This window comes from Mustela nivalis, assembly GCF_964662115.1.
Source record: "Mustela nivalis genome assembly, chromosome: 8".
In the NCBI taxonomy this organism is placed as follows: domain Eukaryota; kingdom Metazoa; phylum Chordata; class Mammalia; order Carnivora; family Mustelidae; genus Mustela; species Mustela nivalis.
In genome coordinates this window covers 24,015,173-24,159,351 of record NC_139027.1, presented here as the reverse complement: position 1 = coordinate 24,159,351, position 144,179 = coordinate 24,015,173, and the positions used below count along the sequence as shown (strand labels likewise).

The window sequence follows — 144,179 nt, the reverse complement described above, 5'->3', positions numbered from 1 at the left end:
GTTTTAAATGGTAAAACAGCAATGAAATGGACCCAGTGGTGGAGGACAGATTGGAAAAGTAGGAGGTTGAGGGGAGGAAGACCCATTTTGGGGGATGTGCAAGTTTTTTACAAGAGAAAAAAAATGTGAGGGTTTGAATAGAGCAGAGCTAATGGCTATGGAGAGGAGGAAGACAGATTAGACAGACTCTCAAAACCAACCCATAGGGTTGGCTGGGTGGCTCAGTGGGTTAAGTTTTTGCTTTCAACTCGGGACGTGATCTCAGGGTCCTGAGATGGAGCCCCACATCGGGCTCTCTGCTCAGCGGGGAGCCTGCTTCCCCCTCTTTCTCTGCCTGCCTCTCTCTGTCTACTTATAATCTCTGTCTGTCAAATAGTTCAACAAAATCTTTAAAAACAAACAAACAAACAAACAACCCATAGCCTATCTGGGAGAGATGAGCAGCAAGAAGCATCAAAGATTGCTCTATCCTGCCTAAATCGGTGGTGAAATCATCACCCGAGACAAAAAAAATCCAGGTTGGAGGAGAAGGTTAGGGGGTGGAGAGGAAAAGCCTTTTTTTTTTCTCTCTCTCTTTTTTCTCAGTCAAATCTAATTTTGGACACAATGAGAACCCAAATGGAGTAGTCCGAGGGAATATGAACCTGGAGCCCCAGGATGAAGCAGAAGCAGGAGGGAAAGGGGTGGAAATCACAGGCAGATCAGTGACAGCCCAGGGCACAAGGACAGTGAGGCCAGCCCGGGAGAGGATCCCAGGGAATTCCGGCGTTCACAGGGCAGGAGGAGGAAACAGAGACAGCAGGCGGAGAGAGAAAAATCAAAGGAGCATTTCCGGTGGAAGAAAGAGAATCAGAACTTTAATCGTGGCAGCCAGGAGAAGAGAGGATTCTGGAAAGAGAGTATAATGATGCCACATCCTGCAGAGAAGACTCATGAAATGAGGTCTGCACAAGATTTCACACGAAATTTGTGTGCTGGATTTCCTACAAAGAGGTCACCATCGACCGTGGCAAGAGTGGGAGGAATTTGCGTGAGTGCATATCCCTGGCGCTCAAAAGTTATATAATGCTTAAAAAACCATTAGGAAAAGGGTGAAAGCAATTTCTAAGCCTAGGTCTGTTGTGCATAAAATCCATATTCTTTCTAAATCCTGCCTCCCCTCCAGTATATTAACTATACCAGGGATGTTATTCAAAGTTCTTTAAGAACAAAGAATTTTTCAGTTCAGCCTCTGATGGGACAAAGAGTTTATTAATAAGAATACATCCAGCTGACAAGGATTAATGATTAAGAACAATTGAAAGGGGCCCCAGGGTGCTTTCAACCCCTTCTTCCTTGGTATAGAACTTCACTGCCCCCTTGGCAATTTTTGTTTTATCCTACACATCGTTCAACATTTCATGTAACCAAGATGTAATAAGGATGCACTAGGTGCCGGGCACATAGCACATGCAGAAGATTTAAAAAAGAAGAAGAAGAAAAGTGGTTAAGACATATTCTAGCCATTAAGGAGCCAGGGTCCAGTAGGGAATTAGGAAGCCTTGAGTGGAGACTTTATCACAGAGACACGTTGCTATGAGATGGTGTGGCTGAGAAAGTGAGACAGAGCTGAGCCCCAGGCCCCTGACCTAGCCAGGCCCCCTCGGGATGCTTCTGCCTCACCCAGCCTCTCCAACAGAGGCTTCTGTTTCACATGGGCGTCTTACTTACTTACCAGGAAATGTGCCAAGGTTTCAGAGGAACTGAGTTATATACATCTAAATCCATGTCTACTTAGCATGCTACCTTGCTGGGTGTAGAGTTTACCAAAGGCCCTGTATTCAAAGTTCTCCTTCTTCTATGCCCTTCCCCAGACTCTGTCAGTTCCCTTATCTCTTCCAGGTAGAAAGGAAAACATCCCCTAAGATGGTTGTGCCCTGTGTGGGACAAGGGGGTGTTTCAGCCAGCTCTGTAGGGTCACGGAGGAACCCTCTACTACCAGGTTTCTTGAGAGTCTGGATTCCCATGCTATCTTGTAGCTGTCCTTGCTTGCTGGCTTCTGGGGGTGACGGTGGTTGTCTGACTCCTCTGCACATAAGAGAGATCAGATGATGGAGAAAAGCTCTGTCTCTGTCCCCAGGGGGTGACACACGGAGAAAAGTGCCCGGGGTAGGGAAAGGGGGTTGACATTCTCATCAGGAAAAAGAAAAGCTGGGCCATCTCCAACTCCCTACCCTTTGAGCCACATCTCAGATTTGAAGGAGGAGGGTCAGGGGCCCAGGGGCCAGTGCTGCAATTAGCATGGGGAGAGTGAGGTATGGATTTCGGGCACAAAATTTAAGGGGGTGCCAAGAATGTAGTAATCAAGATAAATTATGTTTTAGTCAATATTAGAGAAATATCAAAATAAATGCAAACATTCGTGATGAGGAAAAGATGAAAATTTTAAATAAAGACAGGATCAGTCAGGGAAGGAGAATTGTCCTAAACTAGACGGGAAGTGCTGAGACTGTCCACAGAACACACACTGTCTTTCTAAGCATAAAACCCAGTGAAAAACCCCCTACTTTTCCCCCAAATGTAGGAAGGCAGCTCTTTACCATGCGTCTCTGCTTCTGCCCTGCCCAGCATGCCTGATCTCTTCCCTGCCCCAGGACCTTTGCACCTACTGATTCATCTATCTGGAGCTTGTAAGAGACTTAGTATCATCTTTCAAATGTCAGCCCAAATGCCCCCTCCTGGAACACTCCCCCACCCACAAGATTTAAAATAGGCCTCCCCGACGTAGGGACGATCACACTCCCCTCTTTATTTCTCCTATTGCCCATGTCACCATCTGTAAAAATTGTCTTGTTTACTTGTTCACGATTTCTGTGGCTACACTGGAAGCTCCCTGAAAGCAGGAAACTTGCCTGTCATCCCTGTGGTATTGCCGACCCGAGCATAGGGCCTGACACATAGTAGGTGCTCACCAAATATTTGTGATCTGAATGGTTGAGTGGAACTCCGGTTCAGGTGTGGCCTTCTCTGCTGAGGTCCCTGGGATACGTGTTCTCACCATGGCCACCACGGAAGCCACTGCTTCTTTCTCTGTGCCCTCTGAGCACTCCGTGGACATTTTTGGAAGAGCATTCTGGCTGTCAGCACACACGGCAGCTACCCCAGTAAACACCAATCTCTGGGGGTCACGTACTGAGTCTAACTCCCCACCATATCCTTGGCTTAGCACAGTACCTCACACAGGACAAGAAATGCTCAAATGAACATGACAAAAGGAATCTATGTCAAACCAGGGTAGCTAGGTACACAATAGATGTGTTCTGGAAAAAGACATAATTACAATTTGTAAATCAAATAATATTTTAGTGGCAGTCGGGGAGCACACTGCCTGAGGGAACCCTATGAAGAGTGTGACTGGAGTGAAAGAGAGAGAGAGAGAATCACTCCCTTGATTATCCTTTCATTTTTAATTCTGGATTTTTGGAAGCTAGATGAAGTTTGTCCTGTCCCAGGACATATTCTCCAAAGCTTTCAGGTGCGTCCTCAGTTTATTGTCAGACCCCACAGAACTTGGTCATTACCCCCATCTGTGTATTTGAGAGTGTCCGTATGATGATCTGAGCTGTAGTTTTTTCCTTGCCTTAAAAACACAATCTTGGGGCGCCTGGGTGGCTCAGTGGGTTAAAGCCTCTGCCTTCGGCTTGGGTCATGGTCCTGGTGTCCTGGAATCAAGCCCCACAGCGGGCTCTGTGCTCAGCAGGGAGCCTGCTTCCCTTCCTCTCTCTCTGCCTGACTCTCTGCCTACTTGTGATCTCTGTCAAATAAATAATACAAAATATTTTTTAAAAAACACACACACAAGCTTATGGGCACCTTCTTGTCCACCAAGAGGCCTGGTTTGATCTCCACTCAGCAGAAAGAGTGAGCATCTTGGAACAAACCAAATACCTATAGTTTCTGAGCTGACTGACCCAGCAGCAGGAGAGCTGGCCCCCCGTCAGGCAGCCGAGTTCACAGAGCCCAAGGTTCGCTCTGGTCCTTCTGTTGCTTTCTGGCCCCCTTTGGCCCCCTTTCATGGCTCTGATTTTCCCATATCTTGTGGATTGAATTATGCCCCCTCCCAAAATTCATATGTTCAACCCCCCCCCCCAATATGACTGTATGTGGAGATAGAGCTTATAGGAGGAAGTAAGGGTTAAATGAGATCATAAAGGTGGGGTCTTAATTCCATAGGAGCGTAACCACCTGAGAAGGGGACGCAACCCCAGAGCTCGCTCTTGTCTGTCTGTGCTCATGCGGAAGAAAAGCCATGTGAGGACCCAGCATGAAGGTGGCCCCCTCTAAGCCAGGAAGAGGAGCCTCACCAGAAAGCAACCCTGATGGCCCCTTGAGCTTGGACTTCCAGTCTCAAGAACTGTGAGAAACAAAGTTTCTGTTGTTTAAGCCATTGTCAGTAGGGTTCTGTTCTGACAGTTCAAGCCAATGGGGACATCAGCCTGCATTGTCCGCCCATGCCTTATGGGCCAGACAGCTGGGGAAGTTAGAGGCGGATGAGAGCCAGGACGCTAGGTCTCCCACCTAAGCGGATTTCTTTCCCAGTACCCAGCCACCATCCCCACCCAGGGCAGCACTTAGCTCACTGGGTGCAGAGGAACATGGCGGCTTTGTGATGAAGATTGTCCAGGGTCCTCAGGTTCAGTTACGTGTGGCTCAGTGGAAGTTACTGGCAAGGCAGGTCAGATTCAGACTCAGATCTTAGGATTCACTGAGTGCCTCCTCTAAACCAGGAACACTGTCCAGCAGATCTACATGTGTGCAAATGCTTGGTGTTATAGGTGAAAGAGGCTGGAAATTGAATCCAAACTTCCCCATTCTATTTGGGTTCAAGGCACCTGTATTTGCTTGCTTTTTCCCACAGTAATTCTGCCCTATAGATCATCTGACCTGTAATGGGTTAGAACAGTATTACTTGATCTTGCTCCCATGAGCGAGTGCAAACCCTCATGGTTAGAGGAGTCTGGTCCCAGCCACCCACCCTCTCTCCTCTCTCTATCCACGGCACAATCCCCTTTCATTGTGACAGTTTTCAGGTGGAGAAACTGTTTCTTATAAACTGACTACGGTGTGATATGACATAGGTGTGACCATGATGAGCGCAATCACACTCTAGGTCTCTTGACCCAGTGCTCGGTGATGTTTGCTCTCTAGACACCGTGGTGAGGAAGTCTGCATTCACATCATGTGTAGAACATCACAATGGGAAAAAGAGTCTAAGCAAATTGGTCTGGGTACAGGCATAGTGTGTAGCCAGCAGCGAGGTCATGGTGTGAAGGTAGATCCCACCTTGAAGTGATTTCTGATTCCAGATTTACATTTGTTCTTGATCCAGTTGTAAATTTCTCTTGGCTATCCTTTATGTCCTGTTACAAGAGTGTGAAACAGGAGCCCTTCTACCAGCCAGCTCAAATAGGTCATGAACAGAACAGATGTGGAAATGAGCTCAGAAGGAAGAGTTTATAAATTAATAAGAAAACATAAATATGTCAATAACAAAAGGGTGGAAGATATAAAACAGGCAATTTGCACACACAAAAATACAACTGGTGTTTGGTTTTGGTAATGGTAGGGTGTCTTGTCTTAGAATAACTGTCGTCCAAGTAGACTTATTAACTCCAGATCAAGAAACAAAAAGCCTGTGGAAGGCCCTGGAAAATGATTAGAAAGAGGCAGAAACTGGAGAAGGATTAACCCTTGCAAGAAAAGATATGTGTAGTGAGATTCACATGTATACAAATTTTCACCTACTGGCTCCTCCCCTATACTCCCAGGTCAGGACACACATCAGAGCGAGGCTACAGCTCAACCAGGAAGCCACTGATTCACAAGCGTAAGGAGCCAAAAGAGTGATTTCAGGGCTGCCAGAGCACTTGGGAAGTGAAGAGGGAATCTTGGAAAGGAGAGAGCCACAAAGTGAGGAGACACAGAATATTCCTATAAATTCTGCCCAAATTCTTAATGGACCCCTGAATTGTTCATGGGTCTCCAAAAAGCCCAGCTGGAAAATTAAAAGAACTGAGCATATGCTGGCCTACAAAGTAAGTCTCAGTATGTTTCCTAAGACTGAAGTCTTTTAGATTATGTTCTCTAATGATGACAACATTAATTAGGAATCCAATATAAGCTACGTACAACAGCCTTAAATATTTAGAAGTTAACACTTCTAAATAAGTAACGGCCAATGAAGAAACCATGGGAAAATGAGAAAATATTTCACACTAAATAGTAATGAAAATATAACATATCAAAACTTGTGTAACACATCTAAGACAGCACTGGAGGGAAATTCACTGATGTAGTGTCTCTATTAGAAAAGAAGAAAGGTTTAAAATTCATTATATGAGTTTCTACCATGAAAAAAATGAGCAAATTAAGTACAGAGAAGAGAGAAAATAATAAAGATTTGAGCAGAAATAAATAAAATATAAAACAAGCCATAAGGAAAACTAACAAAACCAAAAGTTGTTACTTTGTAAAGTTAATAAAATCAATAAAATCCCTGGAAATACTGGTCAAGAAAAAAAAGAGAGAGAGAGAGAGAAAACAAGTTATTAAATCATGAAAACAAATAATCTATACTGAGGATCTGTTACCATTACTGATCCCACAAACATACAAATAGCCATAAGGACATATTATAAACAAGATTATGCCAATAAATTTGATAACTTAGATGAGATGGCCAAATTCCTTCAAAAACAAAATTTACCATAACTGACATCATGAAATAGAAAATCTGAATAGCCCTAGCTATTAAAGCCTTCCCACCAAGAAAACTCTAAATCCAGATGCTTTCACTCTTGAAATTTATCTATCAAAATTAAGGAATGTGCAATGTCCATCTTCTACAAATGCTCTCAGAGAATAGAGGATGAGGTAACATCCCCCACTACATGGCACGAAGTCACATAGGCCTCCTACAGAAATCAGACAAAGCCTTCACAGAAAAGAGAATTACAGGCAAATAGTCCTCATGAATACAGATATTAAAATCGTAAGCAGTCTATAGCGAGTAGAATCCAACAAGAAGGAGAATCCATCGTGACTAAGTGGAGTTTGTCCCAGGAACATGAGGTTGTTCCAACATTTGAAAATCAATGTATTTCACCATTTAAACAGGAGAAAAATAATCTGATTATCTCAGTAGAGGCAGAAAAAGAATTTAACAAAATTCAGCATCCATTCGTGATTAAGACACTTGAAAATTAGGAAAAGGAACTTCTTCAGTTGAATAAAACACATGGACAAAAATTGTGTGGTTTACGTTGTACTTAATGGTAAACGTTGGATATTTAGGGAACAAAGAGTTTATGGTTTCTGCAGGGAGCTTACCAGTAGGACTCCGTGGGCCATGGGTTAGTCATTGGTTGATTATTTAAGACTGGAGAGGGAAATGTTCTAAACTCATGTTCTTAAGCTGAAATGTTTGTCTCTTCTTCAAACTGAAAAGACAGATATAGTATGGAAAAATTCCACATGAACGATGAGTTTGGGCAGAAACATTGCTCCAAAAACTACTATGAACAATGAGACAGCTTAACCAAAATTTAAAATGCTCATGTCTAGAATATCCACTTCTAGGTTTCTAACCCCACAGAAATAGGAATATGTACAAGGATGATCACTGTAGCATTATCTGTAATGGGGGGAATAACTAGAGAAAAATTAAATTCCATCAATAGAATTTTCTCTTACTATGCAATACTCTATAGCCATTAAAACAAACGAATGCAAAGACATGAAAAATGTCCATAATATAGATTTTTTTTTTAATTTTGGGTTTTTTTCACAATACAGCTTTTATTTTTTAAAAAAAGCAAGTTGATATATAATATTTATAGTGCAAGCCCACTTTTCTTAAAGAATACTCTTTATAGGGAGGAGTCAAGATGGCGGAGAAGTAGCAGGCTGAGACTACTTCAGCTAACCGGAGATCAGCTAGATAGCTTATCTAAAGATTGCAAACACCTGAAAATCCATCGGCAGATCGAAGAGAAGAAGAACAGCAATTCTGGAAACAGAAAAACAACCACTTTCTGAAAGGTAGGACCGTCAGAGAAGTGAATCCAAAGCGACGAGAAGATAGACCCCGGGGGGAGGGGCCGGCTCCCGGCAAGCGGCGGAGCAACCGCGCACAAAATCAGGACTTTTATAAGTCTGTTCCGCTGAGGGACATCGCTCCAGAGGCTACCCGGGGCAAAGCCCACACGGGGTCAACGTGGCCTCAGGTCCCGCAGGGTCACAGAAGGATCGGGGTGTCTGAGTGTCGCAGAGCTTGCGGGTATTGGAACGGGAAAGCCGGCTACAGAGACAGAGCCAACAGTAAGCTCGCAGCTCAGGGTGACCTTGAACCGGTCGCAGGCTCGGTGAGCTCGGAGCGCGGCCGGAGGTCAGAGGTCAGGCAGACGGGAGTAACTGGGCGCTGTTCTCTGAGGGCGCACTGAGGAGATATAAAAGCCCTTTCTGGAGAAATAAAAGAACTAAAATCTAACCAAGTTGAAATCAAAAAAGCTATTAATGAGGTGCAATAAAAAATGGAGGCTCTCACTGCTAGGATAAATGAGGCAGAAGAAAGAATTAGTGATATAGAAGACCAAATGACAGAGAATAAAGAAGCTGAGCAAAAGAGGGACAAACAGCTACTGGACCACGAGGGGAGAATTCAAGAGATAAGTGACACCATAAGATGAAACAACATTAGAATAATTGGGATTCCAGAAGAAGAAGAAAGAGGGGAGCAGAAGGTATACTGGAGAGAATTATTGGGCAGAATTTCCCCAATATGGCAAAGGGAACGAGCATCAAAACTCAGGAGGTTCAGAGAACGCCCCTCAAAATCAATAAGAATAGGCCCACACCCCATCACCTAATAGTAAAATTTACAAGTCTCAGTGACAAAGAGAAAATCCTGAAAGCAGCCCAGGAAAAGAAGTCTGTAACATACAATGGTAAAAATATTAGACTTATCCACAGAGACCTGGCAGGCCAGAAAGAGCTGGCATGATATTTTCAGAGCACTAAACGAGAAAAACATGCAGCCAAGAATACTATATCCAGCTAGGCTATCCTTGAAAATAGGAGAGATTAAAAGCTTCCAGGACAAACAAAAACTGAAAGAATTTGCAAACACCAAACCAGCTCTACAGGAAATCTTGAAAGGGGTCCTCTAAGCAAAGAGAGAGCCTACAAGTGGCAGATCAGAAAGGAACAGAGACCATATACAGTAACAGTCACCTTACAGGCAATACAATGGCCCTAAATTTATATCTCTCAATAGTTACCCTGAATGTTAATGGGCTAAATGCCCCTGTCAAAAGACACAGGCTATCAGAATGGATAAAAAAACAAAACCCATCTATATGTTGCCTCCAAGAAACTCATTTTAAGCCCAAAGACACCTCCAGATTTAAAGAGAGGGGGTGGAAAAGAATTTACCATACTAATGGACATCAGAAGAAAGCAGGAGTGGCAATCCTTAGATCAATTAGATTTTAAACCAAAAACTATAATAAGAGATGAGGAAGGACACTATATCATACTCAAAGGGTCTGTCCAACAGGAAGATTTAACAATTTTAAATATCTATGCCCCCAACGTGGGAGCAGCCAACTATATAAACCAATTAATAACAAAATCAAAGAAACACATCAACAATAATACAATAATAGTAGGGGACTTTAACACTCCCCTCACTGAAATGGACAGATCATCCAAGCAAAAGATCAGCAAGGAAATAAAGGCCTTAAATGACACACTGGACCAGATGGACATCACAGATATATTCAGAACATTTCATCCTAAAGCAACAGAATACACATTCTTCTCTAGTGCACATGGAACATTCTCCAGAATAGATCACATCCTTGGTCCTAAATCAGGACTCAACTGGTATCAAAAGATTGGGATCATTCCCTGCATATTTTCAGACCACAGTGCTCTAAAGCTAGAACTCAACCACAAAAGGAAGTTTGAAAAGAACCCAAATACATGGAGACTAAACAGCATCCTTCTAAAGAATGAATGGGTCAACCGGGAAATTAAAGAAGAATTGAAAAAAATCATGGAAACAAATGATAATGAAAATACAACGGTTCAAAATCTGTGGGACACAACAAAGGCAATCCTGAGAGGAAAATATATAGCGGTACAAGCTTTTCTCAAGAAACAAGAAAGGTCTCAGGTAAACAACCTAACCCTACACCTAAAGGAGCTGGAGAAAACAAGAAAGAAACCCTAAGCCCAGCAGGAGAAGAGAAATCATAAAGATCAGAGCAGAAATCAATGAAATAGAAACCAAAAAAACAATAGAACAAATCAACGAAACTAGGAGCTGGTTCTTTGAAAGAATTAATAAAATTGATAAACCCCTGGCCCGACTTATCAAAAAGAAAAGAGAAAGGAGCAAAATAAATAAAATCATGAATGAAAGAGGAGAGATCACAACTAACACCAAAGAAATACAAACTATTATAAGAACATATTATGAGCAACTCTACGGCAATAAACTTGACAATCTGGAAGAAATGGATGCCTTCCTAGAAACATATAAACTACCACAACTGAACCAGGAAGAAATAGAAAGCCTGAACAGACCCATAACCAGTAAGGAGATTGAAACAATCATTAAAAATCTCCAAACAAACAAAAGCCCAGGGCCAGACGGCTTCCCGGGGGAATTCTACCAAACATTTAAAGAAGAACTAATTCCTATTCTCCTGAAACTGTTCCAAAACATAGAAATGGAAGGAAAACTTCCAAACTCATTTTATGAGGCCAGCATCACCTTGATCCCAAAACCAGACAAGGATCCCACCAAAAAAGAGAGCTATAGACCAATATCCTTGATGAACACAGATGCGAAAATACTCAACAAAATACTAGCCAATAGGATTCAACAGTACATTAAAAAGATTATTCACCATGACCAAGTGGGATTTATTCCAGGGCTGCAAGGTTGGTTCAACATCCGCAAATCAGTCAATGTGATACAACATATCAATAAAAGAAAGAACAAGAACCATATGATGCTCTCAATAGATGCTGAAAAAGCATTTGACAAAGTACAGCATCCCTTCCTGATCAAAACTCTTCAAAGTGTAGGGATAGAGGGCACATACCTCAATATCATCAAAGCCATCTATGAAAAACCCACCGCAAATATCATTCTCAATGGAGAGAAACTGAAAGCTTTTCCTCTAAGGTCAGGAACACGGCAGGGATGTCCATTATCACCACTGCTATTCAACATAGTACTAGAGGTCCTAGCCTCAGCAATCAGACAACAAAAGGAAATTAAAGGCATCCAAATCGGCAAAGAAGAAGTCAAATTATCACTCTTCGCAGATGATATGATACTATATGTGGAAAACCCAAAAGACTCCACTCCAAAACTGCTAGAACTTATACAGGAATTCAGTAAAGTGTCAGGATATAAAATCAATGCACAGAAATCAGTTGCATTTCTCTACACCAACAGCAAGACAGAAGAAAGAGAAATTAAGGAGTCAATCCCATTTACAATTGCACCCAAAACCATAAGATACCTAGGAATAAACCTAACCAAAGAGACACAGAATCTATACTCAGAAAACTATAAAGTACTCATGAAAGAAATTGAACAAGACAGAAAGAAATGGAAAAATGTTCCATGCTCCTGGATTGGAAGAATAAATATTGTGAAAATGTCTATGCTACCTAAAGCAATCTACACATTTAATGCAATTCCTATCAAAGTACCATCCATCTTTTTCAAAGAAATGGAACAAATAATTCTAAAATTTATATGGAACCAGAAAAGACCTCGAATAGCCAACATTGGTGGCATCACAATTCCGGACTTCAAGCTCTATTACAAAGCTGTCATCATCAAGACAGCATGGTACTGGCACAAAAACAGACACATAGATCTATGGAACAGAATAGAGAGCCCAGAAATAGGCCCTCAACTCTATGGTCAACTAATCTTCAACAAAGCAGGAAGGAATGTCCAATGGAAAAAGACAGCCTCTTCAATAAATGGTGCTGGGAAAATTGGACAGCCACATGCAGAAAAATGAAATTGGACCATTTCCTTACACCACACACAAAAATAGACTCAAAATGGATGAAGGACCTCAATGTGCAAAAGGAATCCATCAAAATCCTTGAGGAGAACACAGGCAGCAACCTCTTCAACCTCAGCCGCAGCAACATCTTCCTAGGAACAACGCCAAAGGCAAGGGAAGCAAGGGAAAAAATGAACTATTGGGATTTCATCAAGATCAAAAGCTTTTGCCCAGCAAAGGAAACAGTTAACAAAATCAAAAGACAACTGACAGAATGGGAGAAGATATTTGCCAATGACATATCAGATAAAGGACTAGTGTCCAGAATCTATAAAGAACTTAGCAAACTCAACACCCAAAGAACAAATAATCCAATCAAGAAATGGGAAGAGGACATGAACAGACATTTCTGCAAAGAAGACATCCAGATGGCCAACAAACACATGAAAAAGTGCTCCATATCACTCGGCATAAGGGAAATACAAATCAAAACCACAATGAGATATCACCTCACACCAGTCAGAATGGCTAAAATCAACAAGTCAGGAAATGACAGATGCTGGCGAGGATGTGGAGAAAGGGGAGCCCTCCTACACTGTTGGTGGGAATGCAAGCTGGTGCAGCCACTCTGGAAAACAGCATGGAGGTTCCTCAAAATGTTGAAAATAGAACTGCCCTATGACCCAGCAATTGCACTATTGGGTATTTACCCTAAAGATACAAACGTAGTGATCCAAAGGGGCACGTGCACCCGAATGTTTATAGCAGCAATGTCCACAATAGCCAAACTATGGAAAGAACCTAGATGTCCATCAACAGATGAATGGATCAAGAAGATGTGGTATATATACACAATGGAATACTATGCAGCCATCAAAAGAAATGAAATCTTGCCATTTGCGACAACATGCATGGAACTAGAGTGTATCATGCTTAGCAAAATAAGTCAAGCAGAGAAAGACAACTATCATATGATCTCCCTGATATGAGGAAGTTGTGATGCAACATGGGGGCTTAAGTGGTACGAGAAGAATCAATGAAACAAGATGGGATTGGGAGGGAGACAAACTATAAGTGACTCTTAATCTCACAAAACAAACTGAGGGTTGCTGGGGGGAGGGGGTTTGGGAGAAGGGGGTGGGATTATGGACATTGGGGAGGGTATGTGCTTTGGTGAGTGCTGTGAAGTGTGTAAACCTGGTGATTCACAGACCTGTACCCCTGGGGATAAAAATATATGTTTATAAAAAATAAAAAATTAAATTAAAAAAAAAAGAATACTCTTCATAATTTAAGCACAAAATAAAATCCTGAAAGGATGCATACCAAAATTCTGATCATACTTCACTTTGGGTGGTGATATTATAGGTGATTTCAATTTTCTTTACACTCTTACAAGAAACATTTTTTAAGATGTGAGCCACTAGTTGTGCAAAATGAGTGCAATTATTCCCCTTACTGGGAGGGAGGGGGTGATTCCATTAGAAGCCCACCTGTGTGACTTTGAGCAAGATACTTAATTTTTCTGAGGCTTTTTACCTCATCTCCAGTGACAATTAAGGGAATAGTACATTCTGCAAAGTGTAATTGTAGACATATGCAAGTCCCTCCATGCTGATATCCATATTCTCATGTGGGTCCCAGAAAGTCTCGTATGTCCATCAGTGAAGCTGGCAGAGCCTGAGGCCTCCCACACACCACACCCCTCACATGCTCATGTACTAATGACGTTTGAACACCTGCCAGGAATGGAGTCCTACTGGGGATGCTTTATATCTATTATTTCAAATCCTCCACAAAGCCCTGAAAGACAGGTGTAATTCAACATCTATTTTATTTAATACTTATTTAGTAATCATCTACTATGTGCCAAGCACTTTTCTAGGTGCTGAGGATAGAGTGCTGAGTAAAAATAACAAAAATCCCTGGCCATCAGGAGTCAAACATTCTCATGAGGAGAGACAGGCAATAAATGTAATGACTACCTGATAATGTCAGTATCTAGTATGGTTGAGGGTAGTATATGCTAACAGAGAGAAACAGAGTGAGGTAAGGCAAATTGGGAAGATCAGAGGGAGCTGAACTTGCAATTTTCAAAAGGATGGTGAGGGTAGGTTTCCTGAAGAAGGATTATTGCAGCATTATTCACACTAACCAAGATATGGAAGCACCGAAGTGTCTAATGATAGAAGAATGGGTAAATAAATGTGGTATTTATATACAAAGGAATATTATTCAGCCATGAAAAAGAATGAAATCTTGCCGTTCACGACAACATGGATAGATCTAGAGGGTGTAATGCTAAGTGAAGTAAGTTAGTCAGAGAAAGAGAAATACCATATGATTTTGCTCATATGTGAAATTCAAGAAATATAGTAAACAAACAAAGGAGAAAAGAGGTAAACTAAAAACAAACTTAAACACAGAGAACCAAATGGTGGTTGCCAGAGGGGAGGTGGATGCGATGGGTAAATCGATAAGGGGGATTACACTTAACTTGAGCACTGAGAAATGCACAGAACTGTCCTATCATTATATTGTACAGCTGAAACTAATATAACAATGTATTAATTATACTTGAATAAAAACTAATTTAAAAAGGACTTGAGGGAGTTGAGGGAGTAAATCGGGCAAGTATCTGAGCCAAGGGGTTTTCCAGGCAGAGAGAAGAGCCAGTGCAAAGGCACTGAGCCAGCGGGAAGGGCCGAGGAGGCTGAGCAGAACAAAGAGAGTGGGAGATGAGGTCAGAGAAGGAACAGGAACCTGGGAGGACTTTAGGCCATCCTAAAGATGGACTTTCTCAAGGAAATGGAAACCATTGAGGCTTCCATTGATCTGACCATGTTTCAAAAGGCTCACTCCAACTCTGAAGAGGGGTAAAGGGAAAAGCAAGAGGTCAGGGGGCTATTGCAATAATTTAGGCTCAGACAGAGTCATATTGTCATGTTCCCACTTTAAGATCAGAGAATTGAAACTCAGCAAGCCTCTGTCTGGCTCATTATTGCACAGCTACTAAGCAGCTGCTCTGGGATTTGAATCCAGAACAACCTGATTCCAAATCCAATGTTCTTTTGTCTAGAAGGGAATGCGGGCTCAGGGGTATTGTGAGCTTTCCTTCACTGCCAGTGTCCTCATACTTGGGGTTCCCTAGCCTGCACCCTATTTCATGCCCCTCTCTCACTCCCTACTCTCTCCTTCCAACTCTCCAGCCCCCACACAACCTCTCTATGAAAATGTAGCTGATGTGGGCATTTCACCAGTACAGGCAATGCCATTTGACACCGTCATGTTAGTTGTTCAGTGTTTCCCAGCCCTGGATGGCAAGTGAAACCATTACAGTTTAGGTAGAGAAACAGAGGCATTGTTAAATCTGGAAAGCACCCCAAAGTCACATAATACATTGGAGATGGAACCTCCTCTCTCCCTCCCCCTTGTCGGTATAGCGTCTCCTGCCTCTAGACACTGGTCTAGACACCGGGTGTTAAACATAGGCTGTGCTCTGTCCCCCGTGGCTCAGTTCCCCAAAGGGTGTCGGTGCCCCTTGGCAAGGGGAAGCACCACAGCAATCCAGCAAAGCTACGGTGAATAATTGTTATTTCCTTGCACAACATCCATCAGGAGACAAGTCCTGGCATTTATCTAGCAGCAAGTGATCGTTATCTGGTGGCAATGTTCTTCCCACTGACAGTATCTTCTAAATAAGGGTCAGCAATCCAGCGGTCTGTCTGCTGCTGATTTCTTCCTGTGGAATAAGCCACATTCAAACCACGGCAGTGGGGGCCCTGGGGCTGGGGAGGAGGAAGAGAGAAGAAGGCAGTCAGGGAAGGAGGTCCTTCCACAGCTGAGCCAAGAAACTGTTCTAGGCTTTTTGATTCTGACAAATATTTGTTGAACGAATGTTTCAGAGAAGATGGAAGATAAGACCAGGGAGAATCCTCATTTCCACTTCAGCAAATGTTCATACATGAATGTGACAGAGTGCCTGGTAGGTTACATGGATGGTGAAGTTCTGGGTGTAAGGAAGGTGCAAGAAAAGGCTCTTATGGCTTTTGATCTCTGTTGCTTTTCTTCCTATCATCAAACCAGAATCTGGCATGGGGTTGAGTCACAGAGTTCAGCAAGAACTGTCATCAGATGAGCTGTGGACTTGGCATCAGAAGACCTAAGTCCAGGATGCCTGGGTGGCTCAGTCAGTTAGGCATCTGCCTTTGGCTCAGGTCATGATCCCAGGGTCCTGAGATAAGTCCTGCATCCACCTCCCTGCTCAGTGGGAAATCTGCTTCTCCCTCTGCCTCTGCTTTCCCCACTGCTTGTGTTCTCTCTCACTCTCTCTCTCTCGAATAAATAAATAAAATCTTGAAGAAAAAGAAGGAGAAGGAAAAGAAGAAGAAGACTTAAGTCCAGACCGTACCAATTCCTAGATCCTGGACCTAAATTTCTCAGAGCCTTGATTTGCTAATCTGCCTAATGAGAATGGGAATGACCTTTTCTCACTGGGCTGTTGTGAGGATTAGAAGAGATAATAATACATAAGAAATGCTGTGTTGACCATAGGGTACTCTACATGTAAGCTACAGATGTTTGGTTTAGGTCTAGTGATTTCACTATGTTGTTGAAGTGGTTGGCTCTGTACTGCCCCCCCTCTCCATTTCCCCCCCACTGAGTCTTGCTGACTTAGAGACTAGCCTTCTTTCTGTTGTTCCACCTCTTATGATCTTCGATTGAAAGCCACTGTCCAAATACTAAGTCCATCAACTAATAGAGAGCCCAGGCTGAACTAGGCTACAGGGATTCCAAAGAAACATGATTTAGTCTGTGTGCCTTCATGGGATTTATAAGGTTCACATTTGGACAAAGTGAGCCCAGTAGAAGCCAAGGTACAATTATGAATATCTCTATAGTTGGATCCTATTAATGAGGGCCTGACATATGCTAAACAGTGCACGGTACTTCCATATCATCAAATTATTTTACATTCCCTTCACAATACAGAGTGCCCTTATTTTAGAGATGCAAAAACTGAAATTTGGAGAGGCCAAGTGATCCATTCAAGACCAGCCCAATAACAAGATAGTGGTGAGGGCCATATCTGTTTTTTTCCCAAGTCCAGAATTCTCTCCCCCAACCAACTAGATTATAACCTTGTGCTTTGACCCATCTCTAACAAGAAACAAAAATTTGTGACTCACATTCCAGACAGCTGAGGCTCTGGGAGGCTCCTATAGATGGATTCTGCCCCATCTCTGGAGGCCTTGCTACCATAGTGTAGTAGGACTAGCAATCTCCTCTGGAGGGATTTGGATATTTAAAACTCCAGAGATAAATGCAAATCAAAGCCACAATGAGACACCATTTCACATCCATTAGCATGGTTATTGTTTTGTTTTGTTTTTTAAAGCGGAAAATAACAAGTGCAAGGAAGAATGTGAAAGAATTAAAACTCCTGTTCCTTGCTGGCAGGAAGGTAAAATGGTGCAAACACTGTGGAAAATGGTATAACGGTTTGCCATAAGTTGCCAAAAAGTTAAATATAGAATTATGCCATGATCCTGTAATTCCACTTCTGGATATAACCTAAAGCATTAAAAGGGAACTGAAACATATAATTATATACCCATGTTTACCGTAGTATCATTCATAATAGCCAAAACACAGAAGCAACCTAAGTGTCCATTAATGGATGAGTGGACCAACAAAATGTGGTATAGCCATACAATGGAATATTATTCAGCCTTAGAAAGGAAGGAGATTTGGACCCATGCTGCAGCAACCTTGAGGACATTGTGCTAAGTGAAATAAGCCAGACACAAAAGACAAATGCTCTATAATTCCACTTATTTAAAGTACCTAGTCATCATATTCACAGAGAGAGAAAGTAGAGGGAGGTTCCCTGGACTGAGGGGAGGGGAGCAGTGGGGGTTATTGTTTAACAGGGAAAGAGTTGCTATTTGGGGTGATGAGAAGGTTCTGGAAATGGGTAACTCTGATGGTTGCACAACATCGTGAATACACATATTGTCGACTTGTACACTTGAAATGGCTAAAATGGTAAATATTATGTTATGTGTATTTTACGACAATAAAAAAAGCCCTCAGGGAGAAATTCTTCAGTTGAAGAAGAGGAATGTTTTGCTCCCAGAGTTCTATTCTCTAGCGAGTCCAGGATGATTATAACGTTTGTTTGGAAATCATTAACTGTTCATCAAAGAAGGGGCAGCTAAGAACATTCAAGAGGTGACAAGAGAATGAGAAACAGCTCAGCAGTGTCAACGTAAGTCAGTAGGAAATAAGTATTTGATTTACGAAAACTGTTTTTGTGAGATTTTCTTGAGAGCCCAACTATTGTCCAACACAGACAACCTGCATCATGAGTATTCAAAGGAGCTACAAGAAAATCCAGTGGAATTTGATCACAGGTCCCTTTAAGTCATTCAAAGATGAACATTTATGCCACATGTTTCTTGGGCTTTTAAAAGGCAATGTTCTGTGCTGATGGTCCCCCTGGCTGTATAGATAATTGTAAAACAAACTCTATATTCCAGTGACACCTTTTCTAATTACATCTCACCTTCATTAGGCTATTAAAGTGATAGATGGTGGCAATTACATTGAATCCCACTGAAAACTCTCTATCTGTGACGCGCAGTGACGAGAACATGAGTTATTTACCCAGAAGCCAGGAAGAACTTGGCAGCCTTGGGCACACTGGGGAAAGAGAAACCTCATGTGACCATTAGCAGCATATGGATTCCAGAATCAATGTCAGGAGGCTGGGTGGCAGAGTACACAGTTGGCGTTCACTTTTCTATAGACCTCACCAGATGCTGAGATGGAAAATAGAAGCTATTATCAGGTATTATAGAGTTACTTAAAACAATTTGCATATACTCAGAAGAGAGCCTGAAAAATACTTAATTACTCCTAGCCAAACTATATAAGAAATAGGTGAAGCAACCAAAGAAGTTGAACCTGGAGAAAAGAAGACACAAGAGTAGGGGGCACTATCTTTAGACATTCCAACATAAATTAGACTCGTTACATCTGCATGGCCCCAGAAGAATTAGTGCAGATAACAGAACACGCTGCTCTAATAGTTTTAAATAACTGGAACATTTACTAGTTGACATAGCTCGGAGGACCAGAGGAAAATGGGCTTCAGGTCTGGTTGATTCAGGGGCTCAATGATATAATCTAGGTCTCAGACTCTTTCATTCCTTTTCTCTGCTATCCACAGTGGCTTGTGGGGCCACCAGTAACACTAAAGGCAACATGCTCTCTTGTTCACTATCAGTAGAAAAGCAAGAACTGACCTCCCATAATTCTCAAAAAAACTGAGGAAAGCTCATAGAAGTCCTCAGCAAACATCGCTGATCACATCTCACTGGCTGGAATGGGATCACACCCTCATTTCTAAATTAACCATTGTAGTATGGGAGGTGGGATTATTTTGATTGGCCCGATGATTGTGTCCCAATCTGGAGCAGCTGCAGGGAAAAACATGGACTGATAGTTAGAAGCAGATGACTCATAGAAAGAAAAGTTTCTAGCATGGGCGAGGGTGGGGTGGGGGCGTGCAGATACACTGCATCCATTCTACAATTGCCCACTTCAATATCAGTGACAAACATAGTTCATTAATCTATCCTCTACCGCGGAAGCTGGACAGCCTCTGCATTCACCTTAACTTGTCCTCTAGGCAGTCACTAACAATAAATTAGGGACAGCCCTCAAAATCAGTTCTACTAGCTAGGCCAGCCTAAAGATGGAATGGGCCAGCATAGGAGATTGTGAGCTCTTGGTCGCTGGTGCTGTCTTAGCCCAGGCTAAGTGACCTGTGTGCAGAGGGGTTGCCATGGGGATTCGATCACAGGTGAAGGTTGGAGCCCAACTATCCCAAAGATTCCATGGTTAGAGATAGCTAGGGAAGGAAGCTGGGGCATTCAAGCAGGTTTCAAATTTGTAGTAGAGGAAAGATTTGAGGGTCTTGTTCTAGCCTTTGGCTCTCTCTCCATGGTCCTGAAGCTTCATGACCTGGCCTATGTTTTCTTGCATAGTATAGTAGAACAGGCATTGGCAATTTTTCTCCAGAGCACCCTGCCTAGTCACAAAATACCAATATCTTTGCCTGAGACTTAATTTGAAGGCAATTAATACACAAATCTGAGAGATTGGTTGCCTTGCCCAAGATCATTCAGCTAAGTGCATGGTAGGGATGAAATAGGACCTTGGATCTCCTCTCCTCTAGCCCAGGACACTCCTCTGGAAACATCAGCTATGGAGCTGAGGGGTCCTCATTTGGTCTACACGTGACAGAAGCAGACTCGCACTGATGTAGGCAGAAAGGGCCAGATGGGCCTCAGCACTTGAAGCGTGGTCCACATGGCCCATGCTGTCTTCCTCAGGAGGCTGAGGACCAACAACCATGAGTGTGATGGGTTTTCTATTCTGTCTGGGTTTCACTTCCTCCATCCACATCCTTACTTATGCCCTGTAAATAGGAGATGCTTTTATGGCTAAGACGCCTGCAGCCCAAGATATGATGTGGAGGCAATCCCTCCATCTTCTCCCCCCAGAGCAGATATTCCAAGTTCATCTGAGCAGGGTGGGAGGGTAGACCTTGCCCAGACACAGAGCTTCTATATCCCTGCTCTGTTTTTCTCTAAGCCATTGTCCTCTTGCAAAAAATGTGTAAAGACCAGAAAAGTGTGAAAAGAAATCCAGAAAGAAGTTCTCTGGAAGGAGCTCTTTGTCCTCAGTGACTTCTGATAGCACAGTTACCATCTTGAGCCCCTCCTGGGTGGTAAGCCCAGGGGAAGGCACTTAATGCACATTATCTGGGAGTTTCTTGCTGGCAGTGCCATGCCACTGCTTTCAATCAGGCTTGAGGGGTACTGCTAGAAATTCAGTGGAACCTTGTCTTCATGTTAAGTCTATAGCACAGTTCCTCACCTTAGTAGTCACGAAAAAGTAATTAGCTGAGGGGCGCCTGGGTGGCTCAGTCAGTTGAGCATCCGATTCTTGATTTCGGTTCAGATCATGATCTCAAGGTTGTGAGATCGAGCCCCATGTCAGGCTCTCCGCTCAGCACAGAGTCTGCTGTTCCTTTTCCCTCTGCCCCATCCCCCCAGCTCATGCATACTCTTGCTCTCTAACGTAAGTAAATAAATAAAAATCTCTTAAAAAATACTTAGCTAACAGACTGAATGAGTGATTCAACCCATTTTATAGATGAGAAAACCAAGGCGTGTGATCCTTAGTTGATAGGCCAAGGCAACGTGGGAATTTGGGCAGTGCTGGGATGGGAACTAGGTCTTTTGCCTCCTGGTTTGGTTTGGAACAAGACTAGACCATCTCTAATATCTCTTGGTGCTCTCTAATATTTGGGGACTCAGCAAATTCGTCTCTAGACCAGTGCTGTGCAGTAGAGCTCTTTCTGCAGTGAGAGAAATGCTCTGTGGCCATGCCGGTATACTAGCCACTGGCCCCATGTGGCTTGGAATGAGGAGCTGAGTTTTTCCTTCCTGTGACTACCATGCGGGAGGGCACAGTGCTCACATTTTCCCTTCCCCAAGGCCCAGCACCCGAGCCTCTGCCAGACATTGATGCACTGGAAGTTTGCAGTTGGCACTGACACTTAGAGAAACTTCCCCATACCCCTTGGCAAAACACACCAGCCCCTCCCCTCCATATGCACTAGTCATTCTTCAGTAGCTGTGCTTCTATCTACAGAAGGGAGATGAAAACAAAATTGGGAGAGTTGAAGCAGAAAGACTATTGATTTTTAATCCTTTTTATCATCCAAGAATTTCAAGGTGTATTCCTCATGTCATTCCATTCCTCACCCGGGAGCTGGGAGAAACTGACCCGGAAGGCCTGGGCAGCACCAAGTCATGTGAATTAAACACACTTTAGAGGAAACCCCTCGGGTCAACATCACTTTTTCTCTGCAAAATGTTTGAGTCTTTACTGCTATTTTCTGTTGGGCTTATCCCAGGAGGGGATTTTTTTTTTTTCTAGATAGATTAAACCATGAATCCATTAACCACTGATTTAATTTCTGGGCCCTCATTCTTCTAAATTGTTATCGCATCCCATAATAGAAGCATGGCACAACTGAGCTAGAAGACAGTTCAGGCAATCTCCAGGCTGTAAAATTAATGAGGATGGAACAGTTACTGCTTATCCAAGCTTGTGCAACCATTGGACCGTGTTCCCTACACTGTCATTGTAGTCGTCACCGTCATCACCGTGATCCTCTGGGGTTTGTAAAATTCTCCCCCATTTTACAGGTAGATAAGTAGCTGAGCTAGAATTTATCTGGAGGTCTGGCTAGCTCCACGCTGGGACCCTTCCTCTGTACTCTAACCTTTCCAATCATCCCATGGATAGGGACACAGACATGGGGAGAGCTATAATCACACAGCAGTAGGGGCCTGACCTCCTGTCCCTGTGCTCCATTCAGTTCTCTCCTTTGACCTCACATACAGAGCCCCACACCCAGTTTGCACATTCCGCGCTCCATTTCTCGTTGGCATTCTCTTTGGCAATATAGCGTTTTGCCAAGAAGGGTCCAAATACGTTCAGGTGCCATTCAAGGCCCTCCACAATTTGGTCCCACCGTCCCGTGCACCATCCCCATTCAGCCAAGGGAGGTGTCTGAGCAAACCCGATGTTTATGCTCCTTCAAAACTTTCAGAACTGAGCTTTAAAAAAAAAAAAAAAAAAAAAAACCTTTAAAAACAAATTATATGCCTGTATACTGAGAGAGATGTTTTGGCATTAAACCTAAAGATGTTTATTACATCTTTATGCATTACAGTGAAAAGTGCAAAGGAAAAACAGTGTACATGGTCAATCACAACAGAAATGTTAAGAGTAGAGTAATTCTATTCTGTAGATTAATATAAAGCCACTACAATGGAAGTAGGAGCCCATGATGAGGGAGCCTTTGGCTGCCCACACAGGGAGAATAGACTGGATCTCTCTGAGACTTCCTGGGCATATATGGCATTGAGCAAAACCAGAAATGGCTGACTTGGGCCCCATAATAATAATATCAATAAAAATAGCCATAATGTAGATTAATCAACTTTGCATTATTTTATAAGCTCAAGTCTCCAGCACTTGCCAGCTCCTCCTTGAAGCAGTCCCTTGGGGGTAGGTGGGAGACGAAATATCATAATGGACTTAGAGTTCAAGGTCCAGCAGGGTCACTGAGACTTCAGTGTGCCCATCTGTAAAATGGGGAGGACACTATCCACTGTGGGCAGCTGCATCGAGCACAGCTGGCAGCGGGAACACTCCCACTCGTGGGCCCCCCTGCCACCCCTTCAGTGAGTGAGTGACCCCATTCTGTGCTTCCTCCAAGCCCCGGGAGAGAGAGAGGCACTACCTCATGGTGCCCCAGCAGAAGATGGGGCAGCCACTGCTCCCTTTGGACTTGCTGTCCCCCCAGGCTCTTCCTTGACTTGAATCAAATTGATTTGCAGCTGTCTGTCCACGGGGTGGCAGGAGTGGAGAGGCAGGAACAGACCCCGGTGCCGCCTGGAGTCCTGATGTATCTGTGGATTCTGCTGAACCACAATATTAGAGGGGGGCCCTAACTGCAAGGATGGCCCAGGTCCGCCACACATACCTCCTGCGCCTCGTGCAGTAGCAAGCATTCAGAGGGCCACTTCTAGCCCCCCATCAGTGCACAAGGCAATTACCTTCTCCACGGAAGGTGACTGTCACCTAACACTCTCACGAGTTGAGAACCCTCAGCCTAGAACCTGCCTTCCTGGGCCACAGAGCTTGGGACCTGGATCCCTACCGGATCTGATTTTTTAGTCCCTAATTCAGAATCTATGAGACGGCTAAGAGCAGTGGCTTTTAAATGTTTGAAGCGGCAGAACACATTTTCCCTCAAACAAAATATCATCTGAAATGTTTGTGTTTATTTTGCAATTTCTAATTAATATTTACCGTTTTTTTTTACAGTCAATCAGTGACAATAATGAAGTTGTTTTGATTAAAAAATAAGATGAGATCAGGAACCAGGGATGACAGTTGCATTTTTTATACGGCTCCAGCTTCTGATTTATATCTGTATTTTATTTTGCTTGTATCATATTAATTATACCTAATAACTAATACGTCAGCACTGCTCTGAGGGCTTCAAACATTTTAACTTATGACACCTCAGAACTCTAATAGATGCTATTCTCCTGCTCACTTGTGGAAGCAGAGGCCCAGAGACCTGCAGAAGTGACCCAAGATCACACAGCTAGGGAGTGGCCAGTGTTAGGGTTCAAACCCAGGCAGACTAGCTCCATTGCCTGTCATTAGAATAATTATATTCTTGTGGCTCCCAGTGAAAAGCCTAATAGAGTCAACCCTTGAACAGTGGTGGGGGTTAGGAGTGCCGACCTCTAGGCACACTCAAAAATCCACATGTAACCTTTGATTCCCCAAAAAGTTAACTACTAGTAGCCTACTGTTGGCCAGAAGCCTTATCGAGAATATAAACATTGATTAACACATGTTTTGTATGTTACGTGCATTATATTCTGGATTCTTACTATAAATTAAGCTAGGGAAAAGAAAATGCTAAGAAAATCTGAAGAAAAATACTTTTGCTGTACCACACTGTATTGAAAAAAATAATCCGATTATAAATGGACTTGTGCAGTTCAAACCCGTGTTGTTCAAGGGTCAACTGTATATATAAATATGTAGTTATAAATGATAACTTTTTATTAACATATAATGTATTATTTGTTTCAGGGGTACTGGTCTGTGAATCATCAGCCTTAAATAATTTATAGCGCTCCCCACAACTCATACCCACCCCAGTGTCCATCACCCAGCCCCCCTATCCCTTGCACCCCCCTCCCCTCCAGAAACCCTCAGTTTGTTTTCTGAGATAAGAGTCTCCTATGGTTTGTCTTGCCTGCCCTGCAAAATTGAGCTATTCTTTAATTAAACCGGGAGGGTAGAAACAGTTTTATTCCATGTCTTAACCAAAAATAAATAAATGACCTAACCCCCAGAAGCACCCCCATTAGGATTCAGGGAACAGTTTGAAAATTCCTGACCTAGAGCACCAGGGACATATTGAAGGGATGATCAGTCTGTCAAAACACACGTGCAGAGAACCTTCAGGGTGTAGCTGAGACAAAAGGCATTGGCTGGCATTTCACCAAATGGAAATCTCTAGTCTCTGGCACTACCAATATTCCCCATTACAAATCTTCCAGCTGGTAAACAGAATGATGCCACTGACATTTAATTGAAATGTCAGCACATTTAGAAAGAGCCCTGATGAAACTGCCAAGTTAAAGTTATCGCTGATGACTTAAGCTAAATGGAAACAGAAAATCACCACTAACGGCCCCCACCACCACCCCCACACACAGTATTGTATCAGACGGAGAGAAAGCGGAGAGGTTCAGCTGTCCAAGAAAAATTTATAGATCGTTTTTAAATGGAGTTTTATTTTAGCTCCGAAAAAACTGTGGGACAATTGGAAAAACTTGTGAAAGTAATCAGGTCCAAGACAGGCCAGTGCTCATGTAAATCAATTCAACAAGCATACACTGATTAAATTGCCTTTGGATGGTAATATCACCTTACATTTATTTGCATAGCTTACAGTTCATAGAGGCCATGGTAGGTGGCAGAAATGGTCCTAATTCTGCAGCCCTCCCTGCATCCTCCTCACTTTATGCCCCTGTAACTTTGCAGAGCCCTCTCATTCTGATGCCAGGCTTAACCATGGGATTTGCTTTAGCTAATGGGCTTGTAGAAGACGTGATGTAGGCAGAGGGTTGAAAAGCACCTGTGTGTTTCCCCGTGGTCATTCCCTGTGCCATCTCTACTAGAAGGACGCACCCACGGAATAAAGCCAAGGCTTCAAGTCGTCCCAAGGCCATCCTAGAACAGAAATAGCTAGCCAATTCTGAGTCATATGCGAGAGCCCAGTCCCAATCCACAGAGTCGATCAGGGGACCCCTGGCTGCCCACGGGCACTTGAGGAATCACAGCCGGGAGCAGCTCAGCCCAGATCCACTGGACCCCACAGACTTGTAAGCTCGTTCAGTGTTTACTATTGTAAGCCACTGTGGTTTTGAGGTTGTTGTTGAAGGTCACGATTGTAGCAGCGCCCATCTGATGAAGAGATTTGCTTTGTATTGACCTCCTGTGTATTCTCCTTGGGATGATGGAATGCTTACCTCACCCACTTTCTAAACGAGAACACTGGGATTCATACAGGCTAAGTGGATTGGCTTTATTTCCACAGCTGCTTCTGATGCCTGGTTCTCGGCTCAGGCCAAATCAGGCAGCCTCTCTGAAATACTTAACCAACAGCATTAACCTGGAGGCTGAATCCATTTTTTTCTCTTAGATCAAAGAGGCAGCTTTTATAGGTTGAAAGCGCAGAGGGAGAGCAGATGTTTCAGAAGTCCTTGGGCCCCAAAGGCAGAAGCTGCAGACGTATTTGGCTCTGTGGGCCCCTCCCACTCTCACCCTGGGACACGTCCCTCCTTCCCCGGGTTCTACTCTGCTTTGAAGAGATACACGACGACACACCCACAGCAGCTGTGTGTTTCTCTTGTCATCTCTTTGTGGCTGTTTCCATTCACAGACATTCTGCAAATGCTTCATGGGAATCCCTGCCAGGTAGGGAAACCACTGGTGAGTTATGGAGAAGTGATTTAAAATAATTTTTTTGACCTTGCCACACGCACCTTAAATATCTACTCTTGCTCCCAGTTTCCCCCAACTCAGGTCTAAAATCACGCAAGATCCTTTACAATCTGGAACCAACCTATAATTTAAATGTCACTGCTGCCTCCCACTTCCCTCCCCAAATTTCTCTGTTCCAGAATCAGAAATATCCTGCTCTTTTTGGACAAGCGGCCCAAGACTACGCATTGAGGGAGTGGCAGAGCTGGTCTTCGAACCCAGGCAGGCTAGCTCCATAGGCCATGACCTATGACTCAGGCAGCGTTTTGAACTCATGCCTCTGCTTATACTCCCTGATCTGTTCTACATTATCTTCTCTTCCTTTTTCTTCACTTGCTGAACCTCTATTCTTAGGAAATCACACTCACTTCTTTAAACACTTACTCACTTATGTGTTTGTTGGTGCTTTTGTTTTATCTGCCTGAGGCTGTGAAGCATTAGCAGGTCCTACTGCCAAAACCTCATGGCAGCCAAGTCCATGCAGGGCCCTGAGAAATCACAAGATATTGTAGACTTTGTTCTACTTTGAGTTGCCCCCAAGATTAAATATGATGGTCCCCAAGATGGTAAGCTTTACATATTCAGAAGGAGGGGCAGGACTACTCTCTTTCAGAAACAGGTAATTCTAAATAGGCCCATTTATGTTATGTGGGTCTTTTGGGGGGAACAGAAGAGAGAGAGAGAGAATACTAAACGGGCTCCACACCCAGCATGGAGCCCAACATGGGGCTCAGTCTCACAACCCTGAGATCATGATGTAAGCTGAAATCAGGAGTCGAATGTTCGATCAACTAAGCCTCCCAGGGGCCCCCAGTATGTGGATCTTAAATGCCTGATCACTGGAAGTCTTCACTCACAGGTAAGATAAATCCCCAATTCCTTCGGTCTGTAAAGGTACCAGTCGCATGGATTGCAAGTGTCTCTTTTCACAGATGTCCTCACCCACTAGCCACATGCTCATCAGAAATAGATTCCCTGTTTTGTTTTGTTTTTTATTTATTTATTTATTTATTTTTAGATAGATTTTTTTTTTTAATTTCTTTTCAGTGTTTTGTTTATATTCGTATTTCCACATCTGTCCTTCAACTTGCTCAGCCCCAGCGCCAAGCATTGCCATAACCCCTGGCACATATTACAAGCTCAGTGCTTCCTTGCAGAAAAGGGAAAAGTACAACAGGCTGTTGGGTAGTAAACCCCTAGAGGTTCCTCTAAAAAGCAAAGGCATCTCCTCAGAGCCTTTGGTGAATTCTCCTAAAAAGCTGGGCATACAGAGAAAGAGCATGTGCTCTAGAGTCAGAAGGTCCTAGGAATATCACTGAATTTCATTGACCCTTAGTTTCCTAGTCTGTAAAACGGAGATAGTAAATGGTATCATCTAAATGCTATCATTGGCGGGGGAAAAAAAAGAAAAGGAAAGCTCATCTTTCCAGAACTTATGACACACTAGGGAGGAGAGCAGGCATGTGTATTTTGAAAATCTCTCTGATATGCTAACCCACGCCAGTGTGAGAATCATTAGTCTAGGTCTGAAGAAAAGAGAGTTGGGTTCAGATGGAGGAGTATATGTGGTTCTGAGAGAACCCAGAAGTTCCGATGGAGACAGAGTGGGGTTGAGTCCCACAAGAAGGATGAAGACAGAAAACATGCAGAGGTAAAGGAAGACCATAGCTGGATGTCTTTATTATCCATATAGACCACAGATAAATAAAGGGAAAAGCTGGTAAGATATTATTTTAGATGTCTCATTGACCTGGTCTATTTTTTTGGATTCCATGGTCCAAACTCACAGAGAATGTCAGCAGGATATGAGGGCATGCTCAGGACCATGACGAGGGCAACCCTGGGGGCAGGGAGAAACAGTGAAAATGCTTTCATTTGGTCCTGGCCTTGTAAGAAAGAGAGAATCCGGGATGGAGGAATGGATGTTGGCCGTGAAGCAGAAAACCAGCAGGCCTGTGATCCAGTCTGCAGGAGAAAAGGTAAGCAGGAACTCTGACCCCCAAAAGAGAGCCCCAGAGAGGATATCCCAGCAGACCTTTTGAGAGATGCTCAATCCCCTGGGTTCTGATGTTGATGTAGTCAAGGTCTTAACCATGTCTTTCCTGGACTACAGCAGGAGTCTCCCAAAGGGTCTCTGTACCTCCCATTTTTGCTTCCTGTGAAGTATCTTCCCAATCACTATCACCAGAGTGATCTTTTTCCCTGCTCTGTTTTTATAGGTATATTGAAAGTATAATCCTGTATAGATTTAGATAGTCAATATATGCATATATACTATACTGCCCCTTTTAATTATTTTATTAAAAGGATATAGATTATACATACCCTTCTGTATCTTTTCTCTTCCAATAAAACCCATTGAATTCCCTCTAAGTTAGCTGGCAGTTTTCCAATTCATACTTTTTGGTGGATATATAATATTTCACAGTATAATACACTGCAATCTATTCTAGGGCCCACTGTAGACATCAATGGCCAATTCATCCATATATATATATATATATTTGCTGAATGTACATATATATACATATATATACACATATATATACATATATATACTTGTACATATGGCCAATTCATGTGATTTATGAATTCATAATGGAAAGATATTGGTATTGCAAAAGATAACTTCATCAAATGATGAGAAAAGATATCTCATTCATATGAGTTATGAATTGTTCTTAAGTACAAGTATGTATATATATATATCTGTGTCTGTGCCTTTAGAAAATATTATTTTCATTTTCATAGGATGGATTCACAGAAATGAGATTGCTAGGTCAATATATGTACTTTTGTTGCTTGCTAGCTTCCAGCATAGCTGTAACTATATCACTATCCCAACTAGCAGTGCAGAGAACCCTCTGTTCCCCACATCCCTTTCAGCAATAGATAGGAAAGTGCTTTTTAATTTGTGCCAGTCCGATGGGTACAAAAAGATACCTCATTGTTATTTTAATTTAGACTTCTGCGACTGTCAGTGAATTGAGTATATTTGGTGCCATTTGCATATGGCCTTCTCTGAATTATATTTTGGTATCATTTTTTTCCTATTTATTGTGATTTATTCTTTTTGTCAACTTATAATTTCTCTCTGCAAGTAGAGGAATTAACTCCATATCTACCATCTGAATTACAAACATTTTTATGGATCTACCGCATGTCTTATTACTTTATTTTTATCAAAATGTACAATTGAAATTTTTTGCTGAGGTATAATTTTCCCACCATAAGATGTACATCTTTGAGTGTACAAGTTGTCAGTTTTTAGTGTATTCACCAGGTCATGCACCCGTCAGCATTACCTAATTCCAGAACCTATCCATCACCTTGGAGAAACCTGGACCCATGAACAGTCACTCCCCATTTTCCTTCTTTCCCGCAGCCCCTGACAATCACAAATCTGCTGCCTGTGTCTGTGGATTTGCCTATTCTTCCCATTTTATATAAATGGAATCCTGCAATATGTGGCCTTTTGTGTCTGTTTCATTTACTTAGAATAATGTTTTTAGGGTCCATTGACACAGCATGTGTCAAAACTTCCTTTATGGCTCAATAGTGCATTGTATGGGTCTCCTGTATTTTACTTATTCATCCACTGATGGACATTTAAGTTACTTCCACCTATGGGCTATTGTGAATCTATGCTATGGGGATATGTTTTGTTAGGAACATCATATACAAGTATTTGCACAAACATGTTTTTCATTTCTCCTAAGTCAATACTTAGGAGTGTGACTGCTGGGTCATATGCTAACTCTATTATTTAACTTCTGAGAAACTGCCATGCTAGTTGTTTTCCAAAGAAGCTGTATCGTTTTACATTCCCCCAGTAATATATGAGGGTTCCAATTTCCTCCCTATTCTAATTTTTAGAAAACATTTGTAGAGGGACTAGGGTTAATTCTTCTCTAAAACTTCAGTGGAATTCACCAATAAAGCCCTTGGTCCAGGCTTGTCTTGGGGAGGATTTTTTTTTTTATAAACATATATTTTTATCCCCAGGGGTACAGGTCTGTGAATCACCAGGTTTACACACTTCACAGCACTCACCAAAGCACATAGAATTTTTTTTTAATTACTAATTCAACCTGTTTACTTGTTATAGATCTATTCAAATTTTTTTATTTCTTCTTGAGTCAGCATGAATTTTTCTAGAATTATGTCCATTTTACATGGATCATTTAGTTTGTTAGCCTAAAATTGTTTATAATATTCCCTTATAATCCTATTTATTATAAGGTCAATAGTAATGTCCCCTTTTACATTCCTAATTTTAGTAATTTGAGTCTTCTTTCCTTTTTTTAATCAATGTGGTTAAAAATTAATCAATTTTATTGATTTTTTTTAAACCAAAGAACCAACTTGTGCTTTTATTTATTTATTTATTTATTTATTTATTTATTATTGTTTTGCCTATTTTCTATTTCATTTATTTCCATTCTCATCTTTATTATTTCCCTCCTCTGCTCATTTTACATTTTGTTTACTCGATTTTTCTAGTTTCTTACTTAAAGTAGTTTAGGTTTTTGTTTTAAAATCTTACTTTTTTCTTTCTTTTTCTTTTTTCTTTTTTAATATAGTACTTTACAGATATAAATTTTTCTCTAACCACTGTGTTGTTGCATCTTATAAGTTTTAGAAAATTACATCTTCATTTTCATTTTTCTCAAACTATTTCTAATTTCTAATTTTTCTTGATTTCTTCTTTGACTAATTAGTTATTAGGGGTGTTGTTTAATATCCACTGTTAGTGAATTTCTCAAATTTCCTTCTGGTTTTGATTTTTAATTCCTTCCATTGTAGATGGAGAAAATGCTTTGTGTGATTTTAATCCTTTTAAACTTATTAAGGCTTGTCTTATGGCCTAAAATATGGCCTTTTCTGGAGGATATTTCCAGTGCACTTGAGAATGTCTATTCTTCTCTGTTAGGTGTAATGTTCTATAGATGTCTGTTAGATCTGGTTGCCTTATAGTGTTGTTTGATTCAAAGAAGTCTTCTGTTTCCTTATCGTTCTTCTGTTTAGTTGTTCTATCCATTTTTATTTATTTTTATTGTGTTGTGTTAGTCACCATACAGTACATCATTAGTTTTTAATGTAGTGTTCCATGATTCATTGTTTGTATATAACACCCAGTGCTCCGTGCAATACGTGCCCTCCTTAATTCCCATCACCAGGCTCACCCATCCCCCAACCCCCTCCCTTCTAAAACTCTCCATTTGTTTCCTGGGGTCCATAGTTTATTATGGTTCATCTCCCACTCTGATTTCTGCCCCTTCATTTTCCCTTCTCCTAATGTCCTCCATGGTATTCCTTAATAAGTGAAGCCATATGATAATTGACTTTCTCTGACTTATTTCACCTAGCATAATCTCCTCCAGTTCCATCCAGGTTGATGCAAAAGTTGTGTATGCATCTTTTCCGATGCCTGAGTAATATTCCATTTTCTTCTTTATCCATTCGTCCATTGAAGGGCATCTTGGCTCTTTCCATATTTTGGCTATTGTGGACATCGCTGCTATGAACATTAAAAGTGAGATATTGAGGGACCAACTATTATTGTTATCTATTTTTCCCTTCAATTTGTCTGTATTTGCTTCAGGTATTTGGGGAGTGAGTCTGTTGTTAGGTGCATATGTGTTTATATTTGTCTTAGTAAGCTATCCTTATCTGTAATAACAACTTTTGTTCTGAAGTCTCTTTTCTGATATAGCCATAATAGCTCTTTCAGTTACTCTTTGCATAAGATACTTTCCCATCCTTATACTTTCAACCTATTTATATCTTTGAATCTAAACTGTGTCCCTTGGGGTGCCTGGCTCACTCACTCAGAAAAGCATGTGACTCTTGATCTTAAGGTTGTGAGTTCAAGCCTCACATGGGGTGTAGAGATTACTTAAATAAATTAAGAAACTTAAAAAAGCAAAGTGTGTCTCTCGTAGGCAACATACAGTGGGTTTTTAAAAATCTTTTCTGCATTTACCTCTGCCACTGTGCTATTTTTTTGTACACATCCTTTGATTAGCCTGTTCCTTCATTTCTACGTCCTTTTGTATTAAACAGATATCTTCTGGTATACCTTAATTTCTTTGTCACATATTTTACTATATATTTTGTAGTTATTTCCAAAGCCATGACCCTCTAGTGGCTGCCAGGCTGCTGGTTTACACTGTGATAGTGAGCTGTTGGTTTTCATGAATACTGCATGGGGAGAGGGAGATGAGAATAGGACAAGTTAAAATGTTTGCTGTTCTTACTAAATGTTAGCAATTTTTCTAATATAATTGCCCATTGAATTTCTGCAAATCTTTGGTTAATTTTCAGAGCTCTGAAAAAGTTGATTCTGAACATTTGTTAGTGCTATTATTGCCTTTATGGGAGGAGAGAGTTTTAGAGGTCTTTACCATTTTCACTGATACCTCTGTTATATCCTTGTTTTCATGTAAAGTTAATTTTAATTTGTATTTCCATATAAAAGCTTACTTTAATTTGTACAAAATCAAATATGTCTATGCCGTATTTTGTTAATTCTGGGTGTCCACTTTCATTAGTAGAGTCTCTTCAATCTTAGAATGGAGTCTCCTAGGTTAATATTTATAGATATAGTTAAATACCAGGTATATTAATACCAGATATACTCTATATGCATATGTGTATAAATATATATGATACTTACAAACAATATGCATCACATTTGTACAGATACACATACATACACATATATATTAAATTTATGGATATAATAATATATAATGATATAATGGGTTGTTTTGATAGGTTCTTTCATATTAAACCACCCTTACTATTAAATCTGCTTAATTATAATATATCATTCTTTAGGTCCTTGCCAAATCCTGTTTGCTAATATTTCACTTAGAATCTGTACTTAATTAAGTTATTAAGAATTTTGCTACTAATTAAGACTTAAGAATTAAGTGATATTAGAATATGGTGTTCCTTCTTTGTTGTCAAAATTCTTTCTAGTGTCTGAAATAGTTAAATAGGAATTACCTATCCTTAAGTTATATAAAATCCCCATTTCTAGGCCAGGTGACCTTTCCAATGGAAACTCACTCATCAGTTTATTTTTTCTCTCATAATTGAGAGAAGTCAAGATTTCCATTTTCTTTTTTCTTTTTTTTTTAAGACTTTATTTATTTATTTGACAGACAGAGATCACAAGTAGGCAGAGAGGCAGGCAGAGAAAGAGGAAGGGAAGTGGACTCCCTCCCGAGCAGGAAGAGAGCCTGACGTGGGGCTCAATCCCAGGACCCTGGGATCATGACCTGAGCTAAAGGCAGAAGCTTTACCACTGAGCCACCCAGATGCCCCTCCATTTTCTTTTAAATCAATTTTAATATGATATGTTTTACCTTGAATTAATGCATTGACTCAAATTTTCAATTTTGTTAGTATACAATTCAAGCATGCGATCATGGCATGTGTCTCGTTTTCATTTTTAATCTTGTCTATTTTTATACTCTCTTCTTTTCTCCCTTAATAAGCTTGAAAGAGGTGTATTTGTTTTATTGGTTTTCTTAAAAAAACCAGATTTTAGATTTATTTATTCTATTTTTAAAATTTCCATTTCATCAATTTCACAGAGGAAATTAAAAAAGAAATGACTTACTACCAACATACCAATGAAAAATGTAACACTCCATACAAAAACAATACAAGACACTATACAAGCAGCACTTAATTATTCACTAAAAAATAAAATGAAACCAAGCACTCATCTTAAACTTGAAGAACCATGAAATAAATCAATCAGGAAAAAAGAACCAATAAACCAAAAAGTTAAAAATCAAAAAGATTTTTCAAAACCTCAAGTCTTCCTTGATTATTTATTTTATCTCCATAAAGGTGAAGACCAACTTCTTAGCCTAAAGCATGGCACCTAAAGCCATTTACGATTTGCTCCCTGTTTGCCTTTTAGCCCCATCCTTTGGCGCTCCCCAACATCCTTCGTGCTCCAACAATGCCACATTGCTTGTGGTTCCTAAAATACATGACATTCTCTTTCTCGCCTTCATTTTATTGCACGTACCATTCAGTCCCTGGAATGAATGTCCCATCTTCGTCCACCTGGCAAAATCCTTTCTGTCTTTCAAAACTCAGCTTTATGGCACCTCTGCAGAAAGTTTCCTTGACTTCTTCACCAGAAGGACTAAATTTTTTTTTCCTCAATCTACATCTCCTTTCTATACCTCCCGCATATATAAAGAGATATAGATATCTATATAGATATATGCATGTGTGTATGATTGAGTGTGTGTATATTTTTTTCATGTAAATATTTCATATATATGTTTCTTTCTTTGATTCTAGGACATTATTCTCCCTGAATGCTCGTGCTGAATTTCTTCACTCATCTTCTGCATGAATTTCATCAAGGTGGCTTAATCTTCTTCATTCTTTTCTAGTGGATCCATGCATTCTCATGACCTTAGTTTATACCCCTGGATTGATAATTCTTCAATCACTAGCCCTAGCCTGGATCATCTGAGACCAAAGCTAACACTGTTAATTAGGAACTTACTAGCTGTCCCATAGGCATCTCCACTCCAACTGCATGATTTTCCTTCTGTATTCTCTTTGAGAATGGTATAGAGTTCCCAAGTCCCTCAGTCTGTAAATGGTACCATCTCTGTCTTGTTCTCATTCACTGCTCATGTCACCAGATCTTGTTCGTACCTCTGAAATGCCTTTCAAATCTGTCTCCTTGTCTTCATTACCACAGCTATGGCCCTATGTCCATTCTCATCATCTTTTTCTTAGACTACAGTAATAACATTCTAATTGCTTTCTCAGCAGCCAGCCTCGTTCACGCTAATGTATTCTTCGCTTGGTTTTAGTTCTTGTTTTAGTTCTAAAACATAAATCTGGTTATGTTTCTCTACTAAAAAAAAAAAAAAAATCTTGGTTAATTCCCTACTACCTAAAGGACGAATGACAAGCTCCTAGGCACTGCACATTAGACCCTCCACAGTCTAAGTTTGTATCTTATCAAGTTCATGTCCAGTTTTTCCTCACTATGCACCCCACACTTCATGCACATGGGATTGTCCACTTCTTAAGACAACCTTATTCACTGATATATTTTACTATTTAATACCTGTCCCTACCCACTTTTTTGTAAACTCCATGAAATCAGAGGCCATCTTATTTACTATTGATTCTCTCAGTTCCCCAAACCATTTCTGGTATGTTGGAGGTGAATGAACACACCTGCACTTCTCTACCTTTGCTGTTCCCTTTACAGTCCCTCCCCTCATTTTCTCAGTGGTGAATGTCTCTTCACCTACCTTCAAGGCCTAGTTCAAATGCCAATGTCTCCATCAAGCCTAGCCTGCATGCATCTGTGCCCGACTCAAAATAAATGACTTTCCTTCTCTATGCTCACTCCTAAATTACTTTCTCCAAAATGCCAGTTTAGCATTATATAAGTCAGTGTCTCCCGTTTCACTAGATTTGAACTCTGAGTGGGGAGGGGAATGAGTCTCACTCATGTGCAGTTTGGAACATTGACCTGTACATTGAATAGATAAGTAATTCAATAAACGAGCTGAAAGAAGATGGATTCAGACTTCTGCCTTTGGATGATGTGGTCTTGTCCCCAATTCACACAGGGATCCTCCTCCGTAGAGTATCTCTTCTGACTGTCTCTTGTTCACGTACTCTTCTCTTTCACTGAAGCATCAAACCACAGTATCAGAACTGGAAGGGAAACCTGAGGCCCCAGCATTGAAGTGACCTGTCCAAGGTCACACAATAAAGGTGAGAGCCAAGGCCAGGATCAGATCATCTCTCTTTTAAGCTAGTATCTTTCCCACTTTCCATCATTTCCAACCAGTTGCCTCCCTAATAGGAGACAAGGCAAAGTGTCAGGGAATGACAGGCAATACACAAGTCAAGGGTAAGTAATGGCATGAAGTGTGTATGTGTGTGTATGTGTTTCTTACCACCTTTGTAATCTACCCTCGGCCCACTGTGTAGTGGCACTGAGCTTGGAAAAGTGAGCAGAGAAGTCCCTGATCTTGACAGGAGCTGTGAGGAAAGAAGTCATCACTCCCGACTCTTCCCAAATCACTCACCTTCTAGAAGATGCCCCAAACTCACCCAACATCGACTCTGACATGCTGTATCATGCAAGGTCAAAAGTAAGCCCTGAACAAGAAACCAAACAGCTTTGTAATGTCATTGTCACAAGGAGCTTAGATCCCCAAACAGCATGGAAGACGACGAACCTGTGTCCATCTACTCCATCAGTCTGGCAGACAGTAAAATGGCAGCCTCTGACCTCTGCCCTTCCATCTATGACCTAGACAGACAGCGAAGAATAGCTCAAAGGGGTGTCAAGTACAGCCTCCTCCAATATCAAATTAAAAAAGAAAAAAGAAAACCTACATTACCCTCAATAGACATGGTTTTATTGTAATTGCTTGAAATTTGAATAGCGTGCCATAACCATCCCCATAAATTGGACTTCTTTAGATTTATTAAGCTATTTATTGAATGGTGGGTAATAAACATTCAGGATTAACAGCTCTGCAACTGCTCTGAGCCCGTTACATACAGAGTTGCTAAACTCCCATAAAATAATTATGAATCAGTTACCATGCTGACAAACCATAATTGTCAAAAGTTCAATGCAGACTCAGGGCCTTATTTAAAAGTTTGTTCTTGTTTGCAGTTTTGAATCTCATCTTCCTGGCTCCTAACCTTCTCTTTCTCTCCATTTTCCCCCACTCGCTCTGTCTTTTTCCCATTCCCTCTTCCACCATCCCTCCTCCTTCCTTTCATGTATACTAGCTGAAGGTAGTGTGGCCTGAAGGAAAGAGCAGAGAGGTGGGCTCAGAAACATCTGAACTCAAGATGTGCTGCTACCTGCAGCCTGGGACCCTGGACAAGTCACTTCTCTTGGCTTTTATCTCTTCGCATGTCATTTAGGTAATGGAGGCTTACCTCGAGCATCCAGGATGTGAGGCTTTGGTAACTGTTGACTTCCTTTGCTTCTCCTTCTACCCTAGCCCGGTCCCAGGCATGACTGCCAGGCTGGTTCCCTGGCAGCGCCACCCTCCCCTCTCCCTGCCCCCCCATGGTTCCTCCTACGATACAGCTCAGCGGCGCTGCCAAGACCTTCCATAATTTGATCCCCTTCCTTCTGACTTAATCACCAACTCCATCACTTTAACTGGGACTCTAGTATTATCTGGATTTTAATTCAAATCCAATAAAAGTAATTTTTAAAATTGTGACACAAACATATATAAGAAAATATGCCATTTTAAAAATTTCTTAGGTGTACAATTCAGTGACATTAAGTACATTCATATGATTGTACAATGTTTACTACCCTCCTTTCCAGAACTCTGTTCATCTTGCAAAACTGAAACTCTCCATCCCCAAACACTGACTGCCCCCCTCCTCCAAGCCCCGGTAACCTCCATTCTTCTTTCTGTCTTTATGAATTTGACTACTCCAGGTGTCTCCTATCAGTGGAAGAATATAGTATTTGCCCTTTTGTGACTGGAATATTTCAGTTAGCATAATGTCTAAGGCTCATTCATGTAATATGAGTCAGAACTTCCTTCCTTTGAAAGGCTGAAGAATATTTCATTTTACATATAGAACACATTTTGTATTTTTATTTATACACTGATAGACAGTTGGGTTGCTTCCATTTTTTGACTATTGTGCCTGATGCTGCTATAAACATAGGTATACGAATATCTGTTTGAGGGATGCCCGGGTGGCTCAGTCGGTTAAGCATCTGCCTTTGGCTTGGGTTGTGATTCTGGGGTCCTAAGATCAAGCCCTGCTTCAGACTCCCTGCTCAGTGGGGAGCCTGCTTCTCCCTTTTTCTCTGCCCTTCCCCCGCTTATACTTTCTCCGTTGCTCTGCTCTCTTTCTCTCAAATAAATAAATAAATAAAATCTTAAAAACAAAACAAAACAAATAGCTGTTTGAGACCCTGCTTTTAATTCTTTCAGATACATGTCTGGAATGGGATTACTGGATCATATGGTAATTTTATATTTAATTTTTTGAGGAAATGCCATACTGCTTTTTCCATAGTGGCCAAAAATATTTTTTAAATATCTTTTCATCAGTTTTAAGGATAATATACATTTTTTGATAATATACATTTTTATGAACAATTTACAAAATATAGAAATTACTATAAAAGAAAATAGAAGTTACTCATAATATCACCATTCAGAGATAAGCAATACATACATTTTGAAATAATTCTGTCTAATCTTTGTTCCCTGTAACTTTACCCTCATGGGCTTACTGATTTGATTTGTGTTTCTCAAACAGAATTACTTAGCACTATCTCTGCAATGATAACTTTTTCTTTTACTCCACACTATATTGTGAGCATTTACCAGTGTTGTTAGATGTTGTTGTGCATGTGTGCATGTGTGTATGTGTCTCTGTGTGTGTGAATGGCTGTACAATATTCCATCATATTAATATTCCATTATTTATAGGGCATAGCTAAATTAGATCAATAAAAGCATCTATTAAAATTTATTCTTGTATAAAATTTTTAGCTTTATTAAGTTATAATTGACATATAAGATTGTGAAAGTTTAAGATTTACATAGTGTTGAAATGATACACTTATCTATTGTGGAATAATTACCACTGTAGCATTAGTTAACACTTTAATCAACTCCCATAATTATCATTTCATTTTTGTGGTGAGTATTTAAGATCTACCCTCCTATGAACTTTCAAGCATATAATACAGAATTGTTAACTATAATCACCGTGTTGTATATTAGATCCCCAAAACTTATTTGGCTTATAACTTTATAACTGACACTTTGTACCCTTTGACCAATATTTCTCCATTTCTTCCAGCCCCCAGCCCTTGCTAGCAACCATTATAGTCTCTTTTTCAATGAGTTCAGCTTTTTTAGAGTCCACATTTGTACGTCACTGACTTATTTCATTTTCCTCAATGGCCTCAAGTTCCATCCATTTTGTCACAAATGGTGGAATTTTCATCATCTTTATCCTTTTATCCATTAATAGGAATAGGAATTTGGGATGTTTCAATATCTTGGCTACTGTGAATAATGGGGCAGTGAACATGGGAAAGCGATAACTCTTCAAGATCTTGATTTCATTTCTTTTAGATCGATATCCAGAAATGGGACCTCTGGATCATATGGTAATTCTCTTTATAACTTTTCAAGGAACCTCCATACTCTTTTCCATAGTGGCTGAACCTGTTTACATTCTCACCAATGGTACACATTTCCCACATCCTCACCAACACTTATCTCTTGTGTTTTTAATGATAGTCATTCGAACACGTGTGACAGGATATCCCATTGTGGTTTGGACTTTCTTTCCCTGATGATTAGTGATATAGTACATCTTTTTATGTACCTGTAAGATGTTTTCTTTGGAAAAATGTCTGCTCAATACATCTGTCCCTTTTTAAATTGGATTGTTTAGTTTTTTACTATTAAGTTGTATAAGTTCTTTCTATATTTTGGATATTAACCCTTAACGGATATGTGATTTGCAAGTATTTTTTCCTATTTGGAAGGCTGCCTTTTTATTTTATTGTTTCTTTTGCTGCATATGAGCTTTTAGTTTGATATAGTTCCATTTATTAATCTTTTGCTTTTGTTGTTTGCATTTTTGGTGTCATAGTCACAACCAAAAAAAAATCGCTGCTAAGTCCAATGTCAAGGATCTTTCCCCCTATATTTTCTGCTAGGAGTTTTATGGTATCAATTCTCATGTTTAAATATTTAATTCCATTTCTAGTTTTTGTGAATGGGGTTACCAATTTCATTCTGCATGTAGTTATTCAATTTTCCCAAAACCATTTATTGAAGACTATCCTTTCCCCATTAAACATTCTTGGTTCCCTTGTCAAATATTAGTTAATGGTATTTGCATGGTTTTATTTCTGGGCTCTGGGTTCCATTGGTCTATGTGTCTAATTCTATACCAGGACCATACAGTTTTGATTTCTATAGCTCTGTAATATGGTTTGAAATCAGGAAGTGTGATGTCTCCATCTTTGGTCTTCTTTCTTAGGATTTCTTTGGTAATTAGGTGTCTTGTGGTTCCCAACAAATTTTAGGATTATTTTTTCTATTTCTATGAAAAATGTCAGTGGAATTTTGGCAGGGACTGCATTGAATGTATAGATGGTTTTGGATATTATGAACATTTTAACAATATTAACTCTTCTAAGGAATAAATGCAGGATATCTTTCCATTTATTTTCTTCTTCCCCAATTTCTTTCATCAAAGTCCTAACAGTTTTCAGTATACATATCTTACCTCCTTGTTTAAATTTATTCTTAAGTATTTTGTTGTTTTGTTGATGCTATTGTGTGAGAATGACATTGGAATTTTTTATTTCTTTTTTAGATATTTGGTTGTTAGTATAAAAATTCAACTGATTTCTATATGTTGATTTTGTATCCTGCAATTTTAGTGAATTCATTTATTCTAATACTTTTTGGGTGCAGTCTTTAGAATTTTTTACATAAGGTCCTATCCCCTGCAAAGATAATTTTATATATTTTCTGGTTGGATGTATTTTATTTCTTTTTCTTGCCTGATTGCTCTGCCTGAGATTTCAGTGCTATGTTGAGTAGGAGTGGTGAGTGTGCACCCTTGTCTTGCTCATCACCTTAGATGAGAAGCTTTCAACATTTTACCATTGAGTATGATGTTAATGGTGGGGTTATCATATACAGCCTTCATTATTTTAAGATATGTTCCATCTACACTCCGTTTGTGAGGGAAGAGTTTTTACATGAAATGATGTTGTAGTTGTCAAATGCTTTTTCTGCATCTATGGAGATTATAATGTGATTTTTATCACTTATTCTCTTAATGTGGGGTATCACATTTATTGATTTACATATGTTGAAACATCCTTGTATCCCAGGGATAAATTCTACTTTATCATGATATCTGATCCTCTTAATGTGCTGTTAAATTCGGCGCAGGCGGCTCGGCTCTCCCGGCCCGTCGACTGTCGGGCCGTTCCGCTCGGACCTCGGCCCTGGCCCCGGCCCCGGCCCCGCGGCACCAGCAAGAGCCTCAAGCTGAAGAACAGGCCGGCAAAACAAGATGGGAGCTGCTCCCCGGGGGCTGAGCTTGTCAGCGTCCCGGACCTGCCGTCGTGGCTCCTGAAGTCAGAGAAAAGCCCCTGCCCCGCTCTGGGGTCGGCTTGGTGTATCCGCTGCTCTGCCCTAGCAGTCGCCTAGTCTGAAAAGAAACAAAGGAGCGGAGCAGGACAATGATACTGGCGTCCGTGCTGGGGAGTGGTCCCCGGAGCGGACCTCCACTCCGGCCCTTACTGCGGCCTGCACTCTCACTCCGGGCCCGCTCCACATCAGCCACCGATACGCACCACATGGAGATGGCGCGGGAGCGCTCCAAGACTGTCACCTCCTTTTACAACCAGTCGGCCATCGATGTGGCCGCGGAGAAGCCCTCAGTCCGCCTCACTCCGACCATGATGCTCTATGCTGGCCGCTCTCAGGATGGCAGCCACCTTCTGAAAAGTGCCAGGTACTTGCATCAAGAGCTGCCAGTGAGGATTGCTCACCGCATCAAGGGTTTCCGGAGCCTTCCTTTTATCATTGGCTGCAACCCCACCATAGTGCACGTGCACGAGTTGTACATCCGGGCCTTCCAGAAGCTGACCGACTTCCCTCCGATCAAGGACCAGGCGGACGAGGCTCAGTACTGCCAGCTGGTGCGACAGCTGCTGGACGACCACAAGGATGTGGTGACCCTCTTAGCGGAGGGCCTGCGCGAGAGCCGGAAGCACATAGAGGATGAGAAACTCGTCCGCTACTTCTTGGACAAGACGCTGACCTCGAGGCTTGGGATCCGCATGTTGGCCACACATCACTTGGCGCTGCATGAGGACAAGCCCGACTTTGTTGGCATCATCTGCACTCGCTTGTCGCCAAAGAAAATTATTGAGAAGTGGGTGGACTTCGCCAGACGCCTGTGTGAACACAAGTATGGCAATGCCCCCCGCGTCCGCATCAATGGACACGTGGCCGCCCGTTTCCCCTTCATCCCTATGCCGTTGGACTACATCCTGCCTGAGCTCCTCAAGAATGCCATGAGAGCCACGATGGAGAGTCACCTCGACACTCCCTACAATGTCCCAGATGTGGTCATCACCATCGCCAACAATGATATTGATCTCGTCATCAGGATTTCAGACCGGGGTGGGGGCATCGCTCACAAGGACCTGGACCGGGTGATGGACTACCACTTCACTACAGCTGAGGCCAGCACCCAGGACCCCCGGATCAGCCCCCTTTTTGGCCACCTGGACATGCACAGTGGCGGCCAATCAGGGCCCATGCACGGCTTTGGCTTCGGGCTGCCCACCTCACGGGCCTACGCGGAGTACCTCGGCGGTTCCCTTCGACTGCAGTCTCTGCAGGGCATTGGCACAGACGTCTACTTGCGGCTCCGGCACATTGATGGTCGAGAGGAAAGCTTCCGCATCTGACCCCACAGCCCTTGGCCTACTTGCCTGCCTCGCCTGGGCCCCACACCCTGCCAGGACCTTTTGGGCGAGGCAGGGTGCCACCCTGGTCCACATGCTGCTGCATCTTGGGTCTTCGGGCCCCAAATAGATGGAGTTCCATGGAGCACGGTGCCACGCCTCCTCTACAGAGGTCCACTGCTTCGCTGCCTCCAGGCCTTGGAGGAGAGAAAGTGGGGACCCGTGAGGCCTCCGGCACCAGCTCCTTTATTCTCGTTCCTGGGGAACCCCGACCTTGACCTGCTGTTTGTTATTAAAGTTCACATTTTGAATGCCAAAAAAAAAAAAAAAAAAAAAAAAAAAAAAAAGTGCTGTTAAATTCAGTTAGCTAATATTTTGTTGAGAATTTTCACATTTATATTCATGGGGGATATTTTCCTGTAGTTCTTTTTTTTTCTCTTCTTTTTTTTCCCTTTCCTTTTCTTTTATTTTCTCCCCCCCCCCCAGCCCCGCCTTTTGTATGTCCTAATGTGTCTGGCTTTGATATCAAGCTGATGCTGGCCTTGTGAAATTAGTTTGAAGTTTCCCTTCCTCTTCAGTCTTAAAGAACTGAAGAATCAACAACAAGTCAAACCAACTCCACACATAAGAAGGGAAATAATCAAGATTAGAGCTGAGGTCAATGAGGTAGAAACCAGAGATACAGTAGAACGTATCAATGAAACTAGAAGCTGATTTTTTGAAAGAATCAATAAGATCGATAAACCATTGGCCACTCTAATCCAAAAGAAAAGAGAGAAAGCCCAAATTCATAAAATTATGAATGAAAAGGGAGAGATCACAACTAACACTAAGGAAGTAGAAACAATCATCAGAAGTTATTATCAACAGTTATATGCCAATAAGCTAAGCAACCTAGATGAAATGGATGCATTCCTGGAAAACTATAAACTCCCAAAATTGAACCAGGAAGAAATTGACAACTTGAATAGACCAATATCTAGTAACGAGATTGAAGCGGTGATCAAAAACCTCCCCTGAAACAAGAGCCCAGGACCTGACGGATTCCCTGGGGAATTCTACCAAACTTTCAAAGAAGAAATAGCACTTTTACTCCTGAAGCTGTTTCAAAAAATTGAAGCAGAAGGAAAACTTCCAGACTCTTTCTATGAAGCCAGCATTACCCTGATGCCCAAACCAGGCAAAGACCCTACCAAAAAGGAGAATTTCAGACCAATATCACTGATGAATATGGATGCTAAGATTCTCAACAAGATCCTAGCAAACAGGATCCAACAGCACATTAAAACGATTATCCACCATGACCAGGTGGGATTCATTCCTGGGCTACAAGGATGGTTCAACATTCACAAATCAATCAATGCGATGGAACAAATTAATATGAGAAGAGAGAAGAACCACATGGTCCTCTCAATCGTTGCAAAAAAAGCATTTGACAAAATCCAGCATCCGTTCCTGATTAAAACGCTTCAAAGTATAGGGATAGAGGGAACATTCCTGAACTTCATCAAATCTATCTATGAAAGACCCACAGCAAATATCATCCTCAATGGGAAAAAGCTTGCAGCCTTCCCGTTGAGATCAGGAACACGACAAGGATGCCCACTCTCACCACTCTTGTTCAACATAGTATTAGAAGTCCTAGCAACAGCAATCAGGCAACAAAGAGAAATAAAAGGTATCCAAATTGGCAAGGAAGAAGTCACACTCTCTCTCTTTGCAGATGACATGATTCTTTACATGGAAAACCCAAAAGACTCCACCCCCAAACTACTAGAACTCATACAGCAATTCAGCAACGTGGCAGGATTCAAAGTTTTTTGAAAGTTAGAGAAGGACTGGCAATATTTCTTCTCAATGTTTGTTAGAATACACCAGTGAAATAATCTAGTCCTGAGCTTTTCTCTGTTGAGAGGTTTTTAATTACTGCTTACATCTCCTTAGTCGTTATTGGTCTATACAGATTTTCTACTTCTTCATGGTTCCCTCTTGGTAGATTGTATGCTTCTGGGAGTGTACCCATTTCTTTTAGGTTATCCAATATATGGGTATATAATTGGTCATAATAATCTCTTATGATCCTTTGTATTTTTGTGGTATCAGTTATAAGGTCTCTTTTTTCATTTTTTATTCTATTTATGTGAGCTTCCTCTTTTTTTTGTAGTCTAGCTAAACCTGTGTCAATTTTGCTTTTTTTTTTTTTTTAAACTAACTTTTAGTTTAGTTGATCTTTTTTTTTTTTTCCTGGTTTCTATTTCTTTTCTTTTCTTTCATTTCATTTCATTTCTTTTTTTTTTTTTTTTCCTGCTCTAATCTTTGTTATTTTCTTCCTTCTGCTAACTTTGGGCTTAGTTTGTTCTTGTTCTAATTCTTTGAGGTGTAAAGTTAGGTTGTTTATTTTATGTAATATTGTTTTGATGAATTGACCCCTCCATCATTACATAATGACTTTCTTTATCTCCTGTTATCATTTTTGGCTTAATGTCTATTTTGTCTGATAAAAAATATAGCTAGCTACACCTACTCTCTTCTGATTTCCATTTGAATGGAACGTTTATTTCCATCCTCCCACTTTGAGCCTATGTGTGTCCTTAAAGCTAAAGTGAGTCCCTTGTGGACAGCATATATTTAATCTATTTGTTTTTTAATCCATTCAACCGCTCTGCCTTTTTATTAGAGAATTTAACCCATTTACATTTAGATTAATTATTGATTGATAATGATTTAATAATGCTATCTTATTAATTATTTTCTCATTTTTTATAGTTCCCTTGTTCCTTTCTTCCTCTGTTGCTGCTTTCTTTTATGAGTTGATGATTTCCCATAGTAGTATGCTTTGATTCCCTTCTTTTTAATCTTTGGTGAATATTGTGTTTTTTGTTTTGCGGTTACCATGAGCTTACATAAAACACCTTATAGACACAACAGTCTGGTTACATTGATAATGACTTTACCTCAACCCCATTAAAAACACTACATTTTTGATGTCATAATTTACCTCTTTTTATGCTGTGTATCCATTAACAAATTGTTGTAGATATAGATATTTTTAGTACTCCTATCCTTTAACCTTTATGTCAGAGTTAAGCAATAAATACAGCACTGTTGTTACGGTATTAGGGTATTCTGAATTTGACTACGTACTCACCTTTATTGGTGTGTTTTATATTTTCATAAGTTTTCATGTGACTGATTAGTGTTCTTTTCATTTTGGCTTGAATAACTCTTTTTCAGCATTTCTTGTAGCAGATTTAGTGGTGATGAATTCCATCCTTTTGTTGTTGTTGTCATTGCTGTCTTGGCAAGCCTTAATTCTCCTTCATTCCTAAGGATAACTTTGCCAGATAGAATTTTTTGGTTGGCAGGTTTTTTTTTTTTTTTTTCTCTCAGAACTTTGAATATATTATCCCACTCTTTCCTAGTCTGTATGACTCCTAGTGAGAATCCACTGATAGCTTCCTTTGGAAGTTGCAAGCTTTTTTTTTTTTTTTCTCTCTCTCTCTCTCTCTTCTTGCTCTAAGATTCTCTCTTTGTCCTTGATTTTTGGTGGTTTTATTATAAAGTGGCTTGGAGAGGATCTCTTTAAGTTGATTTTGTTTGGTGACTTCATAAATTTGGATATCCAAATCTCTCCCCAGATTTGGAAAGTTTTCAGCCATCATTTCTATAAATAAGCTTTCTGTCTCTTCCTCCCTCTCTTCTTTTTATAGAACTCCAACAATTTGCAAATTGGTTCATCTGAAGGTGTCCTACATATCATAGAGACCTATATTACTCTTTTTCATTCTTTTTCCTTGGTCCCCCTTGGACGGGATAATTGAAAAATCCTTTTCTTCTAGCTCACAGATTCTTTATTAGGCTTGATCCATTCTTCTGTTGGTGCTTTCTATCGTACTTTCACAACATCCATTATATTCTTTTGCTCCAGAATTTCTGTTTGGTCCTCTTCTGTGATTTCCATATCTTTGCTAAACTTCTCATTTTGTTTATTTATTGTTTTCCTGATATTGATGAATTGTCTTTCTTTGTTTCTTATAGATCATTGACTTTCTTAAAATTAGCTGTTTTGAATTCTTTATCAGTTAAATCACAAATCTCTATGTCTTAAGCTAGGTTACTGAAATATTATTTTGATCTTTTGGTAGAATCACATATCCTTGAGTTTTCATGTTCCTTGAAATTTTGCATTGCTGCTTTCACATTTGAAGTAGTTTTCACTTCCTCCAGTCTTCGCTAACTGTGCTTTCCAGTATATCTAAACATTTTCTTTCTCTCTTTCTTTTTTTCTTCCCTCCCTTCCTCCCTCCCTCTCTTCCTCTCTCCCTTCTTTCTCTCTTTCTTCCTCTCCTCTCCACTCCTCTCTTCTCTTTTCCTTTCTCCAGTAGAGTGTCCTGGAGCTTCTCTTCTGGAAACTTGGACTCCCACAAAGACTGTCTTATCAGTGGATGATTATCTGAGAGAGTGTTTACCAGGTTTCCAGGAGTTCCCAAACAGCAACTGAGAGGGACTGAAGCCAGTTCATGGTCCACTGAATATATCACAGCCAGGACCAATATCTGCATTCATATTACCTAATGTATAATGCACCTGTGGGCAAGACTCTTCCTAGATTTCTTTGTGTATGTGCTGGGTCCCATAGCTCCACAAGGCTATCTTTGTCTCTGGATGGATGCTGAATTATTTTTGTCTGAAGGGGGAACAAAAATGAGAGACATCTATTTTACCATGATGCAAAACAATGTTCTCTTTCACAGACTTCCCACTTAAGGGATTATACACATATGAACAATCCAAACACCTGGGATCATCACAAAGAAGATAATCTGACAGTTGGAAAGGGATTAACTACAAGTTAACAGGTGCTATATCTTAAGTTTCTATATATTCCTGTTCCAAGGTCCCAACTAGATTAAAAAACACATTTTTAAGACAATGTACAGAAATTAAACATTGCACATTGGGAAATCTGCAAGCTTCCAACCAGCACCCAAATTCAGTCTAGCAATATTTTACCATATCTTATAAAATGAGATAAAACCAAATATTATAAAATAAAAAAGAAATGATTAAAAATGTAAAAGTATAGTTTCTCTCCAAAAAGTTTAAATCAATAGATCACAGCTTTTTGAGCTGTCATGCTTACACTCAGTTCCTCACTCTTTTTTTTTAACAGAAAAAATTCTTGATATGAAAACTTCAAGAAGCTTCATTCTCACATAAAATTTTGAATCCAAGAGAAATTCCTTTCATCTTATAGTCCATAGCAAATTTTATCCCAGTATCAACCAGGAAAAACCACACCTGTAAATTATACAGGTCTCTGAGGGGTCAAGATCAAACTGTTTGAAGGTCATGCTGGGATCAATCTGATTAATTGAGGTGGGATTTTTTTTTTTTTTTACCTAAATGGTAGATCAGCCTCAAAAAGAAATACATCTTTACTGTTTACATAAGTATTTCTTATAAATAAGGTGCATCTGTTTTCATGATCTTGTTTGCATATTAAGATTAATCTCTCTTTTTTTTTAAGATTAATCTCTTGACACATTTCACTTTTGATAGTGAATTTCTTAAGAAAGGGTGTTTTATTTACTTATAATTCTTTGTCTGAACTTGTAGCTTGGAAAACATAAGCTCTGTATCTATTACCAAGAAATGAGGAAGTGGTGAGCAGGGTAGAGAAAGGAAGGTCCAGATTATAGTATTTGATGACATATCCCAGAGGCAAAAATGCTCCTGTAGGGGAAAGGTTGGCAGAGTTCATGAAATCCTGTGAGGTCAGAACTGGAAAGAGCTTCTGGATCCTGGAGGCCAGGGTTTCTCAGATGTATTCCCTTCAGGCCCCTCTGAGGTGCTTCAGGGGCCTCACACAAGGGTTGAAACTTATTTGAACGCCCAAATACATAAATTCTACAGTTCCATGAGAACAGCCTGTGTGTGTGTGTGTGTGTGTGTGTGTGTGTGTGTGTGTGTTAAAACTGACTACTCTGCATACCTCATACAAGTGAAATCATATTGTATTTGTTTGTTTGATTTTAAACATTTTATTTATTTATTTGACAGAAAGAGACACAGCAAGAGAGGGAGCACAAGCAGTGGGAGCGGGAGAGGGAGAAACAGGCTTTCCTCAGAGCAGGGAGCCCAATGCAGGCTTCAATCCCAGGACCCCAGGACCCGGGATCATGACCTGAGCCAAAGGCAGATGCCTAATGACTGAGCCACCCAGGTACCCCTGTATTTGTTGTTTTATGACTGGCTTATTTCATTTAGCATAATGTCTCTAAAAGGTTCATCTATGTTGTAGCCTATGTCAGAATTTGCTTCCTTTTGAAGACTAAAGAATACTCTGTTGTGTGTATATACCACATTTTTAAGATCCATTCATTCATTATTGGACATTTGTGTTATTTCCTTCTTTGGCTCTAGTGGATAAGATGCTGTGAACAAATATCTATTTGAGTCCTTGGTTTCATTTCTTTTGGATCTCCACCCAGAAGTAGAATCCCTAGATCATGTGATAATTCTGTATTTAATTTTTTGAGGAACGGCTTTCTGCAGTGTCTTCTGAAACTGTTTTCCATGGTGGCTGCACCATTTTCCATTCCCACCAGCAGTGTATAAGGCTTCTGATTTTTCCAAACCATTGCCAATGCATGTTATGTTCCTTTTTTATATATAATAGTAATTGGAATGCGTATGAAGTGGTATCTCATTGTGGTTTTGATTTCCATTTCCCTGAAAACTAATGATGTTGAGTATCTTTTCTTATGCTTATTGGCCATTAATATATCTTCTTTGGAGAAATAGCTACTCAAGTCTTTTGCCCACTTTTTAAACAGAGCAATTCATTTTTTAAAAATTATTGACTTTTATTTATTTGGGCTTCCAATTAAAATTTGAAAAAACAATTCCAATTTTTTTTGAAGAAAAAGTATATTCAGAATGACTAATCTATTCCATCTTCCCTTGCACAGGCCAGGGGTCTTCAGGTGGGTTCATATGTCAACTTTCAGAGTTGTGCTTTGCCTTACACACTTCTGTAAAGACCATCTCTCCAAAGAAGGTCACATTCTGAGGTACTAGGGATAACGACTCCAACACATGTTATCCTGGGACAGATAATTCAACTCACAACCCATTCCAAAAGCTATAGCAGAATGTTGGTCTTCATTCAGATGGAGGTCACTCCAGGCTCATTCTTAACCTCTCTGGGGCTCAAATTCTCCTCTGCAATGGGCAAGACAAGATGATCTTAAGATCATCTTCTGGGTCTAAAATCTCTCTTCCCGTTCATCAATACCTACCTATTTATTTGGTGTCCATTCCCCAGATGCCTTGCTCTCTACTAAGGATTCTCTCAATAATGGGTTAAACATTTGAAAAACATCTGAAACCAGTGAAATGACACCTCCCCCAAAGGTCCCAGGCTCACAGTGTTGCCAAGTGAACTGGGAGACCTCAGGCCCTGAAGCCTCAATCCAGCCTGTCTCAAGGATGTCATCAAAGGCTCTTAGTTTCATTTTGAGAAAGAATTCAAAAACAGACATAGCATAGTGAGTGAGAAGTAGAAGCCAGAAAGTTTATTTCAGTGAAAGCACGCTCTTGAGATGCGAGAGTGGGTGAGGGGGGTGGGGAGAGATAGAAAAAGGGGGCGGGGGGGGGGTGCTATGTGCACCAGGGTTCAGGATTCTATCTAGTCTCTATAAAGTATTGACATCTGTTCACAGAGGGTGGAATATTCATTGCTTGCTGCAGGGATTTCTTGGAAGCAGGATTTCATGCCTTTTCTTCTTATTTGGTCAAGGGTTTCCTGTCATGGCACCCACCATCTTGGGCCTGTCTGGTTTGATCTGGCATCCTGTGTCTTTGTTTTTGTGGGCTGCCAGAACAGGTTTCTAACTTTCCCAATAGCCAGCCATGAATTCCTCTTTGCTGGGCTCCAGGTATCCTGGCAGTGGGCCATCAGAAGGCGGGTATATTCTGAGGACAGATGGGACCTACCAGGACCCATCCAAGCCCCATTTCCATCATCTTGGGACTCCACATACCCCTCAGGGCTACTCAAGCTTCCCATCTCCTCACACAACTGTAATACCAGCCTTTCACCTCAGCCCTGGTACCCAAGTCACAACAGCCCCTTCAGTCTCACCAGGAGAGCTGCTCATGCAGAACTACAAATACTGTCTTTGGTGACAGAATTATCCAGTGACAGCAGGGAAACACACCCACACAGCAGGCAGCCTGCTGCTGACAAGTCTCCCCCAAAACACCCAAGAGCCAAGCTCACAAGTGCTTATTAGCACCAGTGTCTGCTTTGCTAACTCTCCTCACACAGACATCCTGAGCCCTGGGGAAGTGAGATGGACAGGACCATGGCAGCCTGTGGGAAAAGCTGGTGGGAAACATTGGCATGTGCCTTCCCACCCGTGGGAGCACATGATCCATTTTCTTTTTCCTTTTCTTTCTCCACCCACAGCTCCTCATGGGGGAAAAAAAAAATGTAAACTTTAGAAACATGTAAAGAAGGCATGAATATAATCCACCACAGTCTTACCATACAGAGATATTGTGATATCTTGACGTTTTTGCTTCCATTTTTGAACCATTGTAAAACATAGTTGAAATCAGATAGAGCATACGAAGTCCCAGTTTTTATTCATTTGATAGTCTCACAGCATTTTGCCAACATTGGTTATTAGTCAGCTTCATAATGAATATCACTTGGGAGATCGACAGCCCCACTGATGAAGCAGAAATTCAGTGCATGTGAGTTCTTCGGCCCCATTGGTGGTGTCTTTCACGTTGACTTTAAGATTTCTTCCTGGGCGGGGGAGGGGGGTCTTGTTTACCATTACAACCCTCCCTGCAGATGGCAAGGCCATCGATTAAAGAAAAAACTGGGCAAGGCATTTGTTGGTACTTCAGTGAGAAAAGGGGGGGTGGATTGGAGAATTCCCAGGAACAGCACCAGAGTTTTCGCAGTATCTCAGCTACCACCACGAGCGGCATGAATTGGGGACAAGCCTTGTCCTAAGAGTCCTGTGGGGTCATGGATGGCGAAAGACAGCTCAGGTGAGCAAGGACCAGCTCACACAAACTTCTCTGCCCCGGCTGCTGCCCATCCATTGCATTTAGTGCATAGTGACTCTGCAAGGTCCTTCTTGATCAGCTCCATTGCAAGGACCATTTAATGGAGGCCTAGATATGTTAATGACTTGCCTAAATTAAGTAAGGGGTCAAGCTGGGATTCTAATCCCAATCTGGAGGGTTTTTCACCACAACCATTGTTGCCTCTTGAGGCCACTGAGAAGGCTCCCTTCCTCACGCACACTAATAAGATATTCATTTCTACTGAAAATCTTCTCTCAGAAAATAAAGACCCTAAGTATGGTTGGTATAGAGGGTGAAGTGGTGTGACAGGTAGATCCTGGCTTGGGACTGGGACAGGCCGTCTCCCGACTCCGCGGATGGCTGCCTGCTGGCACGCTGAGAGCCGGTGGTTCTGCCAAGTAGGGAGACTCCAGGCATTGTCCTGAACTGTCCTTGACTGAAGAAGAGTCACCCCATCCAAGGGCATGCCGCCTCCCCCAAGACAGCCTGCATCCAGTTACTAGTCCATGTGGGTGATATAAAAGGCTTGCCTTCATCCCTTAAAATGGAACAATTCTGAAGGTCCACCCAGAGTCTAGACCAGCCAGGGGGGTCTGCTGAGACCTTTGTTGCAACAGCCAATATCCAGGTCCTTTTGCCTAGCACCTCCCTCTTCCTTCGTTGCCCTACAGACACTGATCCAGCAACACTCCCCTGTAAAGCTTCTGCACATGAATCTTCTTCTCAGAGTTGTTCCACAAGGAACTTGCCCTAAGAATTTAGAGCACTAATCGTTTGCATGCTATGAATGAAGGGGATACAGAAATACAGTTTCCTTCCACAGCTCCTGAAAACTAACTTACTCCCATAATACACTGAGGGAAGAGGGTCTTCTCTGCAAGAGAGGGCTGGGGTAGGGGATGGAGCCCTCTGAGATACAGCAGGCTGGGTGGGATGGCCTAGCTGGGGCCTTTCGACAGATGGAGGGTGGGGTGCGAGCACTGAACAATTAGAAATGAGAGAGGGACCCAGCAGGTGAGAGAGATTAAACCCATGGTTCTCCATTAGGCTACACATCCCAACTGCTCAAGGATCTTTTTAGATATATTCCTACCAGGAGCGCCCTCACTCCACCCTAAGTGTCCAACTTGGCTGATCTGGAGGAGGGTATTGTTTTAAAAATCTCCCCAGGTGATTCTCATGCATAGTCAGGATTGAGACTCATCTGGCGAACAGAGGTGGGCAGTGGTGGCCTCTGAAATCTACAAGTTGACTCTGACCACTGGTAGAAGTGCCCTGACTTACCAGTAGGTTCCCCTCCAGGGCTCCTGGCATGCTCACAGAAGGCAGCCCTACCTCCTGACCCTGTGAAGGCTCAATGACCCTCTGACAGCACCAGCGTCCACGCGGGGTGGGGGCTGCCTTTTCTAAGCAGTGGGCCAGCGGCAACCAGGGCTACGGCAGAGATCTGTCCTCAGAGCAGTTTCCTCGGATGCCTATTAATCCACGGATTCTCACATCCCACCCCAAACCTTCCAGTGGAAATCTCTCTCCATTCTGTAACAAACCCCTCCCCCAGTGAATCTTCTGTATCTAAGTTTAAGAACCGCTGCTGAGAGCTCCCTGCCCAAGAGAGCCTTCTCTCAAATTTCATATCCCAGTTCACGGTGCAAAATTTTGTTTTCAGTGCAGATAAGGAAGCCTCCCAACTCTTTCCCAGCGTGCGCTTGGGTGGGAGTCAGCTCAGGTTCCCCCGGTGAGCCGAGCCGATCAAGGAGCAGAGTGGGAGAATCTTCTTTCCCAGATTCTTTCTGGTTAGTTTTTTTTTTTTTTTCCTTTTAGCATCAATGGTAAACAACGCTACATCACTTGTGAGTCGTCCCAAATATTTTTTTTTTTACATTGTGCAATTGAATTGACAGTTTTGCATAATAAAAAGTTAACATGATGAGCAAACAAGAAATGAATGAAGCTTGATTGTTCAGATGCAGAATTTGCAACAATAAGAATTTGTACTTCTCTTCATGCTCCGTCCATTGTCCAATGATTGTCCTCTCTAGATGGAAGTATGGCTCTAGGAGGGATAAAAATAGATATTAATAGGCTTGTACACAACCTCCTTATCGCCTTATCAAGGAGGCATGACTATTTCTCTGACCTCCTGTCTCGACATTCTGTGATCATAACTGGCGTGTCTTGATTCCTCATCTGTGGGAGTGCTTGGCGGTTTTAACTTCCTCATTTCATTACTTTGCAATGGTGCCAGCATCCATATTAATGAAATTATTTTGATTATCTTTCATAGATAGTGTATCAGTGGGCAGTTAGCAGCCCCGTCAAGGACTCCACGAGGATCCTGGGCGGCTTCAGGCCCCAGGATCTCCCCCTTCCTCCTTTCTCTAAGGCCCCTGCCTAATTTCCTCTTTCCTTCTGGGGATTCATTTATCTGCCCTGTTGTAGTATTTTTTGTCACACCCAAGACTGGCCTAGATGGAGACAGTCTCTTTGGGACATCCCCTTCTTTTGGTCTCCCCAACTGAGCTTAATTAGTTTTCTTGTTCACTATCTTGGGGGACAGATGGAGAAGCCCAGAAGTCCACAGGAACAAGCTCTACTGGTTTAACTGGTTCTCCAAGAACATTTTCTTGAGGGTCCCAGGGTCTCTCCCATCGAGAGGGACAGGAGACCCCTTTTCAAGGCAACTGACTCAAAACAAAGAGCCTGATGGGAAGTTGGTGATTTAGATCTGGTTGAGTCTTGGTCCCTGCAAGAACTTACTGGTAGGCACACCTACTCTTCTTCTCAAGGTCTGTCACCCCAGAGAGCAGTCACAGACTTTCCTGGGCAAGGGGAAGATTTCTCCACCCATTTACTAAATGCCCTTCCCCTGTCTTTTAGCCATTCTGCATTAACTTTGCACGCATTATTTGCACTTGTCCCCACTCCATCTCATTTTAATTTCCTTTCAGGAAGAAGGATGGGTTTTCTGCAGGACCTCAGTTTAGCTAAAGAATGAAAGTAAGCAATACAGCTTAATCCAGCCCTCCCTCGCTCCCCCACATGCATTGGCTTGCCTAAGCCTTCTTGCCACAAATTCCTGAGAACTTGTTTACTGGAGGTGCAATCAAAGAAGGAAGCAGCCATGACCCATCTCCTGTCCCCTCGCTACGTGTTGTCCCAGGACTGTCCTGCTCTGTGCCTCCTCCTTGGGCTGCAGTGACAGTGACCACCCTCGGACTGTGCTTTCCCAGCCCTGGGTGTCCACCCAAGGTGCTCACCCCGAGGGATGCTAGAACATTGAAAGGGGCAGAGCAAGCGCCCAGCGATGACGCAGAGGCCCATCTCCCAGGGTGCTGCCGTCTCGCTCCTTCAGCACAAGCAGGGCTTGGGTCTCCCCAGGCCCTCTGCAGCACGGCAGAAGGCAGGAGAGGGGGTGGTTTTTTCCAGCGCGCCCATGAGTAAGGATTCTCTATCGGCAGCAGAGCTCCGCTCTCCTTGGCCAGATGCATCTGTCTCTTTCTGTTCGGCAACATGCGGCCACACACACGTATCCTACCGGTCTCTGTTGTTCTCTTCAGGCACTACTTAGAGTATGCAGGCAGGCTGACTTGCTATTAAGACAGAACTTGACCAAACACATGAGAATGACTTCCTTTCCCCTCTCTGGACCTTCTCTTTGTCCAAGCTGGCTTTCCCTTCCTGGCCTGGGTTAACACCTTTGTCCTGCCCACACGTGTCTGTGGTTTCCAGCCGAGAAGCCGCAGCTGTCTTCTCACCTGGCTTTCCTCAACGTCTGCCAACCATATACTATGTCTGGTTTTACTTACTGGTAGCTGCCACTTACTGAGTTGTTCCTGGGTACCAAGCTTCGCATGAAACAACTGAATTTTTGCTTCGCATGAAGCAAAAGCCTTTGCTTTTTTCCATGCTCATGATGGTTGCCGAGTTAGAGTCTATTGCTGTCACCATTTGGGGGTTACAGAAACAGACTTGGGGTTAAGTAGTTTGTCCAAAATTCCACCATAAGTAAGTGGTTGGGCCCAGACATTACGATTTGGAAGCTTGAGTGTGTATGATGCTTCTCTTGAAGATGAGTGTGTATGATGATTCTCTCTAAGGGAATGCTGGATCTGTCACCTACGGCTCAGAGCCTGAGGAAGTGACTAGGGCAGGTCATAATCCACCCAGAATACAGTCCATAGTCCAGCAAACTCGAGCTAGGTGAGCCTCTGGCCCCTGCATACTATTTGGCACTAACAAAAACCAACTCTCGGGGTGGCTGGGTGGCTCATTTGGTAAGCGACTGCCTTCGTCTCGGGTCATGATCCCGGAGTCCCAGGATCGAGTCCCTAGGCAGGCTCCCTGTTTGGTGGGGAGTCTGCTTCTCCCTCTGACACTACCCCCTCTCATGTTCTCACTCTCTCTCTCTTTTTCTCAAAGAAAATAAATAAATAAATAAATAAACCTTTAAAAAAAAATACTTCAACTCACTTTCTTGACTCGGTTTTTTCCATACATAGAAGAATGTAAAAATAATGAAATCAGTCAGATGTCTGAGTACCCGTCTGCCTTGTCACAACAATCCCCTGTCCTATTTTGCAGAGACATTCGATTTAATCCCCTGAATCAACACTGGGGACAGTTTATCTTAGGGACATCCTGGAGGATGGTTATGGGAAAGGGGTGCAAAGGAGGCTGTGAAGTACTGGTAGTGACCCGTCTCCTCATCCAGGTCCTGGGAACCTGGATGTCATGGAGTGAAACAGCCATCCAGCCGCCCCCTGGAGTTAGCACTTTCTCACCACTCGGACCCCTGCCCGGACCACCTCCACCACTCTCCTCTCTTGGTAAGGTTCTCGTCCATCCGTCCCTCCTTAGGGGCCTCCCGTGACTCCTCAGTCAAGATGAGGTGTCCCTGCTTTAGGTGCTCATAGACGTGCATCCCCCCCCACCCCCCGCACCTCCTCCCACAAGCTCTGATCACAAGTAAAATCCTCCGGCTGCTTCTGTTGCAGCTGGCTTCTTGTGTGTCTCTCTTGCTAGACTCCAGGCAGCCGGGTCTTGCTGTGTCTCCCGGGCCTGGCACAGGTGGTTGTCATGAAGGAATCTGTAAAGGAATGATGGCGGGGGAGGGAGGGAAGCAGGCAGAGAGCCAGACTAGAGGGGCAGAGGGAAGAAAGTGAGACAAGGAGAAGCAGCAGCAGGGAGGGAAAGAGCTGCGTCTCCCAAGGATCTGGTGTCTTGGGGCGTGGCTAGAGGTGGGCAAGGGGGAGCCCTCGGGAGTGTGTACTTGAACGGATGAACGGATGAAGACCCTCCTGCAGAAGAAGGCACCCCGAAGGCAGACTCAGCGGGGGCGAGACCGGCTCGGGGACTGCAGCCTGGGTTCACAAAGGGAGGGTGGAGACCCCGAGTCCAGCCTGGCTCGGGGCTTCTCTGGGCTCAGAGGAGGTGACACACTAGAGTAACCCACCAGGTCTGCAGGACACTGAGAGCTGGGGCTGTCAGCTACTGGGGGTGCAGATGGCAGCCTCAGGGATGGCCGTGACGTTGGCCAAGGAGGGGTGGGCGACCGCAGGCGGGGCATGAGTGGCCATAGCAGCGTCTGAGCTTTGGACGTGATGGCGGAGGCCTGGGTGGGCCATCACACACCCCAAAGTCAGGCCTGACTTGGAAGAGGGTCTTATTTGGGGACCAGAGGCCTGCATCTCAGGGAAGATGCAAACTGCCCAGGCTCAGGGCACACCACATTGCCCCTTCTGACCTGGAGGAAGACCAGCCAGAAAATTAGGAGAGAGGTCCCCCAGTTTACAGCCCCAGGCTGGATTTCTCTGGAACACACACACCCCTGAGAGTTGGCTTCTATAGAGCACATACGAATGAGGAGAGAGAACACCAAAGACCCAGTGAACCCCCAAAAGAAAACAGACCCTTGGATTGGAAACGAGTCCTTCCAGAGGCCCCCACTTCATCCACAGTGACTTGTGTGACTCCTGGCACCAAGAGCACACCTTTGGGAGACAGTCCCTCTGACTTTTTAAAAAGATTTTTATTTATTTGTCAGAAAGAGCATAAGCAGGGGGAGGAGAAGGAGGCTCCCGGATGAGCAGGGACCCGGATGTGGGGCTCCATCCCAGGACCCTCAGATCATGCCCTGAGCCGAAGGCAGACGCTTAACCAACCCAGGCATCCTGAGACAGTTCCCCCTTTTACCTCAGTAATAAAATTTCCCCCTTTTAACTCAGTACCCCAAATCTTGCTCTGGAGCAACAGTTCCTGCTCTAAGGAGAAAAAAAAAAAAACTGATGACATAGGAGAAGACAAAATCATCATCAGTAAGCAGAAAAACTCCCCGTGAGTTTTCTTTAGGGACTCTCAAGATACACGGACGTCTCAAGACACTAGGACGTAGGACCTTCTAAAGCATTTTCACACCATGTTTTTCTGAAACTCTGGCTTTTGAATGTTTTGCATTGCCTGCCTTTTTAGTAGAATCGCACACCACCAAGAGAGGTCTACTTATTCATTAATTATATTCACACAACAGTGTGTGTATTGCTGACTGTATTTACAGTGAAAGTTCCAGCAGCATGTGTCCCCTGGTGTGCAGGAGTTCCAGTCAATAAATAATAGGAGGGAAGACCAGGCAAGCCTCATAACCCTCCTACCACACAGTCAACCATGACTCGGAGGCGAAGGGACTGGCGCAAGTCAGACAGGGAGGAACTGGGGAAGAGGAGTAAGAACCCCCTTCCAATGGCTGAGGGACCCCTCCTCTCCACCTGGTGGCCTCCCTGGGGCCCCGTCTCAGCCACACTTGGCGCGCACTGCAATTCTTCCTTCCGTGTTCCAGATTCATCTTTTCCCGCTATCCCAGCGAGGATGGATCCAGTTACATCAGTTCCTGGTGATTTCCACATTTTTCTTCTTGCTTTCCCTATTTTATCATTCTCACCTGGAACACAGGGTGAGCCCTGCTGTTGAGGGGGAGAGTGGGGCAGGGGTGCGGTGTTCTCCTCTCTTTCTCCCAGATCCATTAAGGGGGCGAGGATGTGGACCTTGCCCCCCACTAGGGGGGCTCACCAAGCCCAAGGGTTAATGTGTTCCTCGACCTGTTTGCTGAAAGTAGATGTTCTCTCCAGCAGAAGGCCCATGTGATGTGATTTACTTGGAGGGGCTCCTCTTGATACGCAACACCTGGCCACCACCCTTCCCTGACCGAGAAGGCTCTGAGAAGGCGTCTGTAGAAGCACACATTCGCTGTTCCTGATTCCCAGTGTAAACACTTGGAAACAATGAAAAAAACTACAGCGCAGGCAACCAAGACATCAGCCACTCCGCTAGGGGCTCCAGGAAGTGAGCTGAGACTAGGAGGGGACTGGAAGATGGTTAAGTGGCACACAGTACCCTCCCTTGTCCAAGAGTCATTGTTTAACCAAGGTGGGACACTCCCCGATGAGCACATATAAGGAGGAGCCTACTGCGGGAAGAAACCCGGACTCCGGACTCTACCAACATTGCCGGTCTGCATGTTCCCTGGAGACGCGACCCTCGTCGACCACGGCCACTTTCCCTCCTACAAAGCTGCTGCTGCTGAGTGTGGGGTACCTGGCCAGCCGTCCCCTGGCTCCCGCGGGAATACCGCTGACATCAGATACACCCGTTAGGAAGCAGGTAGGATGTGCGCGGTGACCTCTCTGGGCTTTGGACCAAGGTAGTGGTCCAAACTTCAGTGAGCAAATGAATTCCCCCAAAGAGCGTCTTAATTATGTAGATTCTACGTCTACCCTCCAGAGAGGTGTCTGCAGAAGCTCCAAAAACTCAGGACTTCTGGCCCAAAGGGTCCAATGTTAGGCTTGAAGGAACGCTAGAGCAAAGGATGAGTTGCCTTGATAAGAGAAGATCATTCACGCTTGGCCTATGTCCGCTCACAGCAAGTCACCTTAGCTTTTGTGCTCCACGTCCCAACCTCAAGGGCTACACTGACCATAAGGGACACCCCAAAGGGAGGAATCCTGTCTCCTTGTTCACCCATGTTCAATTTCTGACACGTAGTACATGTTTCATATTTGCTGAAGGAAGGAAAGGGGCTCAGGGCTTGCCTTTTGTTTTCAAATGATCTAGCTTCAAAATTACAGGAACAGGGTGCCTGGGTGGCTCAGTGGTTAAGCCGCTGCCTTCGGCTCAGGTCATGATCTCAGGGTCCTGGGATCGAGTCCCGCATCGGGCTCTCTGCTCAGCAGGGAGCCTGCTTCCCTCTCTCTCTCTCTCTCTCTGCCTGCCTCTCTGTCTACTGTGATCTCTCTCTGTCAAATAAATAAATAAAATCTTTAAAAAAAAAATTACAGGAACAAAGTTGAGAAATCTGGGTTAACCACAACACTGATCACCGCGTCAGAGATCAAGGTGGCTCCACTGACCCTAGAGCTGTGGACGGTCGATGCCTGTGCCTCTTGGGCTGCTCAGGCCAGGTCCTCCTAGAGATGTGATTCTGTGCTTAGGGAGATAGCTCTCGCTATTTGACTTGAACCCAAGCTAACCAGACTAGAGTAAGTGCAGACATTTTCCCTCTGTGGTTACAGTGGGGCTATGACTTGTCCTGGGATAGAAATCAAACTTCACTGACCCCCAGGTGGCATAAACAGAGTGATTCAGCTGATCTCCTTGAATGGTTCCAACTGTCCCACTCACCTGCCCCGGCTAGAACGAAACCCTTTCTTTCTTTTCTTCCTTCTCTCCATTTTCTTTCTTTTCTGTTTTTGCTGGGTGATAGCTTCAGGAGGACTCCATATGCACCAGATGAGAGTCGAACCCCCCCACAGGTGTTTGTGCCTCCTACAGTCCCCTCCCTCTGATGCAGATTCTCCTAGGAAGGTTCTGAAAAGGGCCAAAACAGAGAAACTGGTCAAACTGAGCAGGCCTGCGCTTCCCGTCCCCAACGCCAGGCTTCAGGTCCCCCCATCCTGGGTTCCAGCTGGCTTCTGTCTTGGTCCTTGAATTCTCAGGGGACTGTTCTCTACCATGCACTGCTTTTTGCTTTGCACGAACCATTTTGAAGAAAGAATTCTGTGATCTAATGGAAAGGCTGTGCACGCCCACCAGTCTGCAAAGCTGGTTCCCCCAATAAGCAACCAGAAGAGCATGGCCAGACCTGATTTCGTCATTTTAATAAGTAAGTTAGTTGAACAAGGTGATCCTAAAGGGGGTCTTCCAGCTCCTTGGGAGCAGAGCCCTTCCTGCTGAAAAGCAGCTACAGGTTGTCTGGTCCTGCTCAGAGGCCATCTAATGAGCTAATAAACAAATGCCAGTTTTTAAGAGCTGGTATAGGGGTGTGGCAATGAATGCTAGTGCCACTGCGGCCGCCTCTGCTGGAGTCGTAGGGAGGATGCTCTGTGTCCTGTACCGAGTGTGGAGTGACACGGGAGGGGCTGCCTCTCGGCCCCTGCGCTCTGGGATTCACATTCTCACTCTGCTCAATAGCCATGAGGGACATTAAAAACTGAGAGTGGCCAGGACCTTTGGTTCATTTCTCTCTGAAACGATGGTCCCTTGGGCGATACTCTGCCTTCCGATCCCCGGCTGGGTCAGCCCTGCTGGCTGGCCCCCCATAACTGTTGATCAGGCCTGACCAGGATCTCCCACAGCTCCAAGATTGGAGGCGAAGCCCCCGAGGGCCGTCTCCATCGGGAGTAACCACACACCTGCTTCCGGAGACACAGCCAGTGACCCCCATCTGGATCACTGCTGGGCACCGGGGAGGTCCTAGGACCGTTGCCTTGGTTCTCCTCACCAAACATCACATCTTGTCCCCAGTCTAATCCTTACCCAGAAGTGGCTTCCAACCAGTAACCTACATTGTTATGTTCCATCTCCCAAATGCCCAGCATCCTCTTAAGTTCTAAAGAAACTTTTAGATGGCCTTACCTTGGGGAGAAACTCTGGGCAGAGGCTTTCAGGACGGGCTGGCTCCCAGGATTCTGGACTGCCGGCCACCGCGGGTACATCCCTTCAACTCCGAGGCCATACTGAGCCCTGCTGTCTGCCTGATATTGTCTACAAACACTGTGTTCTTCCTGGAACCAAGTCACTTTCTCCAGATGGGTACAGGCTTTCCCCCCCTACCCCACCCACCCCATCCCAACTCCCTTGGGGCCTCGCCTGTTCTGACACCTAGCCCAGGGCAGGTGGAGGCTTCCTGGGGCAGCATCTCCTCCTGGCTCAAACCGAGGGTCTGCAGGCACCGCCCCTCACTCTCCTGGCCTGCCCCCACCAGGGCCTTTTCATACCCCTAGCAGGCAGGTTCCTAGACCCTTTGCTCCCCTTTCTCCAGTCTGCTCTGCCTATTGAAGCCCTTCTCACATGCTCCGGCCTTCTTGGTTTTTTTTTTTTTAAGGGTGGAATGAGAAAGAATGAAGGAAGGGGCATGGGAAATCTCAGAGGCCTAAACCCCTCTCAGCCTGCTTCTCTCTGCCTCACTCACCTTCTCACACACACATGCATTTTCTTTCATGGTGCTCTTCGACATACTTAATCCAGAAGATACTCTCGAAAGATTTTCGTTTCCCACTGAGCCCATGCCTTGTCCCTGTCCCCAAAAGCATGACCACATCTAACGGGGTCTGAAATCCACTTGATTCCAGAAAAGGCTCTGAGCAAGCAACTTGGCCTGCGCCTTCTTGGGAGACACCATTGTCCTAAGTCCTGGAGCTGGCTTGGCCAAAGGAGTCTCTCCCTTAGAGTGCTTGGCTGCTGGTGCTACTGACCCTCTCTCCTCCCCTGCCATCCCCACACCGCGGTGGGAAGCAGCCACGGGCAGAGCCAGCACCAGGCTCCCAGTCCCACACTCTGCCCTATCGCCTCTGTGGACTCCCCAGGCCTGAGATGCCCAGAAATGCCAGGTGCACACGGGGATGCCCAAGCTCCAACTGCTGGCACCCCTGGGCTGTGGCCAGAGCCGTGCCCTGGATCTCACCGTATGGACCAGTTGTCATAGGTGGGGATTTCAGAGCGGTCCCCAGGACAGGAAGGGTGTCTCTGCCATTGGACACCTGAGTGCTCACATCTGAGAGGTAAGAGAGCCAGAGATGTTCGGGCTCTGATTCAACACCACAAGATGCAGGGCTTGCATGAGAATGACTTTCCCTAGCAGGTTCTTGCTCTCCTGTTCTTCCTCAGGATCTCCATCTCCACCGACCCACAGGCTGTCTGTATTTCTGTCTCCCTGCCCCTCTCCATCAGGGTGCTCTGTCCCTTCCCTGTCTCTATCTCCTCTGTTTTCAAAGGAATGGATTATCTAAATGTGGTAACAACTTCCAAAGAATCTTAAAAAAGAGAAAAGGCCCTAAACCCGCAGGGCCTGCCTGGTTCCTGCTCTGGTTCCTGCCTTTGGGAGGTGAGCCGTCTGGAGCCTGGGCTACCCAGGGAGAATAGGTCAGAAATAGCAGCTTGTAAGACCTGGATTATAGATAACAGGCTCCAGTGTCCTAAAGCCCCCTAATTTGCTTAAGAAGGAGCTGGAATTAGCTAAGTAGAAAGTATATTTTCTTTTGATGGGTGGGGGAAAAAGAAAAAAAAAAACCCGTGCCCTAAAATCCAAGATCATGCCAAATGATCTAGAACCCAGAAAGAACGTTCCATCTTGTCCTCAGAATACATCACCAGTCTACTCAGGAACTTTCTAGGCTTCCTCTGTGGTTAAATGACACCTACTGGAGAACTTTAGAGATGGGAAGTATATACTTTCCATGCAAAGGCAAAGTCCATTTTTTTTTTTATGTTTGCACACGATGAACCCAATTTAACTGAAAGGAATAATATATTCAGTGGGCTGCTATTTCATTTTCTGCCCAGCAATATCCGTTAGGGTACATAACCCACATTCTCTGTTCCAGAAACAGAACATTTCATAACATTACAGCTACTAGAAAGTCCAGCCTTCCCAGAGTTCCAAAGGGTAAGGGGAGGGGGGTGGCGTGCCTGCGGTTCACAACCTCAGTGGAGTGGCGCTGACCCCCCCTGCTTGGCAAGGATTGTTTGTTATCCCCCAGGGGCTTCTGCGAGGGACACATCAGCTAAGGTCTCCGAGCTCCCTGAGACCCTAGGTCCCAGGAGAAGCTGCGTCCACTTGGCGCGGGCACCAGGGAGTGAGCAGGATGGGGCTGCACTGTCTCTGGGCCACAGAGGGTGGTTTTGGCTTCCTGCCTCTCCCACACCAGGCCCCTCATCTCCAGCCATCTCCCAGGCTGTCAGCCCGGAGTCCCTGGAAGGCAAGGCGTGGTTCTGTTCTGCATACTTACTTCTTTGCGGGTTCCAGGTCTGGGGGCTTTCCAAACCTGAAGCCATGCTAGAACCTTCTTCCATTTCTCTGGTTCCCATGGCCCTTGGTGGGTGAGAGGTGACCTCCGACCCCTCTCAGCCCTAATGACACAGAAAAGAAGACGCCCCTTAGCAGGGACAGTAACCTGCTTGGCCTGTAGACCAGACCATCTGCCACGAAGCTGGGGGTTGGACAGGAGTCTCCTCCAAGTGCTGGCCAGACTTCTCTGACCATAAGCCTCAGCTTCTCCTTCTGCATAGTGAGCCCACAGAGTCTTCCTCTGAGGCCTGCCTTTCTCGGGGCCATACACCACCACCCCCATGGCTTTCAGGCCTCAAAGGCCGGAGACTCACTGAGCTGATTCTGAAGTGGGGGAGGCACGGGCCTAGATGTTAGGTTCTTCTCTAAACCCTAAAATTCATGTCCATACTGACCTTATGCCACCTCAGACGAGGTCTCCTTGAGAAATAATCCGATGCCTTCCCAACTCATAGACAATTTGTGTACGTTCAGAATTCGCTTTTCCTCTTTTTCCATTTACCTCTCCCCTTTCCCTCCTTCTCTCCCCCTCTCTGTTTTCCCCTGCCTTCATCTCTCCCTTTCCCCTCCTCCTCTTCCCTCCTTTGGCCTCTCCAAAGCCCTGAGGTGTGCCTAGGTGTCAGATAGCTGAAAGTGGTTTGCACGGGGCTTTTTTCCGCTAGAGAGCCGTTAAGTGGCTTATTTTCTCCACTCGGGTGGCTAAATTATTCTCAATGTGTTAAACAGTGTAATTAAACACATACACACGCGAGTGCGCCGGGCCCCGTCCCCCACCCCCCTTCCTTGCTCCTTGTCAGCACAGAGAGTGTCAGCCCCCGCCTTCAAGCTCTGTTAGTTTTAATTTGAGTTGTGGAATTAGTAATGGGTTTTGCTGGAACACTGTTGTGGGAAATAGATCGCTCCTCGTGCAGGGTTTGGGCACCATTTCAAATGAGTATTTGTTAAGAGGAAAACCATCCCTTGTCATGTTCTGCTACATTACATCAGATTTATTTCCATTGTTCTGAAAAACACCAGCCAGGAGAGAGCTGCGTGCATCACTCCCGGGCAGGGAACAATTGAACTCAGGCTTCCTGTTTCGTAGCTGATTGAAAACAAAATGCAAACAGCATCGGCCTTTGTTGCTGGGACTTGCTAAGCTCCTCCTGGAGGCACAGACAGCCAGCGCAGGCTCTGCACCTGTCACTGGGAAGCCTGTGATCCGCTGGCTGGTGACAGCGTGGTTTAGTGGCAAAGCTTGGATGTGGAGGAAAAGCGGTGGAGAGAAGCCCAGCAGGTCAAAGTTGAAAGGATCCATCCAACGCAAGGAGTCCTCTGCACCCCAACCCCTTTAAGAGCATTCAACCTCAACTTGACCATTGCCACTGAAGAATGCCCATGGCCATTCAAGCCACCGTCGGATCTTTTCTTTGGCACTATCCACTGAGGCAACCACTGGCGTGTGTAGATACCCATGCTTAAATGTAAATTAATTAAAATAAGATGAAATTCAAAATTCAGTTCCTTAGTTGCACTCGCTGTATTTCCAGTGCTCAATAGCCATGTGTGCTAGGCTCTTGGGAACAACTCTGCAGATCAGGAGAGACCCACGGGAAGTCCAGGAGGCAACTGACCAGTGGCTGGCATGCCCGTTCCTGGTTACAGGGCACTGGTCCCCGGGGCACAGGTTCGGGACTAGGGCAGTGGGAGATCCTGACAGGCTGATCATCAGGAGACCTACCACATAGCTTCGCTTATGTCCCATCCAAGCCCTTTATAGGAATCACGCTTGATACCCACCTCGTGCTCTGAGGCTGGTTCATTACTACCTCCAGCCCATTTTATTTATAGGGAAAGGAGGCTCCGATAGTAAGAGCATTGCTAAAGATCACTCAACCCCAAAGCAGCATCCGATGTCAAGCTTAAGTTTATAGTTTCAAGCTGATTCTCCATGTTCTTGACCACCATCCTATGATGTCTTTTCTTTTTTTAAAAATTTTTTTAAATTTTTAAAGGGACGAGGCAGATCCCAGTTTTCTGAACAGGAACATGATCCTGGGAAGTCAGAGAAGCAGCAGGTGGGATCCTGATCATGGGACCACGATGGTTAAATCCCTGCTTTCTCTGGAGGGCTGGAAATAGGACTTCTGGGCTGGGTCTGACAGTCACTATTAGGTCTGTTGGTCTGTCTTTCTCCCAGGAAACATTTTTCGATTTCCAATTTCCCAGAAAGTGATCTCTAGTTTCCTTATATGTTTAGCTGATGGCATTTTTGTGCCATTGAAAAAAAAATCCCCACTTTTTCCCAGCAGATAAAACCACCCACCAGGAAACTTTACTCACACGCAAAGGGCTCTGTCCTGGCCAGGTACCCTGGGCTACCCTAACACCCTGCTTTGGCTACCACAGATGTGCTGCTTGCAACGTGGCCCCAGAGCTGAATAGTAGTGGACGGGATGTCCAGCAGGCTCAGGAGCAGCTTTATGAGGGAGTAGGGGAGGCAGCAGGCAGCTACAGGGGTCTGTACAACAGCGCCTTCCTGGAGGGACAGCAGCTCAGAGCGGAGACATCTCACCACGTTGTCCCTTTACAACAGGAAGCCAAGTAAGCCGTACAAAATCTTTTCAAAATGAAACTGAGCCAAGGCAAATCCCACTCACTGTTTACTTGCATGGTTAACTTTTAAATGAGAAGACAGATTCGCAGTTTCCTTGGGTAACTTCCATCCTCTCGGTTTTGAGGTCCTTTAGAATTTTAATTCTGCCATCTGCTTGGATAATTGTTCTTCCTTTATATCATTAAAAAATGATGAAAAAGTTAAGAAGTAGCTTCATTTTCATTTCAACGTCTTCATCCAGGATCAAGATAAAAATGTTAAACGGGACAGGACAAGGGCTGGAGTTCTGTGGCTATTACAGCACAGTGATTTTGAGATAATCCAAAATCATTCATCCACAATGTCTGGCTCAGACTCTGAATTCTGTATACTCTTCCTGTACTATATACAACACTAGATTTCTATCCTACCATAACATAGGATACAACCTACCCAGTCTTGCAGTCTTATCCTGTTTTACCATCTTATATATAGAGAATAAAGGTAAATTATATCAAATACTTTTTTAAAATCAAGGTATGTTCTATACATATCTCAATACATAGGACCACATAGATGTGGGATTCTTCTGTTCCTCTAAAGTCAGAACTTTTTTCTGGAAGGGAAAAAAGAAAAAAGAGAAGGAAAGTGAAGTAATTGGTTTTGATAAGACTATATTTGCTTTTGGAAACCCAACCATTATTTCCTAAGTATTCAGAGTTCAAAGTGTTTCTTTGCAAGTCCATTTCAGAATCCTACTTCTTAAAAATCTTATTATAGAGCTATAAACAATTTTTAAGGAAATGCTTCAGGGGAATGACCGTGTTAATTACAAATAAACTTCTCTTTTAAAAAGAGCATCTCTCCTGAAGTTTCTTAAATTAAGTTCCCAAAAGAATTAACATTTGGCTCAATTTATAAAATTTAGACTTCCAAGCAAACAGTCATAACACATTTCTATCTGTATAAAGTAAGGAATATCTGTGTTCATCCAAAGACACTGTCAAGGAAGTAAAAAGATAAGCCACCAACTAGGAGAAGATATGTGCAACACATAGGACCAACAAAAGATGACTATCCACAATAAATAAAGAATTCCCACAAATGAATAAGAAAAAGACAATGCAGTAGATAAATGGGCATAAGATATGGATATTCATCTCACACAAGAGGGACGACGAACAACAAGTAAACATATAGTAAGATGCTCAATCCTACCTTTAATCGGGAAACATAAATTGCAGCTGCAAGGAGTTGACGTTTTACTCCTACCATGTGGGTACAAATAAGATGATGGCCAATACCAAGTCCTAGTGCGGAGATAGAGAGATGGGAACTCTTGCATTGCAGGTGAGATTATAAATTGGTACAATGTTGGAAAATAATTTGGTATATTTAGTGAAGTTGAACATATGCATAGACTCAACCCAGAAATTCCACTCAGTGGTCCTACCACCTCACATACACACCAATACCTATAAAAGTTTCAATTGTTCCATCTCCCTACCAACACTTAGTATGGTCAGCATTTAAAATTTTAGCCTTTCTAATGGGTGAGTGGTGATTATCTCATTGCAGTAACAATTTGCATTTTACTGGGGACTTAACATGTAAAGCATTTTTTCATGTTGGTAATTGTCTGTTTTTGTTTTCTGGTAAAGTGTTCATATCTTTTGAGCATTTTTAATGAGTTCTTTTTCTCTGATTGATTTAAAAGAGTTCTTTATGTATTCTGGATATAAGTCATTTTCCTGATCTTTGTGTTACATGTATTTTCTCCTGGTCTGTGATTTGCATTTTTGTTTTCTTAATGGTGTCTTTCCTGTTTTGGATGAAGTCTAATTGATCCCCTTATATTTTTCCTTGTAAGGCTCATATTCTTGCATTCTGTAAAAGATACATTTTCTTACCCCTAACTTTGCATTTTTTTCCTGTTCTCCTCTATGCAAGTATTTTCTTCTGTTTTCTTCTTAAAGTGTTATAATTTTAAGTTTTATTTTTAGATTTGTGATCATTTCGACTTGATTTCTGTATATGGTATGAAGTGAGAGTCCATTTTTTTGTTTTGTTTTGTTTTGTACCTTTTTCCATATGGAATTGATCGGCATTATTTTTTTTAAAGATTTTTATTTATTTATTTGACAGACAGAGATCACAAGTAGGCAGAGAGGCAGGCAGAGAGAGAGGAAGGGAAGCAGGCTCCCTGCTGAGCAGAGAGCCTGATGTGGGACTCCATCCCAGGACCCTGAGATCATGACCTGAGCCAAAGGCAGCGGCTTAACCCACTGAGCCACCCAGGCACCCAATCGGCATTATTTTTTTAAAGGTGTTTCTATCTCCATTGAATCACCTTGAAAAGTTTGTCAAAAATCTATTGACCATTTATGTTGCGGTCTGTTTCTGGATTCTCCACTGTGCACTATTGATCTAATTGTATATCTTTTTACCAATAGAAGTCAGGTTGGCTAGGTCCTCTAATATTTTCTTTTCTTTCTTTTTTTTTTTAAGTAGACTCCACATCCAGCCCATTGCAGGGCCTGTATCCATGACTCTGAGATCAAGGTCTGAGCCAAGATTAGGAGTCAGACATTTAACCAACTGAGGCACCCAGGAGCCCCAACTTTTTCTTAGAAAACAAACAAACAAACAAAAACCCACTTCTTTGGTTGTTCTAGGTCCCTTGTACTTAAGTATAAATTTTAGAATAAGTTTGTCAATTTCTTTAACAACAAAAAGGCATTCTACAATTTTAGGTGCAATGGTATTGAATCTGTAGATACATTTGGAAAGAATTGCCATCTTGGTAATACTGAAAATTCCAATTAATTTAGGTCTTTAGCTTTTCTCAGCAAAGATTTGTAGTTTTTGACGTAGAGAGCATGGATGTTTTTAACTAGACGTTTTCTCCCAAGTATTTGTAATAGAATGCTATTGTTTTCCTATTATTTGCTGCTAGTGTATAATATTATAAGTGATTTTCTTATATCAATCTTGTATCTTTCTAGATATAAACATGTAAAATAATTCTAGAATTATTTTCTTATTGAGCTGTCTAGGACCTCCAGTACAATGTTAAATAAAAGTGAAGACACTAAAAAAAAACTGACAATGGGCATTCGTGCCATAAATATGATTATAAGTGGGAAAAAATACCTTCCCATCACTAAGAATTATTTTAGCTGTCCATTTTTTTTTTATAGATGCCTATCATTAGTTTGGGAATGTTGTTTACTTTTTCTATGTAACTCTCCTTTGAGAATTTTTAACCATAAATGTTGAATCTTGTCCAAATAAGTTTAATTATTGGCTTTGTAAAAAATCTTTTTAATATGGTTAATTACACTGATGATTTTTTTCATGTTAAAACAAAACTTACATTCCTAAAATAAACCCCACTTAACCTTGATGTTACTGTTCTTTCTTTTCTTTATTACATTGTTGGATTTGATTTGCTGAAATTTTGTGAAGAATCTTTGCTGTCTCTATTCATGAGGGATAGTGATCCATAATTTTTCTTCCTGTGGTGTGGATTCTTTCATGAGATTTTGTTATTAATGTTATGTTGAATTGATGAAATAAGTTCAGCAGTGCTTCCCTTCTCCTCCAATTTCTGAAGAAGTTTGTGTAAGACTGGTGCTCTTTTGACCTGGAAAAAATAAGAGAATTTGCCAGTAAAACCCCAAGGGCCTGGGGGTTTCTTTTGGGGAGAGCTTTTACTAACAAATTCAATTCCTTGATTAGATACAGAGTTATTCAGATTTTCTACTTCTTCTTGTGTCAACTTTGATACATGGTATTTTTCAAGAAATTCATCCATTTCATGTCACAGCAAATTTTTTTTTTAATTTTTTAATATTTTTTATAAACGTATAATGTATTTTTAACACCAGTGGTACGTGAATCGCCAGGTTTACACACTTCACAGCACTCACCATAGCACATACCCTCCCCAATGTCCATAACCCCACTCCCCTCTCCTAAACCCCCTCCCCTCAGCAACCCTCAGTTTGTTTTGTGAGATTAAGAGTCTCTTATGGTTTGTCTCCCTCCTGATCCCATCTACAGCAATTTTTTTTGACATTTAGTTTCTTCACAATAGCCTCTTATGAACATTTTAATATTTATAAGATTTATGATGATGATGATATTGATGATGTGTGTTCACACTCTTTTGTCCTCGACTTAACTCAATTCTGGATTTGTCCGTTTTGTTGATCTTCTCAAAGGAACAGTTTTTGCTTTGCTACTTTTCTCTACAGTTTTCTCTGTTATGATTGTCTTCTCTTGTCTGTATTATTTACTTCCTCCTACTTGTGTTGGGTTTTCTTATTTCCCATTAGATCATCTTGGACTCAGGAATTATTTAAAAATATGTTTAATTCTAGGTATTTGGGGGTTTCCTAACTATCCTTCTAGGAATATTAACTTCTTTTTTTTTTAATTATTTATTTATTTATTTGACAGAGAGAGAGAGAGAGAGAGAGATCATAAGCAGGCAGAGAGGCAGGCAGAGAGAGGAGGAAGCAGGCTCACTGCTGAGCAGAGAGCCCGATGTGGGGCTCAATCCCAGGACCCTGAGATCATGACCTGAGCCAAAGGCAGAGGCTTAACCCACTGAGCCACCCAGGTGCCCCGGAATATTAACTTCTAATCTTTGTTTTGTTGTGGTTAGAGAATATTCTGTATGATTCAGTCCTTGGAAATAAATGGTTTTATGGCCCTGTGTATTGTCTGTTTGTGTGACTATATCTCAAACATCTGAAAAGAATGTATACACTGTAGTTTTTAGATATAGTACAGTATATGTACCAATTACATCAAAGTGATTGACAGTGTCATTCAGATATTTTACATTTTCACTGACTTTATTTATTTATTTGACAGATCATAAGTAGGCAGAGAGGCAGGCGGGGGGGTGGTGGGAAGCAAGCTGAGCAGAGAACCCCATGTTGGGCTCGATTCCAGGACCCTGAGATCATGACCTGAGCCAAAGGCAGAGGTTTAACCCACTGAGTCACCCAGGTGCCCCATGAAGTTTATTTGATCAGTCTATTAATATTCACCCAGCCTGCTTATGCTTACTGTTTGTATGGCATATTTCTTTTCAGTCATTTATTGTCATTATTGTCAAGTTATCTCTGCCTTTATTTAGAGTGTCTCTTAAAGGCAGCATGTAGTTGAGTTTCACTATTTTATCTCCTTTGTAAATCTCTGCCTTTTAATTGAATTTAACGTGTAATTATTGATATAGTTAGAGCTATATCTATTTCTTATATATTTATCCACTGTTCCCCCTTTATTGACTTCGCTTGATTACGTGAATATGTTTTAGTATCCCATTTTAACTTCTCTATTGTCTTTGGGGCTATATCACTTTTTATTATTTTGTTAGTAGTTGTCTAGAGATTATAATACACATACTCAATCTTCCTAATTCTATTGTACCACTTGATGTAAAATACAGAACAGTTGCAGCCATATAGCTTCCTTTAATTCCCTGCTACTCTTCCTTATGTTATAGTTGTCGTATGAATTATATCTGCGTACTTTGAAATCTCTCCAGACAATGTTATAATTTTTGCTTTAAACACACATATGTGTTTGAAAGAATTTAAGAGGAAAAAAACCAGTCTTGTGTATTTTTCATATATTTACTGTATACTGTTCCTGCAAATTCAGTTTTCCCTGTTATTCTTGCCCTCCAAATTGAAGAACTTCCTTTATCATTTCTTCTGAAACATGTCTTTGGATGATGAATTCTGTTAGATTTTGTTCATCTGAAATGTCTTTATTTCACTACTATTCTTGAAATATATTTCCACTAGATACAGAATTCTGGTTTGGCATGTCTTTCTTTCAACAATTTTATTATTTTTTAAGGGCTTATTTATTTTAGAGAGAGAGGGAGAGAGAGGATCCTTAAGCGATTCCCCACTGAACCCAAAGCTCGATCACGTGCCCTGAGATCATGACCTGAGCTGAAGTCAAGAGTTGGACACCCAACCAACGGAGCCACCCAGAGGCCCTACTTTCAGCAATTTTAAAGTTTTTCCACTGCTTTCTGTCCTTCATGTCTTCTGGTGACAAATCTGTAGCCTTTCACATCATTGTTCCCTTTGATTTCACATGTCATTTTTCTCTAGCTTCTTCAAGATTTTTTCCTTATCTTTGGTTTTTCAACATCTTGATTATGATGTGCCAGTCATGGTTTTCTTGACTTTTCAAGCTTCTTGAATTCATAAATTTGTCACCAAATTTGGGAAGTAATTGGCCATTTCTAAAATACTTTTTCTGCTTTAATGTCTTGATCCTCATCTTCCTGGTTCTGCAACTACATGTAAGTCATACCTTTTGGTATTATATCATGTGTCCACCTATGGCTCTTTTCTTTTCTTTTGGATCCTTTCTTATTCTTTCCTCTTTTTTCACTTATTCTTTCCTCTGTCATCTTCACTCTGCTCTTAGGCCCATCCAGTGAATTTTTGTTTTAAGTTTTGTATTTTGCAACTCTAAAGTTCCCATTTTTTTTTATAACTCCCATCTCTCCATTGAGACTATCCTCTCATTCATTTCAAGTGTGTTTCCTTTATTTTATAATAGCTTCCTTAAAAATTTTTTTCAGATAATTTCTACATCTAGATCATTGCAAAGCTGGCACCTGTCAATTGTGTTTTCTCCTGAGAATAGATCATTGTGTCACAGTTCTTTAATTTTGAGTAGTTTATGATTCTATCCTGGGCAAAGTGAGTGTTACATAGAATCTGTGTTCTAGTATATCCTCTGGAGAACATTGATTTAAAAAAAAAAGCAGGAATCATTATGATTAAGTTCAGACTATGCATTCAAGTACACCTTCTGTAAGGTGCTAAGTGCTTAAAAAATTTTCTCAGGATCATGTGTCTAAGAGGCAGAATGAAGACTTGAGTTGGGATCTTCTAAAGCCATTTAACATTGGGGCTTTTCTTTTTTTCTTTCTTTCTTTTCCCTAGAGTCATTTAACTTCTGTGCATCTTTCCCATATGTTAATAAGAATTTTTCATTAAAGGACTTGCTGGTTATATATGTGTGTGAAACCCTGAAAGCAAACTTTTTTTTTTTTTTAAATTGAGGCCTTCTTGGAAGCTTTTGTGAATCTCCATAAAGACTATTTGATGTGAAATATTTTCCAAACCATTTGACCTCATAATCTGTTATTTATGGAGACTTCTGCTCCACAGAACATACTTGAAAATAGCTGATTTGCAGCATTCATCCCACCAACACTTGTAAGAATTTTATAGAATACCTACTATATGCTGGGCCTGACACTAGGTGCTATCAGACCAAAGATATTATCGTCTAAGTATCCAAGACCTTTCTGCCATTCGAAAGCCTTCATCATCTTTCCATGAATTTCAATAATGTTTACATACTCAACACTGTTGGGTCATTTTCATTTGTGTTTACTGACATCCTTTGCCTTCTTCCTGAGGTCCTTATTGATATGCCCCTGTTCCTTTTTTTTTTTTTTTAAGGTTTTTATCCACATTTTCATCATTTAAAAATTTTTTAATACATTCAGTTAGCCAGCATATAGTATATGTCATAAGTTTTTGTTGTAGTAGTCAATGATTCATTAGTTAACCACTCCTTTTTGATTGCACGCTGCCTAAAATATGCACCCAGTGCTAGGGGAGTTATTGGAACAACCGGGGGTTAGTCACTACTATGGACTGAATTGTGTTCCCCCCACCAAATTAACATTTTGAAGCCCTAATCCCCACTGTGACTCTTTCAGGAGAGAGTTTCAGAAAGGAGATGATTAAGGTTAAATAAGGTCATAAGGTAAAGTTCAAATCCAGCAACAAGACTGTGGTCTTATAAGGAGAGAAAGATATCTCTCTCCCTCTTCCTCCTTCCCTCTCTCTCTTTCTTTCTCTCTCTCTTCCATGGGAGGACACATCAAAACTGTAAGGCAGAGAGTCCTCCCCAGAACCTGGCCATGCTGGTCTCCTGATCTTGGACTTTCAGCCCCCAAAACGGTGAGGAGATACATGTGTGTTGCCTAAGCCCTCACTCTGTGGTATTTTGTTGTGGGCTGAACAGTCTAAGACAGTCACTCAGCTCAGCAGAGGACTGAATCAAACTCACTTTATAGACATTGTGGGGAGCAGGACAGGTTTCACAACCAAGTGCATCTCTTGCCTCCTTCTCATCCTAGTTCTGAGGCTTGATGCATCAGCTCACACCATTAGGGACTTTACATAAGTCCCTTTTACAAAACTTTACAAAAGTTACATAAAAACTTTACAAAAAAAACTTCACAAAAAGTTTACACAAACCCTTTTGCCATTTTTTAGCTCCTCTTTTGCCATTTTTCTTGCCAGATTCAAGACATACCCCAGTAGTGAAACAGCTTTTTATACTAAGTATCAGGAAGGTCTAATCTCTCTTCCTCTCTCTCTTTTTTTAACCTAAGCAGTTGAGTCTTCTCTTGCCTTTATTTACCTTTCACAGTGAAGCAAGACAGAAAAAGAAATAAGCCAAAAAGCCCTCCCTAAAATGACAGACAGGAGAGTTGGTTGGCCTTTTCTGCTGCACACAAAAGTGAAATGTCAAGTTCTGTAGAAACTTCCTGCCTGAGAAAGTGAGTCTACAGGCTGTTTCCTGGCAAAGCCATAAGCAATTCAAGGGGCAACAGGGTGAACATGGTAGGTGTGAGGTCAGTGTGTGGAGTGGGGAGGCTCCCTCCCCTTCCTGTCTACCTTCTCTTTTCCTCATCAAGATTCTCTTCTCTCTCAGAGCCGTGGACCACCTCCTCGACCAACAGACACCCAGACCTGCCACCTGTCACCAGAGTCTTTACTTTCCTTCCCAGGCTGTCAGTTAGCAAGTACAGGGCAGTAGTAGAGCTGAGGACATGGGTGTGATGTCTCATCCCTGGCCCTCACCCCTGCAGGTCCATCTGAGACAAGCTGTCATTCCTAAGAACAGCCCTCATCTTAGAAGGTGTAGGGCATTCTACACAGTCCTTTCATAATCAAAATGATAATATTGCTAATAAACATTACTTAGTGACACTCTCTGTGTACTAGTCACTGTGCTAAGTACTTGACAAGCATGGTTTCATCTGAGTCTTAAAAGAGTTCTACAACATGCACATTATTGTCATCATTTCACAAATGAGGAAAGCAGATATTATATGCAGACTCCTAACTGTCCATTACCCAATGATGAGCAGTGAGGGCCCTACAGATGGCCTGGGAACTGACTCTCGAAGGTAAGTTAAGCCTTTGCAAGATTCTGAAGAAAAGGTCAAGCCAAATTCTTCACACTCACTTGTATATGCAGACTCCCTCTTATATCCCACAATTGTGTTATTAAGAGTAACTACTATTTGGTTTCCCTAAACTAAAATTATCTCATTGCTGGAATTTATCATACACTCTAATTCAATATTTTACTGAAAGGTAGGTGGCTCGGCAATGCTATATTGGTTCCACTGTCCTTGAGCATGTGTGGAGTTGGGAGACCCATAATTTTCACAACTCTCCATTATCAGGTGTCATTGCCTTTTTCTTGAATTGGCAATCAATGTCTATTACTGTTTTTTGCTCTTGAATGATACCTTACTGTTATTTTGGTTTTCTATATAATTTGTTGTGGGCTCTCGTCTTAACCCTATAGTGAGTGGTAAGGTACATTGACATATTTTCACTGTTATTTTCCAAGAGCTAGATTAAAGAAATGCATACAGGGCGCCTGGGTGGCTCAGTGGTTAAGCCGCTGCCTTCGGCTCAGGTCATGATCTCAGGTTCCTGGGATCGAGTCCCGCATCGGGCTCTCTGCTCAGCAGGGAGCCTGCTTCCTCCTCTCTATCTCTCTCTGCCTGTCTCTCTGCCTACTTGTGATTTCTCTCTGTCAAATAAATAAATAAAATCTTAAAAAAAAAAAGTTAACCAACTTAAAAAAAAAAAAAGAAATGCATACAAATTGGGCTAAACCAAATGAAATGGCCTACATTCAAACATTTTTACTTTAGACAAAGCCATATGAAATGGACTATATTTGATAAATTTTTGACCTAAAAGATGACAGTCTCATATGGTCCAACCTAATATGAATTATTCGAATTTCAAGTTATTCAAATTCAAATATAAATTATTTTTACCTCATTCATTAGACATTTGTGTGTGTTATTCCCTCCAAATATGTGTGTACAGTGACACTTTATAGATGATATTCTATGAATCTGTATTATCTAAATAATTCACAACATACTGTAAGAACATTGCTAAGTCTTAGTTCTTAACTGTAAGAACATTGCTAAGTCATTTTAAGTTTGCATGTTTTTTTAATGATCCAAGATCTTGATTGGAAGTTCAATTTCTTTCTTCATGAGTTGTTCATTTATGTCCCTCTTTAGTTCTTTGTCATCACCTGATTCCTTTTTCCCGGTGCAGTGGGAATGGATAGGACCTATAGACTTCAGGGTCTTCTGTGCAATAGTCTGAGAAGCTTGACATGTACACTTTAAGGGCTAAAGAAGCTTTTTCAGTCCAACAGTCAATAAGAATTCAGATGCAAGTCAGCTTCCCTCACAGATGGAGGATGTGATATACATTTTTGTGAATGGCATCAGTTACACACTTATGGCTTCCTGAACAAGAAATCTCAGACTTCCTTGACATCTCTTTAGGGAAATTAGGATGCTGACTTTTATTGAGTGCCCATTGTATGCCAGCCATTCTTCTCATTTAATACTACAACAGACCCTGTGAGGTTGGTACCATTAATCTGTACAGATGGAGAAGTAGGTTCACAGGCTTGAATACTACTCCATATTAGGGAGTAGGTAGTAGGTAGGTGGTGAGAGCCGAAGGCAAACTTTAAAACTCATTTGTTCACCATACTGCCTTTTTTTTTTCCCATCCCACATCTCCTTCCACAGCCCCCATATTTGATTCATCATGGAACCCTATTAGTTCTACCTGTAAAATGACACTAGGATCTGTTTTCCGACATTTTCACTACTAATGGTCTAACACTATCTCTACCATGAACACATGTAGCAGCATCCTAATCTTCTCCTTGTCTCAGTCCCTACCTATTCCCTTCATGTGGCCTCTGACTTGCTCCACAATCTTTTACACAGATCTGATCATGACTGACCTCTTCAACGTCCCTGTAGTGCTTGCAGGGCATAAAACATGTCACAGTCCAGCTTTCCAACCTACTTTCCTGGCCATTTCTGCCAACATTGCTTATCCCCAGCTTCTACCTCACTGACCCCTCCAGATTGGCTCCCTCATTCTCTCTAACACCCATGACCTTTCCAATCCAATTCCTGGGCCTCCACGCTGTTGCTACTAAGGGAACCTGGACAGATTTATAATAATTTATACATATACACCCACTACTTCTCCACCTGGCATAGTCTTCTTCCTTCAAGGCCCCCTTCAAATGTCACTGCCTGTGGGAGAGTCATCCCAGACTTTCCCTGGAAGTTCATAGCTCCTCCCCTTTATAGCCACAAGACTTTGTACCCATTTTTAATTAGACAGTTTCTGCTGAATGATAGCAAATTGTCAAAATGTCTTAACTATCTTTCCCACTTGATAATGAACCCCTTAGGGATAAGGTTCATGTCATATTTATCTATGGATTGCCAGCGTTCAGAAAAGTGCCTGTCACAAGGTCAGCACTCAATAAATGTTCATTAATGTACAAATACCCCCCATAGTCTCTCATGCACATAACAGCATACTGAGCAGCTCTCTGGTACAGCAGATTGAGGCTTGAACTGGGAGAAAGAATGCTTGAATTCTAGTCTGGGCTCACCCACCAATTGGCTCTGTCACTGGGGACAGAAGTGTTTTGGGTCTCAATACTGTCACTTGTAAAAAGGGGCGGGGGACATATGAGTGCCCTTCCAAGGCTCACATCTCATGATGCAAAGGACTTGACAATTTATTCCTAAAAAATCTCTCTCTCTCTCTTGCCAGAAGGAAAAGGCCTTACCTATCTTCTAAGGAGAGTCATGGCATACAACCAAGAGCCTCTAGCCAAGACCCCTGTCATCAAATTCAACGGCCAGGACTTCACCTCCCTGCGGGATCGTTGCCTAAGCAGAGGCCTACCATTTGAGGATGAGACATTCCCTGCAGAGCCTTCTTCCATAGGTCTGCAGCTTCTCCAGGGAAAAGACCTCTCCAGCCTGAGGTGGGTGCGGCCAAAGGTGAGTGAGCCTCTCCAGAACACATTCAGCACCACTGAGCTGCATCCCATGGTACCTCTCACTGAAAGAAGGATGGCCCAAACCAAATGGGAAGGAGAATGAGATTTATCGGGTCCCTCAGCTACAGTATTGTATCCTCAGGGGGACGGAAGGACCCTGTACCAGGAACCAAGACCCTTGCATTCTAACCCATTTCTATCACTGAGCACATCACTGTATTGCATGCCTCATGTTCTCATCTGTAAAATGGGAAACCATGGGTAGGAAGATTGTAATAGTTGGTCTCATCTCCATAATTGAGCCCGTTTGTCTCCATCACTCCTTATTCTCTTCCTTATCAATGTCCTTATTTTTTTCTTTTTCCCTGTTGGAACTTAAAGGCAAGATATCACATCCATCACTTGTACAATAGGATTAATTTAAATAATTGCCTCACCTCTCTCATTTAAATTTGTATTTTCAATCTTGCAAAGGCTTGATCACTTATAAAAGAATTCAGATATCAGCTATACAATTAGGGAGATATTTCAGGGCAACATTCAAAACCCCCTCTTCCCCTAGTATAGCAGATGGCTGCTAACTCAGCTCTGTAGTGAGATGAGCCCTCTGGGTTTTTCTAAACAATATTCAGGGCATGAATCCCCAGGAAAAATTTCTCAGCCCACTTAACATTCTTATAATCTCATCAGCGGCTAAGTTGATGCAAAGGACCCAGGTGAGGACCACTCTGGGGGCCTTAAAGCCCAACTCTGCTGTTCTTGCTTCCAAAAGCAGCCAGCAGGATGTAGAACAAGAGAAAATAATATAATGTCTAGTAAGCTAATAATCACAATATCAGCAAGTGCTACCAAGCACTGATTAAATTCCAAGCACTCTACTTTCAGTAAACCCAGGTTAGGTTATACAGAAAGGGCATTTTCTGATGACATACAATAAGACATTGAACTCTGGAGTTGTCAAGTCTTGCCCTAACCTGAGACAGATTTGAGTTTCGGGGAGGGGAGGGTGTGTGGGGATCAGGTAGCGCTCAGCATTAAATGGTGGTACATCAGGCTTCCAGGATCTATCTCACCAGGAGAGGCATGAAGTTCCCAGCAACGATTCTCTTCTTCTGGCCTTCCCCTCCTACAGAGAGCTGAACAGAGAACTCTATTTAAAGTTTGGAAGGGTTATATTTTTTCCCTTTGTTATTTTTAGGAGGGGAGATTCTTTTAGAAAGTTTTTTTTCCCCCAAGGTGCTGAGTAATAGATGTGAGATCATATTTATAGTGATAAAGAATTTATAACATTTCTATGTTGAAATGGAAGGGTTTCAGAGGAAGAGTTGGGAGTTTCTTATTATATGATTCTAGCAGCATCTCAAATTTTGTATTTTGGGGGCAAGGAGAAATTGAGGCAAACGGAAGTGAGTTGACTTCCTGAGAATCCTGCCAGGGACCTGAAATAGGGGCATACAGAGGAAGCTATGTCTTACTTCCATTCTTCTTCTCAGCAGAAAGCTGAGACAAATGCCTTCCTGTCCCTCATCACAACATTTACATTTCTATTTCCCTGAGTTTTTCATGTGTCTTCTCTTGCTTTGTCTCTTTTGTTCTTTCTCTGTTACATTAAGAAGAACACAGATTTAGACAGGTGATGCAACTTGCATAAGATGGCAGTTAGTGAGGGAAGGACCTGGGATTTAAATTAAGATTCTTCATTCCACATGGTGCACTTTTCTTCACAGGGGATTGTGTACCCAATAGGGCTCTGTTAGGATTTGCATGAATGAATAAGTGTGTGAGTGAATGAAGGAATGACTATCTACAGGTCCTTGATGTGGGTTTCAAGCTCCATATGTGCAATTGAGAATCCGTAGGTTGACTTGTTTAACAAGTAGGATGGTAGATGAGAAGGCCAGTGAACTCACCCTTTCAAGATGGTGACACCCCAACTGCCAAAACTTATAGTTGTTCCTGGAAGGAGCCTTGGAAGAGGAGCCATGGTCAGTGTGGCTCAATTCTAGTTGTAAAAGCCAGTACTTACACACTGCTGACTATATGGCAGGCCTGGCTTTAGAGGATTTGACTCATTGAATCCTCAGTGATGTTATAAGGAGGTATAATTATTAACCCCATTTTATGGATGTGAAATAGAAACAGACTTAAGTGACATGCCCAAAGTGGTATAGCTGGGATTTGAACCCTGGGCTCTGTCTCCAAGACCTGTCCTTCTATCACCACACTATCCTGTTTTCCATTAGGCCTCCTCATAAGCTCATGTTGTGTTCTGGGCTCCTGTTGGCCACAAATATTTTGTGCATCAGTAGATTCCTTGCTTGTCTGGTAACCAAGAATCAATGTCTGTGTCATGTCCTACTTTCCAATTTTTAGGTGAGAAAGAATGGGGGTAAAAATGAAATGTTGTATGCGTTCCTCATATGGTTATTTTAAGGAATGAAGACAATACTCAGAAGAGTGTCTAGCACATTGTAAACACTTACCAAACACTAGCTATTGTTACTACAAATAATTTGGGAAGGATGTCATAGGGAAGCAGCCTCAGGGGCTGTCCTTTTGGATCCCTTGGGTTTTCACACTACAGTCAGCTTCTTCCCTCAAATAGTTTCAACAAACACTTTAAGGGGAGAAATGTAGGTCAGATGAAACCATTTGAGAACCTAGGGGAGCCTGGCAGGGAGTGTGGAGAATGACTTTCTTCTCGTGTTCTGCTAACTCTCGCTACTTTCAGAGGTTGCCTCCCAGTCTAGAGTTTGTCCAGTCACTGTCCAGAGGTCTGCCTGGCACTCCTTCAAGTTCAACAATGTAATGACTGAGATGGTACCAAGGCTCCTGAGGCCATCTTCACATCCTCGGCTTTTCCAGAAAATGGGGACCTTCCATCCTCTAGGCAATTGTCAAGCCATCATGGACATCATTGAAATTGAGTACTCACTTGGGCTTGGTAGATGCACTAGTAGCCCAACAGTCAGGGGCATAAAACTAGACTCAGTTTTTTATGCCTTATACAAAAAAAGTTGTTTGATGTCCCATAATGTCCTCTCCCTCTTTTTTTCTCTCTATCTCTGTCTTTCCTTCCATCCTTCCCTCCCTCCAAGAGTCAACCTAATCCACTTTGCTGCTGGAATTTTGAAATAGAAGTTCCTTCATATCCTGCTTCATTCAACTTCTCTTTGTTTAAGAAATTTCCAACCCACCCCTCACACTGTCTCCACTGGCAGGTGATCAGGTTCTAGAACAGCCTGGGACCCTGTGCTGAGCCAATGGCACTGATGAGACTCAACTCCTCATCAGCCTCAGCACTGCCTGTAACCCCCCATGACAGCAAGAGACAATGCTGAGAATTAGACTTGTACATGGGGTATCTATTTGTTAATTTCCCTGAATGAAAGTTGACATTAGAGTGACTTCCTTTTAGAATTTTAATTTCATAAATAATAACAAATCCCATTTATCAAGTATACACATACATTAAGTATTAATCTAAGCACTTTACATATGACATTTCATTTAATTACCATCATAGTACTGTAAGGTAGCTAATATTATTATCCTTATTCAATAGATGATCACTGTTCAGTAGAACTTCCATGATGGCAGAGTCTTTTGGTGCCATTCAATACAGTAACCACTAGTTATATGTAGCTATTGGCTACTTAGAATGTGGTTAGTGCAACTGAGGGATTGCAGATTAAATTGAATGTAAAGTAGTCACATATGACTTGTGGCTAGCATATTGGACAGCACAGAATTATGGGTATAGATCTTCACAGCAGAGTCACCAACACATATCAGACTGAGAGGCTGCAGTTTCATTTTTGCCCCCATTCTTTCATGACAACTGAAGAAGGATCTGTGGGCCCAAAACACGTTCTCTGATGGGTGCTTAGAGCTCCAAACCCAACCCCATTATGGTTTCTGGCTCGTGGCCACCCCAGAATGAAGTATCGCCTACCCAGGTAACAACTTTTCAACTTTTAAGTAGCCAGAGTGGAGTTTCTAAAAGGATCATTCACTAGAAATGATTCACCTTGGGACCAAAATGAGTTCTTCAGAAAAGGAAGAGATTAACAAAATAGGCATATAAGTGTAGGTTACAAAGGCAGCAGGTAACTGAAAGTGATAAAGTGATCATGCCCGAACCAAATGTCGTTGAGCCAAAGAACTTTGACACCAATAAAACAAAGCTCTCTAGCAAAAGTAGAAAAGGAGTAACACTGCCATCTGGCCCAGCCTGAACTATGGCCACCCTCTGAAAGATACATTTAGCCTGTTTCTGAATGCCAAGATGATAAACCTGGTGCTCCCTCATCCAGGAGGCAGCACACCCTCTGGGACTGTGCATTAGCAGCCTCCGATGAATGCAAGAATCGCTCCAAAGTATACCAAGGGAGGTTGTAGGAAAAGACATGTCCAGAAGCGATCACAGGAGACTGCCTGGTCTGGTACCACCTAAGAGAGTATTTTCTAAGATTCTAGGCGTTCTTGCCTTACATGTGCTTCTGATATACCTGATATAACACAGATTGCCCCAAAAAGTTTGCCTTGAGAAAGGACTTTTCAATGTGGAAGTTTCTAAGATTACTTGTATGACTGTTTCTGATGGCTTCTGTAATAATCAAGGTTCTCCAAAGGAACAGTAATAATAAGATTTGTGCGTGTATGTGTGTGTGCATCCATCTATTATATAAAAAATACCTAGACTTAGACCATTGATTTTTTTTTAAGATTTTATTTATTTATTTGACAGAGAGAAATCACAAGTAGATGGAGAGGCAGGCAGAGAGAGAGAGAGAGAGGGAAGCAGGCTCTCTGCTGAGCAGAGGGCCCGATACGGGACTCGATCCCAGGACTCTGAGATCATGACCCAAGCCGAAGGCAGTGGCTCAACCTACTGAGCCACCCAGGTGCCCCAGCCCATTGATGTTTTTACTGTGAGGAACTGATCCACGTGGTTATGGGGGCTGAGACGTTCCACATGTCTGCCTTGTGCAACCTGGAGACCCAATCAAGCCAGTGGTGTAGTTTAGTCTGACTGGGGGCTGATGGTGTCATTCCCTGTCCAAGAGCAGGAAAAGACTAATGTCCCATCTTACAGTCAGGCAGAGAAGGGACAAATGCTCCCTTCCTCTCCCTTTTGTTTTATTGTGGTCCTCAGTGAATTGGGTGGTGCTCCTGGGCACTGGGGATCACAACCTGCTTTCCTTAATTCTGATTCAAATAAATGCTAATCTCATCGGGAAACACAGACACACTTAGAAACAATGTTTAGCTGAGTATCTGGGGACCCCATGATCCAGTCAAGTCATAAAAGTAACCATTGCGACTGTTTTCCATACAAGTGATGTCTCAGAGCCCCTGAAGAGCCCATCTCACAGAATCGGAAAACCCTAACAGGGAGAAGCCCCTGTCTGCTGGTGAGGTCAGTGGGGAAGAGCTAGGCGCTGTGGAGCCCCATTGCCGGCTTCACAGCCCATTCCTGTGGCTTCTGGAACAAAGTTCTCAGCTTCCCTGAACCTGTCCCTGGCCCTTGGTGGGGCCTCTGAATCCTTGGTGTTGCTGTGTATGACCTGAACCCAACCCCCGCTGACCCACTGAATCCTGGCTGTGGGAGGCAGCACCCAGCAGTCTGCCTGTCTGTGAAGGTCCCAGGAGACTGAGTCATGCTCAGGGAGGACACTGCTTCTTGCCATTCTTGTCACACTTCACTGCCCTGGTGTGCTCGTCCCCCCTGGTGACACCCACAGAGCACGGCCATTTCTCTCTCTATTTTTTTAAGTTTGAATTTAAATTCCAGCTAGTTAACCTGGTGTGATATTAGCTTTGGGTGTACGATTTAATGACTCAACACTTCCAGACCACATCCTGTGGCGGTCCTCACAGCAGGTGTCCTCCTTCATCACCATCACCTGCTTCACCCATCGCTCCATCCCCTCCCCCAGTGACTATCAGTTTGTTCTCGATAGTGAAGAGTCTGTTTCTTGGTTCGCCTTTCTCTCTCTCTCTCTCTTTTTTTCTCCCCTTTTTTCCCTCTGACTTATTTTGCTTAGCATAATATTCTCCAGCTCCATCCATGTTTCTGCAGATGGCAGGATTTCATTCTTTTTGAAGGCTGAGTAATATTGTGAGGTATATACATCTCTCTCACATCTCTATCCGTTCATCTTTACCTATTCTCTCAGCAAGTCAGCCCAGAGATGAAAATGCTTCTGGGTATAATTTCCATCTCTTTCTACTTCTCCTTTTTTAAAGATTTTATTTATTTATTTGACAGAGAACGAGAGATCACAAGTAGGCAGAGAGGCAGGCAGAGAGAGAGAGGAGGAAACAGGCTCCCTGTGGAGCAGACAGCCAGATGCGGGACTCTATCCCAGGACCCTGAGATCATGACCTGAGCCAAAGGCAGAGGCTTAACCCACTGAGGCACCAAGGCGCCCCCCTACTTTTCTTTTCTTTTCTTTTCTTTTTTTTTTTTTTTAGGATTTTAGTTATTTATTTGACAGAGAGAGAGAGTGAGCAGGAGAGGGAATATAAGCAGGGGGAGAGGGGGAGGGAGAACCAGGCTTCCCACCGAGCAGGGAGCCCGATGTGGAGCTCAATCTCAGGATCCTGAGATCATAACCCGAGCCAAAGGCAGACACTTAACTGACTGAGCCACCCAGGTGCCCCCTTACTTCTCTTAAAAAAAAAAAAAAAAAAAAAAAAAAAGGTTGTATTCATTTGAGAGAGAAAGAGAGAGCATGAGCAGAGGAAGAGGGAGAGAGACAAATACACCCCTCACTGAGCAGGGAGCCTGATGAGGGGCTCCATACAAGATCTCGAGATCACAACCTGAACCGAAGTCAGATGCTCAACCCACTGAGCCACCTCGAGTCTCCATTTTGCACACTGAGCTCTTGTTAGATCACCCAACACCACTCTAAAGCCCAGGCTGGGGAAGAAACAGTCCCCTCAGAGGACAGGAGACACAAATGAAGATCTTGTGCCCAACTTTGATGCAGACGATTCCAGGGTTTGCCCCCAGACTTGCTACTGAATATTGATTTGCAATAATTGCCACTTCATTTTCACAGCATTAGGATGTCCTTTTGCCCCTGATTACACTTTTTTAATTTAAATTTTTATCATTTTAGTGAGTCAGAGAAAGTTCTGGTGCATTTCTTAGAAGGATATAAATTATTTCTCCTTTAGCCCGTGTAAATGCTACTTTATATTAATAAATATCCTGATATGAAACCATCCTGGTATCCTAAATCAGTAGTGTGTGTGTGTAGGTGTGTTGTGCTTTCGCTGTCTCAGGCTATACTGGCTTCTTAAAATAAATGGTGGCCATTTCTTTTTGCCTTCTTTCTTATATTGAAAATTTAAGTGACATAGGAATTGTCTATTCCCTGAAAGTTTGAGAGAATTCTGTAGGAAATCATACACCTTTAGAAGCCTTTACAGAGCTGTTAGGGGTATATTCTTTATCATCTGAAAATACTATCATAAGGTTATTGATTATTTTTTCAGTTTATTTACAAACTGGACTCGTTTTTGATCGTGTTCCTTTTAGTCAGAAAATCATCGCTCTTTTTAAATTCATTCATATAGAATTTTACATCATGTTTTTGTATTGCTAAAACCTCATTTGTATTTCTAATTTTAGTTGGGTTTCTTTACCATCTTTGCCAAAGGTGGGGTCTATGTAAACCTTCTCCCCCAAATGGAATGAGTTATTTGCTTTCTTAATCTTGCTGTTTTTCTATATTAGAATTTGCTAATTGTCTCTTTTATCATTTTTTTCTGCCTATATTTGAGTCCCTTTTCATCCTTCTAGCATCTATGAATTGACTGTTTAATTCATGTTTTTATTCTATCATGTTTAATAATGAATGCATTTGTGGCTCTGGGTTTGCCTTGGAGTATGGCCTTTTTAATTTTGCAAATATTACAGAAGAAGGGAATCAATATTTATTGACCATGTACCTTGTCTGATGTTCTGCTAAGTATTCACATCCTTCCTCATTTGTAAAATGGAAAGACTCCTGCTTTGCAAGGCTAATGGGAGACGGTGGGTGTATAAAGCCCCCGGACTCCAGCAAGGCAACCAGTGCCTCGATCGTGTCTCCATTTTGCACATGAGGAAACTGAGTCTCAGCAAAGTCAAGGGAGTTGTTCAAGGTTACTCAGAAAGAATGAGCGGCAGGATGCCACACCAGGTCTGTGTGAATGCCTCTCAGCACACCCATTCCCCCTCTGCAGTCCCTGACCGGAAACCAGTAACAAACAGCAGAGGAGAGATGGGACTATTGGCAGGTCAGGGAAGCTGAGCAAAGCTGTATTTGCTCCCAGTCCCAGGCCCAGTGGCCTCTGCTCTCTCTAATTCCCACCAGTGGAGAATCTTGAGCATCTGCTCCCTGACAGCAAACCCCAGAGAGACTTTCACTTCCTTTTTGCAGGAGAAAGGGAGGGGGAAGCTAGTAGAAGCGCCCCGAATTCTTTAGAACTGGGCAAGTTGCTCCCTCTCTGGCCCTGCAGTAGTCTGCCCTGCTCATGTGTTGGGGGAGTCCCCGCGTCTGCCCAGGCATGGGTATTCTCCCGGGGAGGGCTTGGAGCCCAGATGTAAGTAGATGGTGGGCACCTATGTATCTCCACCTGGGGAGGGTCTGGGCATGAGTGCATTTCTCCTGGGCTCTCCCAAGAGGCCAGTTTTTTGTACAGAAGGCAGTGGGAGCATGTTCAGGGTGGGGCAAGCTGGGCTGAGGTGTTTGCAGACATGCACACCTTTGTTTGCCTTTTGGCATCCCCACCAGGAAACTGGCAGTTTATAAAGGGCTGGCAGGTGTCTCAAGGCACAGGGCTCTGCACATTCACGGCTGTTGAGGAAATAAATCCATTTCCACTTTGTGGCCCTGTTCTCTGGGGACTTATTTGTCAATGTAAGAAAAAATGATACAGGAACAATTACCAGAGTATGCAAATGCAAAATTATGCAGTGGAAATGCAAGAAGAGCCCCAGGCACAGAGAGGGCGCTGAAGGTAATCCTGCAGACTTCCAGTAGGGGAAAGCTGGGGAGTGCCTGGGGACCCTGGGCCCAAGCAAGTCCCTTCAGGAGCTTTCACAATCCTTGTGTCTCCTGAGAGTTCCTGCAGATTCTCCCCAGACATGGTAGCCCTGCAGGTCCCTCTGGCAAACCCCTTTCTAAGGCTGCCAGGGTCTCTGAGTGTCAGAATTCAGGACACGACTGGGCGCGGTGTAACAGCATCCAAGACCAGGGATTGGGGGTCTTCCAGAATCAGTCTCTGAGTTAGCCAGGGAGTAGGCGAGGGTCTGAGTAACACGTCTTATATCTATCCTGTAGAGCACATGGCTAGACTTGAACCTGGATCCCAGAAAGCCTATACTGACTTCTGAGAGGGGGCATTCCACAAGGAAAGTTTTATTATGCTTATAAAAGTGTCCTGTAATAAATATATCTCTTTTGGGCAGGTTATTTATAACCTGTTACTAAAACACTGCTTGTTGGAACTGGGAGGGCTCTTTGATGTAAGGATCCCGAGTCCTTATTTATGTTCCTCTCCTCATGCATTTTGCTTATTGCATGTCTTGCCTGTCTAGTCAGTTACATGCGCCACCCCTTTGACACCTGCCTTGCTGATAGCCATCAAACCAGAAGAATGAGGGAAACGTTCCTAACTCAGATTTTAGGCACCTATTTAAGAATTAACCTCTACCCCTCAAAGACAAAGTGAGTGATGTCTTAGGTACCACCTGGAGACACGGAGGAATGAAAGATGATCATGGCTTTTCTCCCTCTTGCCTAAGGATATATTAAATGGGAAATCAGAGCCTCACTTCATCCTGGAAGGTGCAAGCAGATTTGACATCCAACAAGGAGAAGCTGGTAAGGACTCAACAGCTTTGCTCCGGGCCCTGGACTAAGCAGGCTGCCTGAAGTCAGCCTCCAAGTAGGGAGAGACAAAGGGTGGTGCCTACCCAGACCTCAGAGTTCTACCCCAGCTTCTGAGGAGGCAAGAGCATCATCCTTGGTGCTGGTGTGGATGGACTGTTCACTCTGGCAACAACATATCCTAAAACTTCAGCTCTGGGCATCTCTGGCAGAATGAGAATCAGAGGCAGGTTGGCCCACCCACCCTGCAGAAGCCTGGCTGGGTCTCTCCTCACTTTCCTCATCATTGACATTTCCACCCCTCGAGTCCCCTTTACCTTCGTTCCAGCCATGCCCACCTCCATCATCCCCACACCACTAAACCCCATCACCACCAGCTCCTTCTCTATCTTGTTTGGATCTGGCCCTAGTGAGACCTTCCCCAGTTCTCACCATTCAGATAGGGAAAAAAAAAAAAAAAAGCATTATTCAGAAGGAGGCATATGGAGACCTGTGGAATGTGTGGGGTGGGGCTTCGGTAGAACTCTCATGGCTTACATTCCCTTGCAGGAGATTGCTGGTTCCTGGCAGCGCTGGGCTCCTTGACTCTGAACCAGCAGCATCTGCAGAAGATCCTGATGGACCAAAGCTTTTCACACCAGTATGCAGGGATCTTCCGTTTCCGGGTATGTGCACTGCTGGGATGCTCCTTAGGTGGATGGGTTCTCTGAAAGCACAGGGAGGCGAGCATCTTGAACACCCTTGTGGTCTGCTAGCTTAAGATGGAAGAGTCACCTATGTGTTAATTACTTTGTCTCTCTCTATTAAAGGACTTGAGCTCAACATCTGGCAGCAGAGAGGAAGCATGAGAGTAAAAAATAAATGTTTTCATGTAAATAAATAGAAATGGCAGAAACAATTAGCAAAAAAAAAAAAAAAAAAAGTCATTAATCAAGAACCCTGTACATCATTGAGCCTTTGTCTCTGTTGATCCCTGTGCCATACATATTTTGCTATTTGGATTACAGGAGCTTTAGAATCAGATGCAACATCTGGTAGAATAAGTTTTCCTTCATTATTCTTTCCTCAAAAATATCTTGGTAATTCTTGCACATTTATTTTTCCATGAGAATATTAAAATTGTTGTGTCTAATTAAAAAGAGACGCCACTGTGATGCAGAGTGGAGCAGCACTAAATTTATGTACTAATTTGGAAACATCACATTTTTATTATTTTAATTATTCCTTCCCAGAAACGTGGTCTATCTTTCTATCTATTTAGAACCTCAATAAAATGTTTTTAAGCCCTTCAATAAAATGTTATAGTTATGTTTCCATATTGGTGTGACAGCCTTCTCATTAAATATATACCCAAATATTTTACAATTTTGTAGCTAGTATGAATGAGATTTTCCCCCTTCATTTCTAACTAGATGTTGCTGACAAGAGGAAAGCCACTCCTTATTATATATTAAATGATATCTAACCACCTTACCAAGTTCCTTGATTAGTTTCATTTTTTGTATGTGTTTTTTTAATTAACTGATATTCTCTGCAAATAAAGATAATTTTGTCTCTATTTTTAATATTTCTAGAACTCTCTTTGCTCTGTTGTATTAGTTAGAGGGTCACAATCTTAAATAAGAATGACAAGAGCAAAGTCCTATGTTCTCCTGATTTTAGTGATGTTCTCTCCTGCTGTGCTATTTTTTTTTTTGATGCACTGTGGGATTCAATTTGATAAAATTTTTATTAGAATTTTTGCATCAATATCTTATCTAGAATTGTTTTCTAGTTATTTTGACTATGTTGGAGTTAGGCTGGCTTTTTACACTGTGTCCATTGACTTTTACATACCTCGATCTGAGATAATTTGAACAATTGGTTGTTAATCATTGCTTATCTGTTCTTTCAAAGTAAAACAGACAATCGTTAAATCATCTGGAACTACCTGTATTAATTGTAAGATAATATACTTTTGGTATTTGTTAAGTTTTGGTAGTAGAGTTTTAGATTATTTAAATTATGATCAGAGAATATATTCATAAAATCTCTACATTTGGGGGACTTATTAAGGTTTTATTTATGTCAATTCTACAACAATTTTTGCAAATGCTTCATGGACATATGAGAATATCTGGTGGGCAAAAGTTTTACATGTGGACTCAAGCTTGCCAATTTGCAGATTGTTGTTTCTGCAATTAACTTTTTTTTTTTATCTTGGCTTATTTTTTTTGTCTGCTTGATTTAATCAAGTCCTAAAAGAGGTGAATTGAAGTTCTTCCCCAAAGCTCTACCTTGGAGGGTTTCTCTTATGTTTTCAGATGTTTAGGCTTTAAACTTTTCCTGTTCTATTCTGTGATGCCTAAAGGTTTATGTTCTTGCTATCCTGTGGTTGGAGTAAAGTCCACACGCTATCCCTCTTTTTTGTATTTAATGTATTGGGCTTTGAATTCCTTTTTATCTGATATCCGCATTGCTACTTCAGCTTCCTGTCACTTATGTTTTCCTGTTACCTCTTTGTTCATCCTCAATTTCTCTGCCACCATGTTTCTTATACAAAGCATATTTAAACCTCACCGGCCGCCATCACTGCTTTCACCCTTCATTCCCTTTTAAGTTTTTTGTTCTAATTTCATCCTCATTAAGTAAGTAGTTCCTTGAATGATTTCTTCCAGTCACATGGGTGTTTTTTTGTTTGCTCTTACTTATTAATAATATGCCAGTTGGGTTTGGGATTCTTGGATCCCATTCCCTTTCCTCAAATATCTGTAAACTCTTCCTTTGTCTCCTAGTTCCAATGTTGCAAAAGAAAAATCCAATGCTAATCTACGCTCTTGGCTTTGTTTGCAACAAGCTTTTTCAAACTGTGAGCTTAGGAGAGGTACTCTCTCTCCTTGGTGTTCAGAAATTTCTCTGGAATGTGTCCCAATGTGTGCCTTTTTGAAATTAATCTTGTCTGGAATTCAGTGAGCCCTCTCATTCTGAAGACCTACCTCCTTTTCCTGCTCAACTAAACATCCCTTCATTATCTCTGGGTGTCCTCCATTATTTTGATCTCTCTTCCTGAAGTTCAACTATTTGCATACTAGAGCTTCTAACAAGTTCCCGGGGGATGCTGACCCTGGTGGTCCAAGGAACTAAACAAGGAGTAAGCTAAAAGATACAAGGTTTACTGTTGGAGCTCACTTCAGCCTGCAAGTATTGGTAGTAACACATGGTTAGGAGAAACTGAGGCCCAGACGGAACTCTCTCTGCCCTTCTGAATGGTGAGAAATTTCCACAGTTCTCCAGAAAAAGCTGAGGTGTTGACTTCTATACATCTGTTCTCATCACTCTGAGCTTGAGTGCTACACTCTGGAAAGAATCCAATGCCCCCCAAAATAATAAAAATAAAAATAAAAATTAAATTAAAAAAAAAAATCCAACGCCCAGGCAGCATGGCTGCTTTGCCCAAAACACTTCTGGCATCCCTCAGACGCGTGGGTGCTGACAAAATGGCACCAGCATGCCTCTTTGAGGATCCAGACATTATTCATATGCCAGCCCTCCTCACCTAACGGGGTAAACCAGGAAATGCACATCGGAGGCCTCATTCTCGACCCGTTCTGGGAACAAGATCTTATCCGGTGCTCCCTTTGTATAAGGATAGCAAATTTGGTCAGCATTACTCATGTGGGAATACCGGGGTGGAGGGGACTTCTCAGTGAAAACTAACCAGAGGAGCTCATTCAAGTCAGAACTCACTCATTCCTGATTGTCTGCACTGCACCAGCCACTATCCTAGGTGCTGAACGAAGAAGCTATGGAAAAATAGTTTCTCCGTTCAAAGCTGGATCTCACGTTCACCATCTCATCTGACCCCAATCATGGCCCTAGGAGGATGTTCTTTATCAACATTTGACAGATGAGAAACTGAGCACACAGAGAAACTGAGACTCAGAGAATTCAGTGTCTTATGCAATATCCAGTTGTTCAGATAACTAAAGGGAAAACCAGGACTCAAGCACAGTTCTGGTGATTGGCCACTGTCTGCTACAATTTGCTATCCAGATCACACTGTTTTTCCAGTACCCCACTTCTAGTTTTCCTTGGCATCTCAAACATGTTTCCTGGTCTCCCTCCTGGTAACACCCCTGTTGGCTCTTAACCTCACCTTTCTACACAATTGACTGCATTAGGGACCCAAATCACAGCTGTGCCAGAACCAGCTGCAGCGTACTGAGCTCATTAATGACCACAAAAACATCTTTGCTTGGTCTCCACTGACATCTCTGTCTCTGTCTCCAACTCTACTTAGAAAGTGCATCCTCAGCTGGATGCAGTGGCCCAGCATCTGGGATATCCAGCTGTGGAAAAGGCCATGCGGATGGCTTCCCGTCACTCTCCAACAGATGAGAGATCACATCCACCCAGCTTTACTCGGAGCCCACCTGTCAGAGACTTGCCTTTATCAAGGCTCAGACCTGAAGCTAGAAGGCCAGCTGCTTATCCGGCACAGGGGAGACCAATGAAGAAACTCCAAAAGGCTGGCTTTGTTAGGAATTTTCCTCATTTGGTGATGTCCCCCGGTGAACCATTAAGAGCTGAACACTGAAGATTAAAGCGGTCTGTTTCGGAGAGGAACATCTGGTTCATTTGCACTCTTAGTGGTAGCGGCGCCACTCAGTTTCATTTCTGCTGCTCTGAAGGCTGGGCCAGCTTCACATGAGCTGAAGGAGGCCAGAGCGAGCCTGTCACTGCTCAGTCCTCCTGAGCAATCCTCATCATCCAGCCTTCAGGCCCTTGCCCACACTGTCCCTGCCATCTGGGATGCCTTTCCTACCTCCTTGCCACCTGTTTAAGTCCTGCCTCTTCCTTCGAGGCTTTGGCTCCCAATAGACTTTCCTCTCCCCTGTGATGACACTCTGTATCTACCAGTCTCCTCATTATTCGGCATCTGTTCCGTCTATTGCCATTCTGTGCCAAAGGTATACCTGGAAAGTCTCCCATGTGTCTGAAGCTCCTAGAGGACTTGCCAAAGTGAGGCCAGAATTAGCAGCAAAGCGTAACTAAAACCCAAGTCTCTCTCCACGCAGCCTGTATTTTCCTTGACTCACTCGATCTGTGACTCATCTGTCCAGTGCAGTTGACATGCCTGGCCCCTGTCCACTGACCTGGGCCAGGACTTTGTTTTGGATAGAGTTTGTTGTGACACTGATGAGGTCATGTCATGACAGTGGTTATCATTTGGCATGGGTTGGGGGTCCAGAAGCTCCCTTCGGCCCCGGTTCCACTAAGGCATATATTTCATCTCTCTTCCAGTTCTGGCAGTGTGGCCAGTGGGTGGAAGTGGTGGTTGATGATCGCCTGCCTGTCCTGAAAAAGGAGTACCTCTTTGTGCGTCCTCGCAGCAACAACCAAGAGTTCTGGCCCTGCCTGCTGGAGAAAGCTTATGCCAAGTAAGTGTAGCTCACCCCTCTGACCACGGCCTCAGTGCTGCCTTGCCTGCTCCGCTGCTGGCCCTGATGGATGCGGCATAGCAGCTCGCCCTAGGATTTTTGGCAATTCTGCATGCATGTGATGCCCTGGGAGCATCAGAGCCATTGCCACCGGGCTGGGCATCCCCCATAAAAAAAATCACTGCCTGCAAGGCTGTGTTGGAGCCAACAGAGGAACCCAGAGACACATAGCAAGGGGTGGGCAGGGCAGGACTGAACAGAGGTATGTACTAATAATAATGTTTTTGCAAGGGCTGGGATAAGAGCCCAGGTATCACTGATGGTCAAAATCTGAGGGAAGGACAGAGAGAGAGAACATTCTTGAGTTTCCGACTCACAGAGAGTCAGGCTGAGGTTTTATAGAGGACGGGGCATTGAGTGAGGCCTTGAAGGTTGGATAGAATTTCAGTAAGAAGAAAGGGGATGTGTTGGAGAGTTCTTCCCAACCATGGGATTGATTCAAGCAAAGACCTAGGGGCAAGACAGCTCAAAGTGAGGCCGGGCAGTTGGGGGCCGGTATGACCACTATGAGATGGTATCTGTGCTGGGGGGTGGGGTAGGCAGTGCAGGCGTCACTGGTTGTTCTATGGTCCAAGTGTCATGATCCAAGGACTACCTTCTAGTGTTAACAAGCTCAAGTTCACCCCAATTCATATGTTTTATTTAGACTCTTTGAGTTGCATGTATTCAGAAGATGTGTACTGAGTATTTAACCACAGGTCAGGCATCGTGCTTGGCACAGGGACAAAGATTCTGAGGCTGGCTTAAGTAGGTATGAGCAAGAGTATGTGTTAAGTGGAAATGGTCAATGTCACAGAGAACTGTGCAGGACACATCAGAGCTAGAAGTCAATGCTAAGAGACAAAGGGACCATTCCTTTCAGGAGAAAATGAATTAGTGGAGTATCACCAAATCAGGTTCTCTAAAGATCATCATCACCAACCAAATTTTACAGGACGGGAAGCCAAGACTCTCGGTAGTCACGTGATGGTGATCACTAGCCTGAATCTGCTCTGGTTTTCAGTGATTTGCCCAGGGTCATGATTTAGTAAGACTGAAGACCCTGCTGGGTCCAGTCCTGGGCCCGAAGGATGTTAAAAACCCCATAGACCATGCTAGCACTCCAGTCCCTGTCCTTCTAGAGATCATGATCTGAACATCCATGTATCTCAAGAGCTCTTTTTTTTTTTTTCCGTTCTGTCTGTTGAGCCTATTTGTAGAAAACTAAAGCTATTGCTCATTTCCAGTGTCAAGAAGAGCTGTTCATTAGCATTTGAGAAGGAAGCCTAGCTAGCAGGCCAGGTTGTTGAACCGATCCATATGTTCCGGGAGGTTAATTTGCTTCTAAGCTACTTACCCAAACACTGCCATTTCTTTCCAGTATGGATTCAGCTCTCACTACTTCAGGGCTGTGTTTTTTTCTTTTTCTCCTTCTGTGAAAAGGGGAGCGTGCCAGTTCACTTGGAGAATTAGAAACCTCGTGGAATGAAATGATGACTTTGACCCCATTTTGTTAACAGTCGACCTAAAGCCATCATTCAGCTTGAAAAGAAAATGGGAAACTGGACCTGGAATCCACATTCCACCGCCTAAAGAAATCTAGTGGAGGATAAAATGTTTCAAACTAGTAAGCTGTTTAAAAGCTTTCCCCTCTATCCGAAGAAGGGAACCATAGAATGAAGGAGTGAGTGCAATGGAATGAGAGCTCTCAGGGCTAGAAGGGGGCTCTGTCAGCCCCAAGTCCTGCCTCCTCCTTTGACAGATGAAGAAACTGATATATGCAGAGCACCCCAAGGTCATGTGGTGTTTGGGACCAAGCTGGGATGAGAACCTTTCCCCTCGCCCCAGGTTTTTCCATCATCCCTTAATGCTGTCAGTTTTATGTTAAAAAGATTTGTGTTCTTGCTTCTTTGGAACTCAGAGTCAGGCACAAACATGGAGAACCCATCCATCCCCCATGGAGATGACCAGCCTCCCCACTCACCAGTGTAGGCCAATGAACACATGCATCCCAAACTTTCAACTCTCCTGGCAACTGGGAAGTCTGGAAATGAATTGGTTGGGTCTGTCAGATCACACACCCCTCCTCCAGAGGACTAACATAGGAGATCACAGAACAACATCTGTCAGGTTGCGTATCACCCTGCGCAGAATCTGGGCAATTAAGAATCCCAGCATTTTAGCGTCCTTTCGGATTCTGATGTAGATGTCTGAATTCTTCCCTCTTTCCTCGCATAGCTGGGCAGATAGACACTTCCCCCAAATGAGGCCGCAGCCCAGAGATGAGAACAAGGCATCTCTGAATTCCTGGGCTCGGGTAACAAGGTATAGTGACAGGTGTGGTGAACACAGTTGTCTCTATCTTTCCTTCCCTTTCTGTTTCCTGTCAGCAAAGGGGGCTAAGAATAGCTGCCATGTTCCTGAAGCATCAGCAGGATTTGTGAGCTCATGTTTGTGAAGCAGAGAGATAGCTCCTTGTCAAATACCCAGCTGCTGCTGAGACAGGTTTGTGGGCATCGTGGAGAGATGGCGAGAGAGAGGCTGCTGGCCTTCCCCATGCATTGGGTCTCTCTGTGGCAACTGTGGGGTGCTGTGAATCCAGGACCTCAGACGGGGCCCCCAGACACTGAGGCAGTGGGCCTGAAGTTGCCGAGCCAGGTTCTGGCTCTTTTCTGGAATGGCTCCAGGGCTGCCCTCTTGAAATCTAGGGAGGGCCCCTGAGTGCCTCACCAAGAAGGGGCTCTTACAGTTGGGGAAGTCATGCTGGTGGGCTCCAGAATGGGTTCCAGAACCCCAGTCTTTGTGAACTTCCAGGACCCTCGGCAATATCCCTCTTACTCTAGGACGAGAGCCAGAATAACCTGTGGGAAATCAGGAGTCAGACGTTCAGACCCAATTGGGCATGACTATTATCAAAGGCAGGCTTTGCCTTTGACTAAGTAAATACCCCAGAGATAAGAGTCGGTCAGGGCATAACCCTGGGTCAGGGAGAGGGAAAGACAGGAAGATAAGATTTAGAACCAGTTTTTTTTTTTTTTTTTTGGTTAAAGATTTTTATTTATTTTTTATTTGACAGAGATCACAAGTAGGCAGAGAGGCAGGCAGAAAGAGAGGAAGAAGCAGGCTCCCTGCTGAGCAGAGAGCCCCATGTGGGGCTCGATCCCAGGACTCTGGGATCATGACCCGAGCCAAAGGCAGAGGCTTTAACCCACTAAGCCACCCAGGCGCCCCTAGAACCAGTTTTAAAAACAAGCTGAGATCAACCTGTCACATGGCAGTTTCTGCAGAATGGCCTTTTGTGGATCCTTAGCTTCCTGTTATAAAGGACTTGTAAGCATTCGTGGCATTTGTGCCTGGGTGGTTGTCCTGCTTTCAGTGGCTATTTGACCTATATTTGCCGACGTGAATTTATGTGACTGCTGGGCGGTGCCCAGGAGGAGAAAGTGGCAGGGGTGGGACTATGGGAGAAAGGACTGAGGGGCCCCCGGAGCCTACCCGGTCCACCTCGCTGTTCTCAGGGGAAAGACCCAGAAGGGAGGGTCGCGGGCCGCCTAGAGGAGCCACAGGGAGGAACTCGAGCCCAGAGCCCCACAGGATTTGCGTTACCAGAAAGTAAGCCCTGGTCAGAGCTTCCCTACTGCCCCTGGCCTGTGAGGGGCGCGGCCTTGGCTGGGGCCAGATGAGAAGGTCACAGGTGAGAAGCCCGAGTGACTGCGGCAGTGGTGGGGAGGACTCCCGCTGGGCAGGATGACACCAGGGGGCAGAGTCTTCTCCCTGTCTGGCCTCAGATGCAGATCTTCATGGGTTTCCCCTGTCTGAATCTTGGGGTTCCCTGGGAGCCTTTCCAGTTCACCCCGCTGACAGGAACTTAAAAACAAACCTGCTGTTGTCTGGCCCTGCATCAGTGGTCAGCATAGCCTCTCTCCGGGAGCACCATCACAAGACCCCGGTCCACCATGCTCTTCCGGCTCCGGGGATCCTTCCTGCCTGGAACGCCCGCCCCGCTGGCGTTACCCGCATAAACTCAGCTCAGACCTGTGCCCCTCCGAGAGCCCCCCAGACCGACAGGCAGTTCCTCTTTGCTCCAAGAGGATCCACATGCTTTCAGAGCAAATAGATCCTCAAGGGATGCAAAGAAACTAGATGAGTTATTCTAAGGAGAGTGTCCCTGTGGCAGGGTGCCGTTGAGAAGGAGCGACAAGTGCAGGCAGGAGCAGGGGGAGCGTCGATCTGCTGTGCCCAACAGGGACAGCCACGAGCCCACCCACTGTGAGCCACACGTGCCAGGACCAGCATACCGGCCACAGCCGCCCGTGGAGGTGAGGACTGTCCAGTGCCCCTTCCCTTGCCGGCCAAGGGAGCCATAGAACATCTCAGCCTCCCGCCTATGACTGGGAGCTCATGAGAGGGGAAAGCGGGCACTGAACCGGAACGGTTTGGCTCTTGAATCTGGGATCTCTCAGCCACCCTAGAGGGGAGCAGAAACCCCACGCGAGAGTGGGAAGAGGTGCGGTAGAGGACACAGATGAGGTTCCACGTGGCTTGCTTGGACCATGTATTAAGTCCATGTGTTAGGTAAGACTTGTCCTCCCCTTCATTACCTTCAGGACAGTCGCCTGACCTCCCTGACCGTCCTGGGATGAGGGGGTTAGTTCTGAGAGCAGGAGATCTGGATCACACTTTGCACTGCAGAACAGAGGCTGCTTGTGGCCACAGTGGGCACCAGGCTGTTGGCTGAGCTCCTGGAGGGGAGTCTTGCCCACCTTTGAACACTCCGTGCCTAGCACGGGACCCCTCACACAGCAAGGACTTGTCACTATTGTTAAGCAGAACAGGAAACAGTGGATATTCATCATCCTAATATCCGATGTCTATTAAGGGCTTGCCACGTGCAAGTAATTTGTCCAAGGTCAGGCAGCTCAACACGTGGAGAGGTTGGGATTCGACCTCTGGCCTGAGGCTCCAGCACCTGCACTCCTAACCCCTGCACGATACTTCTGCTTATGGGGCTGCCCAGCCCCAGGAGACCAGGGGAAGGACAGGGGCAGAACCTTCATCCAGGCGAATAGATGGCAGGTGGCCATGGTCCGGAGCTGGACTGGGCGATCCTTCACTGGGCAATACGCAGCGGTCAGGTGTGCAAGCTCCCTTCCCGGAGCATCTCACCAAAGGTCTTAGAGGGGCTGACATGACTTCTCTCTTCTAGGTTCCATGGGTCCTATGCCAACCTGCACTACGGCTTCCTCCCTGACGCCCTGGTGGACCTCACGGGAGGAGTGGTCACCAACATCGACCTGAACTTTCCTTCTGACCTGGTGATGATGGTGAAGACAGCGGCCAAGGCAGGCTCCCTGATTACCTGTGCCACACTGGCCGAGGTGAGCAGACTCGACTCCTCATCCAGGAGTATCTAACCACCAGCCAGTTCAGCTAGTAAGGGGCATGGTCAAGCGGGCGCTATGGGGCACTGGCACTATGCCTGATGCCATCCTCACAGCAGCCCTCCCTCTGAGACAGAGGGCTGCAGAATTCACTTACAGAAGAGGAGATGGGCTCAGAGAGGCTGAGGAAAACTCTCAGCCTCACACAGCCAGTAAGTAGCTGAGCTGGGTTCGAATGCTTATGGCCTGACCCTGCGGCCTTTGCCTAGCACAGCCGTGTGACCAGGCATAATGGGGTCTGGAGGGACTGGGCAGCCCTTTGATTCTCACTGGCTCCAAGGGTGGTATCCCAAGGTCAGTATGTCCTATTCTGAAAAGCTAGGATGACCCTCCCAATTATTTTGGAGTCTCTTCTGAGACAGCCAGCTCCTTATCCATGAGAATATTTCCTGCGCTCTCTAAACATGTGGGTTTTGGGTGACACCCCCAATCTGAAACATCCCCCCCAAAACGAGCATGCACTTTAGTTTCTCACAGTGTATGGGTGCTGGGTGTTCCGGGCTCCTACAAGACACCCAGCAGTCATGTTTTGTGCAGCGTGTCATTGAGGAGGAGGGACTAGAGGAGGAAGCAGTCCACATTGGCCTTGGGACTCTGGGGTTCTGCAGAAACGGGGTAGTCTCCGGAGGTATGACACGCCTGGGGCCTCAACCACCCAGCAGCCTACAAACCCGGTCCCTGTAGAAAAGACTCCCAAGAGCCTGTGCCTTTCCAGTGCCACAGTTTAGCTGCTGATTGAACCGTGCTTCTCTGTTCCTCGGAGGAACCTGTGAATGTGTAATGCTTGGCCCGCTTTCCTCCTCTGAAGCCGACAGGTGTGGCCAGGAGCCTGAAGAATGGCCTGGTGAGTCAGCACGCGTACACCGTGACTGGAGCCCAGCGGGTAAGTCTCCCGTGGGGAGTATCCGGCTTTCTTATTCCTCAAAACAGGAGTCAGCATCCCATGCCTTCAGCAGGCCCCCACCTGGCCTCATTCCTTCCACTCATCCAGAAATTCTGGTGCCCAGCATCTTCCTCCCCCAGGGAGCCACCAGAGCTCTTGCGGTCCTTGTGCTGATCACAGATGGGCTGAGTGTCCCGCTAGACTGTGGGGTTAGCCCAGAAAGAAAGAAGAAAGAACCACCCAGACGACTAGGTCAAGCCCTGGAAGGGTTTTGTTGGTTATGTATCAGCTAAACTGCTACCACGGAGGCCCTCCAAAAAACAGGGGCTTAAATAAGATAAAGTTCATCGCGATCTCAGGGAAGCAGGTAAACCCAGAGCTGATAGCTGTTAGGTGACTCCGCCGTCGGCGGAGCCCAGGGCAGCTGCTCCGAGGACGGCCACCTTCTATCCAGGGAAAGCAAAAGAAGCCAGGGGATGCTTATATATTCACATGGAAGGCACCCATCAGAAAACACACACACCATGTCGTCTCAGACCCCATTACTCCGAACTTAGTCACGTGCCACACGGAGGCCCAAGGGAGTCTGGGAAACATCCTGTCTAGACTTTATTCCCATGGGAAGAGGGCAGGACAGCTGTTGGCGGACAGCGCTCCCCCTTGATGCAAGCATGGACCTGGGGTAGACAAAAGTGTATGTGATCACTGTGTGCAGTATCACTCGGTCCTGAAAACATGACTGCCGTGCAGCCTCCTCCTTTCCTAAGTGAGAAGCCGAAGCCCGAGAGGGGAAGGTCAGGGTCAACACAGCGACTTAAAAATGCTGGGCCTAGACACCAACTGTGTGGTAACCGTGCTTTCTAGCCTTGAGACAATATCCCACACAGGTTCTCTGTCTCTATTTCCCACCACTCTTGAGGTCTAATCATGTCCTTGAGGCCCTGAGAGGCCATCCCAAGCTCTAGGGTACACTTTCCACAGATGTTTACACTTTCCACCACAGAATGCCGAGCGATCGGGCACTGTTTCTGGCATGGGTTCTCATCTTTGCCTTCCTTCTCTCTGTATCAGTCTGTCTCCCGTTTAGTGACCCCAGGACACTTGCTCTGTCGTTTTGTGTCTTGGTGAGTTTTCCACAAAATAGAGACATATCTTCTGTCTCCTGTTTTTGTCCTTAAGGAAATGCATCACAAAATGCTTTCCTCTGCGCAGTACCTGGGAGACAGTAGGCACCTAATAAATGCTCATGGGATTATGGAGGAGTGTGCTTGCGTGAGTGGGTAAACGTGTCCCTCTGTGGCCTGTGAAGATGACGTCACTGAACCTCTGCGTCCATCACAGAATGGATGGGAGGCGCTCAGAACACATTGCCCGTGAGCAAGGAAGAGGTCACCCTGATTAAGCAGGGAGGACCCCAGTCACAGTGGCCCCAGATTCTCCTCCTCCAAATGCTCCCAAGCCCGTCTCAGAATTCTCCATGGGCGCAGCCAGTGCCATCATTGCACCAGGCCCCACAGGGACACGCCGCTTCCCACGACTCCCGTCCCAGATGTGCAAAGACCAGGCTAGGGATGACAGATTGGTTTCCTTGTGTGTCAGCCTCGATCCATTGACAACGCTGCTCGGATGACTGTGTCGACGAGACTCTGGCACTGCTTCCAGATTTGGGGAAAGAGCTGTGATCGATGTGTGATCTGTGCCGGAACAAAGGAGCCGTGGCACCGGTGTGATGTGTCCGCCCTTCCTGGGAAAGGTCCTTTATATAATGAGACAGCCCTTGGTTTTAATCTACCATGAGCCCTGAAACCACTTCTCCTAGGACTAATCATTCACAACTGCGGGACTAGCGTTTAAGGGAATACATCGGAGGAAATAATCATCCTGAACTAGATAACCTGCATCAACTCTTCCCTGGGGGGACCCTTTCTGAGAGCGTGGCCACGGCCAGGGGTACAGTGAGTGGCCAGGAGAGGTGAAGCAAGAGTGAGTTCTCAAAGGTTGTCATGACCTTGGCCTTGAGTGTGACCCCTGAACCTCTCTGCCAAGGCCCAGGAACTCGACTTGGTTGAAGATTTCTCCTCCCAAACGAGGAGGTCACAACTGACCTCAAGTGCTAAGATGAAACCAGCCCATAAATGCAGTGTGTTTCTTAATCTGCTTATCCTCCTCTGGGCAGGACACAGACAGGAAGATGAATGAAATTGGCATATTTTATTACGCACCTAGCGCGGGCGGTGACTTCCCTGGGCGAGGGGGTGAGGGTTTATCTGCATGCCTCATTGAGCCCTGCTTTCAGCTCCTTCACTTGCTGGCTGTTCTTCTCCCCTATGCCCATCTTAGCCCCGACTTTGGTGGGCACTAAGGGTGGCTCATTAAGCTTTTTGGGCCACCGGGCAACCATTTCTCACATCCCTGCTCCGTTAATAAATCTACTGGGTGTGAGACCTGGAGTGCCTGGGGGTAGGGAACCCCGGGTCTGTGCCAGGACCCCCGCCCAATCCCATGCAGCTTTAAAAGCCAAAACACCTTCCCTATAGGGCCAGCCAGATGGAAGTGGATGGAAGAGAGCCTTACCCAAGCCAAGTTCTCTGGGCCCGTCTGATTGCGTTGTTCCTACATGGTATTGCCCTACTGGTGATGACACGGGCCTTGGCCTGGTGGCCCAGGGGTCAGATGCAGAGGTCAGGGTTGTGGCCACACCCGAGAGTGGTCTGGGCCCTGGAGCAGCTGTAACCTTATCTTCTCCCATCTCCAATTTCAGAGCCTGGCATGGGATGAGAACTGTTCTTCTGCCACTTACACTGTGGCCTTGGGAAGGTTGCTTAACCTCTCTGGTGCTCAGTTTCCTCCTGTGCAAGTCAAGGGTTCTATAAACATCCACTGGCAGTTTGAAGGACAGAAGGTGCTCCGGCGACGCTGGGCTCCGAGCCCCACCTCCATATGCGGGGTACTCCTCCATGTGGTGAGACTGCCCTCGGGGCTGTCTCTGCTGCCTCTGGCCTGGAACCACGGAGCAAGTAGGCCCCTTCCCTGGCCCCTGCAAGGACTTGGCCTCCACAGATGACCTCAGCACCCGTCAGCATCCAGCTATAATACACAACCATGCTTTAATTCCTCTCACCAGGCTGAGGGCTCCTGGATCTGGGAATGTGGGTTCAAAGGATTGAGTTCATTTTGTTGTAACTTATCAACGGTCCTGGACTTTGGCCTCCTGGTCTGAAGGAGCCAGCCTCCATATCGGGGGACTGGTGCTGATGGTGCCTGGAGAAGGAAGGAAAGTTCAGGTCATCAAGATGCCTGCCTGCCAATAGTGGCAGGGTGACAGGGAGCCTGGGGTAGTGCCACGGTGCAGGTGTGGGAAGGCTAACCTCGGCTGTCTTGAATCAGCCTCCTCCATATCCTTGCTCAGGACCACGCAATAGGAGACCCCAGCACAGCTCCCAGTGCGCCGTGGGCAGGAGAGCAGCTGCATCTGTGGAACAGAGATGCTGGTGGTGGGGGGCGGGAAACAAAGCCTGCAGGAGGTTGGGGACCCATCAAGGTCTCCCCTCTGCAGCCTGCAGCAACGTCCTGTGCTATGCATCTGCTATTACATCTCAGCCCACCCACGTTCCAGGAGGTCTTGTCCGGAATGATGAAGCTGTGTCTGCCCTTCGAGGTGCTGAGCAGAAGGAGGGGCCGTTTTCTCCTCCCTCATTCCAACTCCGTGCAGGCAGCACAGAGACATTGATTTTTTTTTTTTTTCCTTTCAATTTTTTTTCTGGCTGCAGCCAAATGAGGTCAGAACTTAAATTAGTCCTTGGAGGTAAAAAGCAGCTGCATTCATATCCCCTCTTTCTGCTGACTTTTGCTGGAGAACATTGACAGTTTCTTTTTCTGTTCTTTGCAGATTCAGACCTGGAGGAGCTGGGAAGATCTTATCCGCCTGTGGAACCCCTGGGGCCACACTGAATGGAGAGGACGCTGGAGTGATGAGTATGGCTTCCGAAAACCTCTCTCCAGCCTTCCCAAGGGCCTGGTGTGCCGAGAGCCCCTGCCCCCGGAGGGCGGTCTCTGTCTCACCTGCTGCAGATCTCACTGTCCATTTCATACCTATGTGTGGCTGTCAGTCCACCTCCCATTCCCATGATGCCATTCACCAGGCATCTATTAGATCCCTACTGTGGGCTCCCTGCACTAAGTATACTGTGTTATGGGTGTTGTGGGATATGTACAGATGACGAGACCGGGTGTCTAGCCCCCAGAAGGTTACAGTTTAACCACTGTGAACCTGCTTACCCAGAATTACTTGTTTTTTTAAAGCGTTGGGGAAGGAGTAGGTCATATGTTAAGTCCTATATGGCAGAGAGAGATGGAGAGTAGGAGACTCATCCCATAAGGGATCCCATGGGATTTTTATCCTGATGACACCATCAGGAAAAGACTTCATTCTCGGGGGAGTTGGGGAACTGAGGCAAAGTTCTGGCCGCCTGGATTGTCCGTCCTCCTTACTGATCTGGACTCTGATGTATAACCCGTGTCTGGACTCACACCTTGCTCGTGTAGGAGGAGTGAATGGAGCTGAGTGAGTGTCAGAGGCCCCTTGGCCATGTGCCACATGGCTGCGCTCTGCCTCAGCTGGCCAGTGGGGACACAGCTGTGTGATCAGTGGTTCCCTGGAGCCAGGCTAACATTTCCCAGCTGCCAAGAAGACTGATCCCTGGTCCCCATCCTTTGCTAAGGATGAGATGGCTATCCCTAGAGGGCCAGCTGGGGACAGGTTACCTGCTCCTCAGGCAGCCAGCAGGGCAGGTAGAGGCAATGGTGGAAAGAGAATAAGACTTGAAAAGAAATGCCGAGCATTCAGAGAGGTGAGCGACACCCAACAGCAGTGAAGGTCAATACAGGGAGAAGCAAGTTCTGGAAGACAAATGCAGAGTTGGCCAGCATCCCTGCCCTACTTTCAGGCTGCCCAGAAGCTGACCTGATGCCACAAGTCAGGCTATGGCAGGGTCCACTCTGATCGTCTTTGAGCCCCAACAGCTGGCGTGTGCCTGCTCAACGTGGACACTCGTCAAATGGAACATGAACATACATTAAAGCTGGGGGTAGAAAGGGGGAGCGGGCAGAAGAGGGGGGGCAAGCAACATGAATTCATAGAATGAACCTGGTGGGACCTCAGATGCCCCCTGGAGAACAGAGCAGCTGAACCCCTCCCCAGAAGGGGAATGAAATTACAACACCATGAACCATGAACAGTGTTGCATTTTCACTCACTGTTCCCCCTTCTCCTTTTATCTTGCCTCTATGCCTCCTTCCTTCCTTTGCCTCTTCCAAAGCGAATCTTAGCAACTTCTGGCCTTTGCCGGTTCTCTTTCTCAGTCACCACCCCAAGCTGCCAGTATGGCCCAGGGGGCGATGTGATTAACAGAATCCCTGACTCAGGGCTGGTTGCTGGGGTTGGAGACTGGAAGAGCGAATGTCAATGACACGTTTGCCTGGGGCGGGAGATGAGGCCACAGATTCAGCCTCGCCTCCTGTGTTAAATGTCTCATGACTGGTGAAGGCAGCAGGGCACCAGGCATTAGGGAAGAGTTTCCCATGGGCTGACATGTTCAGGGCAAGCTTCACAGGTAGAATCGAACTTGAGTTCAAGCAGGAAAAAGAAAAGTATCACCAGGACGGGGATGTACAGACCACTGCGCTGAGCCAGGAAGGCTTACGGTGTGTTCAGGGCCAGCAGAGGAACCCAGGAGAGAAGTGCTGGGAGCTGGGACCAGAGAGCCCAATGGCAGCTTGGGAAGTTGGGTTTCTACCCCATGGGCACGGGATTTCTGAAGGCCCTTCAAGAGGGTGAGACCCATGCAGAGCAGGGAATGGGGAAGCGGGCCAGGCCGTGCTAGCTCTGAGGGTCACATACCTGGCTGTGCTTGGGTTCACCAGGTCCCCCCAGAAGCAGAGCCATTAGAAAGTGACAGGTGATCAGATGATCACCGTCTCCCTGCTTTCCAAGGAATGGAGAGGGATGGAGAGAGCCGGCTGGTCTAATCTCAGCCATAATTGAAATTTCAGACGCACACACTTAAAGGCAAACTTGCATGAATCAATGGCATATTGATTTACACTACATTTATTTTCCCTTACACACTGCAGAAAATGTAATTATCACTTAATTATAAAATTGCCATTTTACAATAACACATCTGACTGGCTCAGCCTACGGCCCAAAGCGTGGGTGGTGGTCCCTTCCTTGCTCTCCCGCCACAGAGCTGACCCAGGTCCTCCAAGAAAGACACAAGCCACTTCTAGAGAGAGATCGGTGACACATTGTGCCTCTGGGGGCTGTTGCTTATGAGCCTGTCTCTGTTATGGGGAGCAGGTTGAAGAAGGGACAGCTGCTCGCTTCTGCCTGTGAGGGTCTCCTCCTCTACCCCACACCCTAGGACTAGCTTCTGGAATACATTACCCTAGTGAACTGGGCAACTTTCTTCATTAAGCACGCTGAGAACTATTGCATGCCTGAGTGTCAAGGCAGTGGGTTCACTCCTGTGATGACGTAATGGTGAGAGTGCATCGCTGAGCTCATGGAGCTCAGAGTCCGGGGAGGGATGGCGAGAAATAAAGAAGCACCAGAAACACGGGGTACCAAGTGCTGAGGCAGGAGTGGTATGGCTGCCATGTGCATTCAGAGGAAGGGCAAGGACTCTCAAGGTGGTTTGGGTGTCCCATGGGGGGACAAGCAGGGTTTCCAACAGAGATGGCTGTTAGGAGGAAAGATGAGTGACATCCTCAGGTTACAGGGCTGAAAGGAGGAAGAACATCCCAGGCAGAGGGAGCCTCACTGCGAAGGCCAGGGCAGACCAGGACAGGTATTTCCAAAGAGATGAAGATCTGTTCTGAGTGCGGAATTTCAGTGTGGGGTGTGTGTGGGGAAGTGGGGAGCTCCTCGGGGAAAGCTGGAGAGGGAGGCAGAGGCCAAGGTTCTGTTTTGGGAGCTTGAACTTCATCCTGAGAGGACAAGGGAACTCCTGATGTGTTTTAAGCGGGGAGATGTCAGAATCTGATTTCTGTTCTAGAAAGATCATTTGGATGGCCATGTGGAGAGCAGATAGGGAAATGGGCAGGACTGCACGGTGGGAGACTAGTGGGAAGTCCAAAAAGGGGATGAGGGTTCGTAGCGGGAGGGATGGATGTAAGCGGATGGCTTCGAGAGGGATTTCTAAGGTGGAATTGTAAATCACCATGGCTTGGCGGTTGCTTGCCTGCGGCAGGTTGAAGGGAGGAGTGGCTTCTCGCAGTCCCACTCTGGCACTGGGAGAAGGCAGAGGGCAGTTTGGGATAGGCTGGTTTCCAGGTCAGTACGGGCTCTGGTGGAGACGTGGCTTGGCCCATAGCATGTATCCACCTAACGCTCAGGAAAGAGAATCTGGCTGGAGACCATTTGGAAGCCACCAGCATATAGACAATGACAGATTCTGTCACTAAGTAGAATGACACCCTCCCCCTGCACCCCAAGAACTCGTGGAGGACAAGCCTCCTGCTGGGGCACGTTTTGCAGAGATGCAGTCCTTCAGGAGCTCTCAACCCTGTGTCTGTGTCTCCACACTCAGGTCTCTGGAATGGCAGAAAATCCCGGACCAACAAAGAAGACAGCTGCATGAGAATAAGGAAGATGGCGAGTTTTGGTATTTTTCTTTTAAGACTACATTTTAAAGCTTTCCCTATTGCCCACTCCCTCAATCCCTATCCCTTTTCCTAAACCTTGGTGGGAGTAGGGATTAGCTTTGCAGAGACCTACGTAGAAGGAGACTATTTCTTTTTTTCCACCAAGACACACAAGCACTGGATGGGAAATTATTTGTGTGCTTTCTCTCTGTGTGAAAGGGATTTCATTTCTGAAATATTGGAACTTCCAGGAAATGTGAATGGTAAAGGGAATATTGGCCCCCAAGCTTTGAAAGCAATAGTTTCCCGGAAACCAGGATGCCTGATTATTACATCTGTGTGTTAGGACCCACAATGTTCCCCCTGGAGCTCCACAGTCTTCCAAAAGAGCAATTCGGTCTTAACCTCCCAGCCCTGACTCTAGAGCTCTGGGTGAGACATCTGTGTCCTCCCCCAGCAGCTATGGAGGACCAGATTTTTAAAAAAAAAACACATTCTCAGCCATGTGCTCATATCTTAAAGGATAATAAGGACATTTCCCTGAGAGGTTACATTGGTTTATTTAGTAACATATTCAAATGGATTTAGCATGTGTGAAAAGGAGACTGGGTCTACAGAATCAAGAAGCAGAGAGACAAATATAAATTAGAAAGGAAAAATATTGCCAATATCTCTACTTTGATCACCGTAGAAGGGGGGATTTTATTATTTTTCCTATTTTTTTGCCATTTTTCAAAATTTAAATTCAATTAGCCAATAAAGCACATCACTAGTTTCAGGTGTAGTGCCCAACAATTTGTCAGTTGCGGATAACGGATTGAGCGCTGGGTACCAATACAAGGTGGGATTTTAGGTGTTGAGACCATTGTATTCTGATAAGGATCTCAACAATGAATTTGGTGGAGGGTCAGAGGAAACAGTAGTCTTCCTGGCACTACATGGGATGCAGAGCAGAGAGAGACAGCAGCCATCCTTCACAGACATGAGAGGGACTTGCAGAACCCGAAATTTTATTCAGTGTTGTCCTCCCGACCATAGGAGGGAGAAGTATCCTTGACAGTGAGTGAGGCAGGCTGAGGCTCTGGTCTTTGGGTGGGACAGGGGTGAGTCCACAAATACTGGAACTGACAGACAAAGGTGGACTGGAGAGAAGGGCACCCCCCACCCTAGAAACAAAACCAGTAAAATGATGTTTATAATCTGCTTATAACAGGATGTCATGTCAAGATTTCCGAGACAACTTCTCCTGCCTACATATATGCAACCAATTTCCAGTCAGTCTAAACCAAGGAAACGTGCTTCATGAAAGATGGTCCCAGGTGATGTTCAAGAACAGTGCAACTCCAGGAAATACCACAGGTAGTTATGGTGTTGGCAATTCTTCTGACAGATGGAAGCAGTCAGCCCTAGCCTTGCCTTGGCTTCAAGTCTCAGTGGCCTTTGATTCTAGACCATCAGCCTGAATTTGAGAGAAATCCTCCAGTCTAAAGGGACAGTAGCTCAGTAGCTGTTATCCAAGGCAAACAGTTGCTGGTGGGCTGAGTGGGAGAATCTCACGTGGGCCTCCGCTTCCCTGTCATGCCCTCATCCTACTCACCTACACCAGCCTTCCAGGAGGAGGACAGGCTCACTGCTCTTCAGTAATTACCTAGGACTGGGGAGCTATGGAAAGAACACTAGCCAAAAGTCAGGGCTTGGGTTAAACCATCACTTTACCCCATAAAGCACCATCCAGACATAAGAGAATGTTCCTGCTCCATGTTGGTGGGTGTATCCTGCTGCCGCACCCTGAGATCCCAGAGGTGGGCACCTCAGAGCCTGGACTTGGGTTCCCCTGAGATGAATTTTGTTGAGTGTGACCTTGAGAGGGTCACATGTTCTCCCGACACCTCCTGCTCCCCATTTGCCACACAGATGAATGAACTAGCTCCCCGTGAACGTGAACCTGAGTATTCTTACACATCCTTGAGAGGGGAAGCTATGCAAACAAGTTTGTGTGTATGTGTGCGTGTGTGTGTGAGAGAGAGAGAGAGAGTATGCATGTGTTTGCACCTAGACATGACCATTCCCTCTTCTTGGCACCTGCCTGTTAAGAATCGCTTGCTTGAATGACCCCCAGGTGTCCCTCTTTTCAACTCCAGGATCTTCACCCTGTTGGTCAGAGAACCTTGGCACCAGGAGGCCATGGGTGGACTCTAAGGAACTTCCCAGTCACACTTGGGCAACTGACTGACCTTCCAGATCTTCAACTGACTGTGGGGCCAAAGTTCCCTTCCCTGGATATAGCACATATCAATGAACTACGAATGATACACTGGGGCTATTCTTAGATATTCTTTGCATGGAAAAGAGGGAAGGGAGCCAGCAAGCAAATACCCACTGGGCACTGCTAGGTACCCTTGAATGCATCATCTTGTTCAACCCTCACAAGGAGGAGCCTCTGTGCTTCCCCATTCCCCTCTCAGAGCTTTCCAACCTGTGACGCTCCTGATATGCATTCATTCCTCTCTATCTTGACTTGTCTTCATTCCTCCATGTATTTGAATCTACCTTAATAAGTCACCTTACTTCTGTCTCTTACTCTGGCTCTGATGAGCACACCTGGGTAGTAGAGTACCATGAGTGGCCATCCCTCTGCCTGTTTGTTTCTGTCTTCATTGGTGCTTGGGGATTAGCATTTCGGGAATCTGATGGTTATCACCAATGCACAAGCTCATACATACCTGAGAATTCTAACATTCCACTTATGACAAAAATAGCCCTCAACTTTACAGTTAGGAAATATTTTTACCAAGTGGGGAACATACTTCCCCTCCTTGCTGTTAAGAGGAGAGACAGAGGCTCACAAAATGAAGAAGCTTGTGCAACAACTGGTAACTGTGGGGACTGGGACCCAAAGCCTTAGGGCTCCAAATTCGGATTTCCTGATGATTTGGTTCAGATTTTCTGAACCAGCATGGCCCTGGTCTAGTAATGGCCCTGGTCTAGTAATGGCCCTGGTCTAGGAGTCTTAAAGAAGCCAAACTGAGCCCCAGTGACAGCTCTTTCTCATGCAGAAGGACTTTCGAGGGACACGCAGTCCATCTTTTCTGTGCCAGAGGGCATGGAAAGCCACAATGCCATCATGTCCATCAACATCATCCAGCAAAATTTAAAGGCAAAAGACAAATTTCCACTAAGCCTCAGTGTGTTCAAGGTAAGGCGGCCTGCACCAGGGCTTACCTTTTTAGACAGTTGTGCATTCCTTGGGCAGAGAGAGCAGCTGACTAGTGTGGGGGATTTCACTGAACTATCTTAGAGATCAAACCCAAAGGGCCCTAGGGTTCACCTGGTTCAACTATAAAATTACAGGAAAACATGGGCCTAACAGGAAATCAGTCTTGACCAGGCTTACAGTGGGACACGCCTCCTTCCGCTGTCACTTAGCATTTTCTGGTATGCTGCACGCTCAGATGCTTGTCAGCCAAAAAGTAGTCCGGTCCAAGACCAGCTGTTGTAACAATGCAGATTCCTGGGACCATCCCAAACCTTCTGAATCTGAACAGAGTCTGAAAATCCACCTTGTAACAAGTTCCCTGGGTGCTGTTTATGTGCAGGAAAGTTTGACAGTCATTTTGGGAGGAGTTTAAGCTAAAAAAATGAATCCTGGCTATAAAACCAGAAGGCATGTTTTTCTCTTGTATTTAAACCAAAATCCAGGCATTGCTTGGTGGTTGGCTTGCAAGCATTTGCTTGGCCATTCATCCAAGGTCAGGTTTTCCTCCCTGCCTGGCCTCCCCTCCCCCCATGCCACTCCCAACAAGCTTCACAGTTCCTGGCGGACCATCCTTCCACCCACAAGTCTTCACACACATCCCTGCAAGGAGCTCATCAGGGAGTTTGATTTATAAAATATTACTTAAAAGTGTTGCAAAAGAAAATCTGATACCTCTGCTCCCACTTCCTTTACCATTTAATTTAATGCATCCCAAAGATAAAGTGAATGGTTCTTAAATCATATAGTCCGCACCCTCTCTGGACTAAGGTAACTAAGGTCCCACAACCATCAGATGCTGGGGTTCCCTGTCTTTATGATGGGACTGAAGGAACTGAGGCTTAGCAAGTAGAGGGACAAGGTCTCAATTAATGGCAGAGCTGGGGATTGGGCACCAGCTGCCCCCAAGCCTTCAGTCAAACATAGCCATCACCTCTGTGGCTGGGGCTCTGAATTTAGCATCTCTGGGAATAATCTCCATTTCTGTTCACTGAGCTGAAGGCAACAATCAGAACCCCAGGTCAGCCCATGTGTGCTGGGCAGGGCTCCTGGGTGCTCTGCTCACGCTGGAGCAGTCTTGAGTCCTGGCTGTAGTTCACACCAGTGAGAAGGTTTCACAGTGATACCATGTTCCAGAGTTTGATGTGTGTTCACATTCATTGCTTCAAAAAACATTTTTATAGATGTGGAAGTCAAAGCTGAGAGAGAGTAAGCGACCCGCCCAAGATACAGTGAGGAGGTGATGGGAAAGTACTTGATACCGGAACTCCTGGTCCCAGGTTCCGGCCTCTCAGTGGGGCTCAGATGCTTGCTATTCTCATGATGCTCACAGCTTGAAGGAAAACAATGATTCCAGCTCTCGAAGGAGTAGAGCTCTTTGGGTTCTCTTCTAACCATGCTTCTACTTCCCAGTTTCGTGAAATGAATGGGAAAGAAATGGTTGGGGTTTGGCACAGTACTTGGGTGTCTAAAACCTGCTAAGGCCACCAAAGAATACTGAAAGATGCAGCAGTGGGTGGTTGTCATTGTCCTCACCACCAGGCACCTGAACACTCTTCCACCTGATGGAAGGCAGGGCCTCATTTCCCACCACAGCAACCAAAGAGGCCAAATATTTTCTCTCCCCAGACCCTGAATGCAAAGGGGTAGATATGCGAGCCAGGCTTGTCCAATTAGGTATTCCTCTCATGCCCACCTCCCCCATCCCCAGAATCTTGGTCATTCTGGGTTTGGACTCTTGAGGTGGGACCAGCCAAAGGATTATCCATACCAAATCTTGGGGCCCAGCAGCATCCATGCAGGGAGATCCTGGGTATAGCTGTCCACCCTGCTTCCCACCCGCTTTCCCAGCTGCATTCTCTAGACTTCTCATAAATGACTTTTGCTCATCCCATCCTGGTTGGTTTCCTTTGCTTCCAGCCAAGAATCCCAAGTGATTCAGGTGCATTCTGAGAGGACTCTCATTCTCAGAGTCTCTTCTGAGAAGAACAAAAGAAAGGGGAAGGAGAGGAATTGAGCCATCTGGTCTACCCAGCCAAAACGGAATAGTTCTCTCATGATGAGAGAGTAGCAGGAGAGGGTAGTCCTCTGCTCTCTCCTGATGAGGGCCACTGCCCTCTTCTGATGAGAGACAGAAGCCCAGAGAGGGAAAGAGGGCTGCCTCAGTGCACAACTAGGGATGCTGGTCCCATTGCCATCTATGAGTCTGGTGCCCCAGAGCTGGGCATCACAACAGGCTTGTGTTAACTGATTTTCCTGAAATCTTTAGAGTTCAGGAACCTGGCACAATTGTAATCCTACCTATTTTTAAATGCTGCCAAGCCCATTTGTCTACTCTTCAGCCTGAGATGCATTTCTCAGCTGTGCTCTTTGCTAAAAAGGCACTCAGATCTGTGGTCTCCTTGGGCTCCCTGGAGGTCCCAGTGGAGCTTTCAGGATCCTGATTGAGTTAAACACAAAAGAACTGTCCAGACTATAGCAACTCAAGAGACACTTGGGTTTCTTTCACAGTTGAGCTGAGAAACACGCTCTGTGCATGTCAGCCACCAGGCTCTCAGAAGTCTGCAGGGCTCCGCTGGTGTTTGTGGGTACATACTGCTTGTATGACCACTATGTACAGCGCTCTGGTCCTGGCGTGGTCCCGTGACTACCAACTCCTATGGGAGCACCATTCTTTCATCATAACAAACATGGGTAGTGTACCAATAGGTGGGGAAAAAAGACAAGGGTGGACAAGCCAATTCATCTTTACCCCAAACCTCCCCCCTCCAAGGCTAGAACTTTTCCCCTCCCTTCCGGCTCACTCTTCATCTCCAGAAAATTCTGCCCGGGCAAATAAAGCAGTTTGTGCACATGGTTGTTGGGGGGCTGGGGGGTAGGATCAGTAGGAGAAGAGAACCAAAACCCACACCAACAGTGGATGACAGCGTTGGGCCGTGGGTCTTAGTCACCAAGGAAGCCAAGCAGCTTGCTTTCTTCCCACCTCCACTCGTTACACTGCTGGGAATGTTTCCACATCCATAAAACGGGGTCCCAGGGTCTGCTTTCAGTGTTACAGGGAAGCACCTTACACGTGGCAAGGTGGCTTAAAAATGGGCCTGCATCTCAGTATTTCCTTCTGCCACAAGGAAAGACAGAATGTAGGTATTTCCCTACTCAGACGCACACGCACGTTCCCTACAAACTCCGGGAGGCCTAGAACAAATTCCCGCCATGTTTTACAGGGGCGTGGTGGAATGAAAGAAGTTTCCTCGCCTTGGAGCTCCTGATGCTGGGAAACTGACATCTGATCTCGCGTCTGTCTTACCCCCACCCTATCGACATCTCACTCTTCCCTTGATTTTATCACTGTTGCTGTAAAGAGTAGCCGCACGTGACTGAGCCGACAAAGGGAGACTCTCCCCCTCTGTTTCCTTCCCCCTTGAGCTCCCTACCGCCTACAACAGGTTAGGTGTTCTCTTCGCATCTCTGCACGGGGAATGAGTAATACTCCCATTCCATGGGGTGTGCAGGGAACAGGCTGACTGTAGGAAGAAGGAATGCAGGGCCCAGAGCCGGAAAGCTGGAATCTGCTTACCTTTGTGTTTGGGTTTAGGCTCCTGAACCTGCCTTTCTTTTTCTTGCCTGCAGGTCGACCCCCAGGTATGACTCAGCGCCTTCTCGCGCCTGTGTTCTTGTGTGTTGGTAAACCTCCACGCCCCTTCCGACGTCCGTATCTTCAGCACATTTCTTGCTATTCCGTGGCTGCAAATTTAGTCTTGGTCTGTCTGTAACCGATACAGACTTAGAGTCTCCAAACAGATCAACCATGAGGGACATATTTTTGCTGTCCTGGTCGAAAAGTTGGACCTCTCAAGCTGTTCTTTGGTTTAAAATCTAAGAGGGGCTGCAACCAAAAAACCATCCTCGAGAATTTGGCCTCTGATAGATAAGACCGATGTAAGCAGTTCCTTCCTCTCTAAGAAACAGAACTAATGGTATCTTGGGGGGACGTGAACCTCCTATTCCTGGTGAGCCCCCGAATCCACCACAAACAGGGTGAGTCCTCTGCAAGCGTACCTGCAGGCCATAGCTAGCTTCTCTTACAACCAAATTGCGACCTCTCCTGAGTTGGTATTCTCCACATTGGTACAGGGTGATTTAGGAGTAAGGATGAAGGACAGATGTAGCTCCAGGCACACACACCAGTTAAATGGATGCGGGCTCGGTGGGGCTATGGCTGCCAGGTGAAGTGTGTGTGCCTGGGGACCAAGGATGTAGCTGCAGCCAACAGGTGGTACCCATAGCATGCTTCTGGTCCAAGGAAGCTCCTTTAGGCCTTTCCAGGGGTGCCCCAACAGGTAGACAGAGGCCAGGACAGGAGTTCTCGAAGCAGGAATTCAGAAGCCCAGGAAGAAACTGGGTAGCAAGGCAGCCACTGACACTGGTGGCCCTGCCACAGAGCTGGATTCAGGATCTGATCTTTACTTCCAGCACCCGGGTCATGGGAATAGAACTTCTGGAAGGGCTTCGAGAAGAGGCGCCCGGGTTCAAGGAACAAATCTCCAGAGCTAGAGGAAGGAATGGGAATTTGACCCAGGAAAAGGCACAAGCCCCATCCCTAGAACTACAGGGTCAAGTCGGTGTGCAAATAGGCCTGCAGTAATTGGATGCTGGGTCTCTGTGCGCTAGACCAAGAGCCTCCCGTCGTGCCACATACTCACACTTTTGCCTGACACTGAGCAAGCCTGCTCTGGAGGATAGGGAGCCTGGACAAGGCTGCAGATGTCCAATGGAGAGAGGAGGGCAGGAGAGCAGGGAAGCAGGGTAAGTCTGGATTGTAGGAGACCCACACTCTTCTGTACATAGTGCCTCCCCACGTGCACATGCATGTGCTTACACACACACATACCCAGAGCCACAGGACAGTGCCGGCTTTCTGGAGAAGAATCATTCCCATCATTGCTTTTGCCAGAAGGGCTCACACAACTCAGACTCCAAACCTGCTGGGGCCACTGTTGGCATCAGCAAAATCACCTTGGAGGCTGCACCCAGCCCTTGCTGCCTACGTGGGACAGTGACGGGTCTCCTGTCTCATCTTGTAGACCAGCCCTGATCCCACCCCCTGAAAAGAAACTCCCCCTTTCTCCCTGTTGCTCCCCAAGGCAGAGCTCACAAATAATCATTTCACGCTGCGTAACCTCTCTAAATGGAATCCCCGCGCTCGATTGTATTGGGGAAAATTTATTTAGTAAGGGGTTTTTATTATGTAATATGTATGTGACATCTGGTAATGGGAACTGCATTATATTTATTGTTTTGTCTCTAAGAAAATATTGAAAGAAAAGGAAAATGATCAGAGCCTATTATTCTCCAACGAGAAGGAATTCCAGGGCTCTGCTGGGAAGACGAAATGGAGAGAAAGGAGGAGTCCAGCTCTGCAGAGCTACATAGTCCAAAGGGTCCTATAGAAGGTTCTGGAGAGAAGGGATGTCAGGGGTTCCCGAAGTAATTCAGTTTTGGGACAATTTCCTTGGATTCCATGGAAGTCTTTATAAGCAGAGAGAGAAACCCCAAACCCAGAATTCTGTGAGATTTAATGAGATAAAACCATGTACCATATTTTTTCTGCATTCATTGTGGTGTTAACATCTATATTAAATACTAGTCTGAATTTTGTGGCATTCCAAAAACCCAGGTAAGCAGTGTCTCCCTTTTCAGGGCCTGTAATGCAGTTTTGGTGAATGGAGAGAGGTCTGGAAGGTGGTGGGTCTCTTTTGGGGTCTGGGTCCATACAACCCATGGGGCTTTCTAACAATCTTCATGTTTTCCTCCAGTTCCAGCACTACCAGAAGTTGCCACCCACCTTCTTTTCTAAATTCAGAAATGCTATGGAGGGCATAAGTTCCAAAAACAGGGGCAGCCTCACTAAGCGCTACAGTCTGAGCCCTGGGACCTACGTGGCGGTCACTTCTGCCCACAGTGAAACCGTTGAGTTTTTGCTCCGAATCTTCCTGAAAATGCCAGATGGTAACAGGTACAGAAACTCTGGGCTTCTAAATGTTTGGTTTCGCTTAATTTTATAAAAACCAATGGCATCATCTTGGGAAGCAGGTACTGTGTCAGCAGGAGACATGGCACGGGCCTCGTTTGCAAGACGCTCACCGCGAAGGGTGGCAAGAAAGTCTGACCCAACAAGGAGACCATGAACAGGATGGGACCATTGCTTGGCCGAAGTGCAGAGTTACATGGGAGGACAGAGGATAGGGACCCACCTCAGGCAAGAGGGATTGAAGAACGTCTCTTGGAGACAATGGCATTTGAGCTAGTCCCTGATAGAAAATGTAGTCTGATGTTTAAAGGAAAAGGTAGTGCAGGTAGAAGAAAAAAAGCATGAGCAGAAGCAGGGACGGGGTTGAGCCTGTTGAACCTGTTGAAGTATAGGCAACATCAGCCACATGCGCAGGAAGGTTGTCCGTGGTGGTCATGGCGGTTGTCTGAAATGTGACCAGAGCGGGGGTGGGGTGCATCCAGGAGACAGTGAAAGATGGGCCTGAAAGACAGAGTCCAGTGGTGGAGAGTCTTTAGTGCTAAGTCAGTGGTCAAGACTGGGGTCAGCAAGTACACACCCTGCTGGGCACCTTAGTTCCTGTTGGTCATGAGGCAGACATCTCTGCAGTCACGGCCATCTTTTCAGTCTGCCAGATAGCCACTGCTCCACCGAAGTTGGAACATAAGACCGAGCTTATCTGCCGTCTCGGCAGTGGGGGGTCACTGTCCGTGTGTATCCGGTTGTCCAAAGAACCATTTGCTAAACGGTTTGCAGACCCGATGATGGCCGGTCAAAAGACTGGTCACGTGGTGGTGGTGCTGAGCTGTCTGCTGTCATGGCTGCCCCCTTCACATCCCTCTGTGCTGAGGGCCCTTCCCTCAGATCCTTGGTGTAAATGTCCAATGCCACCCTAGGTTGTCTTCCACTGCAGTCTTCCTTTAAATAGTGAGTCATTCATCCTTGTCCCACTGTTTCCCTGCTTTTCTAGGAACCTGGACAGCAATTTCAACCTTATGGCATTAAAGGTGGGTATGTGAAGGTTTGGCTAGAAGGCTTCATTGGCTGCATCCTATCTCCAAGAACTTCTGTCTCCTTCTTACCTCACTGACCGATGAAAACAGACACACCATAATGAGCTAATGAGGCTCCAAGGGGCAGGGCAGAGTGGAAAAGACTGAGCCTCCAAGGTCGAGCTGGAAACTTCTTTCCACAGTCATCTTCTTTCCACAAGTTTTGGTGTTCTCATTCCCCTACAAGTTTTATCTGATTGCTGGAGGAAGCCTCTGTCTCACATCCAGGTGTGGGGAATGGCTCTCGTGCCTTCGTGGCCCTAGACAGATAGCTTCTTTGCCCACAAATTTGATATTGACTATTTTTCCTTTGATCCAGGAGAGTCTTCCGAAACATAGCTCCCAGGAAAGCATCTTCCACAAATACGCTCAACAGGTACAGTACCTAGCACGGGGACAAGGGATGGAGGGACCCCGGGCCCTTATCAGGATACAGAGAAGAAAAGTCACTTGGTGGTTCATTTTATCAGCCTCTCTCCCTGAATGTCTCCAGAACTGATCTGGCTTCCAAACGCTGGAGAGAAGTGGCACCGTAGCTGGGTGACATCGGGGCTGGAAAGCAGACCTTGGTGAGGGTGGGGCTCATGCCGGGGGTGGTGGTATTTTGAAATCTTTAAACAAGTAATTGTCAATACCCCCCGAAATCTTTCCTTCTGCTCTGCCACCTTCCTTGGCATCATTCCTCCCAGGAGCCGGCCAGCTCCAGAAAGCACCAACGGTGTTTTTCCTGCCAAGCCACCTATGTGCACAGAGGATTTTCTTAATGGTTTAATAAACCGTTATAAAGAACTCCTTGACGTGCCAGGATAAAAACAGCTGCCAAGGGCTCTGCACGATGGGCCTTTTGCCATTAATAGTCATGTTGGTTTGGGAAGAGCAAAGTGATAGATAGATGTGGCCATGTGTATGCTGCCAATCTTGTGCCAGGCAGAGGCCAAGGACAGGAAGGATGCCAGTCATTCAGAGGGCTAATGGGGTAACTAGGAGGCAGCTTAAAAGAGAATTATTCAGGAAGCCTGAGCCCAGAGGGAAAAACAAGGAGAAATGAAGAATGTGCCTGTCGTGAGGGGAATATGTTTCAAGGAACCGCTCAATATGGACCTCCTTGACATCAATATGGGGCCCAGGATTCAGGTCCACATCTGGGCTGATTCAGAAGACACTTCACTTGATGCAAGACAAGGTCTGCCCAGATGATCATCCCCAGTCTGGAGCTCCCAAAGCCGGGATGGCATCATATGCACTCCTTGTCCCCAATATCTGTCATTGTCCTTGGCCCGGAGAAGGTGCTCAGTCAGTCTGTGTTGAATTAAGACAGATTAGCTTCCCCAGAGCAGATGTCCAAACTAAGTTTACTGCCCAAGGCAATCAGCAGGACCTAATTAGGATACCTGAGACCAGGCTTCCTTCAGGGGCAGATGGCAAAGTCCTTGGCATGTTTCAGGCACCTGCACATCTGAAATAAATAATATAATTTGTCATATGACAAATGGTACAGATTCCCTCTAATCAGGGTTTTTCTGAACAACCACAAAATGTCTCCTCATAGAGGGCAACTGGTAGCCCAGATGGGGCCTTTGTAGGAATTAAAATAAAAGTCACAGGCAGCTTTGCGCCAAGGTGCACAGCTCAGAATTGGAATAGACTGGACCACACCCCCTTTTCACCCCCTGGCTGAGCACCCTTGAACAGGGCCCAGCTGGCATCATTCTGCACAATCTGTGAACTACCCTCAGAGGTTGTATCCTCAAAGGAAAGTTAAAAGCAAATGCTGGTGTATGCACCCACTCAGTCCTGTCTCCCGATCTCTTGTATCTGTTTAGCCTTAAGGGAATGTGATGAGGTGCTACCACTGCCATCAGTTACCTTCATCAGCCATGACAGTGGTGACGGTCCTATAACCCAGGGTCTGCCTGGGAGAAAGGAAGGACATGTTCAGCCTCTGAGCTGAGTCATGCCCGTCTATCCATTTTTCCAAATGGCAAACGTACCAAATACCTAGGACGTTCCCAATTCCATGCTAAGCTTTGGGAACACAAAGCGTCAGTCCTCAGGGATCTTATGTTGACGTGGTGGAGAGAGATGTGCAATTCTTTGGGTAGTTGCTTAAGGCAGTCTTCATCTCCATTCCTATCCTCATCTCCTGGACATTTTGGTCCAGGTCAGGGAGTGTCCTAGGATGGAGAGACATGCAGAAGGAAGGAGACATGGTCCATGTCCCAAAGCTACTTGTATTCTAGGAGGTGACTCCACATAAGTCAGAGTTCCTTGCCAGCTGCTCTGCAGGTTGGGTGCCATGATTCTTTTGAGGAAAAAACTCTGTCAATAGTGGACACACAATGCTGGCTTTCCTGACATAATCCAGCCAGTTAGAGGGATGACCTGAGGCCAATTTCAAACACTGGCCACATGTTCTTCTCAGGGACGTTCCAAGGGGTCTTCCCCAGAGGACAGGCTGAGGGACTGCTTTTGCTTTCAGTGAGGTGGTGAGGCCAAGCCTGGGGACAGTGTGTCTGTGGGTCTATGTGATGTGTGTTCTTGGAAGAACCCAACAAGACCCCTTCTTCCACCTGACCCAGCCCCGCTCTGCTAAGCCACCTGCTGAGGGACCTCACTCTGGCTCCTTCTCCCATGGGGAGCCCTCCCGGAGTGCGGATGGCACATCGCCCCTTCAGCTCTCACCAACCTGTGTGGGAGAAACGGCTGCGCGCCGCGCAGCTCGGCTTCTCTGTGGGATCATCGTGGAAGGCGCTTCCCCACCAGACTGCTCAGTGTCCCTAGGAGAAAACTGAATGGAGTTTACAACTTCAGAAGATCAGTCTGGGAAAAGTGTCTCTCCCCTCAGCCTCCATTGCTTCCCCTTTCTTTCTTTCTTCCTTCCTTCCTTCCTTCCTTCCTTCCTTCCTTCCTTTCTTTCTTTTTGAAGATTTTATTTATTTATTTGACAGAGATCACAAGGAGGCAGAGAGGCAGGTAGGCAGAGAGAAAGAGGAGGAAGCAGGCTCCTTATCGAGCAGAAAGCCTGATGCAGGGCTCGATCCCAGAACCCTAGGGTCATGACCTGAGCCGAAGGCAGAGGCTTTAACCCACTGAGTCACCCAGGCGCCCCTACTTCCTGTTTCTAATCCAAGGAGACCCTTGTCTTTCTCTTTGCCTCAGTGGCTAGGAAGGCTCATGAGAAGTAATGTTCTCAGAGCAGCTCCTTTGCACCAAGATTCCTGGCACTTTCATCTCCTCCACGCATGCACGTACGCACATGCCCGTGCTCACACTCACACACGGAGGAGTCCTATTTTCTCTCCATCCCTTTCTGGAAGCAAATGGGAAAACACGCCTGTGGGGCTGAGTGGATTCCTTCAAAACCCTTGTCCTGAGGTGTTCCCAAGTGCCAGGTGTGGTGGGGGGGAGGCAACTGCTGCTTTCAGTCCAATAACGAAGGAAGAGAGAAAGGTGAGGCGACCCACAGGTGGTGTCGAATGTCAGGCGCAATGAGCACTGCAGACATTCATGACCCAGAGCAACTGGGAAAGGCTTCATGGCAGGCTTGATGGGCACAGGGTGGGAACTGAGGGTTTGGAAGTCTGAGCGCTTCTCTAGCGTAAGGCAGTGTGCCGCTCGCCTCCTGGGCACTGAGGGGGCTCGTCTTCCTCTCTCGTTTGGATCAGGAACTGAACCTGGATGCCGTCCAGCTTCAGAACCTTCTCAACCAGGAGCTCCTGACAGGTAAGGTCAGACCCCACCAGCCCACTGTCCCACTGCTGAACCAGTCCAGTGTCACCCCCGCCCCCAACATGTCCATCCTTCCTGTTCCCCAGGAACTCCAGGGCACACGTTCTCTCTGGATGAGTGCCGGAGCATCGTGGCTTTGATGGACGTATCCTTTGCTGGGCCCCCTCCCCTGTTCTGGCAGCTCTAAGGGTCCCTCTGCTCTTTGGGCTGCCCTGGGGGGTCTCATTAGGACGTTAGGAATGCTTTCACTTTGCAGTGTTTTCTTTTCTTCAGTTCTAAGGGCTTGGCTGGCAGAAGAGCCTGGGTTCCTGCCGATTCTATGCTAACTCACTTAGCACTTATCAAGCATCGTGGCATGCCAAGACTAGATCCATCACACGGGGAGAGAGAGAGGAGTTTGGAGAGCCTAGGCAGCCTGTTTAGTAATCCCACAGCCTGCCTGAAGTTGTGCCTGGTTGTGAAGAGTTTACAGCCCCCCAATCTGTGTTCTAACCTCATTCCGCAGGGCCTCCCGGCAGCACCAGTGGGGCCGATTTCCTCCCACCCCTCCCCTTACCCTGGGGGAGTCTTCCTAAAAATCCCTTGTTCAATGAGCCCCAATTCAATAAAGAGAACAACCCCCAGAACTTGGAGAAAACACCTTGGTCTATACAGTACCCCGTTAGCACTGCCATGCCACGGCTACAGTCACAGCTGTCCGTGGGCATCAACAGCTGGCTGGGGATCAAACCCAGGGCTCCCGACTCCGGTCCCGATGACCACCTCCCAGGAGCCATTTGTCCCCTGGCCGCCGCTGAGAGCCTGGCTCCCAGCTGCACCCTGGGACCTTCCCCTCAGTGGACCTACTTGGCCTCCCTGGAGTGAGATGGATCCCGGCTCCTTCACTCTTAACAAGACCCGATCGGGAATGAGGGGCCCCGTTGTTAAACAAGAGCCCTTCTTGCTGAAATCCTAAATCAAGCCCTGTGTCTGCTGGCCCTGGTCTGGAGTCCCTGGAGGCACTGTCTGTCCCCCACAAATGAAGCAGAAGGGCCCTGCGGTCCTGCACAGCCCAGGGCAGCTCACCCCGGGGGGACATGGTATCTGCCAGAGCCCTGCAAAGCAGACAGGTCTGCTCTGCTCTCCCTCTGCCCACCCACTGCTCCCCTCCAGCAACTTAGAGAGAGATGCTTTTCCTGGCATTAGCTCTGTATAAACCCATCCCCTTGCTATGGGGTGACCAGGGCTGGCTCTAACGGGTTCCCTCCACTCATCTGCACCCTCGTGCTGCTTCGGGGGCTGCAGGGACCCCTGTATGCTCCTCCGCATTCCCCCCTGCCTGGGGCCCCCTCCAGCCAGTGCAGGCTGTGTTCCGGGGTCTCTCTTCCCTTGGTGCACGTGATGCTGGCTCCTTTTCTCAGGGCTTCTTTCTCCTTCCAATTTTTCCATTTTCCTCTGCAAAATGAAGCTAAGCCGGGCCCCTGCAGACAAAGAGAGGGCCCGCTGGGGTGGCTGACCTGATGGCGCTACTAGCCGATGGCGGGACTTCTCCAGGCGCGGTAGGCGGGTCCTGCTCACTGCTGTGCACTGGCGATGTGCACATCCGCTCTTAACTCCCCGCCAGCTGAAGGTGAACGGGCGGCTTGAGCAAGACGAGTTTGCAAGGCTGTGGGACCGGCTCGTCCACTGCCAGGTACCAGCATGTTCTCTTTGTGTCCCGTTCAGCAAGTATCTACGCGGTGCCCGACCTGCAAAGTGTTGGGGGGTGCGAAAGAAGAGCTACCCAGCCCTGCCCTCAGGAGGCTTCGCATTTTGTTCGGGGACACTGCACGCCCCACTAGAAGATAGGAGGCAATACCTGAGCTAGTGGCAGGGTGAAGGGTGCTCTAGGAGGTGGAAGGAGAGAGGGTCACCATGGGTGGCAGCTAAGACCGCCGGCCAGAATTCCCTCCCCTAGTTCCCCGCTCCCAGCTCCCCGTCCCTGAGACATTCCCCTAGTGCACCTGTTCGTCTCATTCCCTTCCTGTCCACTGGCCAGACTCAACAAGATCACACATGTGGCCTGTGGCCTCAGTGTGGCTTCCCTATTGTTCTCAGGACAAGGTCTAAGCTCATCAGAGCTGTCCCTGGAGTTGGGACCCTGCCTTGGGGTCCAGGAGGCACCCTTGGACTCCTCCCACTCACTCCTTCCGCCCCAGCAGGGAGGCTCAGAGTCCAGCCAGGACGGACCCCCTTGACTGTCCAGCCTCAGGAATCTCTTCATGGGGAGGCTCACCTGCCCCCAGGCCCGGTTACATCCCCCTGAACCCACAATAATAAGGTGTTCTTGTGGGACATTTCAGGAATTATCCCCTAGTCCCTGACTTGGGGGACTCACAGGGCACTGTAATGGCTGATATGTCCCCCATCCCCCATTAGACTGCAGAGCAGGGACACCCTCATGTTCCTCTGTTTCCCCCAGTGCCTTACTTTGTGCCTTGTACACAGCAGGCACTCAAAAATGCCCAGGGAATGACCAAACTAATGAATTACTAATGAGTGAGTGATTCCCAATTGAGGTCTTTCTATATACTCACCAAAAGCCAAATAAGGCCAGAAAACATTTTTGGGCTGCTATTTCACAGTAATCGCTGCCTCCACACGCCTGGGTCGCACTCCTGCTGGGGGTATTTTGCCTTGAAACAGCTCCTGTGGGGCTGCTGAGCAGAGACCTAGACAGGGAGCCCGAGTGCAGTCGTGGAGCAGCTGCACGCTTCCTCCCCACAAGTCACCTGCCCGAGATTCTGTCTCGCCCCGAAAGGGCAGGGCTGATCAGGGCTCAGGTGAGAAACGGGGAGAGGTCAGAAAGTCCAGGGTGCACGAAGTCACTTGCCCATGGTTGCACAGCTGATAGTCAATGCTTATTTAAAACCACTGTTTTGGTTGCAAATTCTGTGCTTTTAACCACCACCGTATGTAAAGTCTTGAGAGAGCTCTACACCTCCCAGACGCAGCAAGCGGCCACGCGTCAGGAGGCCAGTCTGGGGGATGGGGAAGGGCAGAAAGGGAGTTGGGAGAGAGGCCCACAGCCCCACAGCTCCACAGCTCCACAGCGGGCAGCCAGTGTGGTCGGCTTTACCAGGCAGTGCCCACTGCTGCCTTCCCTGGTCCTTAGAGGAGCTGCTTTGAGCTGGGTCCCCCCAAAGTTTATTGAAATGGTCTCCGGGGATGAGAAAGGAATTTCCAGGATCTCTCCTCAGGACGTCTGCTTTAAGGTGGGTGAGAGCACTCATTTGGACTTCTTACTTCCTTTCTTGAGTCAGAGAGTTTTCCAGAACATCCAGAATCACTCCGGAGTTTTCCTGAGTTTGGATCTGTGGAAGGCTGTAAGGGATGCAGGTAAAGCAGGGGCCCCCTCGGAGCTATCATGACTGGGGCCGTGGTGATGGCGGGCTGTGTGTGGGAGAGAGAGCACACCCCTTGCATGCCGTATGCAAGGCTGCTGCAGCGGGGCTGAGGGTCAGGAGAGAACAGAGCTCCTGTGCACCGCCCCCACCCCCGGCTTACACCAGCCTTTACGGGCCTCCAGGCTCACAACTCAACCCTTGTCCTCCCCAACCGGAGTTCTCGTGTGCCGGTCAATTTTCCCAATTGCCTTTTGTCTCCAAACAGCCCTAACTGTGCTAAAATGACCCCCACATAATTGATGACTCCACATAATTGACCCCTCCCAGAGCTCGAGCTCAAGGCCTTCGAGACTCTTCCATCTCAACCTCTGAGCTGTCGGGGTTAAAGCCCTATGAGCAGGTGGATACACTGTCCTCCCAGAGGTTGGAGCTAAGTGAAATCTGTCCGCTTCAAGAAGGCCAGAGCTTTCAGTCTGAGCTTTCAATCCTCAGATGATGACAAGGATACAGCATAGGCTGCCTAAGAGCTTCAAGGTTCAGGGAGAACTTGCACTCCTGTCTTCTCACTTGATCGTCTCCACTGCCCTGTGATTAGGAGTCGTGATCTGCCCTGTCTCAGTGGGGGAAATGGATCACAAGAAGTTTAAGTCAGAAAATTGCTGCCTTCCTTGAGAAAAGGCAAGCTCAGATTCCCCCAGGTAAATGCTGAAAGGAGAGACTCCACAGCTCTCCCTCCCGCGGGGCCTGAGCCTGGAGAGCAGGGAGAAACATCTCCCTGCCTTAGCACCTGTGCTCCCCTTCATTCTTCCTGCCCAAGAGCAGTGGTTCTCAAACTTGAGTGAGCACCGGAACCCCCTGGAAGCTTGTTCAAGCACAGCTTGTGAAAATACCTCATCCCTCATCCAAAACTTCTGATCCAGGAGGGCTTGGGTAGGGCTCAAAAATCTGTAGTTCTAAGAGGTTTCTACATGAGGCCGAAGCTCTTTGTCTGGGGACCACGCTTGGAGAATGCCTGGATAGCTACAGAAAAAAATGAAATTTTATAAGAGACCACACTGATGACTCCAGAATAAGAAAAGGCAGACAGATAGAAATGGCTGGGATCCAACTAAAACGTCTTCAGGGACCAAGCAGATAACTGAATGGGGCAGTGGAGGTACCGTAAGAAAAGAGGGTAATTTCTGCATATGGCGAGCTGGGGAGCGCAAGGTCTAATGGCGTTCGAATTCCTATTTTATTAATGCTGGAGAACAGGCTGCCAGGCTCACCCCATTGATGGATGGTTTGGCTTGCAAGGTTCTCCTGTCCCCTGAAAGCTTATAGGCACGGCCGTTTGCCAGTTTGCTGCTGTCTGCTATGGGGTTGGTGCCTCCCAGAGCTCATAATTAGACACACCCAAAAAGAGCAAGGTGCCTGTGTCTCGCCCACCTGTGGCCACCTTCTGACTATGGTCTACTCCCGGAGGACCAGCCTCTTTCCTGCTCTGCCAACTTAGGATGGAAGCTCACACTTCCAGGGACCGCACTTGCTCACACTAAGAGTGCTCACACCTGAGACCCACTGGCAGTCATGGGGTTGGGGAACAATGTGGTTTCACAAGGTCACCGAGCGAGAGAGAGGCCTGATGGAGGCGGGGCTGGGAGCAAACGCCTGCTGTCCTGGAAGCTGCCTGTTCACATGGGAATTATCCGATGATGGTGAAGGCCAAAGTGTTTTCAAGTGTCTTGAGTCTCTGGAGTTGGTATCTGGCCAAACTCCAGAACAATGTCACCGGGGCCCAGCAGCCATGAGGGGGGCAACTGGAGAATTAGTAAAAACATGAACTGAAGTGAACTAGCCTCTGAGCCAGACAGAATAGGGAACAGTGGTAGAAGGCCACCACCCCGAGTGGCTTCTTAGACTTTGCATGTGAGAGGACAGGACCTGCTCCAGCCTCCTGCTGCTCACTAACCCACCCGGCGGTCCAGGCTTCCTTGCAGGGATCTCCGTCAGCAACGAGCTGCTGGACCTCATGACCCTCCGGTACGGTGACAGCAGCGGCAGGGTCAGCTTCCCTAGCCTGGTCTGCCTCCTGTTGCGACTTGAAGCCATGGCAAGTAAGTGTCACCTGGGCGACATCCTGGAGACCATCATAGCGACCAAAAAATATTTTAGAGGATCAGGAATGCACCCCTGCCCCAGGCCTAGGCCAGGCCTCAGTAACAGAGTGGGCTGGAGTCTTGCATGAGGACCCCTTGCTCCATGACGCAGAGCCATGTGTCCCTTCTGTACTCCTTCTGTCCAGGACAGTCCCCTATCCCAGGCTCTCTTTTCTTCGCCACCCTATTTAGTGCCTATTTCAGGAGCGAGGTTCATTTAACTCACTGCGTCCCCTCTCCATGTTGTTTATAGCTTAAACCTATACTATAGTCTTGCAATGAATGCGGTCTCTGCTGAAGCCAATTCATGCACAAGTGATAGATGGGGGCGGGGCAGGGGCACTTCCCCAAAGCTCCAGAAATTCTACCATGTAGGTCAGATATTTGGACACTTCTTAGCAGCCACCCCGCCCTTTATTTTTCAAGAAAATCCTATGTGAAACCTCAAGCCATAATATAGCTCAAGAGTTGTGTTTGGGGTAGAAGTGGCATCTGGCCTCATCCTAATCTTTAGCCTATCGCTGGCATGGCGCACCACTGTAAATCCCACAGCTCTGAGCCAGGCAGTTAGGGAAGACTGAGAGACCAGAGCCCTGGGAGCAGAAGAGAGACGGGTGAGGCATAAACCTCCAGAGAATTCTCTGTTGGACAAGGGAGGTTCTCCAGAGGGTGCCCGTAGAATACTTTATAGGACAGGCCCACACATCCCCTCAGCCATGTGTGGAAGGGTGAAGAGTGCAAGGGCACGAGAAGAGGGAAAGGCGTGTGTGGGCCGGAGCGGTCACAGAGAGCTGTTCCTCAGGGGCGGAGCTGGCTGGGAAGAGACAAGGAGGGAGAGAGAGAAAGTGCTTTACAGAGAGTCGCCATATTTGCCTTTATCTCCCTTGACCTATCCTGATTCCTCTCCTCCTCTTTAGAGACTTTCCAGAACCTCTCCAAGGATGGGAAAGGACTGTACCTGACAGAAATGGAGGTGAGGTGCCTTCCCTTCCCAGACACGGGGCACAGTCCCAGGCCACCTCTCCTCTCCTGATTCCAGGGGGCATTTTTCTCCCTGAGGATATTGGCTGGTCTGTCAAAGGCCAGCCAAGCTGCCGGCCCCGCTGCCTCCAATTACTGCCTTTATATATTACGGGCTGCCAAGGCTGCTTTAGGATCTTGGCAGACAGATTTTATTTTTTTCCAATAGCTTAATAAAGCAGAGGATTATGTGGGCGTCATAAATCCAAGAGGGAACTGAGGAGCACCTGCTGAGCTCACTGTGCATTAAACTTACTCCCCGTGAGCTTTAGAGAGAGCCTCCTGGCCTAGCCAGCTGGTCGACCTCAGCTATCCCTCTCACTGCCTAGCTCCTCAGGGAGTAGCAAAAGATAGGTTGCGATGGGGGCTTGGGACCCCCTGCTGGGTTGGAATTAGCTGGAAAGTTTTGATGAGACTAGACTGAGGTCTTTCAAGGAAGGGGGTACCATTTGCCCTGCTCTGTATTAAGCAAACAAGTTTTAAGCTATGTCATAATGATGATGTTTATTTCTCAGTGGATGAACCTGGTCATGTACAACTGAAGCGAGGAGTAGAGAAGACCCCAGAGTCCAGGTAAGACATGGCAGCTCTAGAATCGTTTCCTTCTAGCACAACTCCTTGTCTCCTCTAGGAACTGCACACAAGACTCTTGCCTTGAGAGGGGCCTGCCTAGAGATTACAGAGCCCTCATCTGTGCGAGCCAAGGCTCAACTGCTCAGGGCCCCTGAATTTCAAGGCCAATGGTGCAGGCTTCATCCAAACCATGGATGGAATGACCAGGGGACACTGATGAAAGAGTGTGGCCCGAAAGTCATGAGTGAGGGATTTAGAACTCTTATTTATTAATTCATTTATTTTTTAAATTAAACTATGATTGACATTTAATAATGTATTCATTTTAGGTGTACAATATAATGATCGGATAGATGTATATATTATGGAGTGATTACCACAAAAGGCTTAGGAAACATCCATCACACACAGTTACACATTTTTTCCCTTGGTGATGAGAACTTTTGTAATTTACTCTCTCAGTAACTTTCAAATACATATACAATAACGTATTGTTAACTATAGCCATAGTGCGGTCTATTCTATCCCCAGGACTTAATTATCTTATAACTGGAAGTTTGTACCTTTGGACCATCTTCCCTGCTTTGGCCCACCATCCCTCCCTCTACTCCCGACAACCATCAGTCTGTTCTCTGTATCTCTGAGTTTTGTTTTGTTTTTAGATTCCACATAGAAGTAAGATCATACAGTATTTTTCTTTCTCTGATTTACTTCACTTTACTTAATGCCCTCAGGGGCCCTCCATGTTGTCACAAATGGCAAGGATGTCCTTTTCTATGGCTTAGTAATATTCCTTCATATATAAAATATGTTTTCATTATCCATCCGTTTACTGATGGACATGTAGGTTCTTTCCTTGTCTTGGCTGTTGTAAGTAATGAACATGGGACGCACATATCTTTTTGAGTCAGTGCTTTTGTTTCTTTCAATAAATACCCAGAAGTAGTTTCTGGATCATATGGTAGTTCTACTGTTAATATTTTGAGGAAACTCTGTATTACTTTCCAGAGTGGCTGCACCAGTTTACATTCCCACCAACAGTGCACAAAGGGTCCCTTTTCTTCACCTCCTCACCAACACATGCTATCTCTTGTCTTTTCTAAAATGGCCATTCTAACAGGTGTGAGGTGGTATCTCATGGTGGCTTGGATTTGTACTTCCCTGATGACTAATGATGTTCCACACCTTTTCATATACCACATAATGGTTCCCACGTGAGCCATTTGTATGCATTCTTCGGAAAAAATGCCTATCAGTCTTAGTTGATTATTTTTCTTTTGTCACTTCTGCTTTAGGTGTCAAATCCAAAAATCATTGCCACGATCCATGCCAAGCCAAGATCCCTGTCAAGGAGCTTACCCCTAAAGTTTTCTTCTAAGAGTTTTATGGTTTCAGGTCTTACATTCAAGTCTTGAATCCTTTTGTAGTTGATTTTTGTATATGGTGTAAAAGAGCAGGCCAATTTCATTCTCGAATTTTTTATTTGAATTTCCAAAGAGGAAAGGCAATCACTCATCACAGGAAAGGCTAATGTGTGGAACAACAGAAATTACCAGAGCCTGGGGAGAGGAGAGCTGGGTCCAGCCTCGGCTCTACCATTGCCTCACTTTGCAGCTGTGCACACATCTGTAGCCGTCAGCATCTGTAAATCTAGCGCGTGTGCTGAAAAGTTAATGCCCGTGTCGCATTTGTTCTACATGTTTACGTTCAGGGAATAGACCTGCGAGATACATAGCCCATACCCCATGCTACTGTAGCAGAAGCCCCAACAGTCTGCTGGAATCTTCCAGGACTGGGGTGCTCGATATTTTGTGCTCCTCATGGTTGGACATTTCTGGGTGTTAGGTATTATTTTATCAAGAGGCAACAATCTACTTCCCTCAAACTTTCCACCCATGCATCCAGCTCTACTCTGGACCACTACAGAAAAAAGACTGGACAAGCCAGATCTTCACATCCTTGCAGATAGCTCTGCTGCCTCACCGAGGCCTCTCTTTTTACTTATTCCTGGTGATTCTCATCTGAAACCTACTGGTGACCATGTTTCTATGCCAATGTCCCTTTGAAATACATAGTTCTTTTAGACAGCTGTCCTGTGATCAACATATTTGGGTACCCTATAATTTTTATAAACAGCATTTCTTTAATCTCCCAACTCTGTACCTTGAAATCAAGAGAAAAATCTCTCCATAAAGAAATATTTTAGCGGGGCGCCTGGGTGGCTCAGTGGTTTAAGCCTCTGCCTTCAGCTCAGGTCATGATCTCAGGGTTCTGGGATCGAGCCCCACATCGGGCTCTCTGCTTGGCGGGGAGCCTGCTTCCCCCTCTCTCTCTGCCTGCCTCTCTGCCTCCTTGTGATCTCTCTCTGTCTATCAAATAAATAAATAAAAATCTTTTAAAAAAAGGAAAAGAAATATTTTAACATAACTATTTCCTTGATGCTTCTTAATGAACACAAGTTAACATAGCTTGCAGAGATCAAAGTTATTTAGACTTACCTGTATTGTCATGAATTCCCCTTTCATTTCTTTCTAAAATTGGGGCATGTGAATATTTCCCATTTTCAGTCTGCCTAATTCCTATTCTAATCTGCATGATTTCTAATGTCAGGAATGATTCTTCAGTTGTATCTTCGAGCTAATTTAAGATGCAGGACCTAAAGTTTGAACTTTTGAAATAACTGGACTTTTTCTCATTATCCTTCATCCTACACAGGGCCCCAAGTCCCTCTTAACCAATCTTTCTGTACTTCCTGTTCTGAACATTATGTAAGAAGAAAGTATAATATAAGATGTATGGTTATGTGTGCTTCAGCCTCTTTCATTAATGTCTATCATCATCCGTAAGAGTGTTCCCTTGTCTTCCTCATTAATCATGGTCCTCTGACATCATACTCTTAAAGTAGATCTAGCCACTCTTGGCAGATGGGTTGCTGTGCAGAACTGGAGGCAGGAGGGTGAAGAAGTTCTGCCTCCAAATCTACAAACTCTCTTTCATCTATAACCATCTCCCACCTTCCTCCTGTTATGTTAGAGGGCATATGTCTCTGAGGATGTTCTGGGTCTCATTACCTCCTCCCTTCACAAGGACCCAATAGAATGAATTCTCTCCTCTGTGTTCTGAATATTAAATCAATCTCTCTCTCTCTCTCTCTCTCTCTCTCTCTCTCATTCCTGGAGTCATTCACTTCCCACTGAAACATGCTTATCTCTTAAATTTCTCCCATCACCTATTCCCTTCCAGCCACAACGCCATCTCCTCCCTTTACAGCCAAACTTCATAAAAGAGCTCATTGTCTCCACATCCTCACCTCCCACGTTCCCTTCAAACTACTTCAATTTAGATTTTTCAGACACCGTCTCTCTCCCTGACTTTGCACTGGCTCCCTATCTGATTTTCCTATATCCACCTACTTCGCTCGAGTCAATTTCCTGCAGTCTAAGCACACTTTTTAAAATTCATATCCAGGGGCGCCTGGGTGACTCAGTGGGTTAAAGCCTCTGCCTTTGGCTCAGGTCATGATCCCAGAGTCCTGGGATCGAGCCCCACATCGGGCTCTCTGCTCAGTGGGGAGCCTGCTTCCTCCTCTCTCTCTGCCTGCCTCTCTGCCTACTTGTGATCTCTGTCAAATAAATAAAATAAAATAAAATAAAATTCACATCCAATCATTGCCCTCCCCAGGTTAAAACCCTTCAATGTCTTCCTGTTGCTATTTGGGAAAAGTCTAAAGTCAAGAATGTGGCATGTACCATCTGCCCACTTACCTAACCATACCTCGTATCTCTCCTCCTTCCTGTGCTCTATTCCCACCACACCAGCATTTCCTTTATTCCCTCCAATGTTTCATTCTTTCCCAAACCTTGGGTCCTTTGCCTCTACTGTCTGCTCAGTCCTGGGTTTAGTTACATAAGTCCTGATCCTTTGTGTCTTCACCTCATTGGGTTCTCATATTATTTACTCACTGTCACACTGGCCAGATCATAACATTCAGAATTCTTTATTGTTATTGTTGCCCACTCCTTATATTTTCTTAAGGTCTTATGAAATGTAATTCACCCATCATAATGAGTTACCCATTTGATATACAGAGTTCAGTGGTTTTCAGTATAGTCACACAGCCATGCAACCATCACCACATTATATTTTATTTTAGATTTTTGTCACCACACAAAGAAACCCATGCCCAATAGTAGTCACTTCCTATGTTAGCCCCATCCCTCTAGTCCTGGGAAGCCACTAATTGGCTTTCTGAATCCATAAATCAGCCGATTCCGGACAGGTAACGTAATTGGACTCATGCAATATTCAGTCTTTTGTAATCAGTTTCTTTCATCTATGGTAGTACGTATCAAGACTTCATTTCATTTTAATGCCAAATGACATTTCATTTTGTAAATATACCATCTTTTATTCATCTGTTCATCCATTGATGGACACTCATTTAGGTTATTTCTGCTTTCCACCTTTTGGGGATAGTTCTGCAATGAATGTTTGTATACAGGCTTTTGCATGGTTGTGTGTTTTCATTTCACTTGTGTGTATACCTAAGAGTAGAACTGCTGGGTCATTTGGTAACTCTATGTTAACATTTTCAGGGACTATTTTCCAGAGCCACTGCATCATTTTGCATTTCCACCAGCAATGAATGAGAGTTCTGACTTGTCCATATCCTTGTCAACACTTACTATTGTCTGACATTTTTATTAGAGCCATCCTAGAGAGTGTGAAGTGATACCTCATTATGGTTTGGTTTGCAGTTCCCTGCTCATGATGGCGAACATCTTTTTAGTGCTTACTGGCCATTTGTATATCTTCTTTGGAGAAATGTCTATTCTGGTTCTTTGTTCATTTTTAAATTGGTTTATTTAACTTTTTAAATTTTTAAATTGGTTCGTTTAACTTTTTTGTTACTTACTTGTAGGAGTTCTTTACATATTTGTAAATATATATGTGTGTGTATATGTATATATATAATATTCATTGTAGTTATAAGTCCCTTTTCACCTATGTGATTTGCAAACATTTTCTTCCATTCTACAAGTTGTCTGTTAAGTTTCTTGCTTATATCATTTATAGAACACAAATTTTTAATTTTGTTGAAGCCCAATTTACCTATTATTTCTTGTGTCACTTATACTTTTAGTGTTATATACAAGAAATCATTGCCTCATCCGAGATCATGAATAATCCTCTTGTGGTTTTCTCCTAAGAGTTTTATACTTTAGCTTTTCCACTAAGGTCTACGATCCTTTCTGAGGGAATTTTTGTATGTGGTGTGATATAGAAGTCCAGCTTCATTCTTTTGAAAATATATATCCAGTTATCCCAGCACCACTTGTTGAAAAGACTACTCTTTGCCCCATTTTATTGTCTTACCACCCTTTTTAAAAGTCTGTTTAGCATGATGTAAGGATTTATTTCTGAATTTTCCATTCTGTTCCAGTGATCTATATGTCTGTCCTTGTTTGAGTACCACACTGTGCTGATTAATATAGTTTTGTAGTAAGTCTTGAAATCAGAAAGTATGAGTCTTCCAGCGTGGTCTTCTTTTGCAAGACTGCTTTGGGGTGGCTCAGTGGGTGACTTTGGCTCAGGTCATGATCTCAGGGTCCTGGGATCGAGCCCCACATCAGGCTCTCTGCTCAGCAGGGAGCCCGCTTCCCCCTCTCTCTCTGCCTGCCTCTCCACCTACTTGTGAATCTATCTCTCTCTCTCTCTCTCTGCCAAATAAATAAATAAATAAATCTTAAAAAAGAAAAGACTGCTTTGGTAATTCTGGGTTCCTTGCATTTACACATGAATTTTAGGACAGGCTGACAAATTCTGCAGTGGAAAAAAGGGGTAGCTGGGATTTTGATAGAAATTACATAAATCTGTAGATCATTTGGGGAATGTTGCCAACTTCACAATCTAAAGCTTTTTGATCCATGAACATGAGGTTTCTCTCCATTGTTTTAGATCTTCTTTAATTTCTTTAAGCAATGTTTTATTGTTTTCAGTGTAGGAGTCCTGTACTTTCTTTGTTAAATTTATTCCTACGTATCATATTTTTTATGTTACTATAAATAATTTTATTTTTAGATTTTTCATTGCTAATGTATAGAAAGAAAACTGATTTTCATACATTGATCTCACACTCTGCCACCATGCTGAACTCATTCATTATTAGTTCTAATGGTCTTTGGGAGGCTCCTTAGGATTTTATAACTACAAAGTCATGTCATCTGTGGAACTGCAAGTAGTTTTATTTCTTCCATTCCAATCTGGATGCCTTTTTTATTTTTCTTACCTCCTTTTCTTGGCTAGAAGTTCTAGGACAATGCCAACTAAAGGTGAAGGAAGCAGATATCCCTGTCTGCTTGGTGTTCCCGACCTTGGGAGAAAACGGTCTTTTACTAATAAGTATGACGTTAGCTGTGGGATTTTCATAGATATTATTTGTCAAGCTGAGGAAGTTCCCCTCTATTTGTAGTTTGCTGATTCAACACACTTTTAATTACCTGCTTGATGTCTAAATTCCCTGCTGGACTGTAAGCTTAGGTATGTCTTTGGTTGCTATCTCCTTAGCATGTAGCAAAAAGCCTGGCATAAAGGAACCACTCAATAACAGTTTTCCAAATGACTGAGAGAAATTGCCCTTCCTGGTTCGTGTCTTCCTTTTTTTTGTTCTCGTCCTAATTTTTATAAATGTTGTCTTCAACCCAGTTCTTCCTGCTATCGACTGTGTATGCAGTTTCTTGCCCATCAGGATTACTGGAAAGCAGATAATTAACATTATCTTGTTAAAATCTCTAATACATCATGACCTATATTTTTTTTTATAAAAGGCTTATTGTTTGACCTGTTGATCCTCTCACCCTTTTGAAATCTGCTTTCTTGAGTCCAGGGCACACTTCTCTTTCCTTTCTTTTTTTTTTTTCTAAGATTTTATTTATTTATTTGAGAGAGCAAGAATAAGAAAGTGAGAGAAAGAGAGCAAGCAGGGGTGGGAGGTGGAGGGAGAGGGAGAAGCAGACTTGTGACTGAGCAGGGGAGCCCAATGCAGGGCTTGATCCCAGGACCCTGGGATCACGACCTGAGCTGAAGGCAGATGGTTGACCAACTGGCGCTACCCAGGCATCCCCCAGGGCACGTTTCAATGCCCCCCCAACATTCCCTTATTTTGCTACTACAAAGTCAAAGCTACATTCTTCTAGGATTTCCACCACTTCCACATTAGCAAAGAGACTCTCACTATTGGCCAATATCCAACCCAGAGGAAAATTCCCTCTCCTTGTTCATCTGGCCCTCTGGGCAATGAAGCTGTCACTGGAACAAGTGAAGGCCTTGTCAGAAGAGCTAAGTGAGCTTCTCCCCAGAGTTTGGTGTTGCTAAAGCCCCCTCATCAGTTGGCTTGGATCCACCAGGCAAGCTGGCATGTACTCCCATTGGGAGAACACTTCTGTTCCTCTCTCTCTCATCTTCAACCCATCTGTTCTGCTCTCACTTAGTGAAGTAGGATATAGAAGTACGCAACCAGAGAACTCTTCTTCCTCCCCTCCCATTGTACCTATTCATTTTGAAGGAAGCATGCACCCCCATTGTCGTATTGCTGGCCATGTTTATATTAAAATTGTTTTAAATATCAAGGTCATACTTCAAAAAATGCTAATGCTCAATGAATTGGTATATTGTGCTTAGAGAATTAAGGCTATGTTGATCTTAATCGATTTCAAGTCTAGAGGGGTTTTTCCTTTTTTTTTTTTAAGACTTTATTTATTTATTTATTTATTTGACAGAGATCCCAAGTAGGCAGAGAGGCAGGCAGAGAGAGGGGAGGAAGCAGGCTCCCCACTGAGCAGAGAGCCCGATGTGGGACTCGATCCCAGGACCCTGGGATCCTGGCCTGAGCCGAAAGCAGAGGCTTAACCCACTGAGCCACCCAGGTGCCCCAAGTCTAGAGGTTTAATGTACTGCAAGTCACACTCTGCTGAGAGTTTTTCTAGCTAATGTCATCTACATTCACGTTGATCTACTGTCAGGTGTGGTAATAAAGTGTCTTATTCTAACAAAGTTATTATTTATAACAATTTGGCACTAATACGGACGGGAACTATCTTGAGGAATGGGCCACGTTCTCCCACTCTGCATGAAGGTGACGAATGAGTAGCAGTGATCCTGATCTTTCTGATCTACCGACAACAGTTTTCTCCTATCCAAGTAAATTATCTCTCCCATCCTGCAGACCAGAGACATCCTTTTTGAGATTTAGGAGTCTGGGTTTGCCTCTAGAGAGGTGAAACTTCCTACCTGCTTTGGCCAACATACAGGTGGTAATTACTGTAGAACCCAGGGTGTCCAGCCTTCCAGATCTGGCTTTGGAAGAGAATGGTATCCAGCTAGAAAAAGTGACTTCAGTACCCCAAGGGCATAAACCAAGAAGGAGGAAGAGTTGATATCCAGGAAACAAGATCCAGCCCTGGACCCTTTCTTTACTAGCTAGGGAAGTCCCGTAGAAAGAGAAAGGAAGACCAATGGGGCCAGGAAGAGAGGTCTTTGGGGAAAATGGAACCAGTAGTTTATCTGATTGCTTCATTATGGGTAAAATGTGCTCAGAAGGATTTTTAAAATTTTTCTGGAGAGTTTTGGAAGAATTATTAGGATAATGACATAGACTAAGCAGATTTTTTGTAAGATTTTATTTATTTGACAGAGAGAGAGAGAGAAATCACAAGTAGGCAGAGAGAGAGGAGGAAGCAGACTCCCTGCTGAGCAGAGAGTCCGATGCAGGGCTTGATCCCAGGACCCTGAGATCATGACCTGAGCCAAAGTCAGAGGCTTAACCCACTGAGCCATCGCACCCCATAAGCAGATTTTTTTAATGAGATAATTATTAACATCTGGAAGAACAAAGATTTATAGAAGAAAAAAGGACAAGTGATCCTAGAGTATTTTTTCACTCAGCAGTGAACAGTACATATGTAATTATAATAAAATAAGAATTGAATATTGATTTAACCAAAAGATGTGACAGAAATATATTGGAGAAAGGAGGGGAGAAGTGTAGGTATGGAATGGGTTAGGAGCACACCAGCCCAACCTTCCAGTATAAGTAGTCAGGCCTTTGACATTGACAAGTCTGGGGAGAAACCTGCAGGCCTATCCTTGGAAATACGGAGGAACGTATCAAAGAAAAGAGTCTGGAGAGCAGAATTTAGGGAATGAATGGGACAGGTGACTGCTGTTTTTTCTTCCTGTCTTGTTATACTATTGGAGTTTAAAATTATATATAGGAGGCTGGACTTTTATGAAAATAAATAAGCAAAACTAGTAAATAGACTGAGACAGGCATTTAAGACTCAAGAAAAGAGAAGGGGATAAAGAAGAAGGATCAAGTCTTTCTCACGTGGCTGGGAAAGTTAGGTGATTATGGTTGTGGAAAAACATGTCCATACAAGAACATCGCTTTAGTCCAAGAGATGTGCACTTGAGAAAAGCCATTCTTCGATAGGAATCCACAGCCAGCAGACCAGCCCTCTGCTGGAACAGAAGCTAAAGCTGTTGTCATTCCAGCTTCTCCTGGGCTCAGTCCTTCCAGCCTGCTCAGGGGCTCAGAAGAAGATCTCCCAAACTTACGCACCACTCTGCCACAGGCACTCAGGTGCCCAGGGGGCTGCCGTCTTGAACTAGGGGCGGAGTAAGTGCATAGATGCCTCCAAGGAATTTTGGAGAAGGAGATGGAGACATTCCTGTCCACTGGGTGGCCTTGGGTATGTTGGAACAGGTCCACCTTCACCAGCACGGGGTCCCTATGCTCCATCTGTTATCTGCTGGTCCCAGACAGCATCTATGGGAACAGGTCCAGACCTCTGTGGTCACTCCAAGAAGGGAAAAGGCTCTTTACTCTCCCCTGGCCTTCTGCATTTGAACATCTGTGCCTTTCTCTAGGACCAGCTCCCAGCGATCACTAAGAATCTGGCTCTCCTTGCCACGGGTGGTGAACTCCCATGCGTGTGAAACATTGAAACCTGCCCTGCCTGAAACATAGTCAAGGCTGTCTTCAAGGAACCTGGGCCTGGTCCTCAGCTGAGTCAGGCTGTAGTCAGCCCGAAGTCTCAGAGCAGGTCCTCTGACCACTTCAGGACACCAGCCTGGGATGCCCTGGAAGATGAAGCAGGAGATGTTCCACGGTGGGAAAGAAGGGGAGCAGCTTCCTCATGACCCCCTCCCTCCAGTCCAATTCATTTCTAGGAAAAGCCAGAATGAGGCAGTCTGCCCACCCACAGGGTGCTGGGGGTGATCGGGGAGCCGTCTGCTGGGTGTCACAAAATAATCCCACTTCTCCCTGTCTGTATCCTGATTGTTTCACAGCCAAATGGCAAAAAAAAAAAAAAAAAACACACACACAGTTCCCATAAAGGTCTTGGACTCTGTGACAAGTAGGATCATAATTCTGAATTTAAAAAAAAAAAAAAAAGAAGAAGAAGTTTGGGGAAGGAGAAATCCAGCCAGCAAGGCAGGTATCCCCCTCCCTCTTTATCCATAAAGGTCTCTCCAGAAGAGCATGGCCCCCTCCAGGGTAGAAGAGTTCCCAGAGAGTGCCCAAGCCAGACCTCCACTCAGGAGACTCTGGGTTTGAGAATGCATTCCCGAACTGTTCCCCAGTGGGGGGATCCTTACAAATATATGTGTGTCAGGGGGACAGGAGGGCGGAGACTTTCTGAGCAGACCCAATCAGAAGGCGGACAGAATTGGGGAGGGGTATGCCATTGCAGACTCCTGTGCTCAGGGTCGAGGTCAACATTTGGAAAGTGGACACATCCTGGCACAAAGAACAGAGGCAGCTCACTAACCTGTGTCCCAGGGGACTGCTGCAAAGGGTTTATGATCAGTTCAGCGACTCCAGCAGGGACCACATACATGGCAAAGCGTGGGTCGGGTCATTTGGCCTCTGGGCCCTCTGCTTAGTGACCCAGGATGGCCAGCCACGGTGCTCAGCATGGACTTAGGAGGCAGACAAAGCTAATGCCTGAGGACTCGAGTCCTGGGCAGTCAGCCTGGTCCCTCATGTAAGATTTTCTGTGTGCAAAACCCTGGTGCCAACAGATAAACACAGACTCTGTTAAAAAAAAAAAAAAAAAGTGGGGTGGGGGGAACTGGTTCCCAAAGGAACGAATGAGCCCCCTCTGGCAGGATTTCACCGGGACATCCAGGTGGAAAACCCAACAGACCTGCGTGCTTTGCTGCCCCAACTGTGAATCACCCTGGACTTCTTACGGAAGGAAACTGCAGATGGAGGCTTGGCGGCCAGCAGCCCAGGGGCGGCCATGACCCCTCAGCCCCAGGCACCGCCAGAGTGGTGTCCCCAGGACGCAGAGCCGTTTCCTCCCTCACGGGGTTCGGCTCAAGAACCAGTCCTTAATTTTCTCTTTAAACTAACAGGATAGAAGGGGAGAATTTACTCAGTTGATTAATTAGAAAGCTGACTCTCGTGGCCACACCAGGGCTGAAGGGCTTGCATGGCCCTGGGGGTCTGGCTTCTCTGCACAGAGCTGGGGGGGGGGGTTGTCCCCATCTCCCCAGTAGAGGGGAAGGGTCTGGATCCTTAGCCCTGGTGCAGAGCCGACCAGTTAGCTTGTCCCCAGGCTGCACCTTCTCAGGTCTCCCCACATCCTACAACCAAGGTCAAGAAAGTCCCCCCACAAAAGAGGGGTGAAGACATTCTGGAAATGTGGCAATGGGCACAGAGCTCAGCTGGTACCAGACAGAGGGAAGGGGAAGGGTGGGAGCCATCATGGAGTCAGTGGGGTAGCCTCCGACTCCCAGGGCCTGCACAGCTGCAGCCACTCCTCGGGGGACACAGGGTGGCCAGGCTGTCCTCGCCATTTCATAACTGAGACCCTCGAAGCCCCAAGAAGAGGTAGCTGCCCCATTACAGGTAGCAGATGCTAGACTTGAACACTCATCCCTGCACTTCGTGGCTGGGGGGCCTGGGCTGCAGGAGAGCACAGGCCTGCTCCTTGGCACTGGGGCTTAGCCGGGTGAGGGGGGAAGCTCTGACACAGGGTGCATACACACGTGCATACACACACACACACACACGTGGGGGCGATGTCAGTCTTGCTTCCATCTAGAGCAGAAATGGGCCCTTTGCCGACTTGCTTCTTGCCACCTCCAGGCCCCAGGGGGACAGAGGCAGGATTTACGGTGGGAACTCACAGGGGACTCGTCAGGCCCGTGCTCTCCCTCCTCGCCGCCTGCTCCCTCCCCGTTGCTCCCTCAAGGGCCCTGAGCTCCTCTGATAGAATCCTTGGAGAAGCTCACATAGAGGCAGCTCAGTTCAGTGGGGAGTTCTTGACCTTGAATGGTCAACTCACCTATGTTCGATATTAAGAATGGAGATAATAGGGGCGCCTGGGTGACTCAGTGGGTTAAGCATCTGCCTTCAGCTCGAGTGATGATCCCAGCGTCCTGGGATGGAGCCGGCATCCGGCGAGCAGGGGGCCTGTTTCTCCCTCTCCCTCTCTCTCTCGGTCTCTCATGAATAAATAAAATCTTAAAAAAAAGAAAAAGAATGGAGATAATATAACTTAACTAGAACTAAGCATTTTAAACTTTCCATTCCATGGAGCAGCCGGCTGGGGGGAGGAGAGGGAATAAGAAAAGGGGCGGGGCCTGGAATACGGGGAGGTTACGTGGGAAGAACGGAGGCATCAGGCAGGAAAACAGGAACCACTCTGTTCCTGTTTGAACAGGATTTAACACAGGGACCAGGAGGAGCAAAGGCCAGAGAAGGTGGCCAGTGACTGCCAGGTTTATCACAAACTTTCAGGGCACCCCGAGGGGCTGCTGCCCCTCCCCTAGCCAGACCCTGCAGGGACCCGCAGCCCTACGGTGCTCCCAATTCCCGAAGCCTGCGTACCTGCCTGCCCTGCTGGATGCAGAGGAATAAGGCTTCAGCCCCTCCTCTCCCTTCCCAGTGTCACGTAAGCGCATCTCACTGGAGGGACTGAAAGTGTCTCGGGAACTCTCAGGTTTCCAGCCCCTTCCAGACAGGAGAGGAGACAGAAGTGGGTGTGAGGAGGGCCAGGTGCCAACGGAAGAGAGAAATGGAAGGAGGAAAGAAAAGACCAGCAGATGGATATGGAGAACCCGGAGCAGGAAGATGCCGGGCGTGGTGCTGACAGGGCTTGGCCGGGAGCGACAGAGACAGACGGGTAAGATGGGAGACGCAGAGGACGAGACCTAAATCAGGAGATCAGAACAGGACGACCACCGGGGCCCGTGGGTGTGGACTGGTGTGTTGGCGATGGAGCCCAATCATCGGAAGCCCACTGCCGGCGGAAAGGACTTGCCCCACACGGATCCGGGGTTGGCCTGTAAACTCTCAAACTTTAGTGGGCATTAAAAATCACCTGGAGTAACTTTTTTAAAAGAGATTATTTTTTTTAAATATTTTATTTATTTATTTGACAAAGGGAGAGAGAGCACGAGCAAGGGCAGGAGCAGGCAGAGGTAGAGGACTCCATCCAGGACCCCGAGATGGCGACCTGCGTAGAAGGCAGAGGCTTAACTGAGTGAGTCACCCAGGCACCCCAAAAAGATTTACGTGAGAGAGAGGGAGAGAGAGAGTGCAAACAGGGAAGGGGCAGAGGGTGAGGGAGGATCTCAGGCAGACTCTACCCTGAGCACAGAGCCCGACGCAGGGCTTGATCCCACGACCCCGAGATCACACCAGAAGCCGGACACTTAACCAACTGTGCCACCCAGACCCCTCACCTGGAATGACTTTTTTTATTTTTATTTTTTTTTTTAAGCATCAGAGATTCTGATACAGGAAGTCTGGGGCTAGACCTGGGAATCTGCCTTTATTGAAAGCTCCCCGAATGATGCCTGTAGTCCTTGGGAAACATCTCAGATGTCACCGCTTTTGGGACTCTAGGGAATGGTGCGTGCTCTTGGCCCTAGCCGCCGCGGTAGCCCTAAGATGCCTCATGAATCCCAGCTTCAAAGCCTCACCTGCACACCCACCCCCGCCACACTCTGCACCCGGGGCACCTCCTGGAGTCCCTCCTGCCCGCTCCGCGCTGCCTCCTCCCGTTCCTCCCCACTCCCAGAGAACTGATG

General features: G+C 45.1%; 1 protein-coding gene and 1 pseudogene across 4 annotated transcripts; both read left to right on the top strand.

Annotated features, from left to right (window-relative positions):
- Positions 1-41,807: 41,807 nt before the first annotated feature.
- On the top strand, positions 41,808-43,649 carry LOC309872118 (branched-chain alpha-ketoacid dehydrogenase kinase pseudogene; annotated as a pseudogene). The gene is made up of 2 exons (XR_014316509.1): positions 41,808-41,888; positions 41,934-43,649. The product of XR_014316509.1 is annotated as a branched-chain alpha-ketoacid dehydrogenase kinase pseudogene (transcript).
- A 16,270-nt stretch (positions 43,650-59,919) lies between these two features.
- CAPN13 (calpain 13) lies at positions 59,920-140,485 on the top strand. 3 transcript variants are annotated; one of them, XM_082745260.1, is made up of 23 exons: positions 59,920-60,102; positions 79,343-79,575; positions 89,383-89,461; positions 90,017-90,132; positions 94,751-94,887; positions 100,133-100,304; positions 101,176-101,250; positions 105,140-105,225; positions 108,840-108,914; positions 110,108-110,253; positions 111,951-112,090; positions 115,778-115,789; positions 117,964-118,163; positions 119,167-119,203; positions 119,568-119,624; positions 122,914-122,971; positions 123,064-123,122; positions 124,581-124,649; positions 126,259-126,334; positions 128,310-128,438; positions 129,398-129,453; positions 130,016-130,073; positions 140,001-140,485. In XM_082745260.1, exons 2-22 carry the CDS (start codon positions 79,378-79,380, stop codon positions 130,040-130,042), a joined length of 2,004 nt encoding a protein of 667 aa, XP_082601386.1. In that variant the 5' UTR covers positions 59,920-60,102; positions 79,343-79,377; the 3' UTR covers positions 130,043-130,073; positions 140,001-140,485. The 3 variants fall into 3 exon arrangements, with proteins under 3 accessions (XP_082601386.1, XP_082601387.1, XP_082601388.1); XM_082745261.1 differs by lacking the exon at positions 140,001-140,485 and adding an exon at positions 134,669-135,769; XM_082745262.1 differs by lacking the exons at positions 59,920-60,102; positions 79,343-79,575 and adding an exon at positions 88,450-88,595.
- Positions 140,486-144,179: the final 3,694 nt, after the last annotated feature.

Coding starts and splice junctions, on each gene's coding strand:
- CAPN13 (XM_082745260.1), top strand. CDS start 79,378: ATGGCATACAACCAAGAGCCTCTAGCCAAGACCCCTGTCATCAAATTC. Junction 79,576..89,382: donor TGAGGTGGGTGCGGCCAAAG/GTGAGTGAGCCT, acceptor CTCTTGCCTAAG/GATATATTAAATGGGAAATC. Junction 119,625..122,913: donor TCCACAAATACGCTCAACAG/GTACAGTACCTA, acceptor CGTTTGGATCAG/GAACTGAACCTGGATGCCGT.